This window comes from Dendrobates tinctorius, unplaced genomic scaffold (assembly GCF_039654945.1).
Source record: "Dendrobates tinctorius isolate UK_male_01 unplaced genomic scaffold, ASM3965494v1 ptg000065l, whole genome shotgun sequence".
Lineage (NCBI taxonomy): Eukaryota > Metazoa > Chordata > Amphibia > Anura > Dendrobatidae > Dendrobates > Dendrobates tinctorius.
The window spans coordinates 6,121,590-6,265,768 of NW_027361733.1; the positions used below are offsets into that span (position 1 = coordinate 6,121,590).

Consider the following 144,179-nt stretch of genomic DNA (forward strand, 5'->3'; position numbering starts at 1 on the left):
ATGTTGTCTTAGCCCAATAATCATGAAGCAGTGAGATGCCCCAGTATACAGTATATATGAGGAATCTCCTCACAGACATGTCCAAAGATCGATGGAGGGCGCTGTCATTGTAATTTCTGTGCTTTTGTCTGCACCGCAGCTTATGACCTATTCATACAGTGTTAGGGTATGTGCACACGTTGCGGATTTGCTGCGGATACGCAGGGGATTTACAGTACTGTGTTATGCTACGGGGAAAAAAAATTGCTGTGCACATGCTGAAGAAAAATCCGTGCGGAAACACAGCATTTTTTTTCCGCAGCATGTCAATTCGTTGTGTGGATTCCGCAGCGTTTTCACACCCATTCCATAATAGGAACCCGGAGGTGTAAAAACGCAGGCCAAATCCGCACAAAATCCTCAATAAATTCTGCCAAGAAATGCAGATTCCGCGCAGAAAATTCAGCACAGCAATCCGCAACATATGAACATACCCGTAGGGTATGTGCACACATTGCGGATTATCCTGCGGATCCGCAGCGGATTTGGCCCTGCGGATCCACAGCAGTCTTTGCTGCGGTATACAGTACCTTTATTTTCAATGGAAAGCAAAAACCGCAGCAAATCCACGCGGAAAAATCTGCAGCATGTGCACTGCGGTTTTTGTTTTCCATTGAAAATAAAGGTACTGTACACCGCAGCAAAAACTGCTGTGGATCCTCAGGGCCAAATCCGCAGCATGTCACTTCTTTGTGCGGAATCCGCAGCGGTTTCACACCTGCTCCATTGTACAGGTGTCAAAGCGCAGGGAAAAACTGCAGGCTAATCCGCAGGTCTTTTGACCTGCGGATTTACCTGCAGATCTTGCAAAATCCGCGCGGAAAATTCCGCAGCAGAATCCGGAACGTGTGTACACACCCTAACTGTTTTGTCCTTCCGGTAAGATTCTGCTAGATTTAGGCTAGTTTCACACTAGCGTTTTGAGGCGCAGCGGATGCTCTCCATGAAACTCCGCCCCCTGCCGCCCCTCATCCGGTCAGCTCTGCCTTTGGGCGCATGACGCTGTATGTGACCTGCGTACCTTATCTTTAGCACTGGGTACGCAGGACATGTGCAGGTATGCTTTTGCCGGCGCATGCGCCCTTTTAACGGTGCGCCGACCTGCGCTAAACGCATCATGTTGCATTTTGGTGCGGCCGGCGCACCGCCAAAAGGAGGCATGCGCCAGAAAAAGCATACCTGCACATGGCCTGCGTACCCAATGCTAAAGATAGGGTACGCAGGTCGCATGCAGCGTAATGCGCCCATAGGCGGAGCTGACCGGAGGTGGCGCGACAGGGGGCGGAGCTTCACGGCGAGCGTTGCTGCACCTCAAAACGCTAATGTGAAACTAGCCTAACACCACTAACATAAAGAGCAGATATGGGCAGCATTTTCTATAGTGTTAAGTGCCTGTGACTACAGGAATCTTTACAGACATCTTCATCATCTCTGTCCCCATCGAAGGTCATGTGGTGCCCTGCGTCTTTACTGCCACAAAAGGGTTAAATATGTACTGTTTGGTATGTGTTTTGTAAGCAATGGCAGTTATGCTTTCTCTCCTAGAGACCACAACACACACACAATTTACCTCACTCCCTTACTTGTCTGAAGCTTAGAGCTTTGCAGACATACCCTAACTGGGAGGGGGAGGAGTCGAGAGTTGTTATTTTCAGTGAAGAAGAAGGAGAAGAACGCTCCTGGAAGTCATAATAACATGTGCTCCCTCAGGAGTAAAGCTAATAAGCATCAGGGAATCAGCCCCTAGGCCATCCATGCTTTCAGAGCAGGGTGGTAAGCTGAGAGACTGTGTGAGTTTATACAGCCAACAGCAAAGTGTTTTCCCCAGGAAGACTGCCGCAAACTAGGATCAGTGAAGGATTGTGCAACAAGGAACTCGAGTTTCACACAGGATCCAAGCTGCAAGTTGCCAGCGGAGGAAAACACAGTGAGTAGTGGCTATACTGGAAAGTTTTAGACTCCGGGAAGCCTTGGTCCCAGAAGGGATTAAAATAGCAGGAAGCTTACACCAAGTCACAGCAGAGTGAAGGATAACTCCCATTCTGCAGAGCAGACTGTAACCTGATGAGAGTTGTAATATCTCCTCTGAACTGCACCTGAACTACAGTAAATGATAAAGTGACTTTCCTTGTCTCCTGCCTTATTACTCCATGCCTTCTACTTCCATCACAATCTCTGGGGGTCAGCCCTGGTTGGAGAGGGTTAAACATCTGCACTGCCATCACCATCTACTCCCCCAGGGATCATCTGCAGTGCCGGCTATACTACAGTCAAACACTCCAACTGGCATCACGAATCACTACTTAAACTTTATCCCCTTTTACATGACCGCCTGGGGCCGCAGACCTGGTCACTGCCACTGTGACACATCCCTTTAAGATGACTGGCCCGGTACCGAGTATCCCACGGCCTCTGGGGCGCGTCAGTCACAATGTAAATTCCCTATCGGTATGTTTTTGGAGTGTGAGAGAATCATAGAATCATAGAATCATAGAATCGTAGAGTTGGAAGGGACCTCCTGGGCCATCTGGTCCAACCCCCTGCTCAAAGCAGGATTCGCTAAATCATCCCAGTCAGATGTCTGTCCAGCCTCTGTTTGAACACTTCCATTGAAGGAGAACTCAACACTTCTCGTGGCAGCCTGTTCCACTCATTGATCACTCTGTCAAAAAGTTTTTTCTAATATCTAATCTGTGTCTCCTCCCATTCAGTTTCATCCCATTGCTTCTAGTCTTTCCTTGTGCAAATGAGAATAAAGTTGATCCTTCTACAATGTGACAGCCCTTTAGATATTTGTAGACAGCTATTAAGTCTCCTCTCAGTCGTCTCTTTTGCAAACTAAACAATCCCAAATCCTGAAACCTTTCCTCATAAGACAGGGTTTGCAGACCGGTCACCATTCTGGTCGCTCTTTTCTGAACTTGCTCCAGTTTGTTGATGTCTTTTTTAAAATGTGGCGCCCAAAACTGGACACAATATTCCAGATGAGGTCTGACCAAAGAGGAGTAGAGGGAAATAATGACTTCACGTGATCTAGACTGTATGCTTCTGTTAATACATCCTAGAATTGCATTTGCCTTTTTTGCTGCTGCATCACACTGTTGACTCATATTCAGTCTGTGATCTATTAGTATACCCAAGTCTTTTTCACATGTGCTGTCACTTAGCCCTATTCCTCCCATTCTATATATGCTTTTTTCATTTTTATTGCCCAGATGTAGTGCTTTGCATTTCTCCCTGTTAAAAACCATTCTGTTAGTTGCTGCCCACTGCTCCAGTTTATTTAAATCTTTTTGAATCCTCTCTCTCTCTTCTCTAGTATTAGCTATCCCTCCTAGCTTTGTGTCATCAGCAAATTTAATCAGTTTACCCTCAATTCCTTCATCTAAATCGTTGATAAAGATGTTGAACAATACAGGGCCCAGGACAGAGCCCTGTGGTACCCCACTTGAGACATTCTTCCAACTGGATGTGCAGCCATTTACGACCACTCTTTGGGTCCGATCACTAAGCCAGTTATGAATCCACCTAACAGTTGCCTTGTCCATTCCATACTTAGTCATTTTTTCAATAAGGATTGTATGAGAGACTTTGTCAAATGCTTTGCTGAAGTCAAGATATACTATATCTACAGCATTTCCTTGATACACCCAATCAGTGATACCGTCATAGAAGGAAATTAAGTTAGTCTGACATGACTTATTAGTTACAAACCCATGCTGACTCTGTTTAATCACTTCATTCTTATCCAGGTATTGACATACATGTTGTTTAATAATTTGTTCAAAGATCTTTCCTGGTATAGAAGTCAGACTCACCGGCCTATAGTTGCCTGGGTCCACCTTCTTCCCCTTTTTGAAGATAGGAACAACATTTGCTCTTCTCCAGTCTTCTGGCACTTCTCCTGTTCTCCAAGAATTTTCAATGATTATGGAGAGGGGTTCAAAAATTTCTTCTGCTATCTCCTTCAGTACTCTGGGGTGTAATTCATCTGGACCTGGAGACTTGAATTCATTTAGGTTAGCTAAGTGTTTCCTCACTATCTTTCTGTTTATAGATATCCTGGATTCTTCTATTCCGTTAATAGGACAGTGAATAACAGTTGATGTTACATTTCCTTTCTGAGAGAAAACAGTTGCAAAATAGGAATTTAAAAGTTCAGCCTTCTCAACATCCTGTCTTACCATTTCATCATTTTCATCCTGTAAAAATCCTATAGCATCTTTGACTTTTCTTTTACTTTTGACATATCCCCAAAATCCTTTATTATTGCTTTTGACATCTCTTGCAAGCCTCAATTCATTTTCAGCTTTAGATAATCTGATTTGTGCCCTGCAGGTTCTGCAGACAGCATTATATTCTTCTTTAGATATGCCTCCCTCTTTCCATTTTATAAACATTTTTTTCTTCCTTTCTAGCATGTGCTTAAGTTCTGTGTTCATCCATCCAGGTTTCCTTAAATGCTTCCTATTCTTCCCTCTTTTCGGAATTGTTAACAACTGTGCCTTGAGAATTTCATTTTTCAAGATTTCCCATCCTTCCTGGACATTTTTGTCTTTAAGGATATCCAGCCATTGGATCCCTCCAATTCTCTTTCTGAATCCCTTAAAATCTGCCTTTCTGAAATCTAACCTTGACGTCTTTGTCTTCACAGGTCTTCCGCCTCTAGTTATCCAAAATTCTAAAATAGCATGGTCGCTACCTCCTAAGGTCCCAGCCACTTTTACCTCCTCAACCATTTCCTCCCTGTTTATAAGGATTAGATCCAAGGTAGCAGTTCCCCTTGTTTTCTCCCCTACCTTTTGGAAGATAAAGTTGTCAGCAAGCGAGGATAAGAATTTCCTTGACCTGTTAGTTTTGCCTGAGAGAGATTCCCAACAAATGTCTGGATAGTTGAAATCTCCCATGACAACTATGTCATATTTTTTGGAGAGGAAACCAGACAACCCTGAAGAAAGCCATACAGACACGATGTAGTACAAGTGTATTAAAATACTTACCGATCGTCATCTTCTTCAGCTGCCTGCGCAGCTCCTTTCCTCTTCTCGACCACCGGACTGCTCTCTCTGCCAACTCAGACTATGTAGAGCGGTATCTGCTTTCCCAATCTAATCTTATCAAACTCATAATCAGGCTCCATAGACTTTAATTGAGAAAGTGACTTCCAGTCCACACACAAACCCCTGTGTGGTCGGATATGAGGTCACGTTGTCCAGAAGTGAACAGGAGTGGTGCTGGAAAATGGAGAAGACGGCGATCGGTAAGAATTTTAATACAATTACACCAAATTACGTGTATATTCAGGGAGACCTAAGGAAAAAAATTGCTGAGAGAGTACTTCTTCATTAACCCCTTCACGACCCAGCCTATTTTAACCTTAATGACCTGGCCATTTTTTGCAATTCTGACCAGTGTCCCTTTATGAGGTAATAACTCAGGAACGCTTCAACGAATCCTAGTGATTCTGAGATTGTTTTTTCATGACATATTGGGCTTCATGTTAGTGATAAATTTAGATCGATAATTTTTGCGTTCATTTGTGAAAAAATTGGAAATTTGGCGACAATTTTGAAAATTTCGCAATTTTTTACTTTTGAATTTTTATTCTGTTAAACCAGAGAGTTATGTGACCCAAAATAGTTAATAAATAATATTTCCCACATATCTACTTTACATCAGCACAATTTTGGAAACAAAATATTTTTTGTTAGGAAGTTATAAGGGTTAAAAGTGTTAGGCGTCGGGTTCCTGTCACTGCACAGCAGGAATCCCGAGCCTTGCATTCATCAGTCTCCTATTACTCTGCGGCCACAGGGGAAGCTGCTCAGCAGACTCGTCGATCCCGGCGCTCTGCTCAGATCAGCTCTGTGGGTTTGTTTGCTGCTTCCACCTTTGGTCCAGCTATAGCAACACATGCTGGTCAGCAGCGAGCTACTGCAGGGACTAACTCCTCCTTTTGGTCCACTGAGCATGCCCGTGGGACGATCTCTCATTGGAGATCGGAGGTCACATGCTCAGGTTCTTCTCCAGCTCGGATTGGACCATCAGGAAGGTCAGGAAGGTCCCGGAAGGACGCTGCTATAAAAGAGCCGCATGGCCACTTGGCCATGTTCTAATATAGACAAAGATTAAACCATGTGGAGTGAGTGTTGTATGAATGTATGAATGTCTCTGGTGAATGACTCATTAAGAAACCCCTACCCTTGGTACGCATGTGTTGTGCAGCCTAGCCTGTTAAGCACCCAGGTCTAGGTGTAGGTAGAGGCAATGTCAGAGACTGGAATCAGTGTCCACCGATGGCTCAACACGCCAGGTGCACGTGCTCAACACTCCACTATAGTCAGCGTTTATAGTGGTGTCCACAGGTGCGATGCCACATGCTCAGAAGGTCTAGAGGGACTCTGACCCCGTGTCCTTGGGGCAGAGTTCTGTGACCGCATTCTGTGCGCCCCCTTGCCGAGCTCTGTGAGTTCTAACAGACTCCGGCATTTAAGTTCCGCGGTATGCGACTCTGTAACGTAACAGAGTCCGCTCCTGTACACACTGGGTGACGTTAACCCGCGAGTGACCTTATGTATACCGCTATATACATCTGCCATTACTAAGCAGCAGTTTACCACCTCTGCACGGTGGACCCCGGGCTGCGAACGCACCTTACTATCATTTTATTATTTGGTGCGTTCCACCAGCCCTAACATTATATTAGCGCCAGTGTCTGGCTTGTAATGGCAGATGAGCAGCGACTACAGTGGTACATCCAGCAGCTGGAGGGTAGGTTGGTGGCTCTTGAGCGCACAACCACAGCCGTGGATGTTACCGCAGTAGCTGCCTAGGCTGTTAGCGTGGCTGTAGCCACTTTGTCCACTGCCACCCCTGTTCCGGCATTATCCCGCCTCCCGCTGCCAGATAAGTTTTCTGGTGATAGCCAGTCATGTAGGGGATTCGTGAGCCAGTGTGAAATACACCTTGAGCTCCTGGCAGCACGTTTCCCCTCAGAGCCGGCCAAGGTGGGATTCATAATATCCCTCTTGTCGGCCACGCCATTGTGGGAGGGTGACGATCGTGCGGTGCAGAGTGCTTCACAGTTTCTGAGCACTCTGAAACAGGTCTTTTTGGGACCTCGAATCACCCACGATATGGCGCTCCAACTGCTGGCATCTACATAGGGTTCGTTCATAGTCAGCCATTTTGCTGTCCATTTCCGGACTCTGGCTTCCGAGCTGGAGTGGCCAGATAAAGTCCTCATTCCCGTGTTTTGGAGGGGGCAGGCTGACCATATAAAGGACGCTCTGGCCACTAGTGAGATTCCTGCCACACTGGAGGAGCTAATAGCGGTTTCTACCCGCATCGACCTTCGCTTTAACGAGCGAAGGATGGAGCGAGCCCAGTGTAGGCAGAGGTTTCGTCTGGCTCCCACCTTCGCCAAACCTCTGGAATCTCCAGCCCAAACGTCCGAGCCACAGGAGGCCATGGAGGTGTCTCGAGCGGGATCTAAGTCCCGGACCGCTCGTACACGTATGGTCTGTCGTATCTGGACAGACATCTGACTGGGATGATTTAGCGAATCCTACTTTGAGCAGGGGGTTGGACCAGATGGCCCAGGAGGTCCCTTCCAACTCTACGATTCTATGATTCTATCTGCCGGCAGTCGGGACTTCTTGCCTCTAGATGTCCTCAGCGAGCGAGCGAACGTCCGCGCTTAGTGATCTTAGGAGCTGGTTCACTAGACGCAGCGACGCCATCCTCTAAGCTCACCTTTAGGGGGACAATTGGTATTGGCCCATCCACCCAGGTGGTAGAGCTTTGCGTGAATTCCGGGGAGGAGGGCAATTTTATGTCTTCTGCCTTCACCCGATGGCACGCAATTCCACTGGTGATGCTCGCCAAGCCAGTGACCATACGGATGATAAATTGGTTGACATTACCCTCACAGATAACACATAATAATACATTTTATTTCTATAGCGCCGACATATTCCGCAGCACTTTACATTTCAGAGGGGAATTGTACAGACAATAGACATTACAGCTTCACAATAATCACATAGATTATAACAAATACCAAGAGGAATGAGGGCCCTGCTCGCAAGCTTACAATCTATGAGGAAAGAGGTAGACATGAAAGGTGGGTGGTAACAGTTGCCTGATTGTAAGGACCAGCCATAATGTTATGTGTGTAACAGTACAGACACAGAGGGCTAATGGATGCATAAAGCATGTGGGAACATGATGCGGGGAACCTGGTTATGGTAAAACTTTTGGCTGTGCCACACAGGGATAGATTAGGTTAATGTGTTGAGGCGATAGGCCAGTCTGAATAAATGCGCTTTCAGGGCACGCTTAAAATTGTGGGGATTGGGGACTAGTCGTATTGACCTGGGAAGTGCATTCCAAATAATTGGCACAGCACGTGTAAAGTCTTGGAGACGGGAGTGGGAGGTTCTGATGATGCTAACCTCAGGTCATCAGCAGAACGGAGGGCGCGGGTAGGGTGGTACACTGAAAGGCTTTGTGGGTGAGGGTAATAAGTTTATACTGTATTCTGGAGTGGATGGGTAGCCAGTGTAATGACTGGCAAAGGTAGAGGCATCGGTGTAACAATTGGTGAGGAATATGATCCTGGCTGCAGCATTCAAGACAGATTGGAGAGGGGAGAGTTTGGTAAGAGGGAGACCGATTAGAAGAGAGTTACAATAGTCGAGACAAGAATGAATAAGAGAAACAGTAAGAGTTTTTGCAGAGTCAAAAGTAAGAAAAGGTCGAATTCTAGAAATGTTTTTGAGGTGCAGATGACAAGAGCAAGCCAGTGATCGGCCATGTGCTAATATAGACAAAGATTAGACCATGTGGAGTGAGTGTTGTATGCATGTATGAATGTCTCTGGTGAATAACTCATTAAGAAACCCCTACCCTTGGTACACATGTGTTGTGCAGCCTATCCTGTTAAGCACCCAGATCTAGGTGTAGGTAGAGGCAGAGTCAGAGACTGGAATCAGTGTCCACCGGTGGCTCTACACGCCACGGTGCACGTGCTCGACACTCCACCATAGTCAGCGTCTATAGTGGTGTCCGCAGGTGTGACGCCACGTGCTCAGAAGGTCTAGAGGGGAAAGAAGGGGAAGAAGGTGGACCCAGGCAACTATAGGCCGGTGAGTCTGAATTCTATACCAGGAAAGGTCTTTGAACAAATTATTAAACAACATGTATGTCAGTACCTGGATAAGAATGACGTGATTAAACAGAGTCAGCATGGGTTTGTAACTAATAAGTCATGTCAGACTAACTTAATTTCCTTCTATGACAGAATTACTGATTGAGTGGATCAGGGAAATGCTGTACATATAGTATATCTTGACTTCAGCAAAGCATTTGACAAAGTATCTCACACAATCCTTATTGAAAAAATGACTAAGTATGAAATGGACAAGGCAACTGTTAGGTGGATTCATAACTGGCTTAGTGATCGGACCCAAAGAGTGGTCGTAAATGGCTGCACATCCAGTTGGAAGAATGTCTCAAGTGGGGTACCACTGGGCTCTGTCCTGGGCTGTTGTGAGCTCATTTTCGGGTTTGCCTCTGGCTTCTGGTGAGGGTTATGGAGCTGGCTGTGCTGACAGAGGAGTAGTGAGTTCTCTATCTGGACTCCCTCTGTTGGTGAAGGGAGGTAATGAAACTGATCTAAATGGCAGAGACCGGCCACCTGAGGAAGAAGACTGCGATTGGACATCAGCAGTTTCTGATTGGATTTAAGGCAGCCGACTCCCTAGTTTCTTGCTGGTGATTTTTCCTGACTGTGGCTCCTGGTTTCCAATTTGGTTCCTGCCTTCCTAAAGCTAAGTTTTCTCTGCTATTGTTCATATGAGTTTTTGTCTGGTTTACCTAGTGTTTGTGTTCAGCCAGCCATGGATGGGACTGGGCTGACTCCCCATTTTTGTCTCTGATCAGTTGATCTCTTTTGCTCTGTCTTCAGAATATACCTAAGTGCTGATATAGTGATTTGAAGTCTAGCGACTTCAGGGCCTTTTTCTATCAGACGTGTTGGACATTCTTTTTGGCAGGGTTTTTTGCGTGATTGCAGACAGCAGCTTTTCTTTCCTGTCCTTTCTAGTTAGCGAGGGCCCCATCGTTTGCTCAGTCTATCTTTCTACCTGTGTCTGTGTTTTCATCTTGTTTCACCGACAATACATGTTGGGGGCTGTCTATTGCTTTGGGGTCTGCTCTGGGGCAGTTTAGATTTTCCCATTCTTTCTTTAGGCTTATTTAGTTCTCCGGCCGTGATGAGGCGTCTAGGACCACCGTAGGCACGCTCCACGGCTACTGCTAGTTGTTGTGGATAGGATCAGGGGTCTGCAATCCGCTAGTTACCAATCTCTCCGGTTTTCTGGGCTTAGCTTGCTTTTTGTTTTTTCCTCCTCCGTGACTCATTCATAACACTGGGCCCTGTATTGTTCAACATCTTTATCAACGATTTAGATGAAGGAATTGAGGGTAAACTGATTAAATTTGCTGATGACACAAAGCTAGGAGGGATAGCTAATACTAGAGAAGAGAGAGAGAAGATTCAAAAAGATATAAATAAACTGGAGCAGTGGGCAGCAACTAACAGAATGGTTTTTAACAGGGAAAAATGCAAAGTACTACATCTGGGCAATAAAAATGAAAAAAGCATATACAGAATGGGAGGAATGGGGCTAAGCAACAGCACAAGTGAAAAAGACTTGGGTATACTAATAGATCACAGACTGAATATGAGTCAACAGTGTGATGCAGCAGCAAAAAAGGCAAATGTAATTCTAGAATGTATTAACAGAAGCATACAGTCTAGATCACGTGAAGTCATTATTGCCCTCTACTCCTCTTTGGTCAGACCTCATCTGGAATACTGTGTCCAGTTTTGGGCACCACATTTTAAAAAAGACATCAACAAACTGGAGCAAGTTCAGAAAAGAGCGACCAGAATGGTGACAGGTCTGCAAACCCTGTCTTATGAGGAAAGGTTGCAGGATTTGGGAATGTTTAGCCTGCAAAAGAGAAGACTGAGAGGAGACTTAATAACTGTCTACAAATATCTCAAGGGCTGTCACATTGCAGAAGGATCATCTTTATTCTCATTTGCACAAGGAAACACTAGAAGCAATCGGATGAACCTGAATGGGAGGAGACACAGATTAGATATTAGAAAAAACTTTTTGACAGTTAGAGTGATCAATGAGTGCAACAGGCTGCCACGAGAGGTGGTTAGTTCTCCTTCAATAGAAGTCTTCAAACAGAGGCAGGACAGATATCTGTCTGGGATGATTTAGTGAATCCTGCTTTGAGCAGGGGGTTGGACCAGATGGCCCAGGAGGTCCCTTCCAACTCTACGATTCTATGATTCTATGACCCCATGTCCTTGGGGCAGAGTTCTGTGACCGCATTCTGTGTGCCCCCTTGCCGAGCTCTGTGAGTTCTAACAGACTCCGGCATTTAAGTTCCGTGGTACTGCAGCTCTGTGACGTAACAGAGTCTGATCCTGTTCACACCGGGTGACCTTAACCCTCATGTGCCCTTTTGTATACCGCAATATACATCCGCCATTACTAAGCAACAGTTTACCACCTCTGCACGGTGGACCCCGGGCTGCGAACGCACTTTACTAACATTTTATTATTTGGTGCATTCCGCCAGCCCTAACAAAAGTTGAACAACGATTTCTCATTTTTACAACAAAATTTACAAAACCATTTTTTTAGGGACCACCTCACATTGAAGTCACTTTGAGGGGTCTATATGGCAGAAAATACCCAAAAGCGACATCATTCTAAAAACTGCACACCTAAAGCTACTCAAAACTACATTCAAGAAGATTATTAACCCTCCAGGTGCTTCACAGGAACTAAAGCAACATTGAAGGAAAAAATTGACATTTTAATTTTTCCACCAAAAAATGTTCTCTTAGCATCAATTTTTTAATTTTGACATGGGCAACAGGATAAAATGGATCCTAAAATTTGTTGGGCAATTTCTTCTGAGTACATCGATACCTCATATGTTGTCATAAACCACTGTTTTGGCACACGGCAGGGCTCAGAAGGGAAGGAGCGCCATTTGACTTTTTGAATGGAAAATTAGCTCCAATCGGTAGCGTACACCATGTCACATATGGAGAGCCCCTGTGTACCTAAACATTGGAGCTCCCCCACAAGTGACCCCATTTTGGAAACTAGACCCTCCAAGGAACTTATCTAGATGTGTTGTGCGAACTTTGAACCCCCATGTGTTTCACTAAAGTTTATAGCGCAGAGCCGTGAAAATAAAAAATATTTTTTTTTCTACAAAAATGATTTTTTAGCCCGCATTTTTTTATTTTCACAAAGGTAACAGGAAAAATTGGACCCCAAAAGTTGTTGTCCAATTTGTCCTGAGTACCCTAGTACCCCAAATGTGGGGCGAACCACTGTTTGGGCACACGTCGGGGCACAAAAGGGAAGTAGTGCCATTTTGAAATGCAGACTTTGATGGAATGGTCTGCGGGCGTCATGTTGCGTTTGCAGAGCCCTTGATGTGCCTAAACAGTAGAAACCCCCCACAAGTGACCCCATTTTGGAAACTAGACCCCCCAAGGAACTTACCTAGATGTGTGGTGAGCACTTTCAACCCCTAAGTGCTTCACAGACGTTTATAACACAGAGCTGTGAAAATTAAAAAATCATTTTTTTCCACAAAAATGATTTTTAGCCCTCAATGTTTTATTTTCATTCCATTTTTTTTACCAGAAGAAGATGGCGGCACCCATGGGGGAAGGCCTGGAGACGGAGGGACACCGGGAGCGGCATCGGGAGGTACCGGCGAGGTAGGGGGTGGAATCGGATGGCAGGGGAGAAGAGGACAGAAGGGGGGAGCAGAGGTCAGAAGAGGGGAGTGGAGGAAAGGAAGGAGGGGAGGAAATACTGATGGTGGCAGATCGCGGCCGTCAGTCGGTGGCGGGGGCAGATCGCGGTCTCCAGCCATGGCTGATGATATTGCAGCATCGGCCATGGCTGGATTGTAATATTTCACCGAGTTTCATTTGTGAAATATTACAATTGCTCTCATTGGCTGTTTCACTTCAACAGCCAATCAGAGAGATCGTAGCCATGGGGGGGCAAAGCCACTCCCTCTGGGGTCAAGTACAGGTCCTCCTGTACCTGCGGGTCTGGTGACATTTCAGTGACCCCGGTCACCCAACCCGCAGGAACGCGATCTCACCATGACGCCACATAGGCGTCACAGGTCGGATTGGCACCGACTTTCATGATGCCTATGGGGCATCACAGGTCGGGAAGGGGTTAAAGAATCGCTTCTATAAAAGTTTTTATCCTGTTGATATATTGCAGTCATTGTATTATACATCACTGTGTACTTACAATTGCTCATTTTGCCCTTCTACCCAGTTAATTCTTCTCTTTTCCATTAGCTCTATGACATTGTCACGTTTGCCCGTCCTGTGTGACACGGCTAGCAGGCCGGTAACTAAAACAACAGGACATGGCACATGATACTGTCCTGTGTGACACGGCTCGCAGGCCGCTAACTAAAACAACAAGACAAGGGATAGGGAAAACAGTTACAACGGTGGGCCCTGCAATAGGGAAAGGGGACGTGGAGACCTCCTGCACTCCCCTGAGTCAGTGTCCCTACCGCTCCTAACGTTCCCTATGCCGCACCGGGCGCCAATCACGAACCTGTCGCCCTAGCACACCCTACACCTATTCCTTGCTAGGGAGCTGGGTGGTGTAGGCACTGGCCCCACCGCTGTACTAATACACACTAAGGAGAAAACACAAACGGGGAAACACAAGTTAGCTTTACTCTGTTGCACTTGCTCCTGGCAACAGAGTCCACCACCAGCATGCAGCTCTCCTCCTGAATCGCTGCCACCAAGCTCTGTCAGAGCTAAGGAACTCCCCTATGACTCCTTTCACACCAGGGTCTGTCAGAGCTGCTCTCCAGCTCCTTCCTCCACCAAGGATGGTTGAAATGAACACTATCACCAACACTGATTGCAACACCTGTGACTCTTTTATAGCAGCCAGCAATTACACCTGTATTATAATCATGTGCACTAAACAAAAGAAACTAGAGTGCAATGATGCTTACCACCACCAGGGGGAAAACTTAGAACAAACCACACACATTGCAATAATCCTAGCGGCCACCGAGGGCAAAAACACCTTAAGCACAGCTTAGGAAAAAAAAAGGTTACCTGTGCTTATATCTGTCCTGATCCAGCATGGATCATGACAGACATCACATGATTAATAACTGACGAGCTGAATCCTTCTAAGTTCTATGTGGAAACAGGAGGTCAAATTTTCTTGCACAAGTGATGGGTCACTGACTCACTGCAAAAGTCCTTAGCAGGAGAAGGAGGGAGCAGCTGGGTCAGGACTCAGGAGTGGAAGAGGGGGATGATAAATGCAGTTGCGGGCTCAGTGGTGGAGCCTGCAGGAAACAGGGGGAGCCCACCTTAGACGTAACTATATGTCTAAGGTGGGAAAAGGGTTAAGTGAGCAGAAAGGCAAAATGAGCAATTGTAATTACACAGTACTATAAAACATAATAATTGCAATATATTAATAGGATAGAAAGTTTGATGGGATGCTTCTTTAATAATAATCATCAACTTGGCCAACCGGGGCAGACAAATTATTGGTGCAACCTGTGCAGCCGCACAGGAACCCATGGGTTAAAGGGCCACTTCTACCATCAAAGTAAGTGATATTGTGCATGATGAAGAGCTATTGGACTACAATGGGCCCATATATTGTTCTTGCATAAGGGCCCTCTTCTGTCTGCGTCCGCCAGTGGCGCCAACACATTCCACAGCCCTTTACAATTCAGAGGGACATTTACAAACAATATCAGACGTTACAAAGTAAAGCATAGTTCAGTCCAAAGGGAGTGAGGACCCTGCTCACAAGAGCTTACAATCTATGAGGAAACATCGATGACACTAAAGGTTAAAGCGCTTGCCGTGTATGGTCCAGCCATCTTTTACACTACATAAGATAGCAGGGCTACCACTAGGAATTTCAGGACCCCGTACTGGCAAAATGTTTGGGCCACGTTCAGATTCTGCCCAGGCTCCACCCCAGTTTCACCTTCACCTCTCCAAGCTTTCACAGTCCCAACGCACTCGCTTGGAAAAATTCTACTTTGGCAACACACTAACAGTTCCCAGTTTGAAGACCATTTCACATACATAGCCATCAGCTTTTGATTTAGCCAAAAGATTTTTTTAAGCCTGCCACCATGACAAGGTAGACTCTTTTGGGAGCTACTCTAACATATTAAACATTCGTTAAAATACCCAATACTCTTTTTAGGTATATTTTTATCTATTTTTCGTTATGGGAATGTGTCATACATTTTTTAAAATGACCGAATAATACCACATTCAAGGGACAAATACTCCCACACCATGACCAGACCACAAAGTGATTGAATAATACCACATACAAGAAACAAATACCACATACAAGGAACAAATACTGCCACACCATGACCACACCACATATTACCACCACATAATGACCGAATTATACCATATACAAGGAACAAATAGCACCACATCCTGATCAGACCACATATTACCACACTGTAGTGACCAAAAACTACAATACTGCTCATTAACAAAAAAAACAGAATACTAATATTACCATAAGTGCCATTATACACAGGAGGTCTGTACATAGTGTATAGTGTCAGTGTACAGGTAACACACTGGCTCACCAGTGACAATATACATAGGAGCTCGGTTTCAAGTGTATAGTGTATGGATAATACAGTGATCAACCTTCCTCTAGTGTCAAGATAACATCTCGCCACCTGTGCACTTGACACGATCGCGTCCCACCTCAACCAACACACCATCCCAAACTACAGTCTTCATCCCAAACCTAACCCATCTCTTCAACCTATCATTATCAACTGGTTTTCCCCTGCCCTTTCCGATCCCAGGATCTGTGTATATAGTGTCAGTGTATAGGTAATACAGTGATCACCAGTGACATTAAATACAGCATCACTGCATATAGTGTACAGGTAATACTGTGATCACCAGTGACATTATACACAGGAGTCCTGTATATAGTATACTAGCTATGAACCCGTTCTTTGCCCGGGTGGCGAGCATTTTTATTGGTATATGGTCTCCCATCCTAGTATGTGCTGCCCCCCTCCTATCCTGGTGTGCATGGCACCCCTCATCCCTATCCTGGTATGCATGGTACCCTATTCCTCATCCTGGTATGCATGGACCCCCTCAATCCTGGTAAGCATGGCACCCTATTCCTCATCCTGGTATGCAAGGTCCCCTCAACCCCCAATCCTGGTATGCATGGTACTCCCTTATCCCTATCCTGGTATGTATGGTCCCCTCACCCCCCTATCCTGGTATGCATGGCCCCCTCACCTCCCAGTCCTTGTATGCATGGTCCTCTCACCCCCCAATCCTGGTATGCATGGTCCCCTCACCCACCTATCCTGGTATGCATGGTCCTCTCACTCCCGTATCCTGGTATGCATGGTCCTCTCACCTCCCTATCCTGGTATGCATGGTCCTCTCACCCCCCAATCCTAGTATGCATGGTCCCCTCACCCCCCAATCCTGGTATACATGGTCTCCTCACCCCCCTTTTCGTGGTATGCATGGTCCCCTCACCCCCACTTTTGTGGTATGCATGGTCCCCTAACCCCCCTTTTGTGGTATACATGGTCCCCTCACCCCCTTTTGTGGTATGCATGGTCCCCTCACCCTCCTTTCGTGGTAAGCATGGTCCTCTCACCCTCCTTTCGTGGTATGCATGGTCCCCTCACTCCTCTTTCATAGAATGCATGGTACCCTCACCCCCCTTTCGTGGTATGCATGGTCCCCTCACCCCCCTTTCGTGGTATGCATGGTCCCCTCACCCCCCTGTCATGGTATGCATGGTCCCCTCACCCCCCTTTCGTGGTATGCATGGTCCCCTCACCCCCCTTTCGTGGTATGCATGGTCCCTTCATCTCCTTTCGTGGTATGCATGCTACCCCTCACCCCCCTTTCATGGTATGAATGGTCCCCTCACCCCCCCTTTTCTGGTATGCATGGTCCTCTCACCCCCTATCCTGATATGCATGGTCCCCTCTCCCCCTTATCCTCATATGTATGGTCCCCCTCACCCCTATTAAACTGCACACATACAAAAAAAACAAACATTTATACTCACCCTTCTTTCCTGTGCTCCAGCGCTGTCATGTTCTGCTGGAGGCCGGGGGAGGAGTCTGGCGCCGGAGTATGCGCATGCCCATAGCGCTGTCCAGCACCATATTGCTGAAGACACACTGCAAATGTGTATTCAGTAAAACGGCGCTGGATCGCGCTATGCGCATGCGCAATTCCGGCCGCACTCCTGCCCCGGTCTCAGGCTGAAGAGAAGCGCCGCGGCAACGCTCCTCCTGGTCAGGTAAGTATGTAAGTATGGCACCCGAGATCGCGGTATGTAAGCATACCGCCATCTCCAGGCGCCATACACACTCCTCACCGATGGATGCCTGATTCTGTCTGGAGCCAGACTGCGCAGGCGCGTCACGCTTTCGCAGTCTATAAAGGCTTCGGACAGAGTTACGCTTAGCCCGTTATATTATAGCTAATATACAGGTAATACAGTGATCACCGGTGACATTATACACAGGAGCTCTGTATATAGTGTACAGGTAATACAGTGATCAACTTTCCTCTCAAGTCTCAAGATCACATATCACCACCTGTGCACTTGACCCAATCCCATCCCACCTCATCCCAAACCTCACCACAGTCTTCATCCCAACCATAACCCATCTCTTCAACCCATCACTAATAACTGGTGTTTTATCCTCATACTGCCTTCACCCTTCCTCTTTGTCTAGCTATCTCCCCATATAACTTCTCCCCTAAGCCTTAAAATTACTGGAACAACACGTCCATCTCAAACTGTCCTCCCACCTTTTCTCCTGCTCCCTCTTTGACCACTTAGAATCTGGCTTCTGACCTCATAATTCCTCTGAAACTGCCCTGACTAAAGTCACCAATGACTTCCTAACTGACAAATCCAAGAGACACTACTCCGTCCTCCTCCTGGACCTGTCCTCTGCTTTTGACACAGTGGACCTGTTCCCTCTAACTACAGATTTTCTCATCTCTTGGCATCACAGACTTGGCTCCATCTTGGATCTCTTCATACCTAACAGACAGGACATTCAGCGTCTCCCACTCATCCAACACCTCCTCATCTTGCCTCCTATCTGTCGGTGTCCCCAAGGTTCAGTTCTAGGACTCCTGCTCTTCTTCATCTACACCTTCGGCCTGGGACAGCTCATAGAGTTTCACAGCTTTCATTATCACCTCTATGCTGATGACACACAGATCTACCTCTCTGTACCCTATATCACCTCCGTACTAACCAAAATTCCACAATGTCTGTCCGCCATTTCATCTTTCTTCTCTGCTAGTTTTCTAAAACGTAACATGGACAAAACAGAATTCATCATTTTCCCCCCATCTCACTCAACCTCCCCAACAGATCTATTCATTAAAGTAAATGGCTGCTCACTCTCCCCAGTACCGCAAGCTTGCTGACTCAGGGTAACCCTGGACTCTGAACTCTCCTTCAAACCACATATCCAAGCCCTTTCCTCTTCCTGCCGACTCCAACTTAAAAATATTTCCCGGATCCGTACATTCCTTAATCAAGAATCTGCAAAAAAAATCTAGTACATGCCCTCACGATCTTCCGCTTTGACTACTGCAACCTCCGGTTCTGTGGTTTCCCTTCTAACACTCTCACACCCCTCCAATCTATCCTAAACTCTGCTACCTAACTAATCCTCCAGTCCCCCCACTATTCCCAGGCATCTCATCTCTGTCAATCCCTTCACTGGCTCCTCATTACCCAGAGACTCCAGTTCAAAACCCTAACCATGGCATGCAAAGCCATCCACAACCTGTGTCCTCAATACATCTGTCCTAGTCTCCCTGTTCTTACCTGCACGCAATCTCCGATAATCACAAGATTTCCTTCTCTACTCCCTTTTTATCTCCTCTTCTCATAATCGCATACAAGATTTCTTCCGAACAACCCCCCTACTCTCAAACTCTCTACCCCAACAAATCAGACTATCGCCTACCATGGAAACCTTCAAAAGGAACCTGAAGACCTATCTATTCTGACAAGCCTACAACCTGCAGTAACACTTGTTTCACTATACCTCTGCATGACCGACTCTAACCTAACCTACTGTATCCTCACCCATCCTTTGTAGACTATGAGCCCTTGCAGGCAGGGTCCGCTCTCCCCCTATACCAGTTGGTGACTTGTATTGTTTAAGTTTAATGTACTTGTTTTTTATTATCGATACATCTTTTCAAAAGCGCCATGGAATAAATTGTGCTATAATAATAAAAAATAATAATCACCGGTGACATTATACACAGGAGCTCTCTATATAATGACAGCATACAGGTAATACAGTGATCACCGGTGACATTATACAAAGGAGTTCTGTATATACTGTACAGGTAATGCAGGATCACCAGTGACCTTATACACAAGAGCCCTGTGTATAGTATATAGTGTAAGTGTACAGGTACAACACTGACTCACCAGTGGCATCTCTAGTAGAAGGCCTTCATCTTCGCTTTTCTTCATCCAGTGCAGACCACCATCACTTCTTCCAGCCAAGGCCAAGACTCGTCTCTGCAAAAAATAACACACAGTTATCTAGAGCATCGTTTCCAGAGCACATTCCCCACTTTTTCCCCAATTCTACAGTGTCAGATGAAGAAAAAAGCAACATAGAGCTGCCCTGCATAGTAATAGGACATCCCTAAATTCATCATTTGCACCCCCACCCTCAATTCATCATGATTTGATCTCCCCCACCCTCAATTCATCATTTGCTCTCCCCCACACCCCACTCTCAAGTCATCACCCTTTGCTATTCTCCATCCCCATGTCTCAATTAATCATTTGCTGTACCCCATGCCCCAGTCTCAATTCATAATAATTTGATGTCCCTTATCCCCACTCTCAATTCATAAATATATGTTCTTTCAAATTCCCCAGTCTCAGTTCATCTTCATTTGCTATACCTCACCCCCAGTCTCAATTCAAAATCATTTGCTGTTCCCCACCCCTCAGTTTCAATTCAAACTCATTTGCTGTACCCCACCCCCAGTCTCAATTTATCCTTTTTAAAAAAAAAATTGAATCAAATACCTTGTAAAAATCCCTAAGTTCCCCTGATTCTGCCACCCTTTTCCATTTTATGCTGTGTTGCTCCATTGCAAAGATATTCATATTTGTTACTTTTGGAATGCAGTATAAGAAGTCTCTGCTTTGTAGAACAACTGGGCCTTTCTTCAGAGTCATCTCTGGGGACATGCATTTTAATACATCCTTCCCAGACGTTACCAATCACAGTTCAGCAGGTAGATCAACTGCTGAGCTGTGATTGATAACATTTAGGATGGAAGGATGAAAAAGCACACCCCCAGAGAAGATTCTGAAGAAAAGCCCAGTTGGTCTGCAAAGCAGAGATTTCACATACAGCGCTCCAAAAGCAACAAATATCTCTGCAATGGAGCGATGCAGCATAAAATGGAAAAGGGAGGCAAAATCAGGTGACCTCAGTGATTTTCACAAGGTATTTGATTTAATTTTTTTTGCACGTGACGGGTCCTCTTTAAAAAAAAAATTACTACTTAATTTGTTGTCTCCAAATTGTTATGGTTACAAAATCTAATTAGAATACAGAAAGATATGAGAGGACGCAGCAGATGAGACCCAATTCTGTTTTAAAGAAAAAGTGGAGAATTTAACCAGCTCACCTCCACTCAATCCTCAGTTCATCGGAACACACAATAACCATGCGTTGTCAAAAAGTAAAAGCTTAAAAAAATAAAGCTTTTCCAGCTCATAAGGATAAAAAAATGTATTCCATGAATTCAGTTAAAACGCCATCATTCTAACACTGAATTTATCTACCACGTCTACTTAACCTCATGCTTCTCAGTATGCACTATGAAATGACTAAGAACACTTTTTTTTTACTTACATTGCTGTTCAAATGATAGAGGTATAAACAAATAAATTGGATATTCTTATCCTTATGGGTTGGAACATTTTTTTTTCATTTCTACAGTTTTCATTCATGTTGTTATTAAGACAGATAGATGTGGACGATAGAAATAAGGGCAGGTTATTGATAGAAAAGATTTCCTTTACCGGCATCCTGCTTCACGCCTGAAAATTTGTATAATGGAAGTTTTCATAATTGTTTAGTGCAGAGTACAGCAGGACAGGTGCAGCATGAGAGAAGCTTCCTAAATTGAAATAAGGCTGTGATCAGGGAAATGGACACACAATGGGACATATTTACGTCTAATTCTTAGACAGAACACACAATACTTAGACTAGACAGTCTTAAAAGGCAGCAAATTTGTCAAAGTGGTTCAAGATGTTTGATAAAACTTTCTAATTTTAAGACTGGCTAGTATAAGGCTGTGTTTACCCTGTATAATTATGGTGAATGAGCGTTGCTAGGAAAGATTGTTTCCTGTTATTCATGAAGTGTAAACAGGCTGTCGATCACCTGACAAACGAGCTAAACACTTGATCCTCATGTGAAATGGTCTTTAGGTCTTCTGAAAAAATTGTCATTCTCGGCAGCACATCACACTGTGCAATCTGGTGATGTGCTGCCAAGAGCGAGGACAGCCAATTCCTCATAGATCGTTTTGTGTGGATCAGAAGCAGGGCAGGCCTGTGTACACAGGATATTACATGACCATTGACCAGCAAACAAAAAAGATGATCAATGAATGTTTTTGGCCACAGATTGAGGAATATAAACCCATTTTAAGTTTACACCACCTATTTGTTGACTTAAGTTGTGCCAGAAATGTGAAATGTTAAACCACACTCATTTCCCCTGATAAGTCACACCCCTTTTCTTCAAGGTCTTGCCCCTAGACTGATAAGTTGTAAAAAGTGTATAAAACACATCTTAAATATGATACAAGTCAAGAAAGACAGTTTTTTTTGTAGCAAATTATTTTAGCACTTGTAGGATGATATAGCGAGATGATAAAAAGTGCAGCATGGATGAGAGCGCTGGAAACCTTAATTTATCAATAAGGTTGACATCAACCACCCCTGCTTTGGTGACATCAATAATCCCAGGTTATGGATCTCTGGCTGCACAGGCTGATCCAATTAGTTAAAAGGGGGTGGTGGCTTAGCGAGTGTGTGAGAGGATGGAGTAGAGAGGGGACCCTATGACCCTATTCCCACAAAAAGAAGGATGAGGACAACTGTCGGGACTGATCTCATTGTGCCGACTCCATAAATGTGCGACTTTGCAGAAAAATCTGTTATATATTATAAATAACACAAAGTGACAAATCCTCACATTTGGATCTTTAATGATCACAGGGAAGGATGGACGGATCGGTGGCATCCATTCTGCATGTATTGCCACCTTTCAGTTTTCAGGCCTTTCTGTGCACTGTGAAATACATGGCAGAAAGTTTGACAGGTATTAAGTTAACGTGGTGTTAAGAAAGTTTCCTGTCTACAACCATTAAGGTTACTGAAATCCTTTATAAAGTGATTAAGTCGTCTGACACGTATGTTGCCCAGTCCATAAACACCTCTGACTGCACTGTGTCGGATTCTGTGCCCATATGCCCCCAGCTCCCGACTGACACCTGCATCCAATCCTGTATAAATGAGCTCATCCTCCTCAGTTCGCATCCATCCTCCATAGGAAGTGTTACTGCAGCATCACTTGGCCTCGCTGGTAAGGTCGCCAGTGAAACGTGGCATGTTGGGGCATGTGCTCCTGCAGCCACCGAGGCGCCAACGCTTCAACTAAGACAGGTCTGCGCTGACACAACAAGGCCCTGGATCACTTTTCTCATCCGCCAGGATTAAAGAACAAGAAAAAAGTGACAAGAGAACAAAACAGGATTTCACAATTACCAGCAGGCTCTTTGTAGGGGATTAGTCTGTAGTGTTGGACGGGTCTGCGCCTCTCGCCGGCATCAGTCACTGCGACTGAAGAGGCTTTTAGCTCCGGAGCATCCACTTGAAAAGATTATTGTCTTAAGCTCTTAAGAAAAGGTTGAGCTGCCAGCGTTCTTGAGTTGGGTGAAAAAGCTTCTTTCTGTGCAATAGAAGAGGGGGTACATGATACAGCGTCTACAAAGGGAACCCTAACAGCAAGGGAGCAGAAATCCCCGGTCAATCCTACTGGATCTCCCTCAGCAAAGAGAGAGGCAGAACTCCCATGTCATTTCTATTGGATCTTATCTAACAAAGAGGGAGCAGAGATCCCAGGTCACTTTTACCTGACCTACCCCAGCAAAAAGGGGTATAGAGCCTATGTCACCTTCTATAGGATCATTTCCCATCAAGAGGGCATAGAGATCTCAGATTAATTTTTCCAGGATGTCCCACAGTAAAGAGGAGAGCAGAGAACCCAGGTCAGTTCTTCTGGATTTCCCCTAGCAAAAAGAGGGCAGATGTCCCAGGTCATTTCTACTAGATCTCCCCTAACAAAGAGGGAGCAGAGATCTCAGGTCTCTTCTACTTGATCTCACCAAAGTCAGAGCAGAGTTCCTGGGTTACTTCTACAGGATTTCAACTGGATCTCCCCAAACAGTGGGAGCAGAGATACCAGGTCGCTTCTATTGAATCTCTACAGCAAAGAGTTAGCAGGAATTCCAAGTCACTTCTACTAGCTCTCCCCTAGCAAAGAGGGAGCAGAGATCCCAGGCCAGTTTTACTGGATCTTCCCCAAATATAGGGAGCAGAGATCCCAGGTCATTTCTACTGAATCTCCACAGGAAAGAGTTAGGCCTGTTTCACACTTCAGTTTTTTGTGTCAGTCAAAATCCGCCAAAAAGGCGGAAAGCGGATCCGTTATTAACTGATGTGAACGGATGCCACCGGATCCGTTTTTTTGACGGATCCGCCGAATGAAGAATTTTAAAGGAACCGCTGCCCGGGAAGGAGAGAGAGAGAGAGAATTTTTTTCGTCTGCCAGAAAGGATTTCAGAGTTAAATTCCCGGCTGACGTCCTCTCTCTGGGCATGCACACTGTAAAATGCGGATCCTGCACCAAAAAAAAGTTGCAGGGTCCGTCCAAGCATGTCGGCGGACGCAAAAAATTTGGCGGATCCGCAAAAAAAACGGATCCAACAGATGGCCATCCGTCAAGATCCGCCGGTAATGCAACTCAATGGGGAAAAAACGGATCCGCCAAAAAAAATGGCGGATCCGTTTTTTTCAAAAACCGGCGGATTTTGACTGATGGTCAAAAACGGAAGTGTGAAACAGGCCTTAGCAGAAATCCCAAGTCACTTCTACTAGTTGTCCCCTAGCAAAGAGGGAGCAGAGATTCCAGGCCAGTTTCACTGGATCTTCCCCAAATAGAGGGAGCAGAAATTCCAAGTCACTTCTACTGGATCTTCCCCAATCAAGAGGGATCAGAGATCCCAGGTCACTTCTACTGGGTCTAGTAATTTGCTCAGTCAGTGATGAAAAGAAAATGTACAATCCATAAGCTAAATGAACAGCCAGTAAATGTGAACGCTCTTGTTTACACGCAGAAGTAAAAAAAAATCCAGTCTTGACAATCTTCTGTGAGTTAAACAGTCTTGACTTCCCACTGATACATTTTACATTGAAAACATTACACTGCGCAACCAATTTCAGAGGAGTTCTTGTCCCCTGAGAAAATTATATTTTGTCTTATAGATTTTGATATGCTGAAAACGAATATGTGCTCCAAAAGTCTGTATCACGTAAGGTTTTTAAGAAACAAGTTTATAGTCTACATTATGACGTTCGGGACACTACATACATATGCATCGGTCTCAGTAGCAAAAGCAATGGTTCAAAAGTGTTTTACAGACAACTTTTGTTTATAATCCATGTCAGGTGCTTCTCGAATAAGTTTCCAGCAATAGTCAGCCAGCATTGACGTACTCCACTTTCCCTGTTACTTTTTCTCCATCAGCGCAATATCTTGATGAAATCTTTGACCGTGTTCATCGCGAACGGCACCAAGATTGGCTGGAAGCAAATCCAAGTGAGAATGTAGAAAATGCATTTTTAGTGACATATTGCAATTCATCAAATGATATGCTGTGAGCATGTTGTCCGCGAGTTGTTCAAAGTTCGGTGCCCGTCTGTTGCAAAGGAAGTTGAAGGTCACATCTTTAAAGGCTCTCCATGCCACTTCTTCAGCACCTTGCAAAAGACCATCAAAGCTACTGTCATTCATTATATCTCTATCTGTAGGCCAATAAAAATACCTTCTTTAATCTTTGCATCACTTATTCTTGGAAATTTCTGTCGCAAGTAAGAAAAGGCTTCCGATACTTTGTTCATTGCTTTGAGAAAATTCTTCATAAGCCCACGTTTAATATGCAAAGGAGGAAGAAATATCTTTGCTGGATCAACGAGAAGATTATGTTTAAAATTCTTCTGTCCAGCTACCAGGTTTTCGCAGAGTGGCCAGTCCTGTTATGATTGGGTCACCGAGGAGGAAAGCAAGACGAATCTAAGCCACAGAAAACCAGAGAGGTTGGTAACTAAGCGGATTGCAGACCCCTGATCCTATCCACACAACTAGCAGTAGCCGTGGAGCGTACTACGATGATTATAGACGCCTCGACACAGCCGGAGAACTAAATAAGCCTAAAGCAAGAAAGGGGAAATCTAAACTGCCCCAGAGCAGACCCCAAAGGAATAGATAGCCCCCAAACATATATTGTCGGTGAGACAAGATGAATACACAAACGCAGGTAGGAAAATTGGCTGAGCAAGCGATGGGGCCCACACTAACTAGACAGGACAGGAAAGGAAAGACACTGTCTGCAATCACGCAAAAAACCCTGCAAAAAATGTCCAACACGTTTGATAGAAAAACACTGAAGTCACTCAACTTCGCCCACTATATCAGCACTCTGGCATATTCTGAAAGCAGAGCAAAAAGAGGACAATCTAATAAGGGACAAAAACAAACTGGCACAAGCAGTAACATAAGGATGGAAATTCAGCACAGCCCCAGACGGGGCTGGCTGACCACACAAAACTGAATAGACAAAACCAAATCAAATGTGAAAAATAGCAAAAGAACACTTAGCTTGAGAATGCAGGGACTGAGCTGGAAACTAAGACCTCAGGAGGCAGGAAAAATTCACCAGCAGGGATAGAGGGAGTCGGCTGTCTTAAATCCAGTGAAAAACTCCAGATGTCCAATCGTCCTCCTAATTATCAGGTGGCAGGCCTCTGTTAATTAGATCAGCTCCATTACCTCCTGTAACCACCAGAGGGAGCCCGGAAAGAGAACTCGCGACCACTCTATCAATATAACCAGCTCCACTACCTTCACTAGTAACCAGAGGTAGGCCAGAAAGTGAATTCACAACAGTACCTCCCCCTTGAGGAGGGGTCACCGAACCCTCATCCACGCCACCAGGCCGATCAGGATGGGCCCGGTGAAAAGCACGAACCAATCTATTGGCATGAATGTCAGAAGCAGAGACCCAAGAATTATCCTCCTGGCCATAACCCTTCCATTTGACCAAGTACTGGAGTCTCCGTCTAGCCAAATGAGAATCCAATATTTTCTCTATCCCATATTCCACATTGCCTTTAACCAATACAGGGTCAGGAGGTGCCACCATAGGAACTACTGGCTCCACAAACCTCTTCAACAGAGATGTATGAAACACATTATGGATCTTAAATGTAACTGGAAGAGCCAATCGAAAAGAAACAGGATTAAGAATCTCCAAAATCTTATAAGGTCCAATGAATCTTGGCTTGAACTTTGGAGACGCAACCTTCATAGGAATATTCTTTGACGACAACCAAACCATATCACCCACTTTAAACCGGGGACCAAAGGTCCTATGCCGGTTGGAAAACCGTTGGGCTTTTTCCTGAGAGAGGGACAACTTATCCACCACTTGGTCCCAAATCTGCTGCATTCTCTCTACCACAGTGTCCACACTTGGGCAGGTCAAAGATTCCACTTGCTCTGAAGAAAATCGAGGATGAAACCCAAAGTTACAGAAAAAGGGCGACATCAAAGTGGCAGAACTAGCTCTATTGTTTAGCGCAAATTCGGCCAAGGGCAAAAATGAGACCCAGTCATCCTGATCAGCAGATATAAAACATCTCAAATAGGACTCCAAAGTCTGGTTTGTTCTCTCTGTCTGCCCATTGGTCTGAGGATGAAACGCAGAGGAGAAAGATAACTGAATTCCCAGATTGGAACAAAAAGTTCTCCAAAATCTGGAAACAAACTGGACTCCTCTGTCCGACACAATGTTCTAAGGAATCCCATGCAACCAAACCACCTGTTGTAAAAACAAGGGCACCAACTCTGAAGAAGATGGCAACTTTGGGAGTGGTACAAGATGGATCATCTTAGAAAATCTATCACAAATCACCCAGATAACAGTCATTTTCTGAGAGACAGGAAGATCAGAAATAAAATCCATTGAGATATGGGTCCATGGCCTCTTAGGCACCGGCAGGGGCATCAACAACCCACTAGAGCGAGAACAGGGTTTAGACCGAGAACAAGTCCCACAGGACTGCACAAAATTCCTGACATCACGAGAAAAGGCAGGCCACCAAAAAGACCGACTCTCCAAATCTCTGGTACCAAAAATACCTGGATGACCAGCCAACGCGGAGCAATGAATTTCAGACATCACTCTCTTCCTCCACTGGTCAGGAACATACAATTTTCCCATAGGGCAACGCTCAGGTTTATCCTCCTGAAATTCCTCCAGGGCACGTCTCAAATTGGGCGAGATGACGGAAAGAACTAACCCCTCACCTAGAATGGCAGTAGGCTCGGTCACAATAAGAGAATCCGCAAAGAAACTCCTAGAAAGGGCGTCCGCCTTAACATTCTTAGTGCCCGGAAGAAAAGAGACCACAAAATTAAAACGCGTGAAAAACAAGGCCCACCTAGCCTGTCTAGGATTCAAGCGTTTGGCTGATTCAAGATAAATCAAATTCTTGTGGTCGGTGAGGACCACAACTTGATGTCTAGTTCCCTCCAACCAATGTCTCCACTCTTCAAATGCCCATTTCATGGCCAACAATTCACATTCCCCAACATCATAGTTATGTTCAGATGGGGAGAATTTTTGAGAAAAGATGGCACAGGGATTCATTTTAGAAGTCACCGGATCTTTTTGGGACAAAACAGCTCCTGCACCAATCTCAGAAGCATCTACCTCCACCTGAAATGGAAGTGAGACATCAGGTTGCCGTAGAACCGGAGCAGAAGTGAATCTCCGCTTAAGCTCCTGAAATGCCGAGACTGCCTCTGGAGACCAATTCACCACAACAGTGCCCTTTTTGGTCAGATCAGTCAGTGGTTTGACAATACCAGAAAAATTACCTATAAATTTACAATAGAAATTAGCAAAACCCAAAAACTTCTTGAGAGCCTTCAAAGAAGTGGGCTGAACCCAATCATAAATGGCCTGTACCTTGGCCGGGTCCATTTCAATAGCCGACGGAGACAAAATAAATCCCAAAAATGAAATCCTCTGTACACCAAAGAGGCATTTTGATCCCTTAACATACAGGGAATTTTCCCTCAAAATCCGGAACACAGTCTGGACATGTTCCACATGAGAATCCCAATCACTGGAAAAGATCAAAATATTATCCTGATCCTGGTTCAATGCCAATAGGGTTTTCTCTGTTATGAGTTCATTTTCCCCTTCACCATTGAGGTCTGATGAACTCCCTCTTCTGGTGAAGGAAGGTAGTGAGGCTGATTACCAAAATTATCAAAATTATCAAAAACTTATCCACAAAGTCCCAGAAAATATCGTTCATAAAGGATTGGAAGACAGAAGGGGAATTAGTGAGCCCAAAAGGCATCACCAGGTACTCAAAATGTCCCTCTGGAGTATTAAACGCCATCTTCCATTCATCCCCCTGCTTGATGCGAATAAGATTATACGCCCCCTGAGGTCAAGCTTGGTAAACCAGCAGGCACTTTTAACTCTGGAAAATAAATCAGAAAACAGGGGTAACGGGTACTGATATTTAACAGTGATTTTGTTAAGGGAACGATAGTCAATACAAGGCCTTAATGAACCATCTTTCTTGGTCACAAAAAAAAACCCAGCACCTAAGGGTGAAGAGGATGGTCTAATATGACCCTTCTCCAATGACTCCTTGATATAAGATCGCATAGCATCATGTTCGGGTACCGATAAGTTGAAAAGCCGACCCTTGGAAAATTTACACCCGGGTATTAACTCAATTGCACAGTCATAACTCCTATGAGGAGGCAAAGACGCAGACTTACTCTCACTAAATACATCAGAAAAATCAGCCAAATAATAAGGAATATCATGAGACTGGTGAGAGGAGGAGAAAACAGGAGTGTCACTAAGAACACACTGACAACCCCAACTCACCACAGACACAGATTTCCAATCCAAAACAGGATTATGAGTTTGCAACCAGGGAAAACGCAGACCAATAGTATCATGCAAATTGTGCAGCACCAAAAAGTTACAATTTTCTTGGTGGTCTGGGGCGACCCGCATTATCACCTGGGTCCAAAACTGGGGTTTATTCTCCGCCAAAGGCGTAGCATCAATACCCCTCAAAGGGATAGGGGTCCGCAGGGATATCATGGGAAAACCACAACGTTTAGCAAAGTCCAAATCCATCAGATTCAAAACTGCTCCTGAATCTACAAAAGCCTTAGTGGAAAATGTAGACAAGGAGCAGATCAGAGTAATTGCCAAAAGGAACTTAGGTTGTACACTGCCCACAGCAAATGTGTGCGCAAAACGTTTCTCTCATTTAGGGCAGACAGAAATAGTATGAGAGGCATCTCCACAGAAAAAACACAGCTTATTACGCCTTCTAAACTCCTGACGTTGCGCCCTAGATAAAACCCTATCACATTGCATGGGTTCAGACATTTGTTCAAAAGGCGGCAACGCCTCTCGTGTAGTTTTACGTTCACATAAACACCGATCAACTTGAATGGCTAATGACATAGAATCATCAAGACCAGAGGGAACAGGAAATCCCACCATAACATCTTTTACGGTTTCTGATAAACCCTTCCGAAAGAGAGCTGCTAAGGCACCGTCATTCCATATAGTAAGGACCGCCCACTTTTGGAATTTTTGATCGTATAACTCTGCAGAATCCTGATCCTGGTTCAATGCCAATAGGGTTTTCTCTGTTATGAGTTCATTTTCCCCTTCACCATTGAGGTCTGATGAACTCCCACATCTGGTGAAGGAAGGTAGTGAGGCTGATTACCAAGCACCTGAGCTGGGAGAGGATGACTGGGCGACGGGGATCTCTGACTGGATATAAGGCAGCCGACGCCCTTCTGCCTCGCTGGTTATTTCTCTGTGGAATTCTAGGAGACCAGTCTGATTCCTGCTCCTCAAAAGCTAAGTTTTCTGCTTTGCCTTTTTGCATTTGTGTTTTGGTTTTAGTTTGCCTTGCTTTTCTGCATTCTGCCATTCCCTGCTGGGGTGAGCTGAATTCCTTTTTTGTCTGTTTGCTCTGTCTTCAAGAAATACCTGAGTACTGACATAGTCTTTTTGAAGCCTAGCGTCTTCAGGGCTTTTTTCCCTGTCAGTCTGTTGGCTCTTATTTTGATAGGGTTTTTTCGCGGATTGCAGACAGCAGCTTTCCTATCCTGTCCTATCTAGTTAAATTTGGCCCCATCATTTGCTCAGTCTATCTTTCTATCTGTGTTAGTGTTTTTTCTTCTTGCTTCACCGTCATTATATGTTGGGGGCTGCCTATTGCTTTGGGGTTTGCTCTGGGGCAGTTTAGATTTCCCTTTCTGTCTTTAGGCTAGGCAGTTCTCCGGCTGTGATCGAGGGGTCTAGGGCATCGTAGGAACCCCCCACGGCTACTGCTAGTTGTTGTTGATAGGTTCAGGGGTCTGCAATCCGATAGCTGCCAACTTCTCTGGTTTTCTGGACTTAGCTAGCATTTCTGTTTTTGCCTCCTACGGTGACTCATTCATAACATTTCTCAGCTTGATCAATAGCATTAGGTTCATCATACAACAACCCCAAGGCTTGAAAAAATGCATCCACATTAGTCAGAATAGGATTTCCAGGTGTCAGAGAAAAAGCCCAATCCTGGGGATCGCCGCACAGCAAGTAGATGACAATTTTAACCTGCTGCACTGAGCACCCCGATGAGTTAGGCTTCAAGGCAAGAAATAGTTTACAATTATTCTTAAAATTTAAAAATTTAGACCGATCCCCAGAAAACACATCAGGAGTAGGGATTTTTTGTTCAAAAGCAGGTGATTGAGCGAGATAGGCGGAAATTCCCCGCACTTCAGCAGCGAGCTGCTCAACACGATCAGACAATTGCTTAATCTCCATTAAAGGAAAAAAAAATCCTCCTACGGCCCAAGAGAAAAAGAGGAAAAAATCTATATTAAAAAAAAAAATTCTGACACTTTTTTTTCCTCTTTCTTTTTTTTTTTTTACAATTCTCTCCTGCTTTTGAGTACCCTAGAATCTATGGTTTAGGTGGTGATTCTGTTATGATTGGGTCACCGAGGAGGAAAGCAAGACCAAGCTAAAGGCCCTTTTACATTTAGCGATGCACCAGCGATCCGACCAGCGATCCCACCCGGTCAGGATCGCTGGTGCATCGCTAAATGATCGCTAGTGAGCTTTCATACAGAAAGATCTCACAGCGATGCAGCAGCGACGCAGCGCACGATACTTACCATTCACACACAGCGATCCTGACGTCCTCCCGCCCGCCTCCACGCATCGCTCGTCGTCACAGCAGGAAGCGCCCGACGAGAAATGGAGCTGGACATTCTCGCGCGATCAGCGATGGACAGCGGGGGAGCCGGTCGGAGGTAAGTATCACACATAGCGATATCGCTAGCAATATCGCTATAACGTCACAAAACCAGTGACGTTTTAGCGATATTGCTAGCGATATCGCTTAGTGTAAAACCCCCTTAAGCCACAGAAAACCAGAGAGGTTGGTAACTAAGCGGATTGCAGACCCCTGTTCCTATCCACACAACTAGCAGTAGCCGTGGAGTGTACCTACGATGATTCTAGACGCCTCGACACAGCCGGAGAACTAAATAAGCCTAAAGCAATAAAGGGTAAATCTAAACTGCCCCAGAGCAGACCCCAAAGGAATAGATAGCCCCCAAACATATATTGTCGGTGAGACAAGATGAAAACACAAACGCAGGTAGGAAAATAGGCTGAGCAAATGATGGGGCCCACACTAACTAGACAGGACAGGAAAGGAAAGACACTGTCTGCAATCACGCAAAAAACCCTGCAAAAAATGTCCAACACGTCTGATAGAAAAATACTGAAGTCACTCGACTTCGCCCACTATATCAGCACTCTGGCATATTCTGAAAGCAGAGCAAAAAGAGGCCAATCTAATAAGGGACAAAAACAAACTGGCACAAGCAGTAACATAAGGATGGAAATTCAGCACAGCCCCAGACGGGGCTGGCTGACCACACAAAACTGAATAGACAAAATCAAATCAAATGTGAACAATAGCAAAAGAACACTTAGCTTGAGAATGCAGGGACTGAGCTGGAAACTAAGACCTCAGGAGGCAGGAAAAAATCACCAGCAGGGATAGAGGGAGTCGGTTGTCTTAAATCCAGTCAAAAACTCCAGATGTCCAATCGTCCTCCTCATTATCAGGTGGCAGGCCTCTGTCAGTTAGATCAGTTCCATTACCTCCTGTAACCACCAGAAGGAGCCCGGAAAGAGAACTCGCGACCCCTCTGTCAATTTAACCAGCTCCACTACCTTCACTAGTAACCAGAGGTAGGCCAGAAAGTGAATTCACAACACAGTCCTTTCTGAAATAGTGCATTTCTTGTGCACGACTGTCCCACTCACAAATAAAACAACAGTACTTGGTATATCCAAGCTGCAGTCCAAGAAGAAGTGCAACTTTTAGATCATCACATATGTTCCAGTTATAATTTCTATAATTAATGTGGGTCAACAGTAACTCTATATTCTCATACATTTCTTTCATGTGTATGGCATGTCCAATAGGTATAGAAGGATAGATATTTCCATTGTGTAGTAAAACAGCCTTCAGACTTAAAACTGACGAGTCAATGAACTGTCACCATTCCTTCGGGTCATGTTCACATCCAAGAGCACCAAACAACCCCAAGATGTCATTGCAAAAGGTTAAACTGACGACATGGTTGAAATATTGATTACGGTCTTCTTGACGACTGTGAAAAACAGAAACTCTTGTTCCTGGGAATGAGATTCCATTCTTGTAGCCTTGATCCCAATAATTCTGCCTGCCTCTTTGACAATTTCAAATCTCTGACCAAGTCTCTTAGATCAGCTTGACTGAACAGATGTGGATTAGCTGTAGAAGGCTCAAAGTCTGGGTCTGCAGCAGTTTCATTTTCCACTCACATTGTTCATCTTCGTCGTCCTCCATTGTCCTTACTTTGGGCGGCTTTGGAGCACGAAGACTTTCATCGTGTGGCACTGGTCTCATGGCTGAAGGAAGATTAGGATATTCTATTGATTTCTTGTTCTTTGCGGAATATCCTGTTACATTAGTAAGGCAGAATTAGCAATCTGTTACATGATCTCTGTGCTCTCTCCACATCATTGGGACAGCGAACGGCATTGAAGATCGTGATCCATTCAGCCATGCTCTAAGTATGTTAGTATTGTCTTTTAATTCCTCCCCTTCCCAGGAGATGTGATATGCTCCGTACACAGTCAGCCGAATGATTCACTGCGCCTGAGCGGAATTCGCATAATAAGTGCTTGCATATGTGTAGATCAGCGATTTATGCTATTTCAGTGGAAAATTCAGAATATACTGTTTCAGAAAAAGTTCATATATGAGTTTTTAGAATTATAACAGAATATTATAATGTTTCGAATCATTTCTTAAAAACCTTACGTGATAGGAAAAATCTGAAGTTATTTCTGAAATCAGCATGAAAAAATCTATCAGGAACACTCAAAATTGTCCGAGAGACTAAACCTTGGTAACACAGTGTTATCAGTCATTTCAGGTGATTGATCAGTATAAACTGTCATGTATACATACTTGGGGAATAACTATTTCTTACCATTATATGTCTTGTTTCCTGCATGATTCTATCTCTAATTTTTAGCTGTCTCTGATCTAGTAGGTGGAGACCAGATTCCATGTGGTCTTCCATAAACAATACAAACAGAAATGAGGGATTCCTGCTCTCCTGTATCTATGCAAGCCTTATACAATAGTAGCAAAAGTATTGAAGACATTATACAGCAGTACTGAGCAAAGAATCTGTGAATCCAGCACTGCGATATACTAAAACACTAGGAATTATTTTATCTCATCTCAGAACTAGATTCACAGCCACATTGCTCAGTACTGCTACATAATGTGCTCCATGGTATTGCTAATACTGTGCAATGTAGATGTGAATCCAACTCTGCAATGTGCTAGAACACTACTATTTTATCACATCTCAGTGATTGATTCAAAGCCACACTGCTAAGTACTGCTGTATAAATTCCCCCATGTTGATAGCATAGATACAGGAGAGCATCGCCACTGTGTATATTTGTCTTTAGCTGTCACTTTGCTCCCACCCCATCCGTTCACCACAGACTTCAATATGCATCTGTAAATAGATCCCTCAGTGAGCTGTGAGTCTGTTTTGGGTGTTTTTAAAGAGAAGAATGAATTCAGGGGGCACGAGGGAGGAGTAGTTGCTGAAAAATGGAGAAGTATATTTCTTTGATAAGAAACTATATATTTTTAAATTTCCTATATTCATTTGTACAAACTCTATTCCCCCAAAAATTGGGACATTATGCAAAATGTAAAGAAAACAAGAATGCAATGATTTGGAAGTATCTTATCGCCATATTTTATACACAGCAGAACATAGAACACAGATCTGAAGGTGAACGTGTCCATCTCATTTGAAAAAATTAACTCATTTAGAAATTGATTGCAGCAACGCATCTCAAAAAAGTTTGGGACAGGGTTAACAAAAGACTGGAAAAGTAAGTAATGAAAAACAATTGGAGGGTCAAATTTCAATTACGGTAAGTCACATAACTACCGTTTGTCTAAAAAAAGCATTTTAGAGAAGCAGTCTTTCAGAAGCAGAGTCGGTCAGAGGTTCTCCAATCTGCCAACAATTGCATCTAAAAATTGTGGAAGATGTTGAATATCCCACCATCTACATCAATTAAGGAATTTGTTCTTCAGACCTTCTGGGGGCATCACAACACAGCACCAGACCTCAATCAGAGGACAATAAAACTTTCACACTCCTTATCTATGAACTGTTACATTATTTATGTTTATCCCTCTCCCATAATGACAATTTTGCTTCACATCACTTGTCTTATCTATTGCGTTATTTCTGTGCTGTTTTGTGCATAAATATGTTATTCTTCAGATGTTGTATTGTCTAGCCTGATGAAGAGACCTGAGAAGTCTTGAAAGCTTGCAATGTGGAAATGACGCACCCCGGAGGCCGTGGGGTACTCGGCGCCGGGCCCGTTGACTTCAATGGGAGATGTCACAGTGGCTGTGACCGGGTCCGTGGCCTCAGGCGGTCATGTAAAAGGGGTTCAATTGAATGGGGATAATGTCTTTGAAGTGATTCGTGACGCCACCTGTGGTTTCTTGTAGTTTAACCAGCGCTGCAGTGTTGCTTCTCTGGCACAGATGTTGTGGTGCAGCTGAGATGTAGAAGCACTCCACAGGTAGAGCTATGGTCCCAGGGCAGTAAAGATGAGGGGTAGATGATGAGGTAGTGGAGAGAGGTGGATGTAGCAGTGCTGGATGGGTGGCGCAGGAATAAGTGGAGGACACAAGGGCATGTAGTGCCAAAGGCTTTACTCACAGTCTGGTGCGCACACAGATGCCCACTTCAGTGCTGAGTCCTCCAGGAAAAGGGTCCAGATAACTTCCAGATAAGATGAAATGCACCATTCCAGCTTTTCCAGTCAGTGTGTTCCTTTCCTGGCCGTCTCCAAACTATACGTTGCTTAAACTCATTCTTCCACTCCAGCGCTTCACAATTAGCGTTCCGGGCCAGCAGCTGTGAATCCTGTTCTGGCAACGACCCACCGTTCCTGTGACTCTATTTAGCCACCTTTCCGGTCTGACTAACTGTGGAAGGGGCGATGGTCCATAAAGCAACCAAAGCTATCGGCTTGCTAGTGGCACCCAGAGGAATGCGAACTAGGCTAGGGGCCGTTCCCTTTGCGACCAGTCTGGTTCCTTCCTCCACCTGACAGCCGTCAGAGTGGAACGGGACCCACGGGATGACTTTCCAACCGTGTCCCTGGAAGAACCAATCTTCCTACGGAAAATCTGCTGTTTCTTTAGTCCAATCCATCTGGCACTCCCCATGCAGTTGAGAGCTGCGCAGACTACGTCCTTCTCCTTCCTTCCCTCTCAGGGGATCTGTCTCAACCTCAGCCTTGACTCTCCCGCCTTGCTACGCTCCGCCCACCTCCCAGCACACTTCGTGTTCCAAGCAGGGAGCCATGAAGGGTGCTCTGCTACACTACCGTGTGGGTGTGGGTGTTGGAATCTGGTTGGGTGCATCCATCCTACCTGGTCATGGGATACCACACCTCTGGTTGAGGTGCAGTATCTCTGTGGCGTCTGGACCCGCAGGGGTGCCACATTACCATCTTTTCAGTTAGCCATTAAAAGGTATCAACCACTGAGGACTCTCAATTCTAAATATTCTTCTATCTACTGGCTAACACGGTACAAAGATATATATCTCTCCTATATCAAAATGGGGTGAAATTAGAGATTTATACATTTGAATTGATCTGGTGGATCTGTTGTTAGAAAGCGGATTCAAATTTAAAATTGGGGGCCACATTTCTATGGAATTATTATGCTCTTGCTGTGTTAGCATGTGTTTACTCCAAACTTCCACAAAAAAAAAATACTAAGTCTAAGGCCACGTTCACACGTTCAGTATTTGGTCAGTATTTTACCTCACTATTTGTAAGCCAAAACCAGGAGTGTTGTGAGTTCATTTTCCCCTTCATTACTGAGGCCCGAGGAACTCCCTCTTCTGGTAAAGAAAGGTAGTGAGCCTGATTATCAAACACCTGATGCTGATGATGATGATTGGCTGAGTGGAGTTACTGACTGGATATAAGGCTGCCGACGCCCTTCTGCCCTGCGGGTGATTTCTCTGTGGGATCCTTGGAGACCAGTCTGAATTCCTGCTCCTCTAAAGCTAAGTTTGCTGCTCGACCTTTTGCTTTGGTGCTTTGACTTTGTTTTGCTTTGTTTTTCTGGATTTCTGCCATTCCCTGCTGGGGTGTGCTGAATTCATTTAGCTCTGTCTTCTGAAAATACCTGAGTGCTGATTTACTTTTTGAAGCCTAGCTGCTTCAGGGCCTTTTTCATATCAGCTTGTTGGCTTATGTCTTTGATAGGGTTTTGGCAGATTGCAGACAGCAGCCTTCCTGTCCTTTCCTATCTAGGTAGTTTTGGGCCCCGTCTTTGCTCAGTCTATCTTTCTGTCTGTGTTAGTATTTTCATCTTGCTTCACCGTCATTATATGTTGGGGGCTGCCTATTGCTTTGGGGTCTGCTCTGGGGCAGTTTAGATTTCCCCTTTCTTTCTTTAGGCCTATGTAATTCTCCGGCTGTGATCGAGGGGTCTAGGGCATCGTAGGAACCCCCCACGGCTACTGCTAGTTGTGTTGATAGGTTCAGGGGTCTGCAATCTGAGAGTTGCCAACTTCTCTGGTTTTCTGGACTTAGCTTGTATTTCTGCTTTTGCCTCCTACGGTGACTCATTCATAACAGAAGAATCACCCGCCATACCGCAGATTCTAGGGTACTCAATAGCAGGAAAGAATTGTAAAAAAAAAAAAAAAAAAGTGTATATTTTTTCCTCTACATCTCTGAGGCCGTAGGGGGAATTTTTTTTTTTCTCTCAATGGAGATAAAGCAATTGTCTGATCGTGTGGAGCAGCTCGCTGCGGAAGTGCGGGGAATTTCCGCCTACCTTGCTCATTCACATGCTGCTGAACCAAAGATTCCTACACCTGATGTATTTTTTGGGGATCGGTCTAAATTTTTGAATTTCAAAAATAATTGTAAATTATTTTTTGCCTTGAAGCCTAACTCGTCAGGGAGCTCCGCGCAGCAGGTTAAAATTGTCATCTCTTTGCTGCGTGGCGATCCCCAGGATTGGGCATTTTCTTTGAAACCAGATGATCCTATTCTGACTAATGTGAATGCATTCTTTCAAGCTTTGGGGTTGTTGTATGACGAACCTAATGCCATTGATCAGGCTGAAAAGACCCTGCTGGCATTGAGCCAGGGTCGTGATTCTGCAGAATTGTACTGTCAAAAATTCCGAAAGTGGGCAGTACTTACTACCTGGAATGATAATGCCTTGGCTGCTCTCTTTCAGAAGGGGTTGTCAGAAGCCGTAAAAGATACTATGGTGGGATTTCCTGTTCCCTCTGGTCTTGACGATTCTATGTCATTAGCCATTCAGGTTGATCAGCGTTTGCGCGAACACAAAGCTGCACGAGAGGTGTTGCCACCTGTTGAACAAATGTCTGAACCTATGCAATGTGATAGAGTTTTTTCCAGAGAGCAGCGTCAGGAGTTCAGAAGGCGTAATAAGTTGTGTTTTTTCTGTGGAGATGCCTCGCATATTATTTCTGTCTGTCCTAAACGAGAGAAACGCTTTGCACACACGTTTTCTGTTGGGGTGTTCAACCTAAGTTTCTTCTGGCTATTACTCTGATCTGCTCCCTGTCCACATTTTCCGCCAAGGCTTTTGTGGATTCGGGAGCAGCCCTAAACCTAATGGACTTGGATTTTGCTAAACGTTGTGGATTTCCGATGACACCTCTGCAGACGCCTATCCCTTTGAGGGGGATTGATGCTACTCCTTTGGCTAAAAATAAACCCCAGTTTTGGACCCAGGTGGTAATGCGGGTTGCCCCAGACCACCAAGAAAATTGCAGATTTTTGGTGTTACACAATCTGCATGATACTATTGTTCTGGGGTTTCCCTGGTTACAGATTCATAATCCAGTTTTGGATTGGAAATCTGTGTCTGGTGAGTTGGGGTTGTCGGTGTGCCTTTAGTGAGGCTCCGGTGTTTTCCACCTCTCCTCAGTCGCATGATGTTCCTGATTATTTGGCGGACTTTTATGATGTATTTAGTGAGAATGAGTCTGCGTCTCTGCCTCCTCATAGGAGTTATGACTGTGCAATTGAACGGAGCCCAGGGTGTAAATTTCCCAAGGGTCGGCTCTTCAATTTATCTGTACCCGAGCACGAGGCTATGCGATCCTATATTAAGGAGGCGTTGGAGAAGGGTCATATTAGACCATCCTCGTCACCCTTAGGTGCCGGTTTTTTTTTTGTAGCCAAAAAGGATGGATCATTAAGACCTTGTATTGATTATCGTGCCCTCAACAAAATTACTGTTAAATATCAGTATCCGTTACCCCTGATTTCTGATCTATTCTCCAGAGTTAAAGGTGCTTGCTGGTTTACCAAGCTTGACCTCAGGGGGGCGTATAATCTTATTCGCATTAAGCATGTGGATGAATGGAAGATGGCGTTTAATACTCCGGAGGGACATTTTGAGTACCTGGTGAAGCCTTTTGGGCTCACTAATGCCCCTTCTGTCTTCCAGTGCTTCATGAACGATATTTTCCGAGATTTTGTCGATAAATTTTTGATTATCTATCTGGATGATATTTTGATCTTCTCCAAGGATTGGGATTCTCATGTGGAACATATTCGGACTGTGTTCCGGATCTTGAGTGAGAATTCCCTGTATGTCAAAGGATCTAAATGCCTTTTTGGAGTACAGAGGATTTCTTTTTTGGGATTTATTTTGTCCCCGTCAACTATTGAAATGGACCCGGCCAAGGTACAGGCCATTCACGATTGGGTTCAGCCCACTTCTTTGAAGGCCCTCCAGAAGTTTTTGGGTTTTGCTAATTTTTATCGGAAATTTATAGCAAAATTTTCTAGTATTGCCAAGCCATTGACTGATTTGACTAAAAAGGGTGCTGATGTGTTAAATTGGTCTCCGGAGGCTGTTTCTTCCTTTCAGGAGCTGAAGCGAAGATTCACCTCCGCCCCGGTTTTGCGGCAACCTGATGTCTCACTTCCATTCCAGGTAGAGGTGGATGCTTCTGAGATTGGTGCAGGAGCTGTTTTGTCCCAAAAGGATCCTGTAACAGCTAAAATGAATCCCTGTGCTTTCTTTTCCCGAAAGTTCTCTCCATCTGAACGTAACTATGATGTGGGGAATAGGGAACTGTTGGCCATGAAATGGGCATTTGAGGAGTGGAGACATTGGTTGGAGGGAGCTAAGCATCTGATTCTCCTGTGGTGACCAAGCCTGCTACCATCTTAGGCGAAGGGGTAGTTCTTTCTGCCATCTCGCCCGATTTGAGACGTGCTCTGGAAGAGTTCTAGGAGGACAAACCTGAGCGTTGTCCCAGTGGAAAGTTGTATGTTCCTGACCAGTGGAAGAAGAGAGTGATGTCTGAAGTTCATTGCTCTGCTTTGGCTGGTCATCCAGGTATTTTTGGTACTAGAGATCTGGTGAGTCGGGTTTTTTGGTCGCCCTCCTTGTCTCGTGATGTCAGGAATTTTGTGCAGTCCTGTGGGACGTGCTCCCGGTCTAAATCATGTTCTCGCTCTAGTGGGTTGTTGATGCCTTTGCCTGTCCCCAAGAGGCCGTGGACCCATATTTCAATGGATTTAATCTCTGATATGCCTGTCTCTCAGACGATGACTGTTATTTGGGTGATTTGTGATAGGTTCTCTAAGATGGTTCATCTTGTACCACTCCCTAAGTTGCCGTCTTCCTCTGAGTTGGTGCCCCTGTTTTTACAACAGGTGGTTCGTTTGCACGGGATTCCTGAGAACATTGTATCTGACAGAGGAGTCCAGTTTGTGTCTAGATTTTGGAGAACTTTCTGTTCCAGGCTGGGAATTCAGTTGTCCTTCTCCTCTGCTTTTCACCCTCACACCAATGGGCAGACAGAGAGAACAAACCAGACCTTGGAGTCATATTTGAGATGTTTTATTTCTGCTGATCAGGATGATTGGGTTTCATTTTTGCCCTTGGCCGAATTTGCTTTAAATAATAGAGCTAGTTCTGCCACTTTGATGTCACCTTTTTTTTGTAACTTTGGGGTTCATCCTCGATTTTCTTCAGGGCAGGTGGAGCCCTCTGCCTGCCCAGGTGTTGACACTGTGGTGGAGAGAATGCACCAGATCTGGGACCAAGTGGTGGATAAGTTATCTCTCTCCCAGGAAAAGGCCCAGCGGTTTTCCAACCGACATAGGACCTTTGGTCCCCAGTTTAAGGTTGGTGATATGGTGTGGTTATCATCAAAAAATATTGCTATGAAGGTGGCTTCTCCTAAGTTTAAACCTAGATTTATTGGACCTTACAAGATTGTGGAGATTATTAATCCGGTCTCTTTTCGTTTGGCTCTTCCTGTCACATTTAAAATCCATAATGTGTTCCATAAATCTTTGTTGAAGAGGTTTGTTGAACCTGTTGTTCCGGGGGTGGCACCTCCAGACCCTGTATTGGTTGAAGGTAACATGGAATATGAGGTAGAGAAAGTACTGGATTCCCGTCTGGCTAGACGGAGACTCCAGTATTTGGTTAAGTGGAAGGGTTATGGTCAGGAGGATAATTCCTGGGTCTCTGCCTCTGATATTCATGCCAAAAGATTGGTGCGTGCCTTTCATCGGGCTCACCCTGATCGCCCTGTCGGCGTAGTTGAGGGTTCGGTGACCCCTCCTCAAGGGGGAGGTACTGTTGTGAGTTCATTTTCCCCTTCATTACTGAGGCCCGAGGAACTCCCGCTTCTGGTAAAGAAAGGTAGTGAGCCTGATTATCAAACACCTGAGGCTGATGATGATGACTGGCTTAGTGGAGTTACTGACTGGATATAAGGCTGCCGACGCCCTTCTGCCCTGCGGGTGATTTCTCTGTGGGATCCTTGGAGACCAGTCTGAATTCCTGCTCCTCTAAAGCTAAGTTTGCTGCTCGGCCTTTTGCTTTGGTGCTTTGACTTTGTTTTGCTTTGTTTTTCTGGATTTCTGCCATTCCCTGCTGGGGTGTGCTGAATTCATTTAGCTCTGTCTTCTGAAAATACCTGAGTGCTGATTTACTTTTTGAAGCCTAGCTGCTTCAGGGCCTTTTTCATATCAGCTTGTTGGCTTATGTCTTTGATAGGGTTTTGGCAGATTGCAGACAGCAGCCTTCCTGTCCTTTCCTATCTAGGTAGTTTTGGGCCCCGTTTTTGCTCAGTCTATCTTTCTGTCTGTGTTAGTATTTTCATCTTGCTTCACCGTCATTATATGTTGGGGGCTGCCTATTGCTTTGGGGTCTGCTCTGGGGCAGTTTACTTTTCCCCTTTCTTTCTTTAGGCCTATGTAATTCTCCGGCTGTGATCGAGGGGTCTAGGGCATCGTAGGAACCCCCCACGGCTACTGCTAGTTGTGTTGATAGGTTCAGGGGTCTGCAATCTGATAGTTGCCAACTTCTCTGGTTTTCTGGACTTAGCTTGTATTTCTGCTTTTACCTCCTACGGTGACTCATTCATAACACAGGAGTGGGTGATAATACAGAAGTGGTGACGTGTTTCTATTACACTTTTCCTCTGAGTGTTCTGCTCCTGATTTTGGCTTACAAATACTGAGGTAAAATACTGACCAAATACTGAACGTGTGAATGTGGCCTAAGAGTGCATTTACACTGGATGATTATTGGGAAAGAGCGTTCCTAAGAACTCTCATTTCTCGATAATCATCATGTCTGAACAGGCTGCCAATTAGCTGAAAGACGAGCAAAACAAGTTAATTCGATCCAATAAACAACAAGTGATTTGCACATTCGTGGAGTGATTAACAGCCTGTTTAGACAGACCGATTATCGGGAAATAATAGTTCCCAGGAACGATCACCATGATAATAGGCACAAAATTAAATGACTTAGGAAAAAAATCTGTAAAGATTTAATGACTACTGATCGGCCACATGCAAGCAGCTGACCGGCAATCATTTAATGGCCTTTTTACACAGGCCGACTGCCCTTGCATGCGAGTTAAACAAGTGTTAATACAATCGACCTGTGCACATAACATATGATTGTTCTCAGCAGCACATAGGACCAATGTGCTGCCAAGAAAGATTATTTTTAAGCAAGCTTAAAAATCATTTCACTGGATGAAACAGCATTTTGCTCGTTCATCGGGAGATTGGCCACCTGTTTAGACAGGCCAATGATATGAGTTTCCGAGGATCCATTTTTTCCAATAATCGGCTTGTGAAAATACACCTGAAGGCGTCAGTTGATTACATGTGGTCGGTGTGTCGATAATTGCAAAATTAAGCGCTGCAGCTATGAACCGTGTAAAGCCACAGCACTTTCTATATTAAAACAGCGAGATCAAGGTTTATGGGAGGAGGCAGCTCTGCTGAGACCACATAGAAAGCGTCGTTACTGTTCCTTTAAATCCTCGTCAGTATGCCTAGTGCAGTTTGGCACGGTGTTAAGTGCCCCTTTTGTGGAGATTTGGTTTGTGCTTGGCCGCCAGTCCTGCTCCATCGTGGTGTAAGTTACACAAACAGCTGAGGCTTATTTAGGAAAGGTTCCTTGGAATCCGCTCAGTTCTGGTTGGGTACGATGGAAATAAATGTACAGTCGATGACTTTAATGAGCAGCCAAAGTGAATGGACGTGCTGCAAGATAAATACTGACTCACGTCACTCAGCGAGCTGGAATCACCCGCAGCAATGAGTCTGAGGTTGGGAACTTGCATCTACAGATGCACGAGTGGAACAGAACAGCGATCCAGAGAAAACAGCCGCATCCACAAAGACCTGATGAGGATTGTGCTGCTTCATCGGCTAACACTATGTTCACACGTTGTACAATTGCAGCGTTTTGTTCTGCACCAAAAATGAGAGTGTTAGCAATAAAAGTGCTGGGTACACTATGCATTTTTTGGCAGCGCCTCTACTTGCATTTTTCACCCATTCATTTGAAAAATGAGCTTCAGAGAGAGCCCGAGATGACAACAATGGGGATCTTCAGCAGACAGCATCAGTCCTCCGTGACTGCATTGCGGAGAGCCAATGGGAGCCAATGTGTATGCAAGAAATCAAACGCATTTCCTTTAAAAGAGAATGACAGCGGTATTAAATGGTCAAGAGCCATGTCCAGAACTTGGTGCCGAAGTACACTGGCTATTATTATTATTATTTATTGTTATAGCACCATTTATTCCATGGCGCTTTACATGTAAGGAGGAGTATACATAAAAACAAGTACAATAATGTTAAACAATACAAGTCATAACTGGTACAGGAGGAGAGAGGACCCTGCCCGCGAGGGCTCACAATCTACAAGGGATGGGTGATAATACAGTAGGCGAGGGTAGAGCTGGTCATGCAGCGGTTTGGTCGATCGGTGGTTACTGCAGGTTATAGGCTTGTCGGAAGAGGTGGGTCTTCAGGTTCTTTTTGAAGGTTTCGATGGTAGGTGAGAGTCTGATATGTTGTGGTAGAGAGTTACAGAGTAGGGGTGATGCGCGAGAGAAATCTTGTATGCGATTGTGGGAAGAGGAGATAAGAGGGGAGTAGAGAAGGAGATCTTGTGAGGATCGGAGGTTGCATGCAGGAAAGTACCGGGAGACGAGGTCACAGATGTATGGAGGAGACAGGTTGTGGATGGCTTTGTATGTCATGGTTAGGGTTTTGTACTGAAGTCTCTGGGCAATGGGGAGCCAGTGAAGGGATTGACAGAGGGGAGAAGCTGGGGAATAGCGGGGGGACAGGTGGATTAGTCGGGCAGCGGAGTTTAGAATAGATTGGAGGGGTGCGAGAGTGTTCGAGGGGAGGCCGCAGAGCAGGAGGTTGTAGTAGTCAAGGCGAGAGATTATGAGGGCATGGACTAGGGGTTTTGCAGATTCTTGGTTGAGGAATGAACAGATTCGTGAAATATTTTTGAGTTGAAGTCGGCAGGAAGTAGAAAGGGCTTGGATATGTGGTTTGAAGGAGAGATCAGCATCAAGGATTACCCCAAGGCAGCGAGCTTGTGGGACTGGGGAGAGTGGGCAGCCATTTACTGTAATGGATAGGTTTGTTGGGGGGGTCACGTGAGATGGGGGAAAGATGGGGGCTATTTAATATAACCACGTGTGCAGCTTCTGAGCCGCCTACACATGTGAGAACTCCTTCCCAGGACCCGAATAACACGTCCATTTGCAGGAAGGAGTTAATAATTTAACTCCACCAGGAATATTTGAGTATCTGTGACCCCATTTACATACAGGGGGACATGTATCATTGTGTTTGCACCCAAAAATACCGGTAGGTGCAATTTATGGCATATTCTCTTCAGGGTGTGTGCACACGCTGCGGATTCTGCTGCGGATCCGCAGCGGTTTTGGCTCTGTGGGTCCGCAGCAGATTCTGCTGCGTTGTACAGTACCTTTATTTATTATGGGGGAAAAAAAACGCAGTGCACATGCTGCGGATTTTTCCACGCGGTTTTGCTGCGGGTTACAATCCGCAGCATGTCAATTCTTTGTGCAGTTTCCGCTGCGGTTTCACACCTTATCATTATGAGGTGTGAAACCGCAGGCTAATCCGCAAGACTTTTGTCCTGCGGATTTACCTGCGGATTTTACAAGAAAATCCGCACAACCAAAAAACTACTTGTGCACTTACCCTCATAATTTCAATATTTTGCGTTACTTAATATGCTGTTGTTAAAAATGACAGTTAGGCTATGTGCCCATATTGCAGATATGCTGTGGAATTGTCCGCAGTATTTCCGCAACTCCCCGCCACGGGTAAAATGCATGCGGAATTCGCATCCGTTTTCCTGCAATGCACAAGCGTTTTGCAAACATTTTTAGCATGCAGAATGCTAGCGCTTTTCCAAATAATTTTATTAAAGGATTTTTAACAATAATAATAGGGAGGGGAAGAAATGAGGAGGGGAAGGGAAGAAATGAGGAGGGGAAGGAAGGGGGAAAAAAGGGGAAGGACCAAGTGGTCCTGTTAAACTTCTGGTATAATGACAGTTTGTGAATCAAACAGTAAATTATGCCGTCATGTATATAAATCCAGTAACTACATAAAGCATTATTCAGCAGTCTAAATCAGGTATCATGAAAAGAACGAGGATATAATATATCTTTAACTCAAGGGAAATAAGGTAATCCATCTAAACCATTTACTTGTAAATTTGTCAAAATTATTATTGACAGTAGCCATTTTTCGTTTGAAGGACTTGTGGAGTGTTATTCTCTCCTTGATGTCCTGAATTTTGGGAGGATCAGGTCTCTTCCAATGGAAGGCAATAGAGCATTCGGTAATTAGAAGTATATGGACGATCAGGGGAATAGCTGAATGGTCTATGTCTTGAGAGTTAAGGGACAGCAAGGCTACCTGAGGAGAGAGGGTAATAGGTTTGGGGAGAAGTGAATTAATGAGGAGGGATACGTCTCTCCATAGAGGTTTAATTAACGGACAGTAACAGAGAATGTGCAAAAGGTTTCCATAATGTCCGCGTCCTCTCCAGCATAATGAGGAGTTTTCTGGATTAATTTTGGATAGTTTTGCTGGGGTATGGTACCAGCGAGAGAGGATCTTGTGATGGGTTTCCTGGAGGGACATTGATATGGTGGCGGACATGGAGATTGAGCAGGCATGTTCCCAATCTGATATGTATGGGTTTAAGGCTGAGTGCACACGTACTTTTTTGCCCTGTGGATTTTTCCACGCAGAATTGAAGAAATCCGCAGGTCAAATGACCTGCATTTTTCCTGCAGATTTCTTCCTTTTTTCTTGCAGTTTTTGTGTGGTTTTCCCCTGTGGATTTGGAGAATAGAGCAGGTGGAAAACCGCACAAAAGAAGTGACATGCTGCATATTTTCAACCACAAGAAAACCGCACGGAAAAATCCGCAGCGTCTGCACAGCATTTTTTTTTCTATAGACTAACATGCTATTGTACATCACAATGCGGATATGCAACGTTTCTGTGCGGCAAAATCCGCTGCGGATCTGCTGGATATCTGCATCGTGTGCACATGGCCTAAGTGGAGTTCCTGTTCCCATTTCAGTATGTTGCTAGTTTTAACTAACTCATGGCTTTTGTTAATCCACATGTAGATGTAGGAGATGCGCCAAAAGATTGTGGTTTATGTTATTAAAAAGGTTAATGGCGGGTTCTGATAATTTCGGTTTCTTTTTCATAAATTTTTTTGTAAGATTTTTTAAGATTATATATTCGTAGAACGAAGAAGAAGGGACATTGAATTTTTATTTTGTTACACTAAAAGGAATATTAGAGTGTTCTCCGTAGAGGTCCTTGAGTTTCTTTATACCATAGTCTGCCCACATAGGAGCCACTTCTTGGTCAAAAAGGGATGCGATAATGTGGAATGAGAGGGATCTGAGTGAATCATTATTGTTGGAGCCTCTTTTTGTTTTGGCGAGTAATTTCCATGTGTCTAATGTGGCACGGAAGATGGGATGTGAGGGAGAATGATCTTTTTTGAGAAGAATGGATTCTAGTATGAGACGAGATGGCGGGTTATTATTTAGGATGCACTCGAGTTCATACCATGCTGGAGGGTCAGGGAGTGGCGACCAAAAAAGGCTTTGTTTAATTAAAAAGTGATAGCGCTTTTCCAAGAGATTTGAAGCATCACTTGGGAAAGTGATAGACAGGTTGGTCACACTTGTCAAGCACAGTGCTTGACAAATGTGACAAACTTTTTACTATTGATGCGGCCTATGCAGCATCAAGAGTAAAAGATAAAAATAATTAGAAAAATTAAAAAAAGAGACATACTTACCCTCTGTTGGCCCCCAGAGTCTGCCTGGCCCTCATGGGACTACCAGCAACTTCCGTTTCCAGGGATGCATTGCGCCAATGACCTCTGATGATGTAGCATCACGCAAGACCACTACATCTGAGGTCATTCGCGCAATGCATCCCTGGGAACGGACGTTGCTGGCAGCGCCATGAGGGCCGGGAGGACTCCGGGGGGCCGATAGAGGGTAAGTATGTCTCTATTTTTTATTTGAATTCTATTTTTTACAGGAATATGGTACCCAGGGCATGGAGGACAGTCTCCTCTCCTCCAGACCCTGGGTACCATCTGCACATGAAGCACTCACTTTACGCATGGTGGGCATAGCCACATACGTAAAGTGAGTGTTTCAATGCAATCCTATGGGGGCAGAATCGCCGCAATTCTGCAGAATTAATGGACATGCTGCGGATTTTACCGCTATGCGATTCCGCAGTGGAAAAGTCTGCAGCATAGGCACAGCAACTGCGGAATCCCATAGGATTGCATGTGTATGCGCGTCGGAAACTCTTAAAAAACACAACGTGGGCACACAGCCTAAAGGCGGCATGGTTAACTGTTTGACGTGAAGTATGACTTATTGATGAACGCAATTCTATATACAGTAGATGTTACTAAAAAAAAAAAAAAAACAACTATTTTCATAATCTAGACTGGTAACAGCTGCTTAAAAAATATCTTTATGTTGCGATCCAATGTCCTGCAGAGATGGATAGGATGAATAATATCCACAGATACATCACACATATTGTATTATATGCACATCTCTCGGACTAGAACATCTGCTTCCTGCAGCCGGCAACGTGTAATTGGTAAATTGTGAGCTGATTATTTTGGCCCAACAGCAAATTTAGGTAAAAATAAAAGGGTAACTGTAATGAGCCCTATAAAAATAGATTAGATCAGAGACTCACATTCTAAAGGCAATTAAAGCAGAGGATTATTAGTCGGCAATTAAAGTGACAGCACAGAACTTGGAGGAAGGACATCATTGCCACCTAGTGGAGAAATTAAACCTTAAAACGTCCCAATGCAGGGTTAGAATAGTGAACACAACACTACATCCGCATGCCACGGTCAGAAGGATATGCAAAAAGCCTCTTCAGAAGGAAGATCACTTGATCACTAGCACCACCTTTTGGATGTAGCAATCTTAAAAGTCAATATTGACCCTTTAACAAGCCTTTCCACATGACTTAGGATAAGAAGCCAAACCAGCATCTTAAGGGCCCATTACACATAGCGATATCGCTAGCAATATCACTGTAACGTCACTGGTTTTGTGACGTAGCAGAGATATTGCTAGCGATATCGCTATGTGTGATACTTACCTCCGACCGGCTCCTCCGCTGTCCTTCGCTGATCGCGCGAGAACGTCCTGGACCATTTCTCGTTGGGCGCTTCCTACTGGGCTTCCTGTGGCGCCGACGAGCGACGCATGGACGCGGGCGGGAGGACGTCAGTATCGCCGCGTCTGACAGGTAAGTAGCGACCCCCGACCGCTGCTATGTCGCTGGTGAGATCTGCCTGTGTGGCAGCTCACTAGTGACCACTTAGCGATGCACCAGCGATCCATATTGTTGTCGGGATCGCTGGTGCATCGCTAAGTGTAATGGTACCCTTAGTTTGCAGGCATATGTTTTGGGATATTGCTCCTACTCAGTGCAAAGCAAAGTATCTTATTTGGCTAGATAAGAGGCCTCTGACTGAGGGTCTAAGGAGGAACATTTCTCCTTTCTTAGTGTGCCAAGAGACTAATTTCATATCTACATTTCCAGAGGAGCACTGCATGGCCTATATGTCTCCTTACACCAACTTGACACTCTACGCAAGGAGAAACAGTTCCCCTTAGACTCTTTCAGTGGCCTTTCACCTGTTTCAGGAAGATACCCCTCCTCAATGCAAAACAGTTCTGATTTGACTAGGTGACAGACCACTGACTGTGGGTCTAAGGGGGAAGCTTTTTCCTTGCAGAGTATTAGCATATTTAAATTTCCAGAGGAGAATTGCATGGACTAGAAATCTCCTTACATCGGCTTGGTACTCTACGCAAGTAGAAACATTCCCCCTTAGACCTTCAGTCAGAAGCTTCTCACCTAGCCAAAAACAGATCTCTTGTTTTGCACTGAGGAGGCGCAACACCCCGAAATACACAAATGGAGTTTCTGATTTGGCTTCTTATCTGAAGTCATGTGCAAAGGCTCATAAAAGGGTTGATACTGAGTTATAGGATTGCTACCTCTTATAGGTGGGGCCGTAGATCAAATCCACTTTCTTTACAAGATGCTATTTTCATAATTAAATTCCCAGAGGATTAATGCATGGCCTATAAGTCTCCTTACACTGGCTTGGCACTCTCTGCAAGGAGAAACGTTCCTCCTATGAGAGTCAGAAGAAATTATATTACTGTAGAAGTCAGTGTCTGTCTAAATCGAGGATCAGTGGTGGGGTGTTGTCTTTTGCAGCAACTATTACTTCCCCTGTACGGCCCCAAATCACAGAGAAACCCTCCCATTGCAAATAATTCAGTGACTTTCTTATATACAATATAGTACCTTGTGCTTCCTTTCCCTATTTCTAAGATCTCCACTTGCTGTCATTGAATATCTTTATTCTTGTTTACATCCTGAATTAGTCCTTCTCACACTGCTGAGTATTTGCTACAGGTTTACTGTGTAGATTAGAACGTGAGCTGAACACATCAGCGGCACAAGTCTCTCTTTTGTCTCGATAATTTTTCTACAGCATATTAGTGCAGACAAACTCTCTGGAGTCCAAGATACAAAATATTCTCTAGACTGAATACATAACAAGTTTTTGGCTGTAAGAAGTGACCCGAATAGATGTAAAAAAATCAGTTTTGATTCACTGAGAGGTAGCAGAGAGAAGAAAATTGGAGAACTTTTCATGATGTTCAATTTAAAACAAAAATGGAAATATAATTCATCCTCAAGTACACATGGAAACAGAGAATCCAATGACTCCTGAAAATAATGACAACTACATGAAAAATATAAAATCACATTTAATATGGAGAGTTCTCCAAATTTACAAATAAAAACATCCGATACAACATCGTTGGCCACCACCAGGGGGCACCATGTCTAGAAGCTGGAGAGTTGCACAGATAATTCCGACAGTCTGCGCTGAACCTGAGCAATGACGATACCTGCAGCAATACCCAAAGACGTAAATATAATAGGTGCAGTGGCTGATATCACACCCGGGCCCCGGAGACTAGGGGGGTCCTAAAGATCCATTGGCCCATATTAAAAGACCAATACTATGAAAGTCCCCGTTGTAGATTTTGAATCGGGGCCTACGAGCTTCAAGTTACGCCACTGGCAACACCGTAATACTAGGTGGCAATTCTCAGAGAGCAGTATATAACTTATCGGCTGGAGCACTAATACCACCGTCTAGGAAGAACCGCAAGTAATGTTGACCGGAGTGTTCCTAGTCGGACTGCAGCTATATAGCACCATGTCCACCGTGGCATTAAAGGCACCAGCATCCATGTCTGACCTCCATATGCTATTAAAGGTCACTGGAGGTGCTGGAGTCCGATGTGGAGGATTGCGCCAATTTTCTGTATCGATGACAAGATGATTGACTCTTCTGCCCTAATATTTCCGATGTCCGACTTCTGGCAAGAAATCTGGAAAAAAAAAAAAGTCAGAATAAATGCCATAGATATATAATGGTATCCTATCAGGGTACACTATAGTGGCTGTTTTTTGCCATTTCATTCCATTAACCATGTACAGTCGTGGCCAAGAGTTTTGAGATTGACACAAATATTGGTTTTCGCACAGTTTGCAGCTTCAGTGTTTATCGATTTTTTAGTTGGATGTTTTTCTGGTTACTGAAGTACAATTATCAGCTTCTGGGCCAAATCCTGACTGATGGCCTATTACATTCTAGTCTCATCAGTGCTTGGAGCTTATCACAATGATAACTCAGGGCTCAGTGAACAAAACCTTGACATTTTGGGTCTACTGCCAGGAAAGTCCCCAGTTATTAATCCCATAGAGAACCTGTGGTCAGTCCTCAAAAAGCAGATGGACAGACAAGAACAAACTGTGATGAACACCCAGCACTGACGAGACAAGAATGGGTGGTCATCAATCAGGATTTGGACCTTTGGACCAGAAGCTGATAGCCACCTGCAAGGGCGAAGGGCAGAAGTCTTGGAAAATAGGGGACAAGGCTGTAATCTTGAGTTGTGAAGGGTTAAAACTAAAATCAGAGCTGAAGTTTTATGAAATTCTGATAATTGTACTTCAGTAACCAGAGGAACATCTAACTAAAAGATTTAAGTACATTGAAGCAGAAAATTGTGAGAACAACAATACTCGTATCGTAGATAATAATAATAATAAAAAATTTTATTTCTATAGCGCCAACATATTCCGCAGCACTTTACATTGTAGATAGTAAATTGTTGGAGTCAGGGTTTTGCTTACATCCTGCCATTATTTCCAGCAATGGTTTCCTGCATAGCGGGAGAACTAATGAGGCTCGACAGCAAGATGGAGGCCCCTTGAATCCGGTATGTACTGTATTTTATACAGTATAGATAGATATCATACATAGACGATTATTAAGAGGCTCAGGGAAGTAGCAGTGGGCGAGGTGCTTGTCTTTCACGCCCCTGCACGCTACATGGAGGTGGGAGTCCCGGTTGGGTATGTGGGCGTCATCTATGAAGGCACTACTCACTTGCAGGTCACATGATACCTTGGTTGGCCAGAACCAGATGGTGAAAAGTTCAATGAGGGAGACCACCAATCAAACGTAAACAGTCTTATACTGAACATCAATTGGTGGGAGCTACGTATGTATAATAGCAGTTTCATAACTTCACAGACGTTTCTCTAAGAACATAGAGAATATTCATGTACAGCCTCTTTCCTTCTCTATGCTCGCTGGTTTCTGCCTCAACTAATTCTTCTCTCTTCACCATAACCCAGCACAGTACTTCAGGAGCTTTCCTAGTTCTCACTAACGGTACCACAGTCCAGTACGTTGGAGTGCTGCACATCAGCAAGCGGTTCCATGTCCTTTTTGCCTTAACTAAGCTAGATTGCCACTATGGTCTTATGTTAGCTCCTCTGTTTGCTGACGGCTTGGAACTTCCACCCAGGATGCTCTCTTTGTCTTGTGTTTCCAGTTCCGTCCTGGCCCATTACCTCTTTAACTTGCGAACTCGGGGCCATACTGCTAGGTGTCCTGTCAAAGGACCATCTCTAGTTGACTACTCTGTCCTTCAATCACTTCTACTCAGGATCAAACTATCCACTGCCTCAGGCTCCACACCACTCAGGAACACCAACGTCACGCAGCACTGCTGACTGCTCAGACCTTAGGTCTGCTTCTACTGCCTGCTGGGCCCTATCTGACATCCAAACAGGAAACTGTTTCTGTCCCTTCACTTTAGCCTCTCCTACTCTGGGCTAGTCCAAGTTATTAACTCTCCCTACAGCTTGGCAGTTTGCAACACCAACACTATTAACGCACGCAACAATACACATTACAACAATACGCATGTTTTCAAGGGGGAACGTGGGTATTATATACATCATCTCCTTACACCTCCATCCCGCTGTCGAGCCTCATTAGTTCTCCTGCACTGCAGATATTTTCCATGGCTGCTCCACGCCAATGAGCTGCAGGCATTTGTGGTCGGGTGCACAGCTGCCATCTCTACCCAAAAGCCAAGACCCCAAGACAATGGAAAAAAGCTAAATGATTTGAAGAAAAGATTTGTGAACTTAGAGGAATGAGGCTGCCATAATCACTGAGGATTTGTGAGCATTAAAACCAGAAACCGGGAACCATGCAGCAATCAGACGCCCTTGCTCTACATCAATGGCTCCGCTGTAATTATGTGCGGTTCTTTCTAACATTTTCCACAGATGGCATCAAACAGAAACAAAACAGCAAAAAAACAGAACGTGAACAGATTATGTGGATCTCACAAAGGGTACGGCTCAGCCAAAGGGTCCCCAGAGAGGGGTCACAGGGCTAAAAACTAGACTGCATGGAAGAAGAAATGGGAAAAGCCATTTATGAAATAATGATAGCTGACAAGTGTCTCATGTGAGATGGAAGGGGCTTTTACTGCCAGCTGTGACCAACGGGATGGGAGGGGCTTGTACTGACAGCTGTGAACAGCGGATTGGGAGGGGCTTGTACTAACAGCTGTGAACAGCGGATTGGGAGGGGTTTGCTCTTACAGATATTTGTCACCAGTCAAATGAGAGGCGCTTGCACAAATGATTGCACCTATGATCAAGTGTAATTAAAGGTAATATGTCATCGCATAAGTCAGATTTTTGCGTTACATTTTTTTTCAAAATAATAATCTGTTTTAAAAATAAAAATCTTGCAAATTTCAAACTGGCCACTGAGGATTTCTTTTAGACTAACTTCCTATTGTTTCAGGAATCAACACATATAACCAGCCATAACGGGCAGATCCTGACCCTATCTTATGAATTCAAGTGTCTAATGAGCCTGGGCAAAGGTCATTGTAAAGGGAGAGGGAACTGTGACATCGCCTATTGTGATTGGTGGATCCTGTATTATAAGCTGTCGTGGTCATCTAGCCTATGCTGATAAGGAATCTGCTGAAAACTCTTCCAGAAAAGAGAGAAAGTGCGAGTATAAAAAAACCTCAGTGGAAAATTGCAAGATTAGGAATTTTAAAAAAATTGAAACTTTTTTTTAATTTTAAAAATACATGTAACACAAAAATATGATTTACACAAAGGATCATTTTTTGATAACAGCTTCCCTTTAAGGATAGAGATTTCTATCATATCCGTAATTCCTTGGCTAATAATCATGGTTCACCTTCTGTCTGAGAAAAGCTCATCGATCTCCTGTAATGTTCTTCCTTTGGTTTCCGGAATAAATACGTAAACAAAAATTATGGCAGCGACTCCCATGATACCATAAAGCAGGAAGGTCCAGGACAGGCCTATGGACTCTGGGAAGTAAAGACGACAGGACAAAGTAAACCAATGCGACAACATTGGGGCCAATGTCACAGGACCACCGGCCTCAACCCAACCAGTGCATAGCCCCCTTACGCGACTCTCTCTAACTCCCATAGACGTCATGTTAAAAGCCAAAAGGCAAGCATAGCCAACTCTGCATTGTATTTTGGGGAGTATCGGCCATTGTGAATTAGTGGACCCTTTTCTTCTGGGACCCACATCTATCAGAGGTGTGATATGCATTTATCACTCATTTATGCCTTCAGTCCTAATGGGATAAACCTCGCAGTAATAGGGTAACCATTATGCTAAACCTGACTGTTTGGGATCACACATGTCACCGCTGCAGCCAATCACTGAGCTCATCAGCCCGGCTGTGGTCGGCGATTGGTTGCAGTGGTTATGTGAACCTTTGCAGGCAAACACTGAGAACAAAGCAGTGGCGTAGAGATGGCTATTAACAAAGAACTCTATGCTCCTTCCATTTACAGAGGATCCTCCCCATCTTTTAAAATATTATCCTCACTCAAGTTTTAGTCAAAATTTTGTGTCCTTAATGTATTACCTCTCCATCTACTGACTTCCCTGCTGTGCAGATGATTATACACAGCAACCAATCTGAACAAGCAGCACTGCAGTGTAAAGCATGGGGAAGCAATACATCAGTAACGCAAGCCTCTGACGAGACCATAGTGGAGGATTCCAGACGATGTCAGACTCCAACAACCAATGCAGCTTAGGCCTGTTTCACACATCAGTTTTTCCTGTCAGTCTAAATCCGCCAAAATAGCGGAAAACGGATCCGCAGGCGGACTGACAGAAACGGGGGACAGCGGATTGGCGGATGTACGGATCCGCCGATGGTAAAAATTTAAAGGAACCGCACCTGGGGGAAAAAGAAAAAAAAAATCAAAAATTAATACCGGTGGATGTAGAGGTATCCGGAAGAGAGCGGGCATCTGCGGTGAGCGGTCATCTCGCGGGATGCGGGTGAGTAGCGATCGCGCGATGCCATGAGGGAGGAGATCGCGCGATGCCATGAGGGAGAAGATCGCGCGATGCCATGAGGGAGGAGATCGCGCGATGCCATGAGGGAGGAGATCGCGCGATGCCATGAGGGAGGAGATCGCGCGATGCCATGAGGGAGGAGATCGCGCGATGCCATGAGGGAGGAGATCGCGCGATGCCATGAGGGAGGAGATCGCGCGATGCCATGAGGGAGGAGATCGGGCAGAAATGGAGGAGAGAGAGAGAATTTTTTATTTTTTTTTCTCTTCTTTTTCCCCAGGCGCGGTTCCTTTAAATTTTTACCATCAGCGGATCCGTACATCCGCCGATCCGCTGTCCCCCGTTTCTGTCAGTCTGCCTGCGGATCCGTTTTCCGCTATTTTGGCGGATTTAGACTGACAGGAAAAACTGATGTGTGAAACAGGCCTAAGGAAGAGTCATTGATGATAGCGGTGTGCTGGAGTGGACACTGAATGCCGAGCGGATGAGGAGGGTGCAACATAGTTTATTCCATAGTCAGCAGGATTTGTGCAGTGGGAACAGCGCTCCGTGTGACTCACCGATGACATCCAGGAAGGACATGGTGATCAGCAGGTTGGTGGCCCAGTTCAAGCTGTTACAGAAGGCAAAGGCTCGACCCCGGATTTCAGTAGGATAGATCTCACTGAGGACCAACCAGGTCACTGGAGGAAGAAAGAGGGGACATGCGGATTCATTAAAGGGCTTGTTCAGGCTTATGACCACCTATCCTTAAAAAAATGTTTTTATTCAATGGTAGTGACTCTGAAATAGGTTTTCTTGGCTCAAAAGGGTTTTTTTTTTCTGGTCGTGGAAAACTGATCCTCTCTCACCCTCCCCTGGTCCAGCACTACATCTCCCACACTGCTCCTAGCCTCTGTTACTGTTTACAGCTCTGACGTCGCGTACACAGCGCTGCAGCCAATTAGTGAGTTCAGCAGCTCTGTGAGGCTTGTGCCATATAGCCGATTGGCTGCAGCACTGTCAATGTGATATCAGCGCTGCAGACAATAACAGACACCAGGAGCAGCAATAGAGACTGTGCTGGACCTGAGAAGGGTGAATAAAGCTCGGTTTGTTTTATGTTTGCATTTTTAACAACAAACTGAACCTGGGGACACAACATTACCAAAAATGGAAAATGACCAAAAGGAAATTTAGCAATTTTTTCTGCGTTACGCCTTACTTCACAGTTAATAACTCTGTGGAAATTGTCCGTAGCCCGATGAAGTTTTACTTTTTTATGCCTCTACATTTATTTCTGTATTTGTTCTGACTACATGAATACCAAATACGCTACTGAGCCCCGATCTAAAATATATTGATGTGTGAAGACAAAGAAAATCATGTTTGAAAATTGGATGTTACTCTGTAGACTACAGTATAACATACAGTATCTAATGCACATTATTGGCGTTTCTACACGCCCCAATATAGACATATATGAGTATAGCTAATATGGCCCTTTTTTTTACGAAATTAGATAAAAGATGTAGTTATAAATTATGATTTTTTTTAATATTTAATTGTTGGTTTTTTTGTGACAATTTTATTACCCTAACAATAACCTAAGCTTTCACCCTAGCAAAAGTTAGAAAAAGTGTGAAAAATGTAAAAAAAAACCCTTCAAATATATGGTTTGTTTTTGTTGTTTTGTGGGTTTTTTTTTTTTATATACTTTTTAACATTGTGGACAAAATTACAAGTGAGAAAAGCATCAGGAGCTGCAGGAGAGCAGAGCCAAGACTGCCTTGAAGAATATATATACATATTCGTTTGTGTCACCATTTTCCAAGACCTGTAACGTTTTTATTTTTCTGTCGATTTTCGCTGTGTGAGGACTTGTCTTTTTCTTGGCGAGCTGATGATTTTATTGATACCAATTTGGGGTACATAAGACAATTTGGTAACTTCTTATTGTATTTTTTAATGATTTGTGGCAACAGAAAAAAAAATAATTTTGACATTTCAATTTTTTCTTTATGGTGTTTACCGTATACGTTAAATATTAGACTTTGATAAATCGATCTTCCACTTTTAACTGGGGAAAAGGGGGATGATTTCAATAATTACATATTTAAGTAAAACTTTTTAGCTATTTAAAAAAAAGGTTTGTTTTTTTTTTTACTCCCCTTAGTATAGTATGGTATTGATCCTGCACATCGCTTATACTATGTACTGAAATGCAACAGTATTAGAGTATACAGAGTATACCATGGTATGCTATAAAGCTAAGCTAATGGCTTAGCTTCACAGGGGTATCATGTTAACAATGATGGGGACCTTTAGCTGGCTCCTAGCTGCCATAGTACCCCATCAGTTCCCCAAAATCAGGTTGCTGGGAGCCGATGTGAGCCAGTGAACACAAGGTAACGGCGCTACTTGAATGCTGGTGTCATAGATTGACAGAAACATGTAAATGGTTAACAGCAGCCAGCATGCGGAGCTGAGCTGCAGCTCTTAGATACAGATGCCAACTGTTTCATTTAGCTAGCATCTACCTTGTGTGGATCTGGCTCAGGTTATGGGCCTGCTCCATACGTGGGGACCTGCTGAAAGACAGATACAATTTACGGTAACAGTATTGGAGAACCCTTTTAAGGAAGTTTTATACACTCCAAGTCAAAGCCTGTACATGTAACTGTAGCCATCAGATTTTGTATCGCCCGTGCCAGACTTGAGAAATCCACAAATCACTTTAATTCTTACGCACTTATTTGCTTTTCACTTACTTGGTCCAAATCCAATAGAAAAAGCACTTACAAACGCCATCAAACTCAACAGAGTAATCCAATTCAAAACAGAGTAGCTGTGCAACGTGCGATCTGTGACAGATGGATCTGTGTGCTCTGTCTGCCCTCTACTGGGACCGGTCACTCCGGCTGTGTGAGCGCTCACCATTTCTGTGTTAAACACCTCAGGGTCATTCATCTGAGCGTGAAAGGACACCGTGAGTGCATCCATGGTAGAGTTTAAAGGATGAGTAGATGCATTAACTTGTGTCAAGGACTCACAGCTTTTGTGAGAATCCAACTGGATCATAAAACTGGCGCATCCTATTCCGGTTATGGAGATAGCCATAATAATGCCCCCGGTGAGAAGTAAAACTCTCCTCCCTGCCTTGTCTGCGCAACTCATGGCAACCAGAGTAGAAATAACTTTGACTACACCAAGCCCAACAGAGGCAAGAATGGCTGATGAATTGCTCCAGAACCCAACTGAGCGAAAGATTGTGGAGGCATAGTACAGGACATTGGGCTGGCCGGTCAATTGCTGAAACAGTACGAGCCCTACCCCTATCAAAGTCCTAGTCCTCATGTTATTCTTTTTGCCAAAGAGGTCACAGAAAGAGTAGACTTTGTTGGATGAACATATCTTTAGATCTTCTGCCTCCTCAAAGTCTTGTAGCTGAATGAGTCCATTGTGGGATTCTTGGTCTGAGAGATTCACCTTAGAAGCTTTGGACGGAAGAAACAAGACACTGATGAACTGTAATAAAGCTGGAGAAATTGCCAAACCGAACATATATTTCCAGCCAGACATGAAATAGTTTACAGCGTAGGAGAGTAGAATGCCCACGGTGATGCCAGTCTCATAGAGGGATACCAGCATGCCTCGCTGGTGAGGTTGGACAATCTCAGATATGTAGATACAGCAAGCCATGGAAGAGACGGAGATGGCCAACCCAATAGTGAAACGGCCGATGACCAACCACCAGAAAGATCCAGACAAAATTAGAATGACGCTGCCGCTCAGGACCACTACATTGCTGGCCAGTATAGAAGTCCGCCGACCAGAACGGTCAATCAGGAAGCCGCCCACCAGGGAAGCTGCCAGGGCTCCCACCAGTACAGCGCTGACCAGGACCTCCTGCTGGAAACACGTGAGAAGAAACTCATTCTTCAGGTGTAGTAGAGCCCCAGAGATAATAGTGAGCTCATACCCAAAGATCAGGCCGCCAAGCAGCGACACTGTAGCTGCCAAGATGAGATGAACTGCTGGGATACCTGAAAGAAAGCCAGAGAAAATAATTAGCTGTGAGGTCAGATGACACATAAGGTGAGGTCACACACAATTATCTTACCTGACTCTCTTACCAACAGAGAGAGCACTCCTGTACTCTCTATGAAGGAGCCACTGCAAAACATCGCAGATGGTGACTTATCCCTTAGAGAACAAAAGGATCAGCAGTCAAAAATTGGACAGCGGCTCTTCTTGTGACTAGTTGGACTAGCGCAATGTCATCGTTGTGGCGTGATGGACCTGTACATGTGACGTTGTGCCAGGCCAGCTACCCAAAAGAAGAGCGCGGATGACGTCTGCCAAGAGGAGGTTCTCTTAGACCAGACCATATATCACGCTCCTTATTTGGACTGCGAACCACAGATATGTGAATTATCCTTTGGCTTATTATATTAATTTTTGGGGAAATGTGCTGTCCTTACGTGAGAAAAATGAATGGTAAGAATGGACACCAGGACCAAAAATGGATGAAATTCAGAAACCAGTAATGAAAATGGGTACTTTTTTTGTGGAAATGATAATAAAATAATCCCAGACGTATAAGCAAGGCCTAAGACACGATGGAATAGAAGAGCCGAGGCTGCAAAGCAAGTTGTGATTGGCGTATAAAGCTGGGTTCAGATGAGTAGATCATCAGATCAGTGGTAAACGATCACCAGAAGCGATCTCACGACGATGGCAGTCATACATTTACATGTAACAAGGATCAAGTAAAAATTCATTAATGTATTATTGTACGATCGATTAATGGTTCATTGTTCTGGCAGGTAATGTCACAGAAGATAACAATTGTTAGTGCGGGTGTGGACAGTGCCCAAAAATGCTAATAAATGCAACGGATGAACTTCTGTCTATATATTAAAGAGAAACGATTTTTTTTTGCCAGCTACAAAATTTTATGACAGTTGAGCATTTTTGGCCATATGGTCCGATCTTTGTAACAATTTACTCTACACAATTAAGACGAGATGGATCTACAAATTGAAGTCAGTGGCTCCTCATGGCATTAACGAAGATCTATTGTATACAGGGTTCTTGATGTCATGACTTAGTTATGTAGTGCTAGTTTGTATATCATTAGGGTTATGTAGAGATACTACATAATTGTACATAATATTAACTGTAGTGTTACACTCCTTAATCACTCTGGATTTTTGGTGTAGTCTTTTTCATTCTCGATTGCTCTCGGCATCCTATGTTATGCCATATCCCGTGTTTTCTCCCCCTTTTTAGTACTTATAGGGTAGTTAAGTGAAGCCAAGCTATTGTGCTTAGTTTTCTCTCATTTTTTTGGCGCATGAGCTGTGATACCGGTTTGAGCACTGTGACATATGATAATATGTACTTATACCACAATATGTGGAACTTAACAGAGTTCATATGTGCATATGTGGGTTCCCATTGTTGCAGTTTGAAAAGTATGGAGGCATCGCACGATGGCTACATAGGAAGACAATGTAATAATTAAGGCGCATTGCTTTTAATTATTGAATTAGATATGACAGTGTTCATTTGGTTGTTATTGTGTGGCAGTATCGTTGAATGCGGCCTATTGATTTTGTGGCGCATGCGCGTCACCTCTTGAGCGGACATATGTTGAACTTAGTAAGGCGGAGTTATTGGACCCTGCCGTTCTATCTTTTGACGCATGCGCAATGATAGGCGACCAGACTTGAATGAGCTTTGAGATGTGTGAGGCATAACACGATGAGTGATGGGTCGTGTGGGCTGGGAGATGTATGTCTAGTGGTCCGCTTCCAGTATGTGACACGCACGGTGAACCGCCCGCTGACAGACCCTGCTGTTCTATCTTTTGACACGTGCGCAGTAGCAAATGACCGGACTTGAACACACATTGGGATATGTGGTACATAGCGCGATGCCTGATGGGTTGTGTATGAGCATATGCAGTGACCTACTTCCAGCATGTGACACACACGGTGAACCGCACGCTTATAGACATGGGGGCAGTTATTATAGTTTATCAGGATGTTGTAGCGCTGTCCCTGGCTTGCCAACACTGGCGTTGACGATCTTGGTAATGGCGGTAAGTGCACTTACCCTTATTTATACCCGACACAAGCATTTTTGTAACATCTTCCCCTGACGAAGCTACAGCAGGTAGCGATACGCGTACGGATGGTTGGGATTATTCATGCGGCTCTGTGTTAAGTACCCGGTGAGTATGCTGCACCTTATTCTTAAGCATATTCAATTGATATCTTTGGGTGATATTAGATGTCACAGTAGCATTGCATGCTAGGCTGAGATTCTTAGTCCTTTTTTTGTAATGAGATATTTATTATGCTGACATGTATATTAAAAGGGTTCTCTGTTTTATTTTATGTGAGACCCTCATTGTGTTTATATTGCTAATATGTATCAATTTTATGGATCAACATTTAATATATTTTTTTTGCAATTTAGTCAATAAATAGTACAAGGCACCATTTGTATTGTCTGGTGACTAGCAGTAATATTTCTACTTGTATATGGTACTATGAATCCTGATAGCCTTTTTGTCTTTTTAGTATTTTTAATGTTTTAATCATGTATGTGCACTATTTTTTGTTACCAATAAAGCCTTTTTTCACGTGTATATACCAGTAGAGTGCACCATTATTGTGCCTTCTTTCTTCTTCCATTTATCATTTACGCTACACAATTATGGCGCATGACAGGTCGAAACTAGAGACGAGTGAATCTTTTCACAGGACCCTGGTGCGGTGGCTACCACAGTAGCCAGTAGCTGTCGGTCCACCGAACCCATGCAAACCCCCTATCTGCTGGCATCATGTGTGCGTCACACTGTACCGGTGACATTGTGCCAAACCAACAAATCAGAAGGGGCGTCGAGGGGTTTCCCGGCAGGTAGGAGGCCGTCTTAATGGACTAACACACTCAAGATATTTGCTTATCTGTAGTCGTAACCGTTCATAATTTTACAATCGTCTTTTCATCTAAAATCAGCGTAAGGCATGGTTTACCAGTATGCGACGTACCCATGATGCAGTGACGGTCACTGACAGCGTTCTCACATCGTAGGTGAAGCTGAAAAAAAAATAGGGACAGTGAACAAATATCAGAAAGACCCCAGACATGGCACAGAACCCACCAGATGCATCAAGCGCCCGGTCAAGTGCCTACAGGGTGGGACGTCTGGAGCAGGATACAGTGACAGTGCGGAGTCGGGGCACATGCAGAGCAATATTCTCCACCAGGGGTGGAGAAGGATCTGTAGCTAATGCAGGTCCAGCAGTCCCATGTAAATAAAGTTAAGGCCTGCATCTTTCTAACAGACTTCTAGATCTTAATGTATCACCATTCCCAGATCTATGCTTTCGGGCAGCAAATGGGAACTGACCCGTTTACCATCACAGACTGAAATCCTGTACAGCCCAAAACCATGTACGAGCGGAGGATGTCGCCACACATTGTTCTGGGTGCACAGTGACCGGCAGAGCCGGTGCTTAGGTGGCAGGTACAGGGATAAACATAGGTGAGCACTACTTACTGCAACAGGGAGGACAGAGCAGTGCAGGGAGGAGGGGAACCGGCTGCAGGAAGTGAGGAGGACGTGGCAAAGGAAAAAAAAAAAACTTTTCCCTTCTCTCCTCCCAAGTATAGGAATCTGATTGTATAAACCCTTGCCTCCCTGCTCAGAAGCTTAAACTGCCCTCCCCAGGACTCCTACCCCATACTCATATTTATCCATTTCATTTTTTGTTCTAAATATTTTTTTTTTATATATATATATATATATATATATATATATATAAACTGACTATTTTTTTACTGTCGCAAAAAGTAAATAACATTTTGGAAATAAAAAGATTTTAAAAATATTAAGTCACAAACTTTAATTGCATATTTACTAGCGGACGGGGCTTGTTAGACGCTGCTTCACAAAGTTAGGGCAGGTGCAGACGACAGTGTGTTCTCTCATCCGACAGAATTGGGTCGATTAGGCAAATGACACTGACCAGAGTTTGCCCTAAATGTAATCTGATTCTCTTAGATGCAGAAAAAAAATGTCTCGATCTTCACCATTCTGCCAGTTTGTGGAAATCAGACTGCACTCAGACGTCATCCGAGTGCAGTCCGATGGTTTCTACGCACTCACTGATTGCATGGCAGAGTGCGATCTGAATGTCAGATCAAACTCATGCATGCTCGAAATGGTCAGTCCTATGTAAATAAAGCGTAATCATTAGAGTTGAGCGAAACGGGTCGAAAAAATTCAAAAGTCGCCGACTTTTGGCAAAGTCGGGTTTCATGAAACGAAACCCAACCCTAGGATGAGGTCGGCCACGAGGTCGGCGACTTACGCGCCAAAGTCGCGTTTCAAAAGTTTGTTTTGCGCTCTTTTTCAGCCAATCAGGATCCACGGACACTGTGGGCAACGTGATGACATAGGCACGGGTCACCACCATCTTTCAGAAGGGCATGCAAGTGATTGGCTTGCTTTGGTGGGCGTCACAGGGGGTATAAAAGGGCGTGCACGCCGACCGCCATGTTACTCATGCTGATCTCAGAATAGAGAGAGCTGCTGCTGATGATGATTTTGTAGGGAGAGCGTTGGGCAGGGAAGAAGACACCAAAAACTGCTTCTGCTGCTAGCGATTTTGCCTGTACAACACACCAGTCACTGTGCAGTGCAAGGGGAGGCTATATAGTGGTGTATCAGTGGTGTTGGTTGTTGGGCTGCCTTCTAAGGCTTCCTGACATTCCTGCATTGCTGTTTACCCACTGCTCCGCAAACTGCTTTTTTAAAAGCAATCACAATTTTTTTTTTGTCCTGCTGAGGTACTGAGCGTGCATTTTTTCACACCATACAGCGGTGTACGCTCCTCACACAGTACCGTGTAACGGCTGTTATCACAGCCACAGTGAAGCTATCAGTGAGTCACTCTGTGAGAATAAGTCGAGGACATGTTCCGTTCTTACAGACCTGCACTCTAGGGAGATTCCAATTCTGCCCAATTCTACATACACCTTGTAGTTTGTGATACACTAGCCAATTTCTGCCTGTGACATAGCGCTCAGTTATTCAGTGGGCCTCACACAATCCATAAGTGTCCAGTGTCCACAAGTGTGTGCAGAAATTCAAAATCTCCCTTATCCTCTAGTCACTTTGGTCACAGCTCTGCCATCGAGCCTGTGACAGAGCGCTCAGATACTCAGTGGGCCTCACACAATCCATAAGTGTCCAGTGTCCACAAGTGTGTGCAGAAATTCAAAATCTCCCTTATCCTCTAGTCACTTTGGTCACAGCTCTGCCATCGAGCCTGTGACAGAGCGCTCAGATACTCAGTGGGCCTCACACAATCCATAAGTGTCCAGTGTCCACAAGTGTGTGCAGAAATTCAAAATCTCCCTTATCCTCTAGTCACTTTGGTCACAGCTCTGCCATCGAGCCTGTGACAGAGCGCTCAGATACTAGTCAGTGGGCCTCACACAATCCATAAGTGTCCAGTGTCCACAAGTGTGTGCAGAAATTCAAAATCTCCCTTATCCTCTAGTCACTTTGGTCACAGCTCTGCCATCGAGCCTGTGACAGAGCGCTCAGATACTAGTCGGTGGGCCTCACACAATCCATAAGTGACCACCATCTTTCAGAAGGGCATGCAAGTGATTGGCTTGCTTTGGGGGGCGTCACAGGGGGTATAAAAGGGCGTGCACGCCGACCGCCATGTTACTCATGCTGATCTCAGAATAGGGAGAGCTGCTGCTGCTGCTGATTTTGTAGGAAGAGCGTTAGGCAGGGAAGAAGACACCAAAAACTGCTTCTGCTGCTAGCGATTTTGCCTGTACAACACACCAGTCACTGTGCAGTGCAAGGGGAGGCTATATAGTGGTGTATCAGTGGTGTTGGTTGTTGGGCTGCCTTCTAAGGCTTCCTGACATTCCTGCATTGCTGTTTACCCACTGCTCCGCAAACTGCTTTTTTAAAAGCAATCCCAATTTTTTTTTTGTCCTGCTGAGAAGAAGAAAAAAAAACTGCTTCTGCTGCTAGCGATTTTGCCTGTACAACACACCAGTCACTGTGCAGTGCAAGGGGAGGCTATATAGTGGTGTATCAGTGGTGTTGGTTGTTGGGCTGCCTTCTAAGGCTTCCTGACATTCCTGCATTGCTGTTTACCCACTGCTCCGCAAACTGCTTTTTTAAAAGCAATCCCAATTTTTTTTTTGTCCTGCTGAGAAGAAGAAAAAAAAACTGCTTCTGCTGCTAGCGATTTTGCCTGTACAACACACCAGTCACTGTGCAGTGCAAGGGGAGGCTATATAGTGGTGTATCAGTGGTGTTGGTTGTTGGGCTGCGTTCTAAGGCTTCCTGACATTCCTGCATTGCTGTTTACCCACTGCTCCGCAAACTGCTTTTTTAAAAGCAATCACAATTTTTTTTTTTTTGTCCTGCTGAGGTACTGAGCGTGCATTTTTTCACACCATACAGCGGTGTACGCTCCTCACACAGTATCGTGTAACGGCTGTTATCACAGCCACAGTGAAGCTATCAGTGAGTCACTCTGTGAGAATAAGTCGAGGACATGTTCCGTTCTTACAGACCTGCACTCTAGGGAGATTCCAATTCTGCCCAATTCTACATACACCTTGTAGTTTGTGATACACTAGCCAATTTCTGCCTGTGACATAGCGCTCAGATATTCAGTGGGCCTCACACAATCCATAAGTGTCCAGTGTCCACAAGTGTGTGCAGAAATTAAAAATCTCCCTTATCCTCTAGTCACTTTGGTCACAGCTCTGCCATCGAGCCTGTGACAGAGCGCTCAGATACTCAGTGGGCCTCACACAATCCATAAGTGTCCAGTGTCCACAAGTGTGTGCAGAAATTAAAAATCTCCCTTATCCTCTAGTCACTTTGGTCACAGCTCTGCCATCGAGCCTGTGACAGAGCGCTCAGATACTCAGTGGGCCTCACACAATCCATAAGTGTCCAGTGTCCACAAGTGTGTGCAGAAATTAAAAATCTCCCTTATCCTCTAGTCACTTTGGTCACAGCTCTGCCATCGAGCCTGTGACAGAGCGCTCCAGATACTCAGTGGGCCTCACACAATCCATAAGTGTCCAGTGTCCACAAGTGTGTGCAGAAATTAAAAATCTCCCTTATCCTCTAGTCACTTTGGTCACAGCTCTGCCATCGAGCCTGTGACAGAGCGCTCAGATACTCAGTGGGCCTCACACAATCCATAAGTGTCCAGTGTCCACAAGTGTGTGCAGAAATTAAAAATCTCCCTTATCCTCTAGTCACTTTGGTCACAGCTCTGCCATCGAGCCTGTGACAGAGTGCTCAGATACTCAGTGGGCCTCACACAATCCATAAGTGTCCAGTGTACACAAGTGTGTGCAGAAATTAAAAATCTCCCTTATCCTCTAGTCACTTTGGTCACAGCTCTGCCATCGAGCCTGTGACAGAGCGCTCAGATACTCAGTGGGCCTCACACAATCCATAAGTGTCCAGTGTCCACAAGTGTGTGCAGAAATTAAAAATCTCCCTTATCCTCTAGTCACTTTGGTCACAGCTCTGCCATCGAGCCTGTGACAGAGCGCTCAGATACTCAGTGGGCCTCACACAATCCATAAGTGTCCAGTGTCCACAAGTGTGTGCAGAAATTAAAAATCTCCCTTATCCTCTAGTCACTTTGGTCACAGCTCTGCCATCGAGCCTGTGACAGAGCGCTCAGATACTCAGTGGGCCTCACACAATCCATAAGTGTCCAGTGTCCACAAGTGTCTGCAGAAATTCATAATCTCCCCTGTCCTATAGACACCTTGTACCTTGTTTTACATTACTATATAGTTTGTTGGATTTTGTCTACATTTCTACCAAAAATGAGGAAGGCTGGTGGAAGAGGCCGTGGAATTGGGCGGGGGTTGGCAGCTGGTAATGATGGTGTTGGTGGTGGATCTGATGGTAGTGGCAAGAGCAAAATAGGACCGAATGCAGGAGGTGTTGAGCCTGCGTCATCGTCTGGCTACATAAGGCCTCGAACGCTTAGTTTTCTAGGAGTTGGCAAACCGCTTTTAAAGCCAGAGCATCAGGAAAAAGTTTTGTCTTACATTGCTGACTCAGCCTCCAGCTCTATCGCCTCCTCTTCTTCAGTTGTAAAAAGTAAAAGCACTGAGTCGTCATTGGAGGCTCATGTTCATGAACCACACCTTTCCTTGTGTCCTTCACCCCAACCAAGATTGAAGGATGACGCAGGCCATACTACTGATTACTCCATGGAGCTGTTTTCACATACCATGCCTGGATTATCAAGTGAAATGGTGAATTACCCAGGCCAAGATGAATCTGACATGGAGTGCACTGATGCACAGCCGCTGATGGATGATTCTGCTGGTACATTCACTCAGAGCACTACATTGTCCTCGCAGTGTACAGAGCCAGATTCTGACCCTGATGAGACTCAGGTGCACCTTCCCGCACACTATACCACCATACACGGTGACACAGAGGAAGGTGCACATGACATAGAAGAGGAGGTGATGGATGACCCAGTTGTTGACCCAGATTGGCATCCATTGGGGGAAGAGGGTGCTGCTTCCAATAGCTCAGATGAGGAGCATCCACAGCAGACATCGACATCGCAACAGCTGTTATCTGGCAGGCCCGGAGCACTCCAAAGACAGGTTCCAAACATCAAAAGAGTTGCTGGACAGCTTGTCCAGAGGGTCAAAAGATCACAGCGTGCTAGGCCGCAAAATGTCTGCCAAAGTAGGAAGAGTGCAGTGTTGCACTTTTTTTAACAAAATCCTCATGATCAGGCCAAGGTTATCTGTAAGAAGTGCGCAAAGACCTTTAGCCGAGGGAAAAATCTGAAAAATTTGAATACCAGTTGCATGCTTAGACATTTAACCAGCATGCACTTGCAAGCGTGGACACAACACCAAACCTCAAGTGCCACATGTGCAACTGATCACAACGAAGGTAGTCAGCAACGCTACATTGTTTCCCCCACTGTAAGCCCACCGGTTAGCACAGCAGCAAATGTTGAGGTGTCGTTGCAATGCCACAGCAGTCAGGGAATCCCACTGTTATATCAACGAAAGACTGATTCTAGGCCATCAGAAAGAACAACAACTCCATCACCATCATCAACCCTCTCTCAGTCCGCCCTGTCCACCGCTACTTCCACCATATGCAGCTCTCAAGTCCAGCTCACCCTCCCAGACACTATGAGAAGGTCAAGAAAGTACTCAGTCTCTCATCCGCGTACACTGGGTTTGAACGCCCACATTGCCAAACTAATCTCGTTTGAGATGATGCCCTTTCGGTTGGTGGAAAGCGCAGCTTTCCGCGAACTCATGGCCTATGCAGTACCACGCTATGACCTACCCAGTCGCCACTTCTTCTCTCGCAAAGCCATCCCAGCCCTCCACCATCATGTGAAAGACCACATTGTCCATGCACTCAAGCAGTCAGTGAGCGGAAAGGTGCACCTCACAACTGATGCATGGTCCAGTCGGCATGGCCAGGGCCGTTACGTGTCCATCACTGCGCACTGGGTTAATGTGGTGGATGCAGGGTCCACAGGGGACAGCGGTGGTGGGACAGTGCTGCCTAGCCCACGGTATAGGAAACAGTTGGCTGTAGGCGTTCGACCCTCCTCCTCCTCCTCCTCCAGAAGCGAAAGCTCGTCCACAGAGCGCAGTTGTACGAGCACTCCATCTGCAGCTGCCACTGTTGCACACGATGTGTCCCCCTATCGAGCAGCTAGTGGAAAGCGTTAGCAGGCTGTGTTGCAGATGATGTGTTTGGGCGACAGACACACCGCCGAGGTGCTGGCCGAGTACTTTCAGCGACAAACTGAGTCATGGCTGGGCAGTGTACATCTTGAGGCAGGCAAGGTAGTTAGTGATAACGGCCGTAATTTTGTGGCAGCCATAGCCCTTTCAAAACTCAGCCACATACCTTGCTTGGCTCACACCTTGAACCTGGTGGTGCAGTGCTTCCTCAAAAATTATCCGGAGTTAACAGCCCTGCTCCAGAAGGTGCGAAGACTGTGCGCGCACATCTGCCGGACGCCTGTACACTCCGTTCGTATGCAGAAGCTGCAGCGATTGCTCCACCTTCCCAACCACCGCCTCATTATCGACATTGCAACAAGGTGGAACTCCACCCTGCACATGGTGGAGCGGCTGTGCGAGCAGAGGCAGGCCATAATGCATTTGTGGGAGGATACACGGCCAGGCACTTTGAGAGCAGACATGGAGTTGACAGGTGTGCAGTGGTCGAAGCTGAAAGACCTCTGTAAAGTCCTTCAGTGTTTTGAGGAATGCACACGGCTGGTAAGCGCAGACAACGCCATCCTAAGCATGAGCATCCCACTTATGCGTCTGCTCATGCAAACTTTGACGCACCTTAAGGAGCAGGCGTCTGCAGCCAATGTTGATGAGGAGGAGGGATTCCTTGATGACATTCAGCCATTGTCTGCTCAGGGACCTCTCCTGGACGAGGTGGAGGAAGAAGAGGAGGAGGAGGATGAAGGGGATGATTACTTAGGGGAGGAGGATGCATCTCGTGGGGCAAGTGAAAATGTTGGCGTGGCAAGGTCTGGTACAGGGTTTGTGCGTGACTGGAGGGATGTGGATTTGCCAGAAAGTGCTCCTCCAACCAGCACTCGCAGTGCATCATTGACACCGGGAACATTGGCCCACATGTCAGATTATGCCTTGCAGATCCTAAAAAGGGACCCCCGCATTGCCAAAATGATGAACGATGACGACTACTGGTTGGCCAGCATCCTGGATCCACGCTATAAAGGCAAATTACAAAACATCATGCCACAGGAGAACCTTGACCTAATATTGGCTAATAAACAAGCAACTCTGGTAAATCGGTTGCTTGAGGCATTCCCAGCACACAGCAGCGGTGATGGTTCTCACACGAGCCGTACGGGCCGGGGGCAGCTTGGCAGAGGTGTTCGTGGTGCACACAGCAGAAGTGGCGTTGGAGACAGGGGTTTCATGACAATGTTGTGGACTGATTTTTCAAGTGCCGCTCACACAACTGGTAATACTGCATCGATGGAAAGTGACAGGAGACAGCAGTTGTCAACTATGGTTACAAACTACTTTTCCTCCCATATCGATGTTCTCCCACACAGGTCATTCCCCTTTGACTATTGGGCCGCTAAACTGGACACCTGGCCTGAATTGGCACAATATGCCTTACAGGAGCTCGATTGCCCAGCTGCAAGTGTGCTATCGGAAAGAGTCTTCAGTGCAGCTGGATCAATCCTGACAGAAAAAAGGACCCGTCTGTCAACCCAAAATGTGGATGATCTAACCTTCATTAAAATGAACCATGCATGGGTTTCCAAGGATTTTGTCCCACCTTCCCCTGATGACACATAGGGTGACAGAAAAATGGCTTGCTTTGGTCCACCTCTTCCTGGGACTTGACCTATTTCACCTTTTGCATCAGCTGAATGTCCAACATCAACATATGCCACTTTCTAAAACTCCCTAACTGTGCTGCCTCCCCCCCCCATGGCCGGGGTCACCACCTAGCGCACGACACCGTGCGAGTGCCGTTGCCCTGGACAGGTGGGTAGGCCGACTCTTGGGCGCGGGCACTGGCACAGGGTCCCTCATAGTGCAATCAAGTGTCTCTGACGGTGGTGGTGCACACCCGCCGTCAGACACAGCGCCGTACTATGAGGGGCCCAGTGCCAGTACCGACGCCCACGAGTGGGCCCCCCTTGCTTGGGCAGGGCCCCAGCATTTGCAATCTTTACCTCTCCCTGCTCCTCCGCTGTGTAGTCTGGGCCGTCAAATCCATACTGTGCCTGACACCGTTTGAGCCTGCCTCCTGATGTATAGACATATATTTTGAATGTGTACGCTATCCATACATGTTATCTGGGGATACGGTACCCTTTCTCACCTTTGTGCAATCACGTGCAATCCATACTGGGCCTAACACCGTCTGAGCCTGTCTCCTGATGTATAGACATATATTTTGAATGTGTACGCTATCCATACTTGTTATCTGGGGATACGGTACCCTTTCTAACCTTTGTGCAATCACGTGCAATCCATACTGGGCCTAACACCGTCTGAGCCTGCCTCCTGATGTATAGACATATATTTTGAATGTGTACACTATCCATACATGTTATCTGGGGATACGGTACCCTTTCTCACCTTTGTGCAATCACGTGTAATCCATACTGGGCGTGAGAACGGCTGGCGAGCTGTTAAGCAAGCTACAGCACCTGTGGTTTGCATACGTAAGTTTTTCATTTTTTCAGGAATGACGGTTAGGCCTAATTCCGGAACTGCGGTTGACCTGCACTTACTGGGAAATCATTGTTCGCGGGTAATAATTGTAATCAGTGATCCCCATCACTAACGTTGTTCAGCGGGTTATCTGCACCTGTAAGCGACAACGCTGGCCTTTTCAGTGTAGCGCACATGCAGCCACGGACATGTAAGGGCATGACACACCAGTTATTGGCCAATCTCATGTGCCAGAGCCTCACGTGTCCCTCTAGTAAGCCGGACTCGGACCGCGGGGCATGACGGAGTCTCGTTCGTTAACGGAATTAAGCTTGCAATGTGTGCATCTGTTCTGTAGCTGGCATGGTTGAGGTTTCCCAGGTGGAGTCGAATTTAACTGTAGGCTCCACTCCTGGTGGTGCCCTTCTGGACATTCCTTTAAGGTTCAGCTTTGCAACCATACTGCCCACGTAAAACAAACACTTTGCCTTCATGAACGCTGTTTGGAGGGTCATGACTCGTGGGAATAACGCCGCCCAATCAGTTAACCTGCTAGAGAGATCCTTCGTTGCTCCCAAGCATGACATCACACTCCCTAGGAAGAAGGTAATGCCACTGTGGCGACCGTACTCCTGGGGGCGACACAAGTGCACTGATGCCCAGCCACTGCTCGATGAATCTGCTGGTACATTGACCCAGACCACTACATTCCCCTCGCCCGATACAAGGCCTGAATCTGACCCTGATGAAACTCAGGTTACCCTTCCCATATACAGTTCCATCTTACACGGTGACAAAGAGGAAGCTGCAGATGAAAGTGCAGGTTCGGCCCACCCGCCATCAGACACACCACCGTACTATCAGAGGCCCTGTGCCAGTGCCGTTGCCAACGAGTGGGCCCCCCCTGCTTGCTCAGGATCACAGCACTTGCAAGGTTGAAATACTGTGCAGTGAGATGGAAGATGGGGACGACGAGGAGTCCAGACTAGTACAGGGATTCCCTAGCGAGGAGACTTATTTGATTGTTTTCAATGTTGGGACAGCAATTTTTGGGGAGCACTATACTCTGGAGAATGATAGATGGGGCCCACCATACACTGGAACATTCCAAAGGTGGACATCAGACACTGGAGCAGCATTTACAGGGCCCATTATACACTAGAGCATTAGAAATGGGGCCCATTATGTTTGGAGCATTATTTGGGCCCATAAGACAGTGGAGCTTCATCCATGGGGACCAACATATACTGTAGCATTATGTGGAGCTCATCATATACTGTTTCAAACATTATATGGGACCAATGATTCTGTATGGAGAAATAGATGGGCCTTGTCATGAGATGTAAAAAGTGAAGTATTTTTCATTGTACTATACCGCTATTTCTCTGCCGTATCGGAGCATGATGAGTTGTGGTATGTGTTAAAGGGGCGCTCTTTCGCCCAGGGCACATGAAAACCTGGAGCCAGCCCTCCCCCCCCACAACTTTAGCCAAATAACCCCCATTTTTCAGTGCGTTACTTGTATTATGAAGTTAATTAAGGTTGACAAGCTTAAGTAAGAAGAATTGATGCTTTTGGCATTCAAATGGGCACTGTAGGTGTGTTTCCTGTCCTCCTCTCACTGCCGACTTTTATTCCCCATTGACTTACATTGGGTTTCGTGTTTCGGGACGACCCCGACTTTTCCTTATAATCGGACGATCTTGCTCGACCTGACTTTTGGAAAAGTCGGGTTTCACGAAACGAAACTCGACCCTAAAAAACCAAAAGTCGCTCAACTCTAGTAATCATGTTTAGTCAATAGTGATGAGCAAATGTGCTCAGATAAAGTGTTAACCGAGTGCTAACTGAGCATCTTCAGCGTTCTCGAATAATATGTTTGAGTCCCTGCTCCTGCATGTCTCGCAGCTGTTCGATTGCCTGATTGTTAGTCAATCCATGCATGGATTACGACTGTCGAACAGCCACGAGACATGCAGGAGCGGGGACTCGAAGCACGCCGAAGACGCTCGGTTAGCACTTGGATAAAAACTTATCCCAGTACGTTTGCTCATAGCTAATATTGAACAGTTTCCAACAGACGGTGCTTCATTTCCTCACCGTCTCAAGACACCGTTCTTATTGACGTCCAGACTGGTTCAGATCTAATACCTTTCACAGCTGGAGGTTTGTAACAATAGTATCCAATGTAGGCATCAGCAGCATCAAGTTTATTCAAGTCCCCTAATAGTTTCCTACAATGTATCAGTCTGACGGCTTTGTTCATGTATCAGTCTGCAGTTTCTGTTCCTTAATCACACTCCCCAGGTCCAGTGCCGAATCCCTGCTGCTGCTTCCCGTGTCAGTTATTGACCGGGATCACATATGCGAGATACGCGGCCGAGTCTTGCATGTCAATACCCGGCACTGCCGCCGGCATTCGGGAGCGGAGCGTGCGGCTGCATAGAAATACATGAAGCCGCAAGCTCCACCCCCAAGTGCCAGGTATTAACATGCGAGGCTCGGCCGTGTTTCTCTCATGTGTGATCCTGGCCATTGTCTTCTGTGCTGATCTCACATCAATGATTCTGCAGCCAATCAGTGTGTTCAGCGGCGTTGAGTTCACTGATTGGCTGCAGCACTGTCAATGTGACATCAGCCCTGCCAAACAATAGCTAACACCAGGAGCAGTGGCAGAACCACAAAGCTGGACCTGTGGAGGGTGAGAAAAGGACTGATTTTTCATTTTTATTTTTTAATCTAGCTGAAGAGCCCGGCGCTGCTCGGGCATAGTAACTAACTACGGTTAATTATAACAAATTATAATGATTATATCTATATATATATATATATATATATAAAGCTGAGTGTAGAGCCCCGCCCACTCCGCATAGCCACATTCACTTTAAGACCAGGATCACACACAGCGAGATATGGCCGAGTCTCGCAGGTTAAAACCAAGCTCTGGCGCCGGCACTCCGGAGCGGAGCGTGCAGCCGCACAGCAATACATGGAGCTGCACGCTGCGCTCCGGAGTGCCGGTGCCAGAGCTTGGTTTTAACCTGCGAGACTCGGCTGTATCTCGCTGTAGTGTGACTCCGGCCTAATATCCAGCATCATCCCGTCAAAGCCACCGGACTACTACCCCTAATATCCCACATCATCCCGTCACAGCCACCGGACTACTACCCCTAATATCCCACATCATCCCATCAGCCAGAGCCACTGGACTACTACCCCTAATATCCCACATCATCCCATCAGCCAGAGCCATCGGACAATTACCACTAATATCCCACATCATCCCATCAGCCAGAGCCATCGGACAATTACCACTAATATCCCACATCATCCCATCAGCCAGAGCCATCGGACAACTACCACTAATATCCCACATCATCCCGTCAGCCAGAGCCATCGGACAACTACCCCTAATATCCCACATCATCCCATCAGCCAGAGCCATCGGACAATTACCACTAATATCCCACATCATCCCATCAGCCAGAGCCATCGGACAACTACCACTAATATCCCACATCATCCCATCAGCCAGAGCCATCGGACAACTACCACTAATATCCCACATCATCCCATCAGCCAGAGCTACCGGACTACTACCACTAATATCCCACATCATCCCATCAGCCAGAGCCACCGGACTACTACCCCTAATATCCCACATCATCCCGTCAGCCAGAGCCATCGGACAATTACCACTAATATCCCACATCATCCCATCAGCCAGAGCCACCGGACTACTACCCCTAATATCCCACATCATCCCGTCACAGCCACCAGACTACTACCCCTAATATCCCACATCATCCCATCAGCCAGAGCCACCGGACTACTACCCCTAATATCCCACATCATCCCGTCAACCAGAGCCATAGGACAATTACCACTAATATCCCACATCATCCCATCAGCCTGGGGTCAGAACCAGAGCGCTGAGTGGAACGGTCCTAACTTCCATACCGGGGATCCCTTTAAGAGCGGCCTGGTGTCAGAACCAGAGCGCAGAGGGAATTTACCCTAAATCCATATCGGAGATCCCTTTAAGAGAGGTCTGGGGTCAGTACCAAAGCGCAGAGTGGATTTGCCCTCACTTCCATACCGGGAACCCTTTAAGAGAGCCTTGGGTCAGAACCAGAGCGCTGAATGGATTTGCCCTGACTTGCATACCAATGATCCCTTTAATAGAACTCTGGGGTCAGAATCAGAGCGCCGAGGGATTTGCCCTAACTTCTATACAGGAGATCCCTTTATGAGAGCCTGGGGTCAGTACCAGAGCATTTGAAGGCAATTGCCCTGACTTCCATACCGGTGATCCCTTTAAGAGGCCTGGTGTCAGAACCAAAGCGCAGGATGGATTTGCCTTGACTTCCATACCGGGGATCCCTTTAAGAGGGAAGATGTGCCTATGGGATGGAGGATATGTGATGGGTATATGGGCACGGGAGGGGTGATTCATTTCTGTCATGTGCTCTCTGCTCCTTTCTGGGGGGCAGACAATGGCTGGTAGCTTATGTTCCCAGGGATGCTAGATTTCTCCCACCTGGTCAGTGTCTGCTGAGGTGTTGTCAAGTGGGAAAACTTGCTCATAGCAACCAATCACAGCTCGCTTCTTTTAACCAGCCCTGGTGAAATGAGAGATGCTTAGTGATTGGTTGCAAGGAAAACTGTTGCTCATAGCAACCAATCACAGCTCAGCTTCTGGAGAATAGCTCTGGTGAAATGAAAGATGCTTCGTGACTGGTTGGTGATACACACATACATACATTCAGTTTTATATATATAATATAGATAGATAAACTGCAGTTGGGGAATAAGTTTTCCAAAATTAGAAAACCCCTTTAAAGGGGTTGCCCACTAATAAGACCATCCCTTCTCATTCTAAATGTTTGCCCTCGTTGAATTAAAAACACTTTTTACTAACAACAACGTGAGGTTGTTACATTATGCAAGCCCGACCCTTTTATTTTCAAGTCCTGATAACTGCTTTTTCCTCTCTTCCCACTGAAAACACATGGCCGCTCGACCCAGCTGAGCGCTCATGATAATGGTGGTCTTGAGAGAAAGCTGTCATATTAGGTCTGTGTATATTCTGCTTGTGGAACGATTCCTCCGGTTTTCTCTCACACTCCAAAGACATACGGACAGGGATGGGGAGAGTGATGTAAATGTCTGGACAGCACTGCAGAATATGTTGGCACCATAAAAGCAAGTAAAATTAATAATATTCTATATGGCTGATTTCTGGTTATAAAGTTGTGACAACCAATATGGCCCCCACTGGGATTGTCGCCAGCGCCTTCACCCTGGAGTAGCTCTGAGCGACATCTGTAAGAGATTCAGTTTCATATTGCCTGTCACTATAGAGCGCCCCCCATGATCTGGGGTCTCGCGCCAATTAAAAAATACTAATATGACCTATGAAGTCTATAGGCCTCATGTCCATCGTGCATGTGCACCATTTACCTTACAAGATGGAGGCCAGAAAAGACCTCGTCGTGTCAAGTCTCCCGAGGTCATCGCCATCAGCTACAACCGATGACAACCACAGAATAGAGCGGCAACTTGTGACAGATTATCAGGAGGATTTCCCCGCAGCTATAGCAACATCCTCTCTAATGGTAATGAGACCAAGGCTTAGGAGAAGACGGGATCCCACAGGTGGAGGGCGAGCGGGGCCGGAGGGAGGCTGTAGGGGCGACCGGGACAACAGAATTTGCACATTTTTCTTCCAGGTCTGATACAGTTTATCACAAGTAAAAAGGAAAATGTCAGCTGCCAGTGTCAGGAGAGACAGCAGCCGCAGATCATTACCATCACAGCATACATATAGGTTTATGCTTCCAGATCGAGGGATCATACATGGCCACTGACAACATTAATACGATGCAAGTCCGGAAAGCTATATACAGCCCTATACTATCCCAAAGGACCTATAGCCCTGTTCATCCTGACCTCCTAGTTCGTGAATAGAATACCAGAACTACAGTGTATAGTGGCACCCAGGCGGGAGCTGATAAATGATAGAGGAGTAACTCTACATAACACTGGAGAAACTTGGGCAATAATTACTTACAGAAACACGACTTTCCAAGTAGCTAGTGCAAATCATAAAGAATCATCAGACTTCTGGAAACCCTCAATCCAAAATGTTCCTCTCAGGAATCACTAATCCAGCAGGTGCGACGGCCATGAGGGACCTGCTCTCTGTCCTGGCTTTTTCCCAGTGGAGCTCTATGTAATCCAGAGCTGGGTGACAAGATGGTGGTGGATGGAGGAAAGTTGGAGAGATGTGACATGATAAACAAGTTTGTCCTGAACATGGACTATTTGATCCTGGCCAAGGTACTTGCCTAAGGGCTAGAAGCTGTCTGAACCAGATCTGCAGCATTCCTGGCCACAGGATGGCTGGTAGTCCTGCTCTCATGAGACACGATCCAAAATACACAGATCACCCCGGTAAGTCATGGTCAATGAAAAGCTCTCTTGAACTCATGGGCAGAGGCTTTGGTTGGGCACAATGTTCTGTTCCTTGAACCTTATATACCTTGATATTAACCGTACGGTGATAATGAACGGCAGGAAAACTGACCCCTCTCTGGGGTCAGGAAAGGTTCCTCTCTCTCCTTTTGGTTTGTGTTAGGCCTCATTCAGACATCCGTTTTTCACGTACCATATCTGTGTTTTGTCACAGATAGACTATCACAGATACGAGTACTATGAGGTCATTCACATCCGTGATTTTTTTTTTTTGTGTGTACTGAGTGGTCCGTGCAAAATAGTGAAGACATATCTAATTTTGATCCAAGAGTCAGATCCAAATCTGCAATATAAGTCTATGGGTCGATGAAAAAATCAGAACGCACTTAGGTGGCATCCGAATGTGGTCTTATTTTCACTGACTGTCACATAGGAGATGGTGGGGAAAAAAAATTTTCTTCATGGATGTGAAAAACTGATGTCACTGGGATAAAATGCTGATCAAAATAATAGGTCTGTTTTCTTGCACATGAGAAAAATGGACATCTGAAAGAGGCCTTATGAATATCTTTGCAGAGGTAGAGATCAGAGGCATCACCACACCATAACCTGATCACCATTATCATTCGTTATTATTATAGTGCCATTTATTCCATGGCACTTTACATGTGCCACTCGCACCATCCAACACAAGAGACACTCTCACAAATCACTTAACCATCTGCTCACTCTTTCTATCCTCCTTTTTCTAGTCGCAGGAGATCTCTCTCAACCCCGGCCCCTCATGTCATAGTAAGTCAAACCCCTCAACTGAAACACTTAGAAACCCCTGTAATCTTATTAATATTCCCTGCATGCCTTCTATCTCTTTTAATTGTGCCCTTTGGAATTCTCGCTCAGTGTGTAATAAACTCTCCTTCATCCATGACCTCTTCCTTTCCGATTCTCTTAACCTTCTGGCTCTTACTGATACCTGGATCCAGCAGTCAGACACCACCGCTGCTGCTGCTCTTTCATATGGTGGACTAAACTTCTCTCATACCCCAAGATCGGACAACAGAGCAGGTGGAGGCGTTGGTCTGCTTCTATCACCCAAATATTCCTTTCAGGTTATCCCTCAAGTACCCTCACTTGTCTTCCCTTCTTTTGAGGTCCATGCTGTCAGACTCTACATCCCCTTCTCCATGCGAGTAGCGGTGGTGTATCGTCCTCCGGGCCCCTCCCATCAGTTTCTGGATAAATTTGCCACCTGGCTTCCACACTATCTCTCCTGTGACATCCCCACCCTCATCATGGGAGGCTTCAACATTTCCATTGCCCTTCCCCTCTCCCCATCTGCTTCTCACCTTTTATCTCTAACCTCCTCTTTCGGCCTCTCGCAGCATACTAACTCCCCCATGCATGAAGATGGAAACTCCCTCGACTTGGTCTTCTCCCTTCTTTGCTCAGTGGATGATTTCACAAACTCCCCTCTCCCGCTCTCTGACCACAACCTTCTATCATTCTCTATCAAGAACTGCCATCCTGCCCAGGTCACCCCCACTTTCCACACTTTTAGAAACATACAGGCCATTAACACCCAGAAACTTATGAAGAACTTGCAGTCATCATTGGCCCCTATCTTTTCCCTCTCATGTCCTGATACTGCAGAGAAGCATTACAATGAAACACTTCAAAGTGCCCTGGATGAAACTGCACCTCCTATACATAGAACAACTAGGCACAGATGGCGACAACCCTGGCACACGCTGCAAACACGCTTCCTACAGCGGTTCTCCAGGTGCGCAGAATGTCTGTGGAGAAAATCCAAACTACCCGAAGATTTCATCCATTATAAGTATATGCTTAATACATACAACACTGCCCTTCACCTCTCAAAACAAACCTATTTCAACACCCTCATCACCTCACTATACAATAACCCGAAACGTCTCTGACACTTTTCATTCCCTACTTAACCCAAGAGTACAGGCCCCAACCACGGATCTCCATACTGACGATCTGGCTAATTATTTCAAAGAAAAAATTGACCATATCCAACAGGAAATTATCTCCCAATCACCTCATACTATGCACTGTCCTCCCTCCACCACTGCATCTAGCTCACTCTCTAATTTTGAACCAGCAACAGAAGATGAAATACTCAGGCTCCTTGCATCTTCTTGCCCTACCACTTGCACCAGTGACCCCATTCCATCACATCTCCTCCAGTCCCTTTCCCCTGCTGTCTCCACTCACCTAACAAAAATATTCAACCTCACACTTCTCCTGATATCACACCTGCCTTTTTGGAAAACACCAGTGATTGTCTTACTGCTGTCTCTAACATCATGTCCTCCCTCTATCTGAAACTGAACCTGTCAAAAACTGAACTCCTCGTGTTTCCTCCCTCTACTAACCTACCTATGCCTGACATTGCCATTTCCGTGTGTGGTTCCACTATTACTCCCCAGCAACATGCCTGTCTTGGGGTCATACTTGATTCAGAGCTTTCATTCACCCCCCCACATTTCATCATTGGCTCGCTCTTGTTATCTGCACCTCAAAAACATTTCTAGAATTCGACCCTTTCTTACTTTCTACTCTGCAAAAACTCTTACTGTTTCTCTTATTCATTCTTATCTGGACTATTGTAACTCTCTACTAATCGGTCTCCTCTTAACAAACTCTCCCCTCTCCAATCTGTCCTGAATGCTGCAGCTAGGATCATATTCCTTATCCACATAGGGTAACACCAACTCTGCTACAGCCTTTACTGCTTTTTCTAGATCTGACAACCACAGTTCATCCATACAGGGTAACACCAACTCTGCTACATCCGACTACCTTACTGCTTCTTTTAGATCTGACAACCTCAGTCCATCCATATAGGGTAACACCAACTCTGCTACATCCGACTACCTTACTGCTTCTTCTAGATCTAACAACCCCAGATCGTTCAGTCCTGGCTGCTAACACTGCGAGGTTGTCAGTATTATATGTGAATGAGCTGGGGTTGGGATCTACACAGTGATCTACACAGACCATAAGAATCTGGCATATTTCCAGTCCCAGCGTGTGTCTGGGGGAGGAGCAGCTGGGTGGTCTGCTCTCTGCAGTGAGGCTGCTAGAGGGGGAGGATTTGTTACTGTGTGTTGAGGGCTTCTTCATGTGGATGGGAAGGGCCTATAGCTATGGAGGGTGGGGTTGTGGCTATAGAGGGCAGGTTTGGAGTAGAGTAGGAGGTTACGACCAGTTCTCATTTCAATGCCATAACACATCCCCCCTTGGACTTTCTTTTCAGAATATCTAGAAAACCGTGTAAACTAGTGACAGAAAGTAAATTACTTATTGTCATAATTCTGCAGCCCAGATATGTACTGAGATTATGTGAAAAGCCCGGACAACCCCTTTAATCCTTGCCAAGCCAGATGGTCTTGTTTTTTGCCCGCTCTAAGTTTCTTTTGTATGTCAGATCTGGTGACAAGAATGTCAGACCTGATGCCCTCGCTTGCTCATTTCTATCTGGGAACCAAGAGGAGGATCCTCAATTTATCATTGAACCCTCTAAGATGGTTACAGTCGCCCCTGTCTGCCTGTCGTGAATTCCTCCAGGAAAGACCCTTGTGGGTGAATCTGAGGAGTGGGTTTTGTCTTTGGGTCACTCGTCCAAGGTGACTAGTCACGCAGGACAAAAGAAGACATTACAATTGATCTCTCGTCATTACTGGTGGCCATCCATGAGGATGGAGATCTATGCTTATGTGGCTGCCTGTCCGACTTGTGTCCACCATAAAGTTCCTAGATAGTTTCCCACCAGTTCTCTTCTGCCATTACCCGTACCATCCATTCCTTGGCAGCACATAGCAATGGACTTCACTACGGATTTGCCAGCTTCTGAGGGTTGCACCATCATCTGGGTAGTCAAGTTGTAGGAGGACACCAGAGTCACGTTAGAAGCATCCTCACTTCGTATGAATTGGGACGCAGACAAGAGGCGCCTGTATCCTCAGTATTGTGTCATGAAGAGGACGACACTGTTACCGGTTACCTGCCCTTTGCAGTGGAGAGTCGCCGGCGACTGCCAGAGGCCGTAGCATCACGTTACCGCGAGCAGGAGCATCAATGCTAGGTGCCAGAGACAGCATCTGCCCAGAAGGAACCTTCGCCGGGAGAAAGTGCCACGCCGGCGCTTCCACCATGACCGGAGCAGGAACATCATCGGAAGGCGGAACCTTTCCACCCAGGAACAGAGGTACAGCAGCAGCGGGGACCAGAACCTGTGACGGCCCTCTAGGAGCCTGAACCAGAAGTGAAGGCCGAGCCGGCACTACGTCAGCAGAAGCCGGAGTGTGCAGCAGGGTCCGCGGCCGGGTCCCCATAGTCATCTGCGGTGAGTGCGCCATGACCCCTGACACCGGAGGGTTGGTCCTTGGGGCGGTCTTCTACCTCGCCAGGCCGAGATGTTCCTCGACCCTCTGCCCATTGATTTGTCCCACAGTCATCAGGGACAGGAGGTCAGGCCCATGTCGGGTGCAAGTATGGAGTTGGGCACTTCTCGGGTCTGCACAGAGGTACAGGGCCCATCCCACACCCCTTGCCAGTCCATCTGGATTGCACACATTATCATTAAAAAGAAGCAGCGGGGGGGCGTGGCATGGCGGGCGAGGAGTGAGGATGCAGCCTGGAGAGCTCCCGCTCCTATACTGGGAACCAGCCCAACAAGCGACTTACCCCGATGTCCAGAACCCCAACGTCCACGAGGAGAAGCCGAGGGAGTGCGCCTGCAAGCTCCGCGGCATCAGAAAAGGTCCCCCATACTACTATTTCCCGCTACTTCACAGGAGCGGGGAGGAGGAAGGCGGCAGGTGCAGGCGCCATGATGGAAGCGGCGCACAGGAGACAATCAATCCCGCCGTCTGCGGGTAACAAGGTACCGGAGGTGGGGGAGCGATGTGGAGGGAGAGAGGTGGACGGAGAGATCTCCCCAGGATCCAGCGGGGAGAGGGTGATGGCTGTGGAGGGAACGGAGTGGGCCCCCCACGGAGGCGGAAGCACCGCTAGGCCCCTGGCACCATGCGGCTTGCAGGGAGACCCCGCAGCCGGGCAGAAGAAACACAGCAGCGCAACAACCAGCGCGGTCCTGAGAAGTGCCATCCTGAAACACCCAGCGCCACAGCCCCAAAGAAATAGCACTAATCCCCCAGACAGTGACAGTGCCACTAAGAGGGACGATACATCTCAGGGAGAAACAGACCCCAAGATGAGAGGGCAGCTTGACTCCCCCATAAGAAGTACCCCTCAGGAAAACCTATTGCATGGCACAACTCCCCCACCTACCACTCAATCAACCACGTCTACAGCACCACAAGGTGGACCTGTGACCCCTACCCCAGTGGGACTACCTGAGGCACATGCAGGAGTTGATTTAGCATTATTGTACAGTAAGATAAAGGACATACCGACGAAACAAGATATGGAACAATATATTGCTCGCTTGGAATCTTCTTATAAAGCGGAACTGTCCATACTTAAGGATGACATCCAACAATGTGGAGAGAAGGTTGAATCCCACGACCAGCTTCTGACCTCCCTGAGTGCAAGAATAGAGGCTCAAGAGGCCGTCACGGCTACCCAGGCTAGGCAGTTACAGACCCTGGCGGAGATGCTGGATGACTCTGAAAACAGGGGTCGCAGGAATAATATACGAATACGGGGTCTACCCGAATCTATCCCTCCTCAGGAGCTGAATGCCACTTTAAGAAGCATCTTCAACTCGGTCTTGAATAGACCCCAAGACACCCGACTGGAGTTAGATCGCGCTCACAGGGCTCTGGGCCCACGTCCTGGAGAACAAGACCCACCAAGAGACGTGATATGCCGGGTCCATAAATACCAACTTAAGGACGCAGTCATGGGAGCGGCCAGGAGAGCAGGACCCATCAAACACCAGGATACCCGCATACAGCTCCTACCAGACCTCTCCAGATGGACACTGCAGAGACGTAGGGCCCTTCGCCCTCTTTTAGAGGAGCTGCGGCAACAAGATCTATCTTATACTTGGGGATTCCCGTTCTGCCTCCGGGTGCAGAGGAGAGGCAGAGTACATCGTCTGAGTCACCCCAGCGGAATTCCAGCTTTTTCGGCCGCCCTGGACCTACATGAGGTGGACATCCATGATTGGCCACCTCTACCATTCTTCTACAGAAGGGATGAGGTTCGAGGGAGGCAATTTCCTCAACGACAGCGCAGACCCGGAGGGCAGCCCCACGGACATGGACAGGTGCATCCGGAGGAGGAAGGAGATAATAACTGACGGCGAAGCCTGAAGACTCGGGGGAGGATCTTTGGAGGGGTGGGAGGTGAATTTGGGGATTGACCTCATCGGACACGCAGAGGAGAGGGTTAACTCAGATTACGTGATTGAATGGTGTTTGCTCTTCTGCCTTTTCCCTCCTTTCTTCTTTCTTCTCCCTCCCACCCCATGCTCCTCCGATTTACTCCTGGATGGATGTATTTGCATGTTGAGCACTTATTGATATGTGAAGGTCTTGCCGAGCATTGGGCCTACTCAGTGGAAAAAAGATTTATAGTAGTTTAGGGCTCTCTAGATATGTTGGTTACATGGCCCTTAATGTTGTTGGACCTGAATACGAAACATGATGTGTCCCAGTTTCAAGGGTTCGTTGACAATGATACCTATAACCTTAAGGGGTTGATATCCTTGTTCAAGGGCCAGAGAATGTTATTTCATTATGGGGTTGGTGACCAGGGGGGATGGATATCCTTTTCTTTTTCCGCCGTACACTTACCCCCCTCGGAGGCCCTGCTTGCAAGTGAGGCAGACAGTAACTAGTGTATACCTCCAACCGGTCCTACGTTGTTTTGGGTGCGAGTGTATACACACCCGTATTGTTACCTTTGTTCTTTCTAACTTCTGTCTTTGTTACTTTCTGTGTTCACCTTAGCCTTCCCAACCAGCTTTTCCCTCCCCCCCCCCTCCTACAGCGGTCGTTGAATCCCGGAGCGGACTCATCCGGTTGGAGAAGGCCTACTATCTCGAACCTAGATTGCAAACGCGATGCCGGGTAAGACTGTCACACAAAAGATTGTATTGGGCTCCTTAAATGTCAGGGGCTTTAATACACCACAGAAACGGTCAAATATTCTGTATGGTATGCATAAGAAAAAAGTAAATGTATTGATAGTACAAGAGACACACTTTAAGATCAGACATATTCCTAATATACCCAATCGATACTACACGTCTTGGTTCCACAGCGCCAACCCGGACTCACGATCCAGAGGTGTTTCCATTTCACTCCACAAGTCCCTCCAACATACTATACTAGACACACTGATTGACACAGAGGGAAGATATGTGATCTTGAAGATCCAGATTTTTTCAACAACCTACACTATAGCGGGTTGGTACGCTCCCGGCCAGGATCAAATTCGAGCTGTCAGGTCCTTTTTGAAGACTGTGGCTGACTTCGCTGAAGGGGTTGTTATTTTAGGGGGAGATTTTAACATGACTCTTAACCCGACATTGGACTCAACAGCGGACAGGTCTTACCTTTCTCTTAGACAAATGGCCTCTCTGAAGAGAGACCTTCATGACCTGCACCTCACCGATGTCTGGCGGCTTCTTAACCCCAATGTGAAAGATTATACGTTCTTCTCCACGCCACATAACTCATACAGTAGAATAGACTTTTTTCTTCTCAGCCACTGCGCGTTGGCTTGGAACCCGAAACCGTCTATCGGAAGCTTCTTATGGTCGGATCATGCCCCAGTCTTTCTGGACATTAGCCCCCCTGATTCAGGGAGGCGACAGTGGACGTGGAGACTGAACGATAATCTTCTCAAAGACCCCACCTGTGTAGCTGACGTCAAAACCACCATATCGACATTCATACAAGACCACGCACATGATGTCACCGCCATGCCAACCAAATGGGAAACTCTTAAATGTGTCCTTAGAGGGATATTTATTAAGCACGGTTCCCGTCTGAAGCACATAAAAAGTAAGGAAATTAGGGATCTTACCGAAAAAATATTACGTTTGGAAACGACTCATAAGAATGAATTAAGAGCGGAGACACAGATTGCCCTGATCAAATGTAGAGATGACCTGAAGTCCCTGTTAAACGAAAAGTCCCGTATTTATAGAAACCGGTTTAAAAGCCTGTTATACGGTCAAGCTAATAAATGTGGACGTCTGCTGGCTAGATTTCTACATCCGCGCGGTCAGACTACATACATACCATCTCTTCAGAAGCAACGCGGTCATGCGACGTCAAACCCAACCGAAATTTTAGACATCATGCGGCGCTATTACCAATCATTATACAATATAAACGAGGGAGACCTCTCTCGATCGCCTGTAGACCCCCAACCACAAATTGAGCCCTATGTAAATGAAACCGCCCTCCCGATACTAAATACAGACCTGACAGAGCCACTAGAAATTGACTTCACAACGGAAGAGATTGATGAGGCTATTCGGAATACCCCGGCGGGCAAGAGCCCGGGACCAGACGGATTTTCCCCTCATTTTTATAAGATATTTCGAGAGCAACTTAGTCCTATTATGACACACGTTTTTAACTCCATTACAGGCAATGTTTCCTTTGTACCACAATCCTTGGTTGGCTTTTATTGCGGTGATCCCGAAACCGGGAAAAGATCCTACGGTGGTGACCAACTACCGTCCGATATCACTCATTAATGTAGACGTAAAACTTTACGCAAAAATCTTGGCGAACCGGTTGGCTCCTCTTCTGCCTTTGGTTGTGCACTCGGACCAGGTGGGGTTTGTGCGGGGAAGGGAGGCGAGAGACGGGATAAACAAGACCCTCATTCTGACTGCGCATGCGAGGTCAGAACATAAGCCAATGGTACTGTTGTCGATTGACGCGGAGAAAGCCTTTGACCGTGTAAGTTGGGGATTGATGTTTTCGGCCTTACGACAGATGGGCCTGGGGAATCGCTTTATACAAAAGATCGCGGCCCTGTATTCCAACCCTTCGGCGAGAATTAGGATCAATGGCGCTTTGTCAGACCCTATAGCTATCGGAAACGGTACACGACAGGGGTGCCCTCTCTCGCCCCTTCTATATACAGTGGTTATGGAACATTTAGCGATGGCAATTAGGAAGAACCCCAATGTGCACGGCCTGTGGGTGGACCGGGTTCATTATAAGGTCTCTCTTTATGCAGATGACCTCCTATTATACGTAACTCAGCCGCACATTTCCCTCCCGTCGTTGATGGAGGAGTTTAAAAGATACGGTGCAGTCAGTAATTTTAAAATTAATTTTCAGAAAACTGAAGCTCTTAATATATCCTTGGGACAAACAGAACTTACGAGAATAATGGAGAATTTCCCCTTTCGGTGGAAAAACGGAGCTATTCAATATCTGGGCGTACAAATCCCTACCGACATGACCGACCTTTATAAACTTAACTACTTGCCCCTTCTGGACTTGACATTGAAACGATTAAGAGAATATGGAAGAAAGAACATCTCATGGTTTGGTAGGATGAATTCCTTTAAGATGGATGTTCTTCCTAGATTTTTATATTTATTTCAGGCGATCCCGATCATACCGCCAAGGACATTCTTCCAAACCATTAGGTCCGAGCTGATTCGCTTTATTTGGCAGGCGTCTAGGCCTCGTTTAAAATACACCAGCTTGACAAATCCAAAGTCTAGAAGTGGGGCAGGACTCCCTGACTTAGAACTCTACCATAGGGCTTCCATACTGATACGACTGTTTGACTGGCAGTATAGCTATAGCTCTAAACAATGGGTGCAACTGGAACAGACATCCTTTGGTGTTCCCTTGAGACACCTGCCTTGGATCCGATATTGTGATCCTACTACGGGCGGTTCCGTGGGTTCGACTGGATTTTTGGCACAAGAGACATTACGACTTTGGAATCATATAAAGATTAAGAAAAAATTGATTAGTGCCCTGAATCCGTTGACACCACTCTTCGGTAACCCGGACTTTCCCCCAGGGTGTTACAGAAATCGTTTTCTAGGCTGGCATATTAGCTCAGACTTACGTATGGGACAGATACTGGTGGGAGGAAACATTCCAAATTTGGGGACTCTCCGTGAACAGTCTCCCAATGAGGAGCTCTCCTGGATGGAATATAATCAGCTGAGGTCATTTATCCAGAGACCTATGGCGAACTGCGATTCCCGCCCTCCTGTGACAGGATTGGAAAACTTATTGCAGCAACAAGACCCTCCTTCTAACTTGATCTCTCGTTTATATAAGGAGCTCCGAGTTGAGAACTCGGAGGTGACTCCAAGTTATGTTCGGGCATAGGAGGAGGAGATGGGATGTAAATTCTCGGAAGAGGATCTCAGTAAGGCCTACCTATTTACATTTAAAATGTCCCCGGCTGGGAGCGCACAGGAGAAAAATTTTAAGATACTGACCAGATGGTATATGTCCCCCGTTAGATTAAAGTCTATTTTTCCGACAGTGGAGGACACCTGTTGGCGATGTGGAACTGAGAGGGGCACACTGTACCATATATGGTGGCAGTGCGCTATGATCCAACCCTTCTGGAAGAAAGTGTTCTTGGCTTATCAAAAAATTACTGGAGATGTCGTGCCCCCTTCTCCGCAGGTTGCTATCTTCTCAATCCTTCCAGGTTCCATATCAGCTCAAAAACGGAGCCTTCTAAGGTTTTGTATTACCGCAGCACGTATGGTAATTCCACGCCACTGGAGAGTGGCAACACCGCCAACTATGGTGGAATGGGTGGCGGAACTTGCAGATATCTTTCGAATGGAGGAGCTGATGGCTGAGTTGGAGGGGGATGGCACCCGCTTGACCCGAGTCTGGCGTCCCTGGATCTTGTTTAAAGAAACAGCTGGGTTATCGCAGTTGGTTGAGGTGGCTTCTTAGGGTTTGGTCCGGGATTTGGGGACCGCTGATCCCTTGCCCCCCCCCCTCCTTTTTTCTCTCCCTTCCCCTCCTTACTACTCCTAAAAGTTCTATTCTGAAATTTCTTATGTCTTCTTTCTTCTCTCCCTACATTCTCTTTTCTTACATATTACACCCCTACTGAACTATGCAAAACATATTCTGAATAAGTACGAACATCGTTTAATGAACCTACCCACACGTGATAATAAGAAATAAGGAACAAATATTTGGTATGTCCTGTGCAGATGGGTGAACCATTACCTAGTGTAAGTCAATTAGTCAGAGTGGGTTAGGAACAGTTGTATGCAAACCACTAATACACATTTTACTGAGAAACTACAAGATTTCATCTTGAATAGATATGATAGATGTATAAGTAACTGTTTATGCTGTAACGATGTACAGAAAGGTGTATAACTTGCATATTTTCCTTATTCTGTATGTTTCCTCTGTTTATTTGTTCTTTCAATAAAAATAGATTCAACAAAAAAAAAAAAAGAAGCAGCGGGAAAAAGAAATTTGGACCCAGCTGTACCAATACGGGGAGGTCGCTATGGCCGGGCGCCGCTCTCATGGGCAACTGGCTTACGCAAACGTGGAGCAAGGATACGGCTTTATACGGGAGGCAGGAACTGATGAAAAAAAATTATGTTAATGCTGCCTCTGTGAAACATGGGAGACACCTATTGGAGGGGTACTGGGTCTCCTTCTTCAAGGAAGACTGCCCTAGGGGCTACTATGCGGTGGCGGTGACATTGTGTCCGGAGGATAGCGGCCTAGAGCTGTATGCAGGCCCAAGTCGGGAGCAGTCAGCTCCCCATGTTCCAGCTTCCCCCAACACTGCCTCTGCTGCATCTTGACAGCCCAAGGACTGTGTGGTGGCAGAGTCCACTTCAGCTCATACGCGGGCATGGAACATTGACGAAAATGCGGCACGGGACGCGCGGCGTTGAATTGTATATTGTCTGATAAGCATGATGAAGTTGTGCTTGTTGCACTTATGAAAAGGCGGGACTGTTCTGCGTCCTTACGAGCAAAGGAGCCCTGATACGCTCCCAGAGTCAAAAGCAATGCGGCCGGAGCAGCCAGGAATGGACATGGAGGATGAAAAGGTTTTTTTTTTTTTGCTGTTGTGAATGTTGTGCTTTTCTGCTAGATAAGCAGGACTTTGCTTATCTGGAACTATGGGTCCTTGGACTAATGTACCAGGTGTGACTGCAGAAACAGTCTGCATTCTAGTACCAGGCAGCCTGCACATGACGCACGGGACTGTACCATACACAAAGGGAGGGGGGTGCCTCCCTTAAAGACTAACTATCTGTGGACTGACGGTGTAAACAGATGGACTATCTTCAGACACCTGCTTCAAAATAACGTAAAATGTGAAAAAACGCATTTATGGTTCTTTCCTTACTCTCCCTGTGTGGGGTATTCGTTTGTAAAAAAATAAACGTTTGTGTAAGATATGGTCAGGAACGACCATTGTAAAAGGAAGGGAGAGTGTAAGGGGGTACAGAAATTAGTCACTAGATGGGGTATTATAAGTGTGCTTAGTGTAGGACAAGAGTTCATACGTGTAAATGGTTAACCATAGGAAGGGTTAGCTGGGTTTAAGGTAGGAATAGTTTCTGGAAGCTTCAATCAGGGCTAGGTAGCCCGAAGTGCTCGGGTGAGCTAAATTCCCAAGCTACTCAGCATCCTGCAACATTCAAGGAGGAACCCAGCCATCCAGAGTCAGTGGGACAGCATAGCCTCAGTAAGGGCAACAACGGCATCTACAGGAACTTGGGATACAGGAGAAGTCACCACATGGCAGGTCGCTTGCCAAGTGGCAGGTCATTGCTTGGGCTGATCCCCTCAGAACTTGGGTGAAACGGCTGAGGGAACACCCGTATGCAGTGAGGCTGGCCAGGGAGGACGCTGAGGAGCTGTTGGAAATGGTCCTTCCAGGAACGTGCAGTGTGACAGGGAGAGGAGTGCAGGGAAAGATGAAGTAACGTGTAACATACAAGCTGTTGAAAATATTGTAATGGATCTGGATGTGCTGCGAAGTCATGAAAGTAAAGTTTTCCGTATTGAGTTGCACCTGGACTGTGTCTCTGTTTATTCAGAAGTGGCCGGAGGTGACCATAAAGAATAGAGAAAAGACCCTGATGATGCAGGGAACATAGAGGCAAGTAAGCTGACAATGGAGCGTGATTTTTATGTATTGGAAGGCAAGGGCACACAAGGCCGGAAGAACTCAGCTACGACTATGGCCCTGGCTGAAATCTACACACCGCTAGTCACTTAGGCTGCGCTGGCAGCATCTCATTCATTCACCATTAGTTTGCAGCCGGGACTTTCGCATCTAGGCACCTGTATAGTACAAGTTATTTTTAATGGTTTCAACACTCCAATTAATTATTTTGCTAATATATATATATATCTATATTTAATTCCCCCACATGTGCTACGAAGCCCCTCCTCCAGCTTGCTGTATTTCTGCCATGTGGCACACATGAGGCCCCCTCCTCTAGCTTCCTGTATTATATACTGGTTAAAACAGGTATTGAGGGGATGTGTTTATAGCCAATGGACAATAGACTTGTGACATCATTCCCCACATGGTGGGGCTGGACACACGTTTTAGCTGGACATTTAAAAGAACTAGGACACGTGCTCGGTCTCTTTTGGCTCCTGGAGGATGACTGGTCGACGTCAATCTGAATAATGTAACGTATGAATAATGCTTGTTTCTGATTAATGCATATGTATTTTATCGTTTTATACTGTTTATAAATCAATTTAAGTAAATTCAGTTCTTGTGTGAGCATTTTCTTATTCATTACAATCCATTGGAACCCTTACAATACAGCACCGTCCTGGTTGCAAACTGTATATTCCCCAGATATGGATTACGGCGTGGGACAGAACTCCGGACAGGTATGGTATATTGTTGCTTTATTATTTTATGTTTTTTACATGAGAACGACGGCTTTGGGGAATTAGCAGAAGTTGTAAGTATGGTTTAATTAAGAACAATAAAGGGGTCTGTGTTTATTTCAAATATAGAATTTTATAATAGGTGTCTGTGTTTTATTTACTATTTGACTATTTGGGGTTGGTAATGGGGGCTAATTGATGCATCTTCATTACTAACCTCGGGGCTTGATGTCACAAAGGTGAGATCAACACCCCAAATATTACCCCATATGCCACCGCTACAATGCATTGGGAAGACCCAATTTTCTTAAAAGTTCTCCTGGGTTTATTGCTCCATATCCCCAGCAGCACAAACGCAGAGTAGTCAGCCTTTAGGTCCAGCAACATAAAATAATAATGTCCATAAACAGGGCTTTGCTCCCCTCAGACCCTATTCACACACAGGCCAGGGCAATGTCCATTAAACACTCAGTTCCATAGGACAGTACAGTCTCTTACTGACCGGGGTCAGTGCCACTCACGGTTGTCCGACCGTCCACTCTGGAGGTATCTCACAGACCTCGTTCCTCTGGTTCAGGAAAGCCAGCACTGCTTCCCCAGGCTGTGCGATATCCAGCAAGCAGGGTTGGCCTGGAGCCACACACACAGGAGGCCTTCTACCTCCCAGGTCACAGACAACTCTGTAGTGTCCCACCTGGACACATGGAAGTCTGTGCACAATCCAGACTCCCAACACTCTCTCATGTGCTAAACACACCTTTATTATGTAGGCTGTAACCTCACTCCCAGGTGAGGTATGGATCACATGGCAGGTCACCAGGTCATGACCTCACGGCAGGTCCTGAAAATACCTGCAGGTCCTGAAGGAAAACAGGGGTACAGCCAGCACCCTCACCCAAAGGTGAGGTAATATGGGTAGCCTGACCCTCCCATCTCTCATAGCTACCTGCAACCCGGACCCAGGTGCACTAACTATTATATTAGTGCTCACGTGCACTAATAATAAAACACTCCGGGTTGCATCTCAGGGAGCATCCATCCCTGTGACATATATCGGCCATTCACAACCTTGCCAGTCACTGTTTCTGCATCACCACAGAGGGAACGCCTGTATGTATGACCTGAGGAGCCCACATAGCGCCCCTTAGCTGTCACAGGTGTTAGGAGTCAGGTTCCTGCCTCTGCTCTGCAGGAATCCAGACCCTTACATTCTGCGGTCTCTTGCTCTTTATCTACCGCAGAGGAGATTGCCTTGCAGCTAATCTCTCCAGGGGCTAAGTCCCTCTGTCCTCCTACTGAGCATGCTCATGAGACGGTTTCCCATTGGAGATCGGGAGTCATGTGCTCAGGTCCTGCTCCAGATCTCATTGGTCCATCTCAGAGATCTGGAAGCTTCCGGAAGGTCCCGGCTGCTATAAAAAGCGCGCATGGCCATTCCGCCATGCGCTAGTATAGACTATACTGCTATGTGTGAATGGTGACGGATGTATGATTCTGGTGACTGACTTATTATGAAACCCCTTCCCTCTGATATCACGCATGTGGTTAGGGAATTAGTTCAGTAGTCTGCGCCAGTCTGTGGCAAGCCTTAGGCCACTGTGCACACCGCATCTCTGCGCTAGCGTCCGACATAGCGACTGCTTTGTAGCTGTGTCGTCCAGAGCAGTGTCCTGCGCCGCGCTGCAGTTGCAGCCCTTCTTGGCGTTCGCAGTAGCGACGCCGCACACACGGTAGGTCTAGACGGACGCAGCCCCTCTGTCTTAGTTCCTGCTCCTGTGACCTTATACCGTGTGTGACTCTAACAGGCTCAGCCTTTTGTATGTTTTTGTTGCGGCGCCTCTGTGTGTGCGGCGCCTCTGTGTGTGAACAGAGTTCGCTCTGTGCACTACGGGTGAAGTTGAACCCATGCGCATTATACCGCCATATTGCTTGTCTGCCATTACTCAGCAGCGGTTGTAACACCTACTGCACGGTGGACCCCGAGCGGCAAACGCACTTTATTACTTTTATTTAGTGCGTTCCGCCGTTCCTAACAGGGGTCACTGCATTACAACATATATATATATATATATATACACACTGCTCCAAAAAATAAAGGGAACACTTAAACAACAGAATATAAGTCCAAGTAAATGAAACTTCTGTGAAATCAAACTGTCCACTTAGGAAGCAACACTGATTGAACATCAATTTCACATGCTGTTGTGCAAATGGAGTAGACAACAGATGGAAATTATTGGCAATTATCAAGACACACTCAATAAAGCAGTGGTTCTGCAGGTGGGGACCACAGGCCACATCTCAGTACCAGTGCTTTCTGGCTGATGTTTTGGTCACTTTTGAATGTTGGTTGTGATTTCACACTCGTGGAAGCTTGAGACGGACTCTACAACCCACACAAGTGGCTCAGGTAGTGCAGCTCATCCAGGATGGCACATCAATGCGAGGTGTGGCAAGAAGGTTTACAGTGTCTGTCAGCGTAGTGTCCAGAGGCTGGAGGTGTTACCAGGAGACAGGCCAGTACACCAGGAGACATGGAGGGGGCCGTTGGAGGGCAACAACCCAGCAGCAGGACCGCTACCTCAGCCTTTGTGCAAGGAGGAACAGGAGGATCACTGCCAGAACCCTGCAAAATGACCTCCAGCAGGCCACAAATGTGCATGGGTCTGCACAAACGGTTAGAAACCGACTCCATGAGGAAGGTCTGAGTGCCCGACGTCCACAGATGGGGGTTGTGCTCACAGCCCAACACCATGCAGGACGCTTGGCATTTGCCACAGAACACCAGGATTGGCAAAGTCGCCACTGGCGCCCTGTGCTCTTCACAGATGAAAGCAGGTTCACACTGAGCACATATGACAGTCCGAAGATGCCATGGAGATTGTTCTGCTGCCTGCAGCATCCATTATTGTGCAGCATTACTGAACCAGTTTGGCAGTGGGTCAGTAATGGTATGGGAAAGCTTTTCTTTGCAGGGCCACACAGCCCTCTATGTGCTAGCCAGAGGTACGGGGATGATATTCTTCTGATGCATGATGATAGACCTCATGTGGATTAAGTCTGTCAGCCTTCCCTGCATGATGAAAACATTGATGTTAAGGACTGGCCTGCTCATTCCCCAGACCAGAATCCAATCGAGCATATCTGGGACATAATCTCTTGTTCCATTCACCAACGCCACGTTGCACTACAGACTGTCCAAGAGTTGACTGATGCATTAATCCAGGTCTGGGAGTAGATCTCTCGGGAGAACATCTGCTGCCTCATCAGGACCATGCTCAGGCTTTGTAGGGAGGTCATACAGGCATGTGAAGGCCACACACACTACTGAGCATCATTTCCTTGTCTTGAGACATTTCCACTGAAGTTGGATCAGCCTGTAATTTGATTTTCCACTTTCATTTTGAGTATCATTCCAAATCCAGACCTCCATGAGATATGGCATAGGAGCCTGTCCCCATTGCTAAAGGGAAATGAATATTCATACTTCTCCATGCCCCCATGGGCGTGGAGAGAAGTGAGTATTCATTTCCCTTTAATAGCAGGCAGTGCTAGCCGCAGGCTGAGGCTAACACTGCCCGTATCTAAAGCCGATGCGGCTGCATCGGGGCCTCGCAGGTGGGCCCCTGCAGAGTGACTAACCCTGAGGGCAATCGGCGGGCAGGGAGTGATCCCTGCAGCTTGGCAGCAGAGCGGAGCTACAGGGATCCGATGCCATCCTGCTTCCTGCCCGCTGCTTCCTGTCTGACATAGCACAGCTGGATGATGTCATCACTCAGCACGGCTGTTTCAGGGAGAAAGCTGCCGGCGATGAAGATGCTGCCCGGATGTGCTACGGCTGCAGGGAACGTGTGGAGAGGTGAGTGGTGCTGTGCGTGTCTGTCTGCATACGTGTATGTGGTGCAGTGCTGTGTGTGTGTGTGTGGTGCGATGCTGTGTGTGTATTGGAGATTGGCAATGATGTGGGTGATGGAGAGACCAGTGATGGGAGTGGTGGGGGAGAAGACAATGTTGTTGTTGGTGGAAAGGATGATGGGGTGGTGGGGGAGGAGGCAATGGTGGAGGTGATGGAATGGGCAATGATGGGGTGGTGGGGAGAAAGCAATGAGGGGCTACATTATATTACATGAGGGGGGCTACCCCAACCCCTGCTCTATGATTAAGACGTGTACTACCTTATTTTGTACCCTGATATTATCATGTTTTACCGCACAATTGGTGGTCTTGTATTTATTTCTATGTAGCTACATAGTGGGCCCAAGAATGATTTTCTCTGCTGGGCCCAAGGTGCTCCAGTCTGGCGCTGCCTTCATGTATACTGTCTCTCAAAATAGACATGTGATTTCCAGTCCTTTTCCTAAACTTCCCACCACTTATCACATTTACTCTACATCTCATGTATCAAAGAACAAAAAAATGTACAAAGAACAGATGGACATCACTACTTTCTGAATCTTCCATTGCTCAGCAGTCACAGGCTGAGCAGCATTTTGAATTTTCTAAGTGTCTTCTTGAAGGGAACCTAACAGTGGATCCATGCTGCCCTCTCTCCAGGCACCAGACACTGGTTGTACGACCTCAGCCAGGTAGGATTGATTCTGAAACCTACTTTAGAAGCCGCAGGGACCAAGCCTCATGGTGACTAGTCGGAGAGACAGGTCCCTGGTAACTTCTCCCCGCCCGCTGCTAATGACATGTCTCCCTACACACAGGGAGAGACCTGTCAGTCGCTGGTCGAGGCAGGGAGAAGCCTCTGGATCGGCATCATGTGTCAGCTGTCAGGGTCCATTTCACCCTTGCTGGGCCTCAATGCTGCCCTCTGCTGGTTCAGCGTCAGTGCACCCTAATCATTATTATCGGCAGCACGTCGTTCTGGACATAGTATAAAATGATGACAGCAGCTCTGGATGTAACTGGAGTAGAATGCATGATGTACAAGCAGAATAGAGATTACAGATCTTGATGTGACTAGAGCACAGACATGATGTAGCAACAGAAGTGTGACTGCAGAGCTGGATGTCACTGGGGAATACATAGGGTAACAGAACTGGGACTGCAGCTCTGGCTGTAACTGGAGTACATTAGGTAACAGCAAAACAGTGACTGCAGCTCTGGGTGTAACTGGAGAAAAGTACATTAGGTAACAGCAGAATTATGAGTGCAGCTCTGGGTGTAACTGGAGTAAAATACAATAGGTAACAGCAGAACAGTGACTGCAGCTCTGGGTGTAACTAGAGTACAATACAATAAGTAACAGCAGAACAGTGACTGCAGCTCTGGGTGTAACTAGAGTACAATACATTAGGTAACAGCAGAACAGTGACTGCAGCTCTGGGTGTAACTAGAGTACAACACATTAGGTAACAGCAGAACAGTGACTGCAGCTCTGGGTGTAACTAGAGTACAATACATTAGGTAACAGCAGAACAGTGACTGCAGCTCTGGAATACAATACAATAGGTAACAGCAGAATTGTGAGTGCAGCTCTGGGTGTAACTAGAGTACGATACATTAGGTAACAGCAGAATTGTGAGTGCAGCTCTGGGTGTAACTAGAGTACAATACATTAGGTAACAGCAGAACAGTGACTGCAGCTCTGGGTGTAACTAGAGTACAATATATTAGGTAACAGCAGAACAGTGAGTGCAGCTCTAGGTGAAACTGGAGTGCAATGCATTAAGTAACAGCACAATTGTGAGTGCAGTGCTGGGTGTGACTGGAGTACAATATATTAAGCAACAGCAGAATTGTGACTGCAGCTCTGGGTGTAACTGGAGTACAATACATTAGGTAACAGCAGAACAGTGACTGCAGCTCTGGGTGTAACTCCAATATAACATTGTCTTCCATTACTCTGGTTTACATGGGGATTAGATGTCACTTGTTGTTATCGGAGCTTTAAAGGCGGAGTCAGACTTTAACCCCTTCAGGAGGGCTGTTCTGTACATGATTACGGGCTTTCTATGACAATTGTAGGAAAAGATTGTACAACTTCCACTCCTGCACAGCAGGACACGTGTGACGTGAGGGAAGGAAGGACTGTGCCGTGATCTGCCACGTGCCAGCAGATCCTCCGGACCTTCAGTTACTGGTGCAGTTTCCGCCCGGACGCTATTCTGTGTTGAACCTCTTTGCTACGTTCTCCTTTATTCTTCATATGGTTTACGTTCTAGAATGACGTTGCACACTCTTACTGAGACCTTCTTACGCTCTTTACGTACAGACTCAGCATGACTGCTATGGAGAACAGCGCGGACAGCATAAGCAGCAGGGAGCGGACTCGGCGGTACCTGGAGGGGCTGCAGCTGATGAAGCAGGGGGCTGAGGCTCGGGTGTACCGGGGAAGTTTCCTGGGGAAGGCTGCTGTAGTGAAGGAGCGCTTCCCCAAGACGTACAGGCATCCTACACTGGACGAGAAGCTGACACACCGGCGGACTGCCCAGGAGGTGCGCTCCATCTTCAGGTGCAGGAAAGCAGGTGAGCCACCAGGGACCTTGTTGCTAGGAGAGATTTTAGTTTTCGGTGTAGGAAGTGGAAGCGGCCACCAGGGGCGCTGTGACTGAAGAGCTGTCAATTCTCAGGTGCAGGATTGGAGAGTGGCCACTAGGGATGTGGTGACTGAGGATAAATGTCAGGTGGAGGAAGGGGGAGTAGCCACCAAGGGCGCTGTAACTACTCAGAGCAATCAATTATTGGGCGCAGAAAGGCAGGTGAGCTATCAATGGCCATGTTGATGGAAGAGCTGTCAGTTTTCAGGTGCAGGAAGTGGGATCAGCCACCAGGGGCGCTGTGACTGAGGAGAGGGGTTAGTTTTCAGTGCAGGAAGGAGGAGCAGCCACCAGGGGCAGTCTTTTCTCAGGTGCAAGAAGAAGATGTGGACACCAGGGGCGCTGTGACTATGAAGCGCAGTCAGTTCTCAGGTGCAAGAAGGAGAAGTGGACACCATGGGCGCTGTGACTATGAAGAGCAGTCAGTTCTCAGGTGTGGGAAGGAGAAGTGGACACCAGGGGCGCAGTGATTATGAAGAGCAGTCAGTTCTCAGGTGTGGGAAGGAGAAGTGGACACCAGGGGCGCAGTGATTATGAAGAGCAGTCAGTTCTCAGGTGTGGGAAGGAGAAGTGGACACCAGGGGCGCAGTGATTATGAAGAGCAGTCAGTTCTCAGGTGCGGGAAGGAGAAGTGGACACCAGGGGCGCAGTGATTATGAAGAGCAGTCAGTTCTCAGGTGCGGGAAGGAGAAGTGGACACCGGGGGCGCTGTGACTATAAAGAGCAGTCAGTTCTCAGGTGTGGGAAGGAGAAGTGTACACCAGGGGAGCTGTGACTATGAAGAGCAGTCAGTTCTCAGGTGCGGGAAGGAGAAGTGGACACCGGGGGCGCTGTGACTATGAAGAGCAGTCAGTTCTCAGGTGTGGGAAGGAGAAGTGGACACCGGGGGCGCTGTGACTATGAAGAGCAGTCAGTTCTCAGGTGTGGGAAGGAGAAGTGGACACCGGGGGCGCTGTGACTATGAAGAGCAGTCAGTTCTCAGGTGTGGGAAGGAGAAGTGGACACCGGGGGCGCTGTGACTATGAAGAGCAGTCAGTTCTCAGGTGTGGGAAGGAGAAGTGGACACCAGGGGAGCTGTGACTATGAAGAGCAGTCAGTTCTCAGGTGCGGGAAGGAGAAGTGGACACCAGGGGCGCTGTGACTATGAAGATCAGTCAGTTCTCAGGTGCGGGAATGAGAAGTGGCCACCAGGGGAGCTGTGACTATGAAGATCAGTCAGTTCTCAGGTGTGGGAAGGAGAAGTGGACACCAGGGGCGCTGTGACTATGAAGATCAGTCAGTTCTCAGGTGCGGGAATGAGAAGTGGCCACCAGGGGAGCTGTGACTATGAAGATCAGTCAGTTCTCAGGTGCGGGAAGGAGAAGTGGACACCAGGGGCGCAGTGACTATGAAGAGCAGTCAGTTCTCAGGTGTGGGAAGGAGCAGTGGACACCAGGGGCGCTGTGACTATGAAGAGCAGTCAGTTCTTAGGTGCGGGATGGCAGGTGCGCACCACTAGGTAGGGTTGGGAAACGTTTTTGTTTTTAATAACCAATTCTCATCTGGGTCCGTGTTGTGCACTTTGTATTTCAGGTATTGCCACTCCTGTGGTTTATTTTGTTGATTATGTCTCTAACTGCATCTTCCTGGAGGATATAGAAGGATCAGTCACAGTTCGGGACTTCATAATGACCGCGCGAGAACATGGCAGCAGCCTGTACAGCCTGGCAGAAAGGATTGGTCAGATATTGGCCCGGATGCATGATGAGGATGTCGTCCATGGAGACCTGACCACCTCGAACATGCTCCTACGGCCCCCACATCCGGACCTTAACCTGGTGCTGATCGATTTCGGCCTGAGCTTTATCTCGGCTCTCCCAGAAGATAAAGGTGTCGACCTCTATGTCCTGGAAAAGGCTTTCCTCAGCACTCACCCCCAGACGGAGGACGTGTTCAAAGCTCTGCTCCAGAGCTACACAGCCGCCTCCAAGAAATCCGGCCCCATCATTAAAAAACTGGATGAAGTCAGACTGAGGGGCAGGAAGCGGTCCATGGTTGGGTAGACCGTTGTATATAGGACATCCTTTGGGTTGCATTTGATATTCTGTGTATGATGGCAATGAAAATCCTATTAACTCTTGATACTTTTTTATGCCAGTGTGATATAGGACAGATGCAATGTTCCTCCAGCCAAAAAGGAAACTCCAACTCTGCGATCCATAATCTCCCTCCTGATTCTCTTTCGCAATGGTTTATACTCCAGAGTACAGTTTCTGCCATCAACCACTATCGGCCATCAGGTCACTAAGGGATCATTGACCTGTCATCTGGTCACTCAGTTGTCCCTCCGTCTCTCTCAGTTGTCCCTAGAAGTCAGTCACACTAAGGGCTCATACTCACTTGCGAGAGACTCGCACGATTCTCTTGCGTCTCTCACATGAACACCCGGCACTGCCACCGGCACAGGGTCCGGAGCGTGCGGCTGCATAGAAATACGTGTAGCTGCACGCTCCAGTCCCAGTGCCAGCGGCAGTGCCAGGTTTTCATGTGAGAGACTCGCACGAGAATCGTGCGAGTCTGTCGCAAGTGAGTATGAAAAGAGCGACCAAAATGGTGACCGGTCTGCAAACCCTGTCTTATGAGGAAAGGTTGCAGGATTTGGGAATGTTTAGCTTGCAGAAGAGAAGACTGAGAGGAGACTTAATAGCTGTCTACAAATATCTCAAGGGCTGTCACATTGTAGAAGGATCATCTTTATTCTCATTTGCACAAGGAAAGACTAGGAGTAATGGGATGAAACTGAATGGGAGGAGACAGATTAGATATTAGAAAAAACTTTTTGACAGAGTGATCAATGAGTGGAACAGGCTGCCACGAGAGGTGGTGAGTTCTCCTTCAATAGAAGTCTTCAAACAGAGGCTGTACAGACATCTGTCTGGGATGATTTAGCGAATCCTGCTTTGAGCAGGGGGTTGGACCAGATGGCCCAGGAGGTCCCTTCCAACACTACGATTCTATGAGTATGAGCCCTAAGGGTGTCTCTTCCTCACTTTTCTCTTCCTGGCAGATTGTCTCAGTAGGAGGTCATTCTTCCAGTTCTTTCTGGTAGTCAGTCATCTGTCTTAGGCCTCCTTCAAACGTCCTAACATTTACGGTACGGGAAAAAAAAGTATCAGAGATGCCTGTGTGTTTCATACGTGTGCCGCATCAGTATCGGCACCTAAGACAAGCCAACACACTTTTCTCTGTTCTCAGGTGCCGGGTGCTGAAAACAGCTCACATTGTCCTCTACTCTTCCTACAATCAGCGAGAGCAGGGGATAATGTTGAGAGTTGTATTCAGCCACTGCTGTCTACATAGAGTGTAAAATGAAAAATAAAATAAAAAATCACATTATACTCACCTTAACACCTAATCCCCTGAAGCCATTGTACCCTGTAAACAAAAATAAAAAACAACGATATCCCTCACCTGTCCGATGTTGAAATAATCTAGAGTGTCCCACTCTGTAATCCTTCTGTGCAGCATTTGCTCATCAGCGTGAGCAGTGGCCGGAGTCGACCACTCATACTGAAGAGCTGGCGAGAATGACTCACTGCAGCGAGAGCAGACCCATGAACAGCTTTGACTTTAGCGAGATTATCGCAGTTCACCGTGAGAAATCAGAGAATTTTACACTCGATGTAGACAGCGATGTCTGAAAACAACTCTCAACATTGTCCCCTGCTTTCGCTGATCTCAGCGTGATCAGGGGATATTGATGAGAGCTGCCTCCATCAGCCAGCGCTGATTTCCAGGCTTCAGAGATCTGTCTGGCTAAGGCTGGTTTCACATTTGCGTTAAAACAACGCTGCGCCCTGCGTCGTTAAGCCCCGCCCCGAGCCGGCTCCCTGCCCGCCCCATCCGGGATCACCGCCTACTTTCGCATTTGCACGCATGCGATCGGCGCACCCTATCTTTAGCATAGGGTGCGCAGATCATGCGCTGCTAGTGTGAAAGTAGCGTGTTGCGCACTTTTGACGGTGCGCCGAAATGCAACATGCTGCATTTCGGCGCGCACGGCGCACCGTCAAAAGTGCGCAACACGCTACTTTCACACTGGCAGCGCATGATCTGCGCACCCTATGCTAAAGATAGGGTGCGCCGATCGCATGCGTGCAAATGCGAAAGTAGGCGGTGATCCCGGATGGGGCGGGCAGGGAGCCGGCTCGGGGCGGGGCTTAACGACGCAGGGCGCAGCGTTGTTTTAACGCAAATGTGAAACCAGCCTTACTGTTCATTTGTCCATCAGCCATGGTTCAGACAAAGCTTTCACCATTTATAACGCACAACATCGGGGCTCCACTGGTGCAATCTGGAGTGAGGACAGCAGCAGACCAGAACTCGCAGGCCTGAGGCCATAGGTGTATAATATAGGGTTAGCTTCTCCTCTAATGCTTCTATAAAGACTACTGAAATTGCAATAACTTTTCCACAGCTAGTAACTTTTTATGAGAGGTTCTCCACTAGTACAGTCCTCCTAGTAAGGAACTGTTCATCTCTTCTTCAATCCTCCCCATCCACCTCACCTCCGCCTCAAAACTGTTCCTTAACATACAATCCTCTGTCTCCAAACACAGACAGCCCCCTCATGCCCTCTCCTGCTCCCACCTGGTAACACTTTCTCTGCTCCTTCTCACTGCTGGTGATATCTCTCCAAATCCTGGTCCTCCTCACCACATTCCCACAGTCATTTCTACCTCCCATCCACGCTCTATCACAACCTTCCGTAACCTCTCCAACCTTATACCCATTCACCCAGCCCCCGCTTCCCCAGTCCCACTAACAGGAGCTCTGTGGAACGCTCGCTCTGTCTGCAACAAGCTTTCCTACATCCATGATCTTTTTGTCACTACCAAACTCTCCTTCCTCGCCATCACCGAAACCTGGCTCACCCCTTCTGACACAGCCTCTCCTGCTGCACTTTCGTATAGCGGCTTCCACCTTTCTCACACCCCCCGCCCCAGCAGCAAACATGGTGGAGGAGTTGGTTTTCTCCTGTCAGATACCTGCTCCTTCACCCCAATCCCACTGCCACCCTCTGTTACCCTCCCTTCCTTTGAGGTGCACTCTGTGCGCATCTACTCCCCCTCCAACCTCCAACTGGCTGTCATCTACCGCCCCCCAGGGCCAGCCACCACCTTCTTTGACCACTTCACCACCTGGTTACTTCATTTCCTTTCCGCGGACATCCCTACTATCATCATGGGCGACTTCAACATCCCCATTGACACTTCCCTCTCAGCTGCCACTAAACTTCTATCTCTCACTTCCTCCTTCGGCCTCACTCAATGGTCTTCTACAGCCACCCACAAAGATGGCCACACACTGGACCTCATCTTCACCCGCCTCTGCTCCCTATCTAACCTCTCTAACTCACCTCTTCCTCTCTCTGACCACAACCTGCTCACATTCTCTTCCCTCTTCACTCCATGTCTACAATCCCCACCCCACAAACTTTCACACCCTCGCAGGAATCTTAAACACCTTGACCTACACTCATTCTCCGAATCCCTCCTCCCTCTTACAGATATAAGTTCCTTACACAATGCGGATGACGCTGCCGCTCTATATAACACCACAATAGCTGTAGCTTTGGAATCCGCTGCCCCACTTACACATACCAAAACTCGCAAAATCAACAGACAGCCCTGGCACACCAGCCTGACCAAAGAGCTGAGGCGAGCTTCCAGGGCTGCTGAGCGCAGATGGAAAAGATCCCACTCCAACGAGCATTTCATCGCATTCAAACAGTCCCTCACTACTTTCAAGACCACACTCGCCACAGCTAAACAAACCTACTTCTCATCTCTCATATCCTCCCTGTCTCACAACCCTAAACAGTTATTCAACACCTTCAATTCTCTCCTCCGCCCCCCAGCACCTCCTCCCTCCCCACTCATCTCAGCTGAAGACTTTGCCTCATTTTTCAAGCAGAAAATTGATAACATCAGGGACAGTTTTGGTCAACAACCCCCAGAGCCCTTCCTCCCGACTTCCCAGCCCTCCACCTTCAAAACCAACTTCTCCACCATTACAGAAGATCGACTCTCCACTCTACTCTCAAGATCACATCTCACCACCTGTGCACTCGACCCGATCCCATCCCACTTCATCCCAAACCTCACCACAGTCTTCATCCCAACCCTAACCCATCTCTTCAACCTATCACTAACAACTGGTGTTTTCCCCTCAAGCTTTAAACATGCCTCCATCACACCTATCCTCAAAAAGCCCTCTCTTGACCCATCCTCTGTATCTAGCTATCGCCCTATATCACTTCTCCCATACGCCTCCAAGCTACTGGAACAACACGTCTACCTTGAACTGTCCTCCCATCTCTCTTCTTGCTCCCTCTTCGACCGCTTACAATCTGGCTTCCGGTCACACCACTCCACTGAAACTGCCCTTACTAAGGTCACCAATGACCTCTTAACTGCCAAGAGCAAGCGACACTACTCTGTCCTCCTCCTCCTGGACCTGTCGGCTGCCTTTGACACAGTGGACCATTCCCTATTATTACAGACCCTCTCATCCCTCGGCATCACAGACTTGGCCCTCTCCTGGATCTCATCATACCTAACAGACCGGACATTCAGCGTCTCCCACTCACACACCACCTCCTCACCTCGCCCCCTATCTGTCGGAGTCCCACAAGGTTCAGTCCTAGGGCCCCTGCTGTTCTCTATTTACACCTTTGGCCTGGGACAGCTCATAGAATCTCATGGCTTTCAGTATCATCTTTATGCTGATGACACACAGATCTACATCTCTGGACCAGATATCACCTCCCTACTAACCAGAATCCCTCAATGTCTGTCCACTATTTCATCCTTCTTCTCCACTAGATATCTGAAACTCAACATGGACAAAACAGAATTCATCATCTTTCCCCCATCTCACGTGACCCCCCCTACGAACCTATCAATTACAGTAAATGACTGCCCACTCTCCCCAGTCCCACATGCTCGCTGCCTCGGAGTAATCCTTGATGCTGATCTCTCCTTCAAACCACATATCCAAACCCTTTCCACTTCCTGCCGACTTCAACTCAAAAATATTTCACGCATCCGTTCATTCCTTACCCAAGAATCTGCAAAAACCCTAGTCCATGCCCTCATCATCTCTCGCCTTGACTACTGCAACCTCATGCTCTGCGGCCTCCCCTCAAACACTCTCGCACCCCTCCAATCTATTCTAAACTCTGCTGCCCGACTAATCCACCTGTCCCCCCGCTATTCCCCAGCTTCTCCCCTCTGTCAATCCCTTCACTGGCTCCCAATTGCCCAGAGACTCCATTACAAAACCCTAACCATGACATACAAAGCCATCCACAACTTGTCTCCTCCATACATCTGTGACCTCGTCTCCCGGTACTTTCCTGCACGCAACCTCCGATCCTCACAAGATCTCCTTCTCTACTCCCCTTTTATCTCCTCTTCCCACAATCGCATACAAGATTTCTCTCGCGCATCACCCCTACTCTGGAACTCTCTACCACAACATATCAGACTCTCACCTACCATCGAAACCTTCAAAAAGAGCCTGAAGACCCACCTCTTCCGACAAGCCTATAACCTGCAGTAACCACCGATCGACCAAACCGCTGCACGACCAGCTCTACCCCCGCCTACTGTATTATCACCCATCCCTTGAAGATTGTGAGCCCTCGCGGGCAGGGTCCTCTCTCCTCCTGTACCAGTTATGACTTGTACTGTTTAAGATTATTGTACTTGTTTTTATGTATACCCCCCTCACATGTAAAGCGCCATGGAATAAATGGCGCTATAACAATAAATAATAATAATAATAATAGTACAGGACCAGTCGGCAGCCCTCCGAATACCAACAGTCAGTAAGTGGTATGTTCACACTACCTCTATTTTGGTGAGTGAAAAATGTCAGTTTTTCAAGCAAAAAACTCTTCAGGATTCTCTCTTTCTCTGGAGTTTTGAAAACCTGACTTATTTTTTAGCATTTATTTAGTCATTTCCTAAATGGTTTTTCAATGTTTATTTTTGGCGTTTTTTGGGAGCATCTTCTTATGGGGTTGTCTAGATTTGGGATGAAAGTCTGTAGTTACTCTATGTGACTGCATACTTTTGAATCTTCATGGTGTACACACTGTCAGGATTTTGCAGTGCCGGATGCAAGAGTCAACGGTCACATGCCGACTAGACGTGCTTGACCACTTTAACTACTGAGCTAGGCTGCATACGTCTAGTTGAAATGTGGCCCGGAAATGCGCAAATTGCATGCTTGTTGTCACGTATTCTCCCGACACTGGAGAATCCTGACAGCACGCGGTGCATGCACTGTTAGGATTTAGTTTCACATACAGTGGCTATAGACTTTCATCCCAAATCTAAACAACCCCTTAAACAAAAGCACCTTCCAAATCCTCAGAAAGACATGTGGTTGTATTTTTGTCCGTTTCATTGACCTTTATTGTAAAGTATTGTGCGACTTCTTAGCAAAATACGACAGAAGAATGGACAGGTCACTTTAAAAAAAAATTCAAAAGCTTGAACATGTGAACTGCAACTCGTTTTCCCATACAAATAATAGGTCTATGTTGTTTGTGCTTTTGTGTCTTTTTTTTTTTTTTATCAGACCTACTCAAAAACAACCCTCAGGGTGTGTGCACGCGCTGCGGATTCTGCTGCGTTTCCACAGCGGATTTGGCCCTGCGGATCCGCAGCAGTTTCTACTGCGGTGTACAGTACCATTATTCCCTATGGGAAATGGAAACCGCAGTGCAGATGCTGCGGAATTTTCCGCGGTTTCTAAACCGCAGAAAGAATTGACATGTCAATTCTCCTCTATTGTGGAGATGGTAAAACCGCAGGATGATCCGCAGATAATCCGTGCGGATCAATCCGCAGCAGATTCCGCAGCGTGTGCACACAGCCTAACCCATGCCACCTGCTCCATCAAATGTTCGCCACAACTAGAATTACACACCATTTGCAAGGTCATTGCCAAGGAATGTAAATACTGACCACGTAACAATTTTTATAGCGCCAACATATGCCGCAGCACTTTACAATTTTAGAGGGGACTTGTACAGACAGTAAAGACATAACAGAATAAGCATAACTCATTTCTAAAGGAGCGAGGACCCTGCTCGCAATCTACAATCTATGATGTGTGGCTTGCAAATGTCAGATGAGAAGCAGGACTTGTTAGTGAAATGAGGAGAGACATGCCGGAATTGGAGGAAAGGACTTCTGTACAATTAGGGGCTTGGTCTGGGGTCTTAATTTAGGAGTCTAATTTGATTTTACCACTAAAAACAACATTTTGATTTAAATAGTTCGTTTGCAAAATGTTAAGAGGAAATCTCTAGTCTTAAACACATCACATACAGCAGTTTACGGGCGGTTCAGACGAATACTGTATATAAAAAATCCTGTTTTTTCTTCCATGTGTCCTTCTTTCACATCCGGTTTTACATTCATAATAAAAAAAGAATCAAAACCTAAATTCAGGTTCCTATGTAACCTTTAAAAACAAATCCCAGTCCGCCAGTACATTCTTTGAGCTTTATAGGTGAGCCTCCTCCGGAGAACAGAAGACATTGGTGCTTATCTGAACTAGCGCATTCATTTGCGTTGGTCTATGCGCTGTTCGTGTTGAATACACTCTAACCCAGTCATAGGAAAGTGGCCTCAGTGCTCATTCAGATAAGCGTATTATATGTATATGTGTGTGCCACGGACACATTAGAGCCAGTGTGCTAGTGCATATGGCTGATTTTGTACATGCACCAATGGTATATGTAGAAAACAAAATGCTTGCACTATTCTGGACTTGAGCATGTTAATAGTAGGTGGATTGCATGCTATGTGGATGTGCATGAGGCGCTGCATATGGGGCCCGAGGTGTAGTATTAGGCCAGGATCACACTACCGTGTGTGATGCGAGAAACTCGCACGAGTCTCTCGCGTCAACACTCGGCGTTACCGCCAGCACTCAGGACCGGAGCTGCGGCTATATAGAAATACATGCAACCGCAGCTCCGGTCCTGAGTGCCAGCGACAGTGCCGGGTGTTGACGCAAGAGACTCGTGCGAGTTTCTCGCATCACACACGGTAGTGTGATCCTGGCCTTACCGTCTAATCTGGCAATTACACTGATAATTGGGAACTAGGAACGCTTCATCAGGAAAATTAACTCTGCAGGACGTACAAGGATTGGACTGCAGAGGACTATAGTAATGTTATTTAAAGCTTCTGTCTGACATCTGGAAGAAAGATTGTCTGGAGAAGAAAATGTGAGAGTTACCAGAAGTCCTGTGTCATGCCACCAGTAAAGCATCCTGAGACCATTCATGTGTGGGGGTTTCTTTTCATCCTTGGAGGGGTTCACTCACAATTTTGCCTAAGAACACTGCTATGAATAAACAGTGGGATTTAAATGTCCTCCAAGAGCAACTTCTCCCAACCATCCAGGAACAATTTGGTGATGAACTATCCTTTTTCTAGCATGTCACAAGGCAAAAGTGATAACTAAGTGGCTTGGTGAACAAAGCGTTGAAATTTTGGATCCATGGCAAGGAAACTTCCCAGATCTCAACCCATTGAGAATTTGTGGTGAATCCTCAAAAAGCAGGTGAACAGAAAAGACACAAAAATTGTGATAAAGTCCAAGCAGTGATTAGACCAGAATGGGCGGTCATCAGTTGGGATTTGGACCCATCTGCCAGGGCGATGGGCAGAAGTTTTGGAAAATAAGGGACAAGTCTGGATATATTGAGTCTTTACATAAAGTTGATGAATTTGTCAGAAGTGTAAAAACTTATGAAATGCTGATAATTGTATTTCAGTAATTAGAGAAATATCCGACTAACAGATCTAAAAACACTGAAGCAGGAAACTGTGAAAAACAAAATTTTTGTCAATCTTGAAAGTTTTGGCCATGACTGTAGTTTTCAAACTGATCTACAGGATGACCGCACGCCACTCCTTAAATATTTGGTGCCGCTGGGATGACGCTGCTCCTCGTTTATACACCTGGACATTTGCATGACGGACCCTAATTCATGACATTTATATTGTTGATCAAGACAGTTTAATTCCATGTAAATGGTTTTATTCACATTTACATCTTTTAAATACAATGGGTTGAATTTAAAATCACATGTTTTCTTTCCGCACAGCTCACATCTCCATAATTCGGCAATCTTACAAAACTTTAAAATATATAGCGGATGAAATAAGTATTGAACACGTCACCAATTTTCTTTCATCACGACCCTGGACAACCCTTTTAAGGCAAGTATGTTCAGTTGAAAAGGCACAGGAACTGATGTCTCCACACTTGCAGAAAAAAAGATGGATCAAATATACAGCAGGTGAAATAAGTATTGAACATGTCACCAAATTTTTAAGTAAATACAGTTGAAATCAGAAGTCTCCATACACTATATAAAAAGGCACATCTGCATGTTTTTCTCTGACATGAAATCAGAATAAACCTTTCCCATTTTACGTCAATTAGGATTACCCTAATTATTAATATTTGCCAAAATAATGAGAGAGAAAGTTTTAAGGCATTTTTATTACTTACTGCAAAGTCAAAAGTTTCCATACACTAAGATTACTATGCCTTTAAACAATTCTGGACTGCCCATAAGATGGTGTCATGTGTTTGGAAGCTTCTGGTTTTTGACAACATTTGAGTTAAATAGAGACACAACCTGTTGATGCATTTTAATGCACACCTGAAACACACCTGGGACAGTCTTAAAGAATCAGCCAAGATATCAGGAAGAGAATTGTAGACTTACACAAGTCTGGCTCATCCTTGGGCACAATTTTAAGACACCTGAAAGTGCTTCGTTTATCTGTACAAACAATTATATAAAAGTACAAACAAAATGGGAATGTCCAGCCATCGTACCGCTCAGGAAGGAGAAAGGTTCTGTATCCCAGAGATGAACATGCTTTGGTCCAACATGTGCATATCGTGCCAAAGACAAACACAAAAGGCCTTGTTAAGATGATGGTGGAAGCTTTTAAGATTGTGTCAATATCCACAGTGAAATAAGTACTGTATCAACATGGGCTGAAAGGCTTCTCTGCTAGAAAGAAGCCATTACTCCAAAGGAAGCATAAAAAAGCCAGATTAATATTTGCAAGTGCACACAGGAACAAATACCTTAATTTTTGGAGACATGTCCTGTGGTCTGATGAAACTAAAATTGAACTTTTTGGGCATAAAGACCATCGTTACATTTGGAGGAAAAGGGAGAAGCTTGAAAGCCTAAGAACACCATCCCAACTGTGAAACATGGGGGTGGCAGCATCATGTTTTGGGGGCTGTTTTGCTGCAGGAGGGATTGGTGCACTTCACAAAATAGATGGCATCATGAGAAAAGATTATGTGGCAATCACCTTTATTCTCATTTGCACAACAAAACACTAGAAGCAATTGGATGAAACTGAATGGGAGGAGACACAGATTAGATGTTAGAAAAAACTTTCTGACAGTGAGGGTGATCAATGAGGGGATCAGGCTGCCACGAGTGGTGGTGAGTTCTCTTTTCATCGAAGTCTTCAAACAGAGGCTGGACAGACATCTGTCTGGGATGATTTAGTGAATCCTGCTTTGAGCAGGGGGTTGGGCTAGATGACCCAGGAGGTCCCTTCCATCTCTACCATTCTATGATTCTCATACTGAAGCAACATCTCAAGAAATCAGCCAGGAAGTTAAAGCTTGGGCGGAAATGGGTCTTCCAAATGGACAATGACCTGAAGCTTACTGCCAAAATGGTAACAAAATGGCTAAGGATAACAAAGTCAATGTTTTGGAGTGGCCATCACAAAGCCCTGATCTCAATCCTATTGAAAATGTATGGGCAAAGCTGAAAAGACAGGTGTGAGCAAGGCGACCTACAAACCTGGATCAGTTACACCAGTTTTGTCATGAGCAATGGGCCCAAATTCCGACCAACTATTGTGAGAAGCTTGTGGAAGGATATCCCAAATGTTTCACACAAGTCATTCAGTTTAAAGACAATGGTACTAAATACTAATGAAATGTATGTAAACTTTTTACTTTGCAGTAAGTAATAAAAATGCCTTAAAACATTCTCTCTCTGTCTCTCTGATTATTCTGGCATTTGGCAGATATTAATAATTATGAAAATCTTAATTGACCTAAAACGGGAAAGGTTTATTCTAATTTCATGTCATATATTGAGAAAAACATGCATATGTGTCTTTTCATATAGTGTATGGAAACTTCTGGTTTTAACTGTATATTTTAAAGGTGCTGTTTACTTGAAATTCACACCAGATATTGGTAACAAACCATCCAATCCACGCAAAGAAATCAAATAATAGATGTCCATAAATTAAGTTATGTGTAATAATGAGAAATTACACAAGGAAAAAGTATTGAATAAGTTTACTGAAATTAATACTCCGTACAATAGCTTTTGTTGCTTTTGTTGGGGATGACAGCTTCAAGGTGCCTACTGTATGGAGAATGCATTGCTCAGATGTGATTTTGGCCCATTCTTCCATATAAACACTCTTCATATCCTGAAGGTTCTGTGGGCTCCTTCTACGAACTCCGAGCTTTAGTTCCTTCCATACGTTTTCTATTGGCTTCAGGTCACGTGATTGGCTGGGCCATTCTAACAGCTTTATTTTCTTTCACTGACACCAATTGAGAACTTCCTTGGCTGTGTTTTTGGGATCATTGTCTTGCTAAAATGTCCACCCTTGTTTCATCATCATCCTGGTAGATGGCGGCAGACTTTTATCAAGAATGCTTTGGTACATTTGTCCATTCATCCTTCTTCAATTACATGAAGTTTGTTTGTGCCGTATGCTAGAAAGCAGCCCCACAACATGATGTTCCCACCTTCAAACTTCACTGTTGATATTTTTGGAGTGATGAGCAGTGCCATTTGGCATCCAAACGTGTGTGTTACGGCATTCAAACGGTTCAATTTTGGTCTCATCTGACCAGACTATATATTCCCAGTATTTCACAGGTTTGTCTAAATGTTGTTGAGCGAACTGGAAACTTGCTTGAGCATGCTTTTTGTTCAGCAATGGAGTCTTACGTGATGAATGTGAACCGATGGCCGGGGGACCACCACAATGCAGGCAGATTACAGTACACAAGATGAGGTGCAAGCAACAAAGGGTTCATTTATTTACAGGCAAGGAATGCAGTGTTAGGAAAGTGTAAACGGGTATGCAATGACAAAACAATTTACAAAAAATGATATTCTCTAGCTGGGCCATACAAATGGCACGGAGCACCAACTGTTACAGATTAGTGTATTTCTCAAAAAAGAAAAGCAATGCAATAAAATACAGTATGCTGCTGGCTCTAACTCTAGCCTGACTGGCCGCTGCTACACTCCGGCCGCACGGCTACCGTGCTCTGTCTATTGCAGCCTATCCTAAGCCCTAAACATGTGCGCACACAGGGTTAACACTCACGGAGAGGTTGGTGTTTAAGTTCCTTCTTGGGGGCCCCCTGAAGTTCTGTGCAACGTGGTCTTGCCCTTGTGTGAAGATTCCAAGCCTATTCCTTTCTTGTCTTTTCTTTGTGGCTTCTGGCAGCAAGGCAGGAAAGCCACCTTTTAATCCCCAGAATAGTTTACAAAGTCACAGTCTCAGGCTAAACGTTCTTTTTCCTCACAGCTCAGGCAGGCCTGTCTGCTTCCTGAAGAAATCTCCTCTTCTCCCCACAGAAAAGTAGCCCCTCCCCTCTGTAGTCAGGCAGATGAAACCAAAACAGCCTTTACAGCAGGGAAGTGCAGAATGTCCCACTGATCTAACCAAGGGGGTGCTGTCTCTTAAAGAGGCAGCTTGTCTCTACTGTCCATGGCAATGCCACCCCCTTACATGCCTCCCTACTTAAAGATGGTCATCCTTGACATCACAGCATCATGGTTGCAGTGGAATAGAGACACTTGCAATGCGGGATAGCACCTATAGGGGAGAAAACACAAGCGGAGAAACAGACAGAGAACATTGTTCTATGTATCGGGCTGGTGGAACCCCTGCAGTAGACCTCTGGGATCTCGAGATGTCTTGACTATCCTCCAGAGGAATACTTGCTGCAGGAATTGTAGTAGGCTCTTGTCTGGACTCATCATCACGTGGCGGCAGTGGTACCTCCAGAAGATTACCATCTCTGTCCAGCTGAGGGCCCCCCACGGTGTCAGGGCCGATCCACCATTCATTATTGATTTCACCAGCAGGCAAGACAGGTTCAGGAGGTGGAGCATCACCCTCAAGTGGCACTGGTACAGGACGGGCCTCGGACCGGCATGGCTGTAGCATATTCCTGTGGAGCATTCTAGGGGTGGACGCCCCATTCTCAACCTGCACCTTGCAGACCGGACCGTCAGTATACACTCGCTCAATGACTTTGTAAGGCTGTACTTCCCATCTCTCGCTTAGTTTACCCTTGGGGCGTTTCTCTCTGACTAATACTCGGTCCCCGGGCTGGAGCAGTATCTCTTGAATCGGTTTACAGCCCATATGTTCTTTCTCCTGTAGGTACTGACCCACCAACCGCCGTATTGTTTGCAGTCGTTTCCGATGCTCTTTCACCCATGAAGTGACGTTTTGCTTCATCAGCTCCTCTGGCTGTTCCAACTTCAATTCAATGATCTCTCGTCCAGCTCTTCCAAACAGCTGCAGATAGGGGGTGTAACCCGTGGTGGAATGGACCCGATTGTTGTAGGTCCAGACCAACTCTGGCAGGAAATCTGGCCAGCATGCTTTCTTGTCCTCTTCCAACATCCTCAGCATTTGAAGTAAAGACTGGTTGAAGCATTCACATGCTCCGTTGCCTTGAGTATGGTAAGGGGTGGTCCAGGACCGCTCGATGCCATACAAACGGTACAGTTCTTCCATCACCTTGCCTTGGAAACATGCACCTTGGTCAGAGTGGATGCGCTTTGGGCACCCATGCACTCGGATGAAGTCTTGACAGATGGCCCGTGCCGCCGATTCGGCAGTCTGATCTCTAGTCGGGGTGACTACCGCGAACTTGGAGAAATGGTCGGTCATCACCAAACATTACTGTGGCCCCTGGGCTGAGTGTCCCACGAGGAGATAGTCGATCATCAAGACATCTAGCGGTTCCTTAGTATGTATGGTCTGGATGGGTGCCCTTTGCTCACTACTCTTAATAAGGTTGCATATCCGACATTGCTGGCAAACCTCTTCTACCATGGACTTCATGCGGGGGCAGTACACATGCCGCTGTAACCACTGGTAGGTCTTTGTGTACCCGAAGTGGGTTCCAAATTCGTGGGCATCTTTAGCCACTTCTTGGGCCATTCCTACTGGGATGACCACCTGCCACCTTACTTCAGTATCTTTTGGCTGTTGCCTCTTGCGATATAGCACCGATACTCGCACCTCCAGCCTATCCCACTGGTGTAAGACACTCTTCATTTCAGCGTCCAGACTATCTCTCTCTTGTTTGCCTGGCTTCCGCTTCTGCGCTACCTGGCATTTCATCTGTCTCAGCCCTCCGTCTTCATCTTGAAAATTTCCCCACTCTTCATTGGTTCTCCCCAGAGATCGGGGTAGTGCGCAGGCCCCCCTACTCGACTGGACTGCAACCACTGGGGTCTTGAACTTGCGGAAGTCTGGGGTTTCTTCCTCTTCGAGTTGTTCATCGAGATCCCCCACTGGAGTTTCCACCGTCACTCTTGACAGGCCATCAGCATTTGCATTTTCAGTAGCAGAGCGATAACGGATGGTAAAGTCAAACTTGGCCAAGCGAGCCACCCACCGTTGTTCTAAGGCCCCCAATTTAGTATTCTCAAGGTGGGCCAGGGGATTATTGTACGTTCGAACTTGAATCTAGGTCCCTGCCAGGAAGCCCGCAAACTTCTCTGTCATGGCCCACACAAGGGCCAGGAGCTCTAACCAGAAAGAGCTGTAATTATGGGGGTTTCTTTCACTGTCTCGCAGGGACCTACTGGCATACCCGATGACTCTCTCATGTCCATCCTGTATTTGGGAAAGTACTGCACCGAGTCCATGAAGGCTACCGTCTGTGTACAACAGGAATGGTTGATCGAAATCTGCGTAGGCCAAAATCGGGGCTGAAGTAAGAGCATTCATCATAGCCTGGAAGGCCTCATCTCGCCTCTGGTCCCAGGGGATGCACTGGGTATTCGGCACTCTGGCGGTCCCCCTCAGCAGTTCATTCAGAAGAACCGCCACCTTTGAGAAATCTTTGACAAACCGTCGGTAGTACCTGGCGAGTCCAAGGAAGGCCTGGAGTTCCCGCACAGTTCGAGGAACTGGCCACTTCTGGATAGCAGCCACTTTTTCTGGTGAAGTCAGAACTCCGTCTTGTGACACTATGTGGCCCAGGTACTCAATCTCTCTCTTGAAGAGGTGGCTGTTATGAATGGGAAACCGAGGAGGAAAAAAAGACAACAAGCTAAGTCTCAGAAAACCAGAGAAGTTGGTAACTATGCAGATTGCAGATCCCTGATCTTACCCGCACAGCTAGCAGCAGTCGTGGAGCGTTCCTACGTTGGTCCTAGACGCCTCGTCACAACCGGAGAACTACATAAGCCTAAAGCAGGAAAAGAGGAAAACCAGACCCCAAAGGAAAGACAGCCCCAAGATGAAAATACAAACAAAGGCAGGAAAATAGGCTGAGCATATGATGGGGCCCGGCTAACTAAAAAGGACAGAAAAGGAAAGACACTGTCTGCAATCTGCCAAAAAAAACTACAAAAATATTGTCCAACACTTCTGACAGCAAAATTAACCCTGAAGTCACTAGACTTCTAAACCTATATCAGCACTCTGAAATATTCTGAGACAGAGCAAAAAAGAGGCCAATCTAATAAGGGACAAAAAGCAGATTGGCAAATACTGATTAATAGGAGTGGAATTTCAGCATAGCCCCAGCAGGGGCAGGCTGATTACACAAAAAACTGAATTGACCAACAAGAGCAAGTGTGAACATTAGCAAAAAACAAACTTAACTTGAGAAGACTGGAAGAGAACTGAAGTCCAGGACCTGAGAAGCAGACTGAATCACCAGCACCCGGATAGGGCGTCAGCTGTCTTATATCCAGTCTGATATTCCAGAGATCCACTCGTTATCTTCCTCATCAGGTGGCAGATCACTACCACTTAAACCAACAGCACTACCTCCTGTCACCACCAGAGGGAGAACGGAAGGAGGGGGAGGTACTGTTGTGAGTTCATTTTCCCCTTCACCATTGAGGTCTGATGAACTCCCTCTTCTGGTGAAGGAAAGTAGTGAGGCTGATTACCAAACAGCTGAGCAGAATGATGATGACTGGGTGACTGGAATTGCTGACTGGATATAAGGCAGCTGATGCCCTTCTGCCTTGCGGGTGATTTCTCTGAGGGATTCTTGGAGACCAGTCTGATTCCTGCTCCTCAAAAGCTAAGTTTTTCTTCTCTGCTTTTTGCATTTTTGTTTTGGTTTTGTTTTGCCTTGTTTTGCTGGATTTCTGCCATTCCCTGCTGGGGTGAGCTGAATTCCTTTTTGCTCTGTCTTCAGAAAATACCTGGGTACTGATATAGTCTTTTTGAAGCCTAGCGTCTTCAGGGCTTTTTTCCCTATCAGTCTGTTGGCTCTTGTCTCGATAGGGTTTTGGCAGATTGCAGACAGCAGCTTTTCTTTCCTGTCCTATTTAGTCAGCTTGGGCCCCATCATTTGCTCAGCCTATCTTTCTATCTGTGTGAGTGTTTTTTCATCTTGCTTCACCGTCATTATATGTTGGGGGCTGCCTATTGCTTTGGGGTCTGCTCTGGGGCAGTTTAGATTTCCCTTTCTGTCTTTAGGCTATGTAGTTCTCCGGCTATGATCGAGGGGTCTAGGGCACCGTAGCAACCCCCCACGGCTACTGCTAGTTGTTGTTGTTAGGTTCAGGGGTCTGCAATCCGATAGCTGCCAACTTCTCTGGTTTTCAGGACTTAGCTAGTATTTCTGTTTTTGCCTCCTATGGTGACTCATTCATAACAGAATCACCCGCATACCGCAGATCCTAGGGTACTCAATAGCAGGAAAGAATTGTAAAAAAAAAAAAAAAAAAAGTGTGTATATTTTTTCCTCTCTATCTCTGAGGCCGTAGGGGGAATTTTTTTTCTCTCAATGGAGATAAAGCAATTGTCTGATCGTGTGGAGCAGCTCGCTGAGGAAGTGCGGGGAATTTCCGCCTACCTTGCTCATTCACATGCTGCTGAACCAAAGCTCCCTACTCCTGATGTGTTTTTTGGGGATCGGTCTAAATTTTTGAATTTCAAAAATAATTGTAAATTATTTTTTGCATTGAAGCCTAACTCGTCAGGGAGCTCCGCGCAGCAGGTTAAAATTGTCATCTCTTTGCTGCGTGGCGATCCCCAGGATTGGGCGTTTTCTTTGAAACCTGATGACTAGAGTTGAGCGACTTTTGTTTTTTTAGGGTCGAGTTTCGTTTCGTGAAACCCGACTTTTCCAAAAGTCGGGTCGAGCAAGATCGTCCGATTATAGGGAAAAGTCGGGGTCGTCCCGAAACACGAAACCCAATGTAAGTCAATGGGGAATAAAAGTCGGCAGTGAGAGGAGGACAGGAAACACACCTACAGTGCCCATTTGAATGCCAAAAGCATCAATTCTTCTTACTTAAGCTTGTCAACCTTAATTAACTTCATAATACAAGTTACGCACTGAAAAATGGGGGTTATTTGGCTAAAGTTGTGGGGGGGGCTGGCTCCAGGTTTTCATGTGCCCTGGGCGAAAGAGCACCCCTTTAACACATACCAAAACTCATCATGCTCCGATACGGCAGAGAAATAGCGGTATAGTACAATGAAAAATACTTCACTTTTTACATCTCATGACGAGGCCCATCTATTTCTCCATACAGAATCATTGGTCCCATATAATGTTTGAAACAGTATATGATGAGCTCCACATAATGCTACAGTATATGTTGGTCCCCATGGATGAAGCTCCACTGTCTTATGGGCCCAAATAATGCTCCAAACATAATGGGCCCCATTTCTAATGCTCTAGTGTATAATGGGCCCTGTAAATGCTGCTCCAGTGTCTGATGTCCACCTTTGGAATGTTCCAGTGTATGGTGGGCCCCATCTATCATTCTCCAGAGTATAGTGCTCCCCAAAAATTGCTGTCCCAACATTAAAAACAATCAAGTAAGTCTCCTCGCTAGGGAATCCCTGGACTAGTCTGGACTCCTCGTCGTCCCCATCTTCCATCTCACTGCACAGTATTTCAACCTTGCAAGTGCTGTGATCCTGAGCAAGCAGGGGGGGGCCCACTCGTTGGCGACGGCACTGGCACAGGGCCCCTGATAGTACGGTGGTGTGTCTGATGGCGGGTGGGCCGAACCTGCACTTTCATCTGCAGCTTCCTCTTTGTCACCGTGTAAGATGGAACTGTATATGGGAAGGGTAACCTGAGTTTCATCAGGGTCAGATTCAGGCCGTGTAGCGTGCGAGGGGAATGTAGTGGTCTGGGTCAATGTACCAGCAGATTCATCGAGCAGTGGCTGGGCATCAGTGCACTTGTGTCGCCCCCAGGAGTACGGTCGCCACAGTGGCATTACCTTCCTCCTAGGGAGTGTGATGTCATGCTTGGGAGCAACGAAGGATCTCTCTAGCAGGTTAACTGATTGGGCGGCGTTATTCCCACGAGTCATGACCCTCCAAACAGCGTTCATGAAGGCAAAGTGTTTGTTTTACGTGGGCAGTATGGTTGCAAAGCTGAACCTTAAAGGAATGTCCAGAAGGGCACCACCAGGAGTGGAGCCTACGATTAAATTCGACTCCACCTGGGAAACCTCAACCATGCCAGCTACAGAACAGATGCACACATTGCAAGCTTAATTCCGTTAACGAACGAGACTCCGTCATGCCCCGCGGTCCGAGTCCGGCTTACTAGAGGGACACGTGAGGCTCTGGCACATGAGATTGGCCAATAACTGGTGTGTCATGCCCTTACATGTCCGTGGCTGCATGTGCGCTACACTGAAAAGGCCAGCGTTGTCGCTTACAGGTGTAGATAACCCGCTGAACAACGTTAGTGATGGGGATCACTGATTACAATTATTACCCGCGAACGATGATTTCCCAGTAAGTGCAGGTCAACCGCAGTTCCGGAATTAGGCCTAACCGTCATTCCTGAAAAATTAAAAACTTACGTGTGCAAACCACAGGTGCTGTAGCTTGCTTAACAGCTCGCCAGCCGTTCTCACGCCCAGTATGGATTACACGTGATTGCACAAAGGTGAGAAAGGGTACCGTATCCCCAGATAACATGTATGGATAGCGTAAACATTCAAAATATATGTCTATACATCAGGAGACAGGCTCAGACAGTGTTAGGCCCAGTATGGATTGCACGTGATTGCACAAAGGTGAGAAAGGGTACCGTATCCCCAGATAACATGTATGGATAGCGTACACATTCAAAATATATGTCTATACATCAGGAGGCAGGCTCAAACGGTGTCAGGCACAGTATGGATTTGACGGCCCAGACTACACAGCGGAGGAGCAGGGAGAGGTAAAGATTGCAAATGCTGGGGCCCTGCCCAAGCAAGGGGGGCCCACTCGTGGGCGTCGGTACTGGCACTGGGCCCCTCATAGTACGGCGGTGTGTCTGACGGCGGGTGTGCACCACCACCGTCAGAGACACTTGATTGCACTATGAGGGACCCTGTACCAGTGCCCGCGCCCAAGAGTCGGCCTACCCACCTGTCCAGGGCAACGGCACTCGCACGGTGTCGTGCGCTAGGTGGTGACCCCGGCCATGGGGGGGGGAGGCAGCACAGTTAGGGAGTTTTAGAAAGTGGCATATGTTGATGTTGGACATTCAGCTGATGCAAAAGGTGAAATAGGTCAAGTCCCAGGAAGAGGTGGACCAAAGCAAGCCATTTTTCTGTCACCCTATGTGTCATCAGGGGAAGGTGGGACAAAATCCTTGGAAACCCATGCATGGTTCATTTTAATGAAGGTTAGATCATCCACATTTTGGGTTGACAGACGGGTCCTTTTTTCTGTCAGGATTGATCCAGCTGCACTGAAGACTCTTTCCGATAGCACACTTGCAGCTGGGCAAGCGAGCTCCTGTAAGGCATATTGGGCCAATTCAGGCCAGGTGTCCAGTTTAGCGGCCCAATAGTCAAAGGGGAATGACCTGTGTGGGAGAACATCGATATGGGAGGAAAAGTAGTTTGTAACCATAGTTGACAACTGCTGTCTCCTGTCACTTTCCATCGATGCAGTATTACCAGTTGTGTGAGCGGTATTTGAAAAATCAGTCCACAACATTGTCATGAAACCCCTGTCTCCAACGCCACTTCTGCTGTGTGCACCACGAACACCTCTGCCAAGCTGCCCCCGGCCCGTACGGCTCGTGTGAGAACCATCACCGCTGCTGTGTGCTGGGAATGCCTCAAGCAACCGATTTACCAGAGTTGCTTGTTTATTAGCCAATATTAGGTCAAGGTTCTCCTGTGGCATGATGTTTTGTAATTTGCCTTTATAGCGTGGATCCAGGATGCTGGCCAACCAGTAGTCGTCATCGTTCATCATTTTGGCAATGCGGGGGTCCCTTTTTAGGATCCGTAAGGCATAATCTGACATGTGGGCCAATGTTCCCGGTGTCAATGATGCACTGCGAGTGCTGGTTGGAGGAGCACTTTCTGGCAAATCCACATCCCTCCAGTCACGCACAAACCCTGTACCAGACCTTGCCACGCCAACATTTTCACTTGCCCCATGAGATGCATCCTCCTCCCCTAAGTAATCATCCCCATCATCATCCTCCTCCTCTTCTTCCTCCACCTCGTCCAGGAGAGGTCCCTGAGCAGACAATGGCTGAATGTCATCAAGGATTCCCTCCTCCTCTTCCTCCTCATCAACATTGGCTGCAGACGCCTGCTCCTTAAGGTGCGTCAAAGTTTGCATGAGCAGACGCATAAGTGGGATGCTCATGCTTAGGATGGCGTCTTCTGCGCTTACCAGCCGTGTGCATTCCTCAAAACACTGAAGGACTTTACAGAGGTCTTTCAGCTTCGACCACTGCACACCTGTCAACTCCATGTCTGCTCTCAAAGTGCCTGGCCGTGTATCCTCCCACAAATGCATTATGGCCTGCCTCTGCTCGCACAGCCGCTCCACCATGTGCAGGGTGGAGTTCCACCTTGTTGCAATGTCGATAATGAGGCAGTGGTTGGGAAGGTGGAGCAATCGCTGCAGCTTCTGCATACGAACGGAGTGTACAGGCGACCGGCGGATGTGCGCGCACAGTCTTCGCACCTTCTGGAGCAGGGCTGTTAACTCCGGATAATTTTTGAGGAAGCACTGCACCACCAGGTTCAAGGTGTGAGCCAAGCAAGGTATGTGGCTGAGTTTTGAAAGGGCTATGGCTGCCACAAAATTACGGCCGTTATCACTAACTACCTTGCCTGCCTCAAGATGTACACTGCCCAGCCATGACTCAGTTTGTCGCTTCAAGTACTCGGTCAGTACCTCGGCGGTGTGTCTGTCGCCCAAACACATCATCTGCAACACAGCCTGCTGACGCTTTACACTAGCTGCTCGATAGGGGGACACATCGTGTGCAACAGTGGCAGCTGCAGATGGAGTGCTCGTACGACTGCGCTCTGTGGACGAGCTTTCGCTTCTGGAGGAGGAGGAGGAGGAGGAGGGTCGAACGCCTACAGCCAACTGTTTCCTATACCGTGGGCTAGGCAGCACTGTCCCACCACCGCTGTCCCCTGTGGACCCTGCATCCACCACATTAACCCAGTGCGCAGTGATGGACACGTAACGGCCCTGGCCATGCCGACTGGACCATGCATCAGTTGTGAGGTGCACCTTTCCGCTCACTGACTGCTTGAGTGCATGGACAATGCGGTCTTTCACATGATGGTGGAGGGCTGGGATGGCTTTGCGAGAGAAGAAGTGGCGACTGGGTAGGTCATAGCGTGGTACTGCATAGGCCATGAGTTCGCGGAAAGCTGCGCTTTCCACCAACCGAAAGGGCATCATCTCAAACGAGATTAGTTTGGCAATGTGGGCGTTCAAACCCAGTGTACGCGGATGAGAGACTGAGTACTTTCTTGACCTACTCATAGTGTCTGGGAGGGTGAGCTGGACTTGAGAGCTGCATATGGTGGAAGTAGCGGTGGACAGGGCGGACTGAGAGAGGGTTGATGATGGTGATGGAGTTGTTGTTCTTTCTGATGGCCTAGAATCAGTCTTTCGTTGATATAACAGTGGGATTCCCTGACTGCTGTGGCATTGCACCGACACCTCAACATTTGCTGCTGTGCTAACCGGTGGGCTTACAGTGGGGGAAACAATGTAGCGTTGCTGGCTACCTTCGTTGTGATCAGTTGCACATGTGGCACTTGAGGTTTGGTGTTGTGTCCACGCTTGCAAGTGCATGCTGGTTAAATGTCTAAGCATGCAACTGGTATTCAAATTTTTCAGATTTTTCCCTCGGCTAAAGGTCTTTGCGCACTTCTTACAGATAACCTTGGCCTGATCATGAGGATTTTGTTCAAAAAAGTGCCACACTGCACTCTTCCTACTTTGGCAGACATTTTGCGGCCTAGCACGCTGTGATCTTTTGACCCTCTGGACAAGCTGTCCAGCAACTCTTTTGATGTTTGGAACCTGTCTTTGGAGTGCTCCGGGCCTGCCAGATAACAGCTGTTGCGATGTCGATGTCTGCTGTGGATGCTCCTCATCTGAACTATTGGAAGCAGCACCCTCTTCCCCCAATGGATGCAAATCTGGGTCAACAACTGGGTCATCCATCACCTCCTCTTCTATGTCATGTGCACCTTCCTCTGTGTCACCGTGTATGGTGGTATAGTGTGCGGGAAGGGGCACCTGAGTCTCATCAGGGTCAGAATCTGGCTCTGTACACTGCGAGGACAATGTAGTGCTCTGAGTGAATGTACCAGCAGAATCATCCATCAGCGGCTGTGCATCAGTGCACTCCATGTCAGATTCATCTTGGCCTGGGTAATTCACCATTTCACTTGATAATCCAGGCATGGTATGTGAAAACAGCTCCATGGAGTAATCAGTAGTATGGCCTGCATCATCCTTCAATCTTGGTTGTGGTGAAGGACACAAGGAAAGGTGTGGTTCATGAACATGAGCCTCCAATGACGACTCAGTGCTTTTACTTTTTACAACTGAAGAAGAGGAGGCGATAGAGCTGGAGGCTGAGTCAGCAATGTAAGACAAAACTTTTTCCTGATGCTCTGGCTTTAAAAGCGGTTTGCCAACTCCTAGAAAACTAAGCGTTCGAGGCCTTATGTAGCCAGACGATGACGCAGGCTCAACACCTCCTGCATTCGGTCCTATTTTGCTCTTGCCACTACCATCAGATCCACCACCAACACCATCATTACCAGCTGCCAACCCCCGCCCAATTCCACGGCCTCTTCCACCAGCCTTCCTCATTTTTGGTAGAAATGTAGACAAAATCCAACAAACTATATAGTAATGTAAAACAAGGTACAAGGTGTCTATAGGACAGGGGAGATTTTGAATTTCTGCAGACACTTGTGGACACTGGACACTTTTGGATTGTGTGAGGCCCACTGAGTATCTGAGCGCTCTGTCACAGGCTCGATGGCAGAGCTGTGACCAAAGTGACTAGAGGATAAGGGAGATTTTGAATTTCTGCACACACTTGTGGACACTGGACACTTATGGATTGTGTGAGGCCCACTGACTAGTATCTGAGCGCTCTGTCACAGGCTCGATAGCAGAGCTGTGACCAAAGTGACTAGAGGATAAGGGAGATTTTGAATTTCTGCACACACTTGTGGACACTGGACACTTATGGATTGTGTGAGGCCCACTGACTAGTATCTGAGCGCTCTGTCACAGGCTCGATGGCAGAGCTGTGACCAAAGTGACTAGAGGATAAGGGAGATTTTGAATTTCTGCACACACTTGTGGACACTGGACACTTATGGATTGTGTGAGGCCCACTGACTAGTATCTGAGCGCTCTGTCACAGGCTCGATGGCAGAGCTGTGACCAAAGTGACTAGAGGATAAGGGAGATTTTGAATTTCTGCACACACTTGTGGACACTGGACACTTATGGATTGTGTGAGGCCCACTGACTAGTATCTGAGCGCTCTGTCACAGGCTCGATGGCAGAGCTGTGACCAAAGTGACTAGAGGATAAGGGAGATTTTGAATTTCTGCACACACTTGTGGACACTGGACACTTATGGATTGTGTGAGGCCCACTGACTAGTATCTGAGCGCTCTGTCACAGGCTCGATGGCAGAGCTGTGACCAAAGTGACTAGAGGATAAGGGAGATTTTGAATTTCTGCACACACTTGTGGACACTGGACACTTATGGATTGTGTGAGGCCCACCGACTAGTATCTGAGCGCTCTGTCACAGGCTCGATGGCAGAGCTGTGACCAAAGTGACTAGAGGATAAGGGAGATTTTGAATTTCTGCACACACTTGTGGACACTGGACACTTATGGATTGTGTGAGGCCCACTGACTAGTATCTGAGCGCTCTGTCACAGGCTCGATGGCAGAGCTGTGACCAAAGTGACTAGAGGATAAGGGAGATTTTGAATTTCTGCACACACTTGTGGACACTGGACACTTATGGATTGTGTGAGGCCCACTGAGTATCTGAGCGCTCTGTCACAGGCTCGATGGCAGAGCTGTGACCAAAGTGACTAGAGGATAAGGGAGATTTTGAATTTCTGCACACACTTGTGGACACTGGACACTTATGGATTGTGTGAGGCCCACTGAATAACTGAGCGCTATGTCACAGGCAGAAATTGGCTAGTGTATCACAAACTACAAGGTGTATGTAGAATTGGGCAGAATTGGAATCTCCCTAGAGTGCAGGTCTGTAAGAACGGAACATGTCCTCGACTTATTCTCACAGAGTGACTCACTGATAGCTTCACTGTGGCTGTGATAACAGCCGTTACACGGTACTGTGTGAGGAGCGTACACCGCTGTATGCTGTGAAAAAATGCACGCTCAGTACCTCAGCAGGACAAAAAAAAAATTGTGATTGCTTTTAAAAAAGCAGTTTGCGGAGCAGTGGGTAAACAGCAATGCAGGAATGTCAGGAAGCCTTAGAAGGCAGCCCAACAACCAACACCACTGATACACCACTATATAGCCTCCCCTTGCACTGCACAGTGACTGGTGTGTTGTACAGGCAAAATCGCTAGCAGCAGAAGCAGTTTTTTTTTCTTCTTCTCAGCAGGACAAAAAAAAAAATTGTGATTGCTTTTAAAAAAGCAGTTTGCGGAGCAGTGGGTAAACAGCAATGCAGGAATGTCAGGAAGCCTTAGAAGGCAGCCCAACAACCAACACCACTGATACACCACTATATAGCCTCCCCTTGCACTGCACAGTGACTGGTGTGTTGTACAGGCAAAATCGCTAGCAGCAGAAGCAGTTTTTTTTTCTTCTTCTGAGCAGGACAAAAAAAAAATTGTGATTGCTTTTAAAAAAGCAGTTTGCGGAGCAGTGGGTAAACAGCAATGCAGGAATGTCAGGAAGCCTTAGAAGGCAGCCCAACAACCAACACCACTGATACACCACTATATAGCCTCCCCTTGCACTGCACAGTGACTGGTGTGTTGTACAGGCAAAATCGCTAGCAGCAGAAGCAGTTTTTGGTGTCTTCTTCCCTGCCTAACGCTCTTCCTACAAAATCATCAGCAGCAGCAGCTCTCCCTATTCTGAGATCAGCATGAGTAACATGGCGGTCGGCGTGCACGCCCTTTTATACCCCCTGTGACGCCCCCCAAAGCAAGCCAATCACTTGCATGCCCTTCTGAAAGATGGTGGTGACCCGTGCCTATGTCATCACGTTGCCCACAGTGTCCGTGGATCCTGATTGGCTGAAAAAGAGCGCAAAACAAACTTTTGAAACGCGACTTTGGCGCGTAAGTCGCCGACCTCGTGGCCGACCTCATCCTAGGGTCGGGTTTCGTTTCATGAAACCCGACTTTGCCAAAAGTCGGTGACTTTTGAATTTTTTCGACCCGTTTCGCTCAACTCTACTGATGACCCTAGTCTGACTAATGTGAACCCATTTTTTCAAGCCTTGGGGTTGTTGTATGACGAACCTAATGCTATTGATCAGGCTGAAAAGACCCTGTTGGCATTGAGCCAGGGTCGAGATTCTGCAGAATTGCACCGTCAAAAATTCCGAAAGTGGGCGGTCCTTACTACCTGGAATGATAATGCCTTGGCAGCTCTCTTTCGGAAGGGTTTGTCAGAAGCCGTAAAAGATACTATGGTGGGATTTCCTGTTCCCTCTGGTCTTGATGATTCTATGTCATATGCCATTCAGGTTGATCGGCGTTTACGTGAACGCAGGACTGCACGAGAGGTGTTGCCACCTGTTGAACAAGTGTCTGAACCTATGCAATGTGATAGAGTTTTGTCCAGGGAGCAACGTCAGGAGTTCAGAAGGCGTAATAAGCTGTGTTTTTTTGTGGAGATGCCTCGCATATTATTTCTGTCTGTCCTAAACGAGAGAAACGTTTTGCACACACGTTTTCTGTGGGTGGTGTTCAACCTAAGTTTCTTCTGGCAATTACTCTGATCTGCTCCCTGTCCACATTTTCCGCCAAGGCTTTTGTGGATTCGGGAGCAGCCCTGAACCTAATGGACTTGGATTTTGCTAAACGTTGTGGATTTCCGATGACACCTCTGTGGACGCCTATCCCTTTGAGGGGGACTGATGCTACTCCTTTGGCGAAAAATAAACCTCAGTTTTGGACCCAGGTGGTAATGCGGGTTGCCCCAGACCATCAAGAAAATTGCAGATTTTTGGTGTTGCATAATTTGCATGATACCATTGTTCTGGGGTTTCCCTGGTTGCAAATTCATAATCCAGTTTTGGATTGGAAATCTGTGTCTGTGGTGAGTTGGGGTTGTCGGTGTGCTCTTAGTGAGGCTCCGGTTTTTTCCACCTCTCCTCTCTCCTCAGTCGCATGATGTTCCTGACTATTTGGCGGACTTTTATGATGTATTTAGTGAGAATAAGTCTGCATTTTTGCCTCCTCATAGGAGTTATGACTGTGCAATTGAACTGAGCCCGGGGTGTAAATTTCCTAAGGGTCGGCTCTTCAATTTATCTGTACCTGAGCATGAGGCTATGCGATCCTATATTAAGGAGGCATTGGAGAAGGGTCATATTAGACCATCCTCTTCACCTTTAAGTACCGGGTTTTTTTCGTGGCCAAAAAGGATGGTTCATTAAGGCCTTGTATTGATTATCGTGCCCTCAACAAAATTACTATTAAATATCAGTATCCGTTACCCCTGATTTCGGATCTATTCTCCAGAGTTAAAGGTGCTTGCTGGTTTACCAAGCTTGACCTCAGGGGGGTGTATAATCTTATCCGCATTAAGCATGGGGATGAATGTAAGACGGCGTTCAATACTCCGGAGGGACATTTTGAGTACCTAGTGATGCCTTTTGGGCTCACTAATGCCCCTTCTGTCTTCCAGTGCTTCATGAACAACATTTTCTGAGACTTTGTGGATAAATATTTGATTATCTATCTGGATGATATTTTGATCTTCTCCAAGGATTGGGATTCTCATGTGGAACATGTTCGGACTGTGTTCCGGATCTTGAGGGAGACTTCCCTGTATGTCAAAGGATCGAAATGCCTTTTTGGGGTACAGAGGATTTCATTTTTGGGATTTATTTTGTCTCCGTCATCTATTGAAATGGACCCGGCCAAGGTACAGGCCATTTATGATTGGGTTCAGCCCACTTCTTTGAAGGCCCTCCAGAAGTTTTTGGGTTTTGCTAATTTTTATCGGAAATTTATAGCAAAATTTTCTAGTATTGCCAAGCCATTGACTGATCTGACTAAGAAGGGTGCTGATGTGTTGAATTGGTCTCCGGAGGCTGTTTCTTCCTTTCAGGAGCTGAAGCGAAGATTCACTTCTGCTCCGGTTTTGCGGCAACCTGATGTCTCACTCCCGTTCCAGGTAGAGGTGGACGCTTCTGAGATTGGTGCAGGAGCTGTTTTGTCCCAAAAGGATCCTGTGACATCTAAAATGAATCCCTGTGCTTTCTTTTCCCGAAAGTTCTCTCCATCTGAACGTAACTATGATGTGGGGAATCGGGAACTGTTAGCCATGAAATGGGCATTTGAGGAGTGGAGACATTGGTTGGAGGGAGATAAACATCAAGTCGTGGTCCTCACTGACCACAAGAATTTGATTTACCTGGAGTCGGCCAAACACTTGAACCCTAGACAGGCTAGGTGGGCCTTGTTTTTTACACATTTTGATTTTGTGGTCTCTTTTCTTCCTGACACTAAGAATGTCAAGGCAGACGCCTTCTCTAGGAGCTTCTTTGCTGATTCTCCTGTGGTGACCAAGCCTGCTACCATCTTAGGTGAAGGGGTAGTTCTTTCTGCCATCTCGCCCGATTTGAGACGTGCTCTGGAAGAGTTCCAGGAGGACAAACCTGAGCGTTGTCCCAGTGGAAAGTTGTATGTTCCTGACTAGTGGAAGAAGAGAGTGATGTCTGAAGTTCATTGCTCTGCATTGGCTGGTCATCCAGGTATTTTTGGTACTAGAGATCTGGTGAGTCGGTCTTTTTGGTGGCCCGCCTTGTCTCGTGATGTCAGGAATTTTGTGCAGTCCTGTGGGACTTGCTCCCAGTCTAAACCTTGTTCTCGCTCTAGTGGGTTGTTTATGCCTTTGCCGGTCCCCAGGAGGCTATGGACCCATATTTCAATGGATTTCATCTCTGATATGCCTGTCTCTCAGAGAATGACTGTTATTTGGGTGATTTGTGATAGGTTCTCTAAGATGGTTCATTTTGTACCACTCCCCAAGTTGCCATCTTCCTCTGAGTTGGTGCCCCTGTTTTTGCTACAGGTGGTTCGCTTGCACGGGATTCCTGAGAACATTGTATCTGACAGAGGAGTTCAGTTTGTGTCTAGATTTTGGAGGACTTTCTGTTCCAAGCTGGGAATTCAGTTGTCCTTCTCCTCTGCTTTTCACCCTCAGACCAATGGGCAGACGGAGAGAACAAACCAGAGCTTGGAGTCGTATTTGAGATGTTTTATTTCCGCTGATCAGGATGATTGGGCTTCATTTTTGCCCTTGGCCGAATTTGCTTTAAATAATAGAGCTAGTTCTGCCATTTTGATGTCACTTTTTTTTGTAACTTTGGGTTTCATCTTCGATTTTCTTCAGGGCAGGTGGAGCCTTCTGCCTGCCCAGGTGTTGACACTGTGGTGGAGAGAATGCACCAGATCTGGGCACAAGTGGTGGATAAGTTATCTCTCTCCCAGGAAAAGGCCCAGCGGTTTTCCAACCGACATAGGACCAGTTTAAGGTTGGTGATATGGTTTGGTTATCATCAAAAAATATCGCTATGAAGGTGGCTTCTCCTAAGTTTAAGCCTAGATTTATTGGACCTTACAAGATTTTGGAGATTATTAATCCGGTCTCTTTTCATTTGGCTCTTCCTGTCACATTTAAAATCCATAATGTGTTTCATAAGTCCTTGAAGAGGTTTGTTGAACCAGTTGTTCCCGGGGTGGCACCTCCGGACCCTGTACTGGTTGAAGGTAACATGGAATATGAGGTAGAGAAGATACTGGATTCCCGTCTGGCTAGACGGAGACTCCAGTATTTGGTTAAGTGGAAGGGTTATGGTCAGGAGGATAATTCCTGGGTCTCTGCCTCTGATATTCATGCCAAAAGATTGGTGCGTGCCTTTCATCGGGCTCACCCTGATCGCCCTGGTGGCGTGGATGAGTGTGCGGTGACCCCTCCTCAAGGGGGAGGTACTGTTGTGAGTTCATTTTCCCCTTCACCATTGAGGTCTGATGAACTCCCTCTTCTGGTGAAGGAAGGTAGTGAGGCTGATTACCAAACAGCTGAGCAGAATGATGATGACTGGGTGACTGGAATTGCTGACTGGATATAAGGCAGCCGACGCCCTTCTGCCTTGTGGGTGATTTCTCTGAGGGATTCTTGGAGACTAGTCTGATTCCTGCTCCTCAAAAGCTAAGTTTTTCTTCTCTGCTTTTTGCATTTTTGTTTTGGTTTTGTTTTGCCTTGTTTTGCTGGATTTCTGCCATTCCCTGCTGGGGTGAGCTGAATTCCTTTTTGCTCTGTCTTCAGAAAATACCTGGGTACTGATATAGTCTTTTTGAAGCCTAGCGTCTTCAGGGCTTTTTTCCCTATCAGTCTGTTGGCTCTTGTTTCGATAGGGTTTTGGCGGATTGCAGACAGCAGCTTTTCTTTCCTGTCCTATTTAGTCAGCTTGGGCCCCACCATTTGCTCAGCCTATCTTTCTATCTGTGTGAGTGTTTTTTCATCTTGCTTCACCGTCATTATATGTTTGGGGCTGCGTATTGCTTTGGGGTCTGCTCTGGGGCAGTTTAGATTTCCCTTTCTGTCTTTAGGCTATGTAGTTCTCCGGCTGTGATCGAGGGGTCTAGGGCACCGTAGGAACCCCCCACGGCTACTGCTAGTTGTTGTTGTTAGGTTCAGGGGTCTGCAATCCGATAGCTGCCAACTTCTCTGGTTTTCTGGACTTAGCTAGTATTTCTGTTTTTGCCTCCTACGGTGACTCATTCATAACAGAGAACTCTCAACTGGTGGAGCAGAAAATGAGTTCATGACACTTGGCACTTCTTTGGTTTCCCCTTCAGGTTATGAGCCCGCAGTCTTCCGAGTACCTGTCCAAGCCAGGCAAGATGGTCTTCGAACGAGGCCGAGAACCCAATGATGTCATCCAGGTAGATCAAGGTAGCCTCAAAGTTTAAGTCTCCCAAACACTTTTCCATCAGCCGTTGAAACGTGCCTGGAGCATTGGAGAGGCCGAAGGGCATCCGGTTAAACTCAAACAATCCCATAGGGCGGATGAAGGCAGTTTTTTCCTTGTCTTTCTCGGCCACGGCCACTTGCCAGTATCCGCTCGCTAGGTCCAAGGTGGAGAAGTACTTGGCTTTCCCTACTGCTGTCAAGGATTCCTCGATGCGGGGTAATGGATATGAGTCTCACACAGTGCAGGCCTTGAGTTTCCTGTAATCTACACAGAACCGGATGGTCCCATCCTTCTTGACGAGCACCACCGATGCCGCCCAAGGGCTCTGACTACTCTGTACTACTCCTGAATCCAGCATCTGCCTCAGTAATGTCTTCACCTCTTGGTACATCTTGGGTGGGATTTGCCGGTATCGTTCTCGAATTGGACGAGCGTCCCCGGTCGGTATCTCGTGTTTGATCGCTTCGGTGCATCCAAAATCTTTGGCGTGATTGGCGAATGCGGCATGATTTTCCCACAGCATAGCTTCTATCGCCCGCACACGCTCAGGGCCAAGAGCCTTCACATGCATTTCCATTTGGTCAAGGATGATTTGCCCATTCCACTCAGGATGGCTTCTCTTCGGGCCCCGCAGCGACTGCCAGGGTCCACCCCGCACCTTTGATTGGCAATAAAGACATCTCTTTCTGACTCACCACTTCGCCCTTGTGTTGGTACACTCGGGCCAGATCTGTTCCCCGTGGCAAGGTGACTTCCCTGGGGCCCACGTTCAAAGCTCTTATGGGGACGTGTCCTCGCTGGACCACAGCTATCGTACGAGCTATTATGACTTCTTGGTCCGCTCCTCTGCCTACCACAGGCTGAACTATCACCTTCAGCTCGTCAAGGTTGCGATGAGTCCCCACTGGAAGGTGTAATATACTTTCTCGCTCGAGAGGCAGGATTACAGACTCCTTCCCAGGGACCCTGATGACTCCTACCACCTGATAAGACGGTACACTCTTCTGCATCCCACAGACGTGGATCAATCACTGAAGGGCTTCTTGAGTAGACTTGTGTGTGGCAGCCTTCTTCCAGTAACTTGGTCCCCGTTTGGTGAACATTATCTGATCGAGTTCTCATAGGATATTCATTCCCAGTACTACAGGCACATGTTCTTTGATGGGCTCAGGGACTAGCAGGATCCCTTTCTTTCCTACTTCTTGCCCGCAGATTCGAATACTCATCCACACAACCTCTGTGACCGGGATCGGCTGTTGATTGGCAGCAAACAACTGGATCAATGTCTCCTTCTCTGGCTTAGCCAGGGCCTGAAAATGCTGTTTGAAATATGATTCTGGCATCGTTGTCACTTGTGAACCGGTATCTATCAAGCAGTCCACTGGAACACCCTCAAATTCAGCACGCAGGATGGGACTCCCAGCAATCAAGTGTTCATTATGATAAGGAGTGGCCTGTCTTCTTGCTTCCCCCACAGAGTGCCGCTTTACTGTGGGGGTTGGTAGTTTAACGGCGACTGTTGCAGGCTTTGAGCATAATTCCGGCAGTCCCTGGCAAGGTGCCCTTGTCCTCCACATTCCCAGCATTGGATGCCTCCTCTTCGCCGAGGGGCACCCCAAGCCTGTCTTTGTGCCTCTGATGTCTGGCGGGGGGGAGCTTGCATGCACTGACCCCTTAAAGGTCGGGCCGAAGGATGGTTATATGAGTGCATTGAGTCAGACTGTTGTTCTCCCATTCTTTGCTCCGTCCAGGTTAATTTATTTTGCATACTGACAAGAGACCGCTGCAAGTCGTGCACTACCTGGAGCAGTGCCTCCTGATGATTTGGGTCTCCTCTCGTATTTGCACCCTGGACACGCATCACACCAGACACATACAGTCATATGTTAAAGTTTGGGCACCCCTATTAATGTTAACCTTTTTTCTTTATAACAATTTTGGTTTTTGCAACAGCTATTTCAGTTTCATATATCTAATAACTGATGGACTCAGTTATATTTCTGGATTCGAATGAGGTTTATTGTACTAACAGAAAATGTGCAATCTGCATTTTAACAAAATTTAACCGGTGCAAAAGTATGGGCACCTCAACATAAAAGTGACATTAATATTTCGTAGATCCTCCTTTTGCAAAAATAACAGCCTCTAGTCGCTTCCTGTAGCTATTAATGAGTTCCTGGATCCTGGATGAAGGTATTTGTGACCATTCCTGTTTACAAAACAATTCCAGTTCAGTTAAGTTTGATGGTCGCCGAGCATGGACAGCCCGCTTCAAATCATCCCACAGATGTTCAATGATATTCAGGTCTGGGGACTGGGATGGCCATTCCAGAACATTGTAATTGTTCCTCTGCATGAATGCCTGAGTAGATTTGGAGTGGTGTTTTGGATCATTGTCTTGCTGAAATATCCATCCCATGCGTAACTTCAACTTCGTCACTGATTCTTGCACATTATTGTCAAGAATCTGCTGATACTGAGTTGAATCCATGCGACCCTCAACTTTAACAAGATTCCCAGTGCCGGCATTGGCCACACAGCCCCAAAGCATGATGGAACCTCCACCAAATTTTACTGAGGGTAGCAAGTGTTTTTCTTGGAATGCTGTGTTTTTTAGCCTCCATGCATAACGCCTTTTTGTATGACCAAACAACTCAATCTTTGTTTCATCAGTCCACAGGACCTTCTTCCAAAATGTAACTGGCTTGTCCAAATGTGCTTTTGCATACCTCAGGCGACTCTGTTTGTGGCGTGCTTGCAGAAACGGCTTCTTTCGCATCACTCTCCCATACAGCTTCTCCTTGTGCAAAGTGCGCTGTATTGTTGACCGATGCACAGTGACACCATCTGCAGCAAGATGATGCTGCAGGTCTTTGGAGGTGGTCTGTGGATTGTCCTTGACTGTTCTCACCATTCTTCTTCTCTGCCTTTCTGATATTTTTCTTGGCCTGCCACTTCTGGGCTTAACAAGAACTGTACCTGTGTTCTTCCATTTCCTCACTATGTTCCTCACAGTGGAAACTGACAGGACAACTTTTTGCATCCTTCCCCTGAAAAGCAATGTTGAATAATCTTTGTTTTCAGATCATTTGAGAGTTGTTTTGAGGAGCCCATGATGCCACTCTTCATAGGAGAATGATTTAATACACCTGGCTATGAAGTTCAAAGCTCAATGAGGTTACAAAACCAATTTAGTGCTTCAGGAAGTCAGTAAAAAGCAGTTAGGAGTGTTCAAATCAAGAAAATGATAAGGGTGCCCATACTTTTGCACCGGTCAAATTTTGTTTAAATGCAGATTGCACATTTTCTGTTAGTACAGTAAACCTCATTTGAATCCAGAAATATAACTGAGTCCATCAGTTATTAGATATATGAAACTGAAATAGCTGTTGCAAAAACCAAAATTGTTATAAAGAAAAAAGGTTAACAGTAATAGGGGTGCCCAAACTTTAACATATGACTGTAACTGTTTTCCTTGCTTCAGGCCACTGCTTCTGCCAGGATTTGACGGAATGAAAAAGTCAGATCTACACAGACCCATTCTGACAGCGCTCTCCTCAAGGATGTGCTATGCAGTCCCAGAATGAATTGTTCCCGGAGTATCCGGTCTGTGGAGCCCATGCCACCGAGCCCATCCGTCTCTTTCCTTTGCACTTCTGCCAACACTTCTTGCAGTGCTGTTGCATACTGAGAGATCCCTTCTTCTTCCTGCTGCAGTCTAGAGAAAAATTTGGCGCGGAGGTGTCCCACGCTAGCAGTCTCGCCATAGATCTCTTCCAGGAATTTCACTAGCTCCTTCAGGGTACTACGAGTGAGTTCTGGCTGTAGACAGATGTTTTTACGGGCCTCTCCCTCCAAAGCAGTCAACGCAATGTCCACTTCAAGGTCTGTGCTGATGTTATAAATCTTCAGGGTGCTTTGCAGCCGGGACACCCAATCAGACAGGGCCATATTATTGCCATCAAATTTTGGAAGCACACTAAATATGGTGCCCATAGGGAGTGTCCTTGCAGGGGTTCCACCAATGCCCACAGCATCCCCACTAACACTAGCATTCTTGCCGCCTTCTGCCTGCATCTTGGTGATAGTCACCCTGCTCTCAGCGCCACTTGAAGCGATGGCCAAGGGACCACCACAATGCAGGGAGACTACGGTACACAAGAAGAGGTGCAAGCAACAAAGGGTTCATTTATTTACAGGCAAGGAATGCAGTGTTAGGAAAGTGTAAACAGGGGTATGCAATGACATAAAACAATTTACAAAAAATGATATTCTCTAGCTGGGCCGTACAAATGGCACAGAGCATCAACTGTTACAGATCAGTGTATTTCTCAAAAAAGCAAAACAACGCAATAAAATACAGTATGCTGCTGCTCTAACTCTGGCCTGACTGGCCACTGCTACACTCCGGCCGCACGGCTACCGTGCTCTGTCTATTGCAGCCTATCCTAAGCCCTAAACATGTGCGCACACGGGGTTAACACTCACAGAGAAGTTGGTGTTTAAGTTCCTTCCTGGGGGCCCCCTGCAGTTCTCTGCAAGATGATGCGATGTCCTCCCTGGAAGTTCTGTGCAACGTGGTCTTGTCCTTGTGTGAAGATTCCAAGCCTGTTCCTTTCTTGTCTTTTCTTTGTGGCTTCTGGCAGCAAGGCAGGAAAGCCACCTTTTAATCCCCAGAATAGTTTATAAAGTCACAGTCTCAGACTAAACGTTCTTTTTCCTCACAGCTCAGGCAGGCCTGTCTGCTTCCTGCAGAAATCTCCTCTTCTCCCCACAGAAAAGCAACCCCTCCCCCTCTGTAGTCAGGCAGATGAAACCAAAACAGCCTTTACAGCAGGGAAGTGCAGAATGTCCCACTGATCTAACCAAGGGGGTGCTGTCTCTTAAAGGGGTAGCTTGTCTCTACTGTCCATAGCAATGCCACCCCCTTACAAATGCGCATACAGGCCATGGGGACTGAATGTATTACTTATAGTTTTCTTTGAAACAATTGTATCTGCTGGTTTCAGGTCTTTCTGTGGGTCTCCACAGGTGGTCCTTGGCTCTTGGACAACTCTTCTGATAATTCTTTCACTCCTCTGTCTGAAATCTTGTGGAGAGCACCTGGCCATGGCAGGTTTACGGTAAAATGATGATATTTTCACTTCTGGATTTGGGACACAACAGTGCTTACTTGAACCTTTAGAAGTTTAGAAATTCTTTTGTAACCAATGCCATCTGTATGTTTTGCAACAATAAGGTTGTGAAGGTCTTGAGGCAGCTCACTGGTATTACCCATCATGAGAAGTTTCTTGAGTGGCACCTTGGTAATGGCACACCTTTTTATAGCCTATAAGTTGAACCGATATTATTTTTCACTAACTGGCAGGATTGCTTTCTAATTACTGATAGATTTCAGCTGGTTTAATTATTTCCCATGGCTTTTTGCACGTCTCTGAACAACCCATTTAAATACTTTCAGATGGTTGAATTACTCTGTGCGGCTCCTTTGGCCTTATAAGGGGCCTTATACACATTAGAAAACTGTCCCCTGACACATGATATTGGGGAAGATAAGGATACATTGAAATTCAAACACCTGATCATTTTGGCAGGGGGGATGAGCCGCTGACAGGGATGCAGCAGCGACTTTCTTTTTTTTGTCCATGGGGAAGTCAGGGGGGATGGCTGACAGCGATCTCATGGGTATGGGACAGTCGAGGATGGCTAAGAGCTATATTGTGTATGAGGGACTGACAGCTTTCGCATGTATGGGGGACTTGGGAGGAATGGCTGATGGCTATCATATGTATGGGGGAGTTGGGAGAGATGGCTGTGAGCTATCTCACGTGTATTGGGGAGCTGGAAGGAATGGCTGACGGCTCCCTCTTCAATGGGGGACATGGGAAGGATGAATGACGTCTATTACATGTATGGGGGAGTCGGGAGGGATGGCTGACCATGATGTCACATGTATGGGGGAGTTGGGAGGGATGGCTGATGGCTATTTCAAGTGTGTGGGGGAGTTGAAAGGGATGGCTGACAGCTATTTCACATGTATGAGGGAGTCGGAAGAGATGACTGATGGCTATCTAACATGTATGGGGGAGTCAGAAGGGATGGCTGACAGCTATCTCACGTGTATGGGGGAGTCGGGAGGGATGGCTGATGGCTATCTCACGCGTATGGGGGAGTCGGGAGGAATGGCTGACGGCTATCTCATGTGTATGAGGGAGTCAGAAGGGATAGTTGACAGCTATCTCATGTGTATGAGGGAGTCGGTAAGGATGGCTGACAACTATCTCACATGTATGGGGGAGTCGGAAGAGATGCCTGACAGCTATCTCATGTGTATGGGGGAGTCGGAAGGGATGGCTGATAGCTAACTCACACGTATGAGGTAGTTGTAAGGGATGGCTGACAGCTATCTCAAATGTATGGGGGAGTTGGGAGGGATGGCTGATGGCAATTTCATGTGTATGGGGGAGTTGGGAGGGATGGGTGATAACTATCTCATGTGTATGGGGGAGTCGGAAGGGATGGCTGACAGCTATATCATGTGTATGGGGAGTTGGAAGGGATGGCTGACAGCTATCTCACATGCATGGGGAGTTGGAAGGTATGGCTGATGGCTAGCTCATGTGTATGGGGAAGTTAAGAGGGATCGCTGTTGGTTATCTCACGTGTATGGGGAATCGGAAGGGATGGCTGATGGCTATCTTACGGGTATGGAGGCGTTGGAAGGATGGCTGACAGCTATCTCACATGTATGGAGAAGTTGGAAGGGATGGCTGACGGGTATCTCATGTGTATGGGGGAATCGGAATGGATGACTGACAGCTATCTCACATGTATGACCAGCTTTTTACTGCCTTCTCATATCTGTGAGTCTCGTAGACATAAATGAGGCTGTCAAGTTCAGGTCAGGAGACCTGTGGCTGGTCTGTGCATCCCTACCCATAGTCTTACACACTCCACTCTTACAAGACTCTGTCCAGCTGAGGATGCTGTGAGTGATTACTGCAGGCGTCATATTTTTTATAATCATTCAGCTCTACATAATTGGCGCTGTCATTTGTTGCTGTTATTGCAGCGTTCAAGTTCCATCACAATTTCATCCACAGCGAATGGGAACCCGAAGCAAATCGTTCAGATGCAAGTCTGTGCACGTTGATATATGGAGCTTGAACAGGGGCTGCTGGGAAAGGGTGGGGATTCTTTCTGTGCGTAGCTTAGAGGGTAGAGCGGTAGCTTCCCATCCTCCTGCCATGAGTTCAATTCCCCCATCCTCCGGATAAGCAAGATGTCCAAGCAACCCAGACTTCTCGTGTCTGATGTGCATTTACACTCTTGCAAAAAAAAAACACTTGGATCAAGTGCTCAATTCTCCTCTTATGAAATTGTGGTTCCACCGGTCCAAGGACATTTTACTGGTGCTAAGGCAGAACACCCTGCACTCGCATTTACTGAAATATAAACCAAGTTCACACCTCGTGGATATACGGTGCGGCTTCTGCCGCAATTTACAGTTCAATACAAATACATGGGTTTCTCAAGATCACAGTCACACGTTGCAGGAAAAAAAATCACCCTATTCAATTATTTGAAATCTACAGCCAAATCCATAACGAGATAAGCGAGTATCATTTACGATTTCATTGCGGACTTGTAATCAAATCCATAGTGGAAATTTTCTGCAACGTGTGAACACAGACAAGTCGGATCCACATGGACTCTGCAGATTTTGTCTTATGTTTAGGCTATGTGCACACACTGCGGATGGGTCTGCGGATTTGTATCTGCGGAACCACAAGTAAAATGACCTGTGGTTTTACCTGCGGATTGGCCTGCGGTTTTCCCCTGCGGTTTATCACCTCTACAATGGAGGAGATGGTAAACCGCTGCAGAATCCGCAGAAAAGAAGTGACGTCATTTCTTTCTGTGGATTCAAAACCGCAGCTTTTCTGCAGTTAAAAATTCGCAGCATGTGCACAGCAGATTGTAAATCCCATAGACTTACATGCTACTGTACACTGTCTGCAGAACTGCTGCAGATCCGCAGAGGCCAAAACTGCAGCGGATCTGCAGCAAAAACCGCAGTGTGTGCACATAGCCTTATGGTTTGAAATGCACCGCAATTTTCACCTCTGATTTGAATGGGGTAATATCCATGGTGAAAATCTACAACAGAAGTTGACATGCTGCAGATTTTAACGTACCCAGGTCATTTTCTTTCTAGAAACATTGTGCAGCATTTGCATGACGTCTGTTCAAATATCATTACATGTCTCTTGTACAAATCCAAAGAAGAAATCTGCAGCATTTCAGGAAAAAAATGTTTCCTTAAGCATCTTCGACTTGAAAAAGACGTGTTCACATACAGGTGCTTCTCACAAAATTAGAACATAATCAAAAAGTTAATTTATTTCAGTTCTTCAATACAAAGAGTAATACTCACATATTATATAGAGTCATTACAAACAGAGTGATCTATTTCACATGTTTATTTCTGTTAATGTTGATGATTATGGCTTACAGCCAATGAAAACCCAAAAGCTATTATCTCAGTAAATTAGAATACTTTATAACACCAGCTTTAAAAATGATTTTAAAATCCGAAATGTTGGCTTACTGAAATGTATGTTCAGTAAATGCACTCAATATTTGGTCGGGGCTTCTTTTGCATCAATTACTGCATCAATGCGGCGTGGCATTGAGGCAATCTGCCTGTGGCACTGCTGAGGTGTTATGGAAGCCCAGGTTGCTTTGATATCAGCATTCAGCTCGTGTGATGAGCGTCAGCTTACGCTGAGTCGTTTTTTTCCTTTTTAGAGTGGACCCTCTGGGCCGTGGCACCCACCCACCTAGGGCGAGCTGACCTAGTGAGAATCCACCCCCTATACAGGGAGTGTCAGGGGCAAGATCTAGGGGGTGAGCCACCACAGCAGCTGGACCAGACGGCCGGCTCAGGAGACACTATTGAGTGTCTGGCAACAGGACGTACAGGAAACGAAACACAAAGCAAAGTCACAGGGTTTCTTCTGCAAAACGTGGTTACACACTTTATTCAGGTGCAAGGCATAAACAGGGAATCAGGTGCAGGGCACAAACGGTGAAACACGGCAAGGTGCGTGCAAAGGCACGCCAAATGTTCTAGGCATAACACATGCAGAAAACATACCAGGGTCCAGGGCGGGGTACGTGTTAGGGTTCACACCAGAGTTCCTAGGAAGGATGCGTGCTAGGACACGCTAGAATCCAAGACAAGGTGCGTGCTAGGAAACACACCAGAGTTCAAGGCGGAGTGCGTGCAAGGAGACACGCCAAGGTCCAAGACATGGTACGTGCAAGACAGTAGGCAACGGCACGCTGGAATCGGACTCCGGACATCTGGCAACGATCGACATGATCAGGGCATCAGGCTGCGGACATCAGCTCCGGACATCAGACCGCAGTCATCAGGCTTACGATCTCTGGCAGCGATCGGCAGGTTCCGGGCATCCGGCAGGCAAACCAGGGTTCCATGCAAGGAGACAAGACAAGTTAACAACAGGATGCATGTTAAGAAACACGCCAGGGTCAGATTCAAGGATGGAGGCCTGCGCGTGTAGAGGGACATGCCAGGGTCAGGCGAGACAGAGTCCTGCACATGCAGAGAGGCACACCAGGGTCAGGCGAGGCAGAGTCCTGCGCATGCAGAGGGGCACGCCAGGGTCAGGCGAGGCAGGTTCCTGCGCGTGCAGGGAGGCACGCCAGGGTCAGGCGAGGACAGGGTTAGGACCTGTGCGTGCAAGAGGGCACGACAGGGTACATGACAAGACCTGCGTGTACTTTTATAGAAGTACGGGGAGGTATGCCAAGGAGCAGGCGAGGGCCTGCGCGTGCTTTAGAGAGCACGTAGAGCGCAGTGCAGAAACAGCGTGAGGTGCAAGGGAGCACAGAGAGCACGGCTGGGGCACTGGCTAGCTGTTCGGGTTGCGGCACTGACAAACGGGCAAGACTCCAGCGAATCCGACTGAGGCATGGCAGGCGACACAGCTGTCACTGACCGACGAGCACGGCTGAGGCACAAGCAGGCGGGCACGGCTAGGGCGGGCACGGCTGAGGCACAAACAGGAAGCTAGGAAGGCCAGGCGCATGCAGAGAGCACACGAAGCAATGAGGCAAGGCGAGACGAGAAACAAGACAGAGCTTAGGCAGAGTACGGAACCAGGAACGGAAGCATAGGCAGAAACACGGAATCAGGTCAGAACAAGAACAGAGCTAGCAGCGGAGCGTAGGCCGAAGCCCAGAGCCGGGCCAAGGCAAAGCCTTTGGACTAGACATGTAAAAGAGCACCAAAAGTAAGAGAGGAGGAATGGTGCGTGTGCCAGGGAGCACTACAGAGCACCAAAGGAGAGAGCGAGGCAGAGCAAGCAAAGACAGAGACCATAGGGAGGAACCAGGCAGAGCAAGGCAAGGTACGGAACAAGGAACGGGAGCTAGACTGGAGCACAGAACGGAATCAGAGCAAGGAAGGACTACAAGGCAAAGCAGAGCAGAGACAAAACATGGCACAAAGGACAAACACTCTACAAGGTACGGGACAAGAGACGGAGTACAAGCACGGAGCGTGTGCAGAGACGCACGACAGAGCAAAGTGCAGGGGCACAGAATAGAAGGAGCGACCCAGCAGACCAAGTAGCCATGCAGGGAAGCAACACAATACTCAGACCCTGAGCATAGGGAGGGGCGGTCTGATATAGGGCAATAGCACCTCCACTTCCGGGTCCGACCAGGGGAGAACTTCCGGTTCAGGTCCTCAGGATAACAGAGAGCAGTCACATGATCAGGATTCCAGGCATGCAGAGAGGATTGCCGAACCAGACAGTGCTGGATCCTAGGAAGGGTCACATGATCAAGGGTTTTCAGACATGCAGAGATGATTGCAGAACCGGACAGTGCTGGATCCTAGGAAAGGTTACATGATCAGGGGTTTTCAGACATGCAGAGAAGATCACAGGAGGCAGAGCAGAAACGCAAGCATCTTGTAGCCCAACAGTCACAAGGTAAGTGTGCACACTGCTCCAGGGATCAGACATGATAGCAGACATGATATGCGCGTGCACACCGCTCCAGGGGTTCTTGAGGCAAAAGAGACATGGCAGACATGACAGACATAGCGAGCATGACAGCTTGTCTGCATTGTTGGGTCTTTTTCTCCTTAGCTCAGGAAAGACGCTTCTGGCGTTTCATCAGTGGCTTGACATAAGGAATGTGACACTTGTAGCCCATGTCCTGGAAGCGTCTGTGTGTGGTGGCTCTTGAAGCAATGACTCCAGCAGTAGTCCACTCCTTGTGACTCTCCCCCAAATTTTTGAATGGTGTTTTCTTAACAATCCTTTCAAGGCTTCAGTTATCCCGGTTGCTTGTGCACCTTATTCTACCACACCTTTTCCTTCCACTCAACTTTTCATTAATATGCTTGGATACCACATTCTGTGAACAGCCAGCTTCTTTAGCAATGACCTTTTGTGGCTTACCCTCCTTGTGGAGTGTGTCAATGACTGCATTCGGACATCTATCAAGTCAGTAGTCTTCCCCATGATTGTTGAGCCTTGTTATGAATGAGTCACCGGAGGAGGAAAAAACAAAAACACAAGCTAAGTCCAGAAAACCGGAGAGGTTTGTAGCTAGCAGATTGCAGACCCCTGATCCTATTCACCACAACTAACAATAGCCGTGGGGGGTTCCTACGGTGCCCTAGACCCCTTGTCACAGCCGGAGAGCTAAATAAGCCTAAAGAAAGAAAGGGGAAATCTAAACTGCCCCAGAGCAGACCCCAAAGCAATAGACAGCCCCCAACATGTATTGTCGGTGAAAAACAGATGAAAACACAAACACAGACAGAAAGACAGGCTGAGCAAACGATGGGGCCCAACTAACTAGATAGGAAAGGACAGAAAAGACGCTGGCTGCAATCCGCAAAAAACCCTGCCAAAAATAATGTCCAACACTTCTGATAGAAAAGGCCCTGAAGTCACTAGACTTCAAAATCACTATAACAGCACTCAGGTATATTCTGAAGACAGAGCAAAGAGATCAACTGATCAAAGA

The 144,179-nt window shown here is 46.4% G+C and overlaps 2 protein-coding genes across 13 annotated transcripts; one reads left to right on the top strand and one right to left on the bottom strand.

Moving 5' to 3' along the window:
* Window positions 1–51,069: 51,069 nt before the first annotated feature.
* Window positions 51,070–93,421, bottom strand: SLC2A10 (solute carrier family 2 member 10). 11 transcript variants are annotated; one of them, XM_073580573.1, is made up of 6 exons: window positions 93,216–93,421; window positions 63,118–63,166; window positions 58,825–60,099; window positions 56,635–56,757; window positions 54,921–55,056; window positions 51,070–51,720 (listed from the first exon to the last, which is right to left on the bottom strand). In XM_073580573.1, exons 2-6 carry the CDS (start codon window positions 63,119–63,121, stop codon window positions 51,600–51,602), a joined length of 1,659 nt encoding a protein of 552 aa, XP_073436674.1. In that variant the 5' UTR covers window positions 63,122–63,166; window positions 93,216–93,421; the 3' UTR covers window positions 51,070–51,599. The 11 variants fall into 11 exon arrangements, 10 of the variants coding, with proteins under 10 accessions (XP_073436674.1, XP_073436673.1, XP_073436668.1 ...); XM_073580572.1 differs by having other exon boundaries at window positions 93,197–93,421; XM_073580567.1 differs by lacking the exon at window positions 93,216–93,421 and adding an exon at window positions 78,435–78,650 and having other exon boundaries at window positions 63,103–63,166.
* Window positions 93,422–98,636: 5,215 nt separating this feature from the next.
* Window positions 98,637–101,361, top strand: TP53RK (TP53 regulating kinase). Of its 2 annotated transcripts, XM_073580576.1 has the most exons (3): window positions 98,637–98,785; window positions 98,918–99,171; window positions 100,815–101,361. In XM_073580576.1, exons 2-3 carry the CDS (start codon window positions 98,925–98,927, stop codon window positions 101,282–101,284), a joined length of 717 nt encoding a protein of 238 aa, XP_073436677.1. In that variant the 5' UTR covers window positions 98,637–98,785; window positions 98,918–98,924; the 3' UTR covers window positions 101,285–101,361. The 2 variants fall into 2 exon arrangements, with proteins under 2 accessions (XP_073436677.1, XP_073436676.1); XM_073580575.1 differs by lacking the exon at window positions 98,637–98,785 and having other exon boundaries at window positions 98,838–99,171.
* The last annotated feature ends 42,818 nt before the right edge of the window (window positions 101,362–144,179 follow it).

Coding starts and splice junctions, on each gene's coding strand:
- SLC2A10 (XM_073580565.1), bottom strand. CDS start 63,403: ATGCAGGCCTTAACTTTATTTACATGGGACTGCTGGACCTGCATTAGC. Junction 63,167..63,262: donor TGCTCCAGACGTCCCACCCT/GTAGGCACTTGA, acceptor TTTTTTTTTCAG/CTTCACCTACGATGTGAGAA. Junction 55,057..56,634: donor GTCCTTCCTGGATGTCATCG/GTGAGTCACACG, acceptor TTTACTTCCCAG/AGTCCATAGGCCTGTCCTGG.
- TP53RK (XM_073580576.1), top strand. CDS start 98,925: ATGACTGCTATGGAGAACAGCGCGGACAGCATAAGCAGCAGGGAGCGG. Junction 99,172..100,814: donor CTTCAGGTGCAGGAAAGCAG/GTGAGCCACCAG, acceptor TTTGTATTTCAG/GTATTGCCACTCCTGTGGTT.